The sequence below is a fragment of the Salvelinus sp. IW2-2015 genome, linkage group LG5, assembly GCF_002910315.2.
Source record: "Salvelinus sp. IW2-2015 linkage group LG5, ASM291031v2, whole genome shotgun sequence".
In the NCBI taxonomy this organism is placed as follows: Eukaryota; Metazoa; Chordata; class Actinopteri; order Salmoniformes; family Salmonidae; genus Salvelinus; species Salvelinus sp. IW2-2015.
In genome coordinates, this window is record NC_036844.1 from 32,574,788 (window position 1) to 32,677,075 (window position 102,288).

At 42.8% G+C, this 102,288-nt stretch overlaps 6 protein-coding genes and 1 non-coding gene across 15 annotated transcripts; 5 read left to right on the top strand and 2 right to left on the bottom strand.

The window, feature by feature from the left end:
- The first annotated feature begins 8,177 nt into the window (after positions 1–8,177).
- Positions 8,178–10,485, top strand: LOC111964357 (protein ZNRD2). Its single transcript, XM_023988231.2, has 4 exons — positions 8,178–8,397; positions 8,870–9,021; positions 9,227–9,311; positions 9,626–10,485. The coding sequence occupies exons 1-4, from the start codon at positions 8,322–8,324 to the stop codon at positions 10,069–10,071; spliced, it is 759 nt and encodes a 252-aa protein (XP_023843999.1). The 5' UTR covers positions 8,178–8,321; the 3' UTR covers positions 10,072–10,485.
- An 88-nt stretch (positions 10,486–10,573) lies between these two features.
- Positions 10,574–14,101, top strand: LOC111964358 (leucine repeat adapter protein 25-like). Its single transcript, XM_023988232.2, has 3 exons — positions 10,574–11,532; positions 11,801–12,061; positions 12,433–14,101. Exons 2-3 carry the CDS (start codon positions 11,810–11,812, stop codon positions 12,715–12,717), a joined length of 537 nt encoding a protein of 178 aa, XP_023844000.1. The 5' UTR covers positions 10,574–11,532; positions 11,801–11,809; the 3' UTR covers positions 12,718–14,101.
- Positions 14,102–20,671: 6,570 nt separating this feature from the next.
- LOC111964359 (EH domain-binding protein 1-like protein 1) lies at positions 20,672–53,783 on the top strand. 6 transcript variants are annotated; one of them, XM_023988234.2, is made up of 23 exons: positions 20,672–21,320; positions 28,492–28,549; positions 28,679–28,774; positions 28,930–28,983; positions 29,109–29,287; positions 29,406–29,545; positions 29,754–29,828; positions 36,005–36,061; positions 36,796–36,994; positions 37,763–38,254; positions 38,563–39,210; positions 39,350–39,820; positions 48,037–48,517; positions 48,677–48,849; positions 49,086–49,134; positions 49,244–49,810; positions 49,963–50,014; positions 50,170–50,231; positions 50,913–51,033; positions 51,190–51,289; positions 51,444–51,517; positions 51,850–51,964; positions 52,113–53,783. In XM_023988234.2, exons 1-23 carry the CDS (start codon positions 21,217–21,219, stop codon positions 52,198–52,200), a joined length of 4,455 nt encoding a protein of 1,484 aa, XP_023844002.1. In that variant the 5' UTR covers positions 20,672–21,216; the 3' UTR covers positions 52,201–53,783. The 6 variants fall into 6 exon arrangements, with proteins under 6 accessions (XP_023844002.1, XP_023844003.1, XP_023844004.1 ...); XM_023988235.2 differs by having other exon boundaries at positions 20,673–21,320; positions 50,922–51,033; XM_023988236.3 differs by lacking the exon at positions 29,754–29,828 and having other exon boundaries at positions 20,673–21,320.
- Positions 53,784–55,121: 1,338 nt separating this feature from the next.
- Positions 55,122–62,348, top strand: LOC111964374 (ras-related protein Rab-1A). 4 transcript variants are annotated; one of them, XM_070443714.1, is made up of 7 exons: positions 55,122–55,151; positions 56,028–56,114; positions 59,243–59,315; positions 59,448–59,543; positions 59,654–59,749; positions 59,845–59,976; positions 60,956–62,348. In XM_070443714.1, the coding sequence occupies exons 2-7, from the start codon at positions 56,101–56,103 to the stop codon at positions 61,151–61,153; spliced, it is 609 nt and encodes a 202-aa protein (XP_070299815.1). In that variant the 5' UTR covers positions 55,122–55,151; positions 56,028–56,100; the 3' UTR covers positions 61,154–62,348. The 4 variants fall into 4 exon arrangements, with proteins under 4 accessions (XP_070299815.1, XP_023844026.1, XP_023844025.1 ...); XM_023988257.2 differs by lacking the exon at positions 55,122–55,151 and adding an exon at positions 55,653–55,824; XM_070443715.1 differs by lacking the exon at positions 55,122–55,151 and adding an exon at positions 55,656–55,824 and having other exon boundaries at positions 60,959–62,348.
- Positions 62,349–83,226: 20,878 nt separating this feature from the next.
- On the top strand, positions 83,227–86,125 carry LOC111964362 (endosialin-like). The gene has a single exon (XM_023988242.2). It carries the CDS (start codon positions 83,406–83,408, stop codon positions 85,488–85,490), a length of 2,085 nt encoding a protein of 694 aa, XP_023844010.1. The 5' UTR covers positions 83,227–83,405; the 3' UTR covers positions 85,491–86,125.
- A 1,565-nt stretch (positions 86,126–87,690) lies between these two features.
- Positions 87,691–87,772, bottom strand: trnas-gcu (transfer RNA serine (anticodon GCU)). Its single transcript has one exon. It is a non-coding gene; the product is annotated as a tRNA-Ser (tRNA).
- A 639-nt stretch (positions 87,773–88,411) lies between these two features.
- On the bottom strand, positions 88,412–98,696 carry hif1al2 (hypoxia inducible factor 1 subunit alpha, like 2). Its single transcript, XM_023988241.2, has 12 exons — positions 98,371–98,696; positions 96,576–96,826; positions 96,339–96,478; positions 92,898–92,982; positions 92,714–92,811; positions 90,984–91,159; positions 90,766–90,872; positions 90,519–90,666; positions 90,135–90,295; positions 89,959–90,038; positions 89,597–89,850; positions 88,412–89,128 (listed from the first exon to the last, which is right to left on the bottom strand). The coding sequence occupies exons 1-12, from the start codon at positions 98,469–98,471 to the stop codon at positions 88,564–88,566; spliced, it is 2,166 nt and encodes a 721-aa protein (XP_023844009.1). The 5' UTR covers positions 98,472–98,696; the 3' UTR covers positions 88,412–88,563.
- Between the last annotated feature and the right edge of the window lie 3,592 nt (positions 98,697–102,288).

Sequence of the window (102,288 nt, forward strand, 5' to 3'; positions counted from 1 at the left end):
AAAACCTTGCAAAGTACTTATTTACCATTATGAACACTGCCTATATTTTTTACATAAAATATATAATATGTTACTATTGCAATGATAACAAAACCACTGAAATTATTGTTATTTTTTTTATTCTTGTTGCCAAATACTTTATACACAAACAAAGATTCCAAAATTCTATACCAAAATTACCAATTTTTCTGATTGAATTTAATTATCTTATTAAAACTTTAACCCTAGTGAATAACAACAAGAATAACATCTTCATGAATCATTATAATAAGATCTTTTCAGAGTGAATATAATTGCACTTAAATTGTTTCTTTTTGTATTATTTTATTTGTATTTTTATTGATATTTTTTGCATGTTTGAGTATTGTTAATACCTGTGTTTTGTTTGCTAGACATGTTTGATGTAGCAATGTAAGTTGATTTTTGTATTATGATTTTTTTTTTAATTATAAAAAAAAATATTATAATAATTACAAATTTAAATTTAAAAAATTTAAAGAACGAAATATTATTTTAGTGTTACGATGCTTTTTGGAAACCCAGCCCAGATGACCAGATAGCTAGCAACGCACGTTTACATACACAAAATAATACGATTATTGTGGATAGTCAGATTCATATACAATTTCGTTTAAAACGTTTACATGCTTTGCAAGAATAACTATTTCTCTAATAATACTGTTTACATGGACACATCTGAAATCAAGTTCCTGATTGGACTTTTGATAAATGCAGAAAATGTATAATAAAAGTTCTACCACAGTGATCACGTTATTTTTGACAAGTCTATTTGATTCTGAGTTCGGACATACAGTGGGGCAAAAAAGTATTTATTCAGCCACCAATTGTGCAAGTTCTCCCACTTAAAAAGATGAGAGAGGCCTGTAATTTTCATCATAGGTACACTTCAACTATGACAGACAAAATGAGGGAAAAAAATCCAGAAAATCACATTGTAGGATTTTTTATGAATTTATTTGCAAATTATGGTGGAAAATAAGTATTTGGTCACCTACAAACAAGCAAGATTTTTGGCTCTCACAGACCTGTAACTTCTTCTTTAAGAGGCTCCTCTGTCCTCACTCGTTACTGTATTAATGGCACTGTTTGAACTTGTTATCAGTATAAAAGACACTGTCACAACCTCCAACAGTCACACTCCAAACTCCACTATGGCCAAGACCAAAGAGCTGTCAAAGGACACCAGAAACAAAATTGTAGACCTGCACCAGGCTGGGAAGACTGAATCTGCAATAGGTAAGCAGCTTGGTTGAAGAAATCAACTGTGGAGCAATTATTAGGAAATGGAAGACATACAAGACCACTGATAATCCCCTCGATCTGGGGCTCCACGCAAGATCTCACCCCGTGGGGTCAAAATGATCACAAGAAGGTGAGCAAAAATCCCAGAACACACTGGGGGACCTAGTGAATGACTGCAGAGAGCTGGACCAAAGTAACAAAGCTACCATCCAGTAACACACTACGGCCAGGGACTCAAATCCTGCAGTGCCAGACGTGTCCCCTTGCTTAAGCCAGTACATGTCCAGGCCCGTCTGAAGTTTGCTAGAGAGCATTGATGATCCAGAAGAAAATTGGGAGAATGTCATATGGTCAGATAAACCAAAATAGAACTTTTTGGTAAAACTCAACTCGTCGTGTTTGGAGGACAATGAATGCTGAGTTGCATCCAAAGAACACCATACCTACTGTGAAGCATGGGGTGAAACATCATGCTTTGGGCTGTTTTTCTGCAAAGGGACCAGGACGACTGATCCGTGTAAAGGAAAGAATGAATGGGCCATGTATCGTGAGATTTTGAGTGAAAATCTCCTTCCATCAGCAAGGCATTGAAGATGAAACGTGGCTGGGTCTTTCAGCATGACAATGATCCAAACACACCGCCCGGCAACGAAGGAGTGGCTTCGTAAGAAGCATTTCAAGTCCTGGAGTGGCCTAGCCAGTCTCCAGATCTCAACCCCATAGAAAATCTTTGAGGGGTTGAAAGTCCGTGTTGCCCAGCAACAGCCCCAAAACATCACTGCTCTAGAGGAGATCTGCATGGAGGAGTGGGCCAAAATACCAGCAACAGTGTGTGAAAACCTTGTGAAGACTTACAGAAAACGTTTGAACTCTGTCATTGCCAACAAAGGGTATATAACAAAGTATTGAGAAACTTTTGTTATTGACCAAATACTTATTGTCCACCATCATTTGCAAATAAATTCATTAAAAATCCTACAATGTGATTTTCTGGAATTTTTKTTCTCATTTTGTCTGTCATAGTTGAAGTGTACCTATGATGAAAATTACAGGCCTCTCACATCTTTTTAAGTGGGAGAACTTGCACAATTGGTGGCTGACTAAATACTTTTTTGCCCCACTGTATAACGTTTGTATGTGAAAACTATTTCTAAGATGCATACTTTCAGTTTTTCCGATCTAATGAAAGTCACCCAGTAAAGTACTACTTGAGTAAAAGTCTAAGAGTATTTGGTTTTAAATATACTTAAGTATCAAAGGTAAATGTAAAATCAAGTCAAATTGTATTTTTCACATGCGCAGAATACAACAGGTTACTTACAAGCACTTAACCAACAATGCAATTTMAAGAAAATCCCTAAAAAAGTAAGAGATAAGAATAACAAATAATTAAAGAGCAGCAGTAAATAACAATAGAGGGGCTATATACAGGGGGTACCATTTCAGAGTCAATGTGCAGGGGGCACGGCACCAGTGTCTAGGTATTTGAGATAATTATGTACGCGTAGGTAGAGTTATTAAAGTGGCAATGCATAGATAATAATAGAGAGTAGCAGCAGCGTGGGGGGGGGACACAATGCAAATAGTCTGGGTAGCCATTTGATTAGCTGTTCAGGAGTCTTATGGCTTGAGGTAGAAGCTGTTTAGAAGCCGCTTCGACCTAGACTTGGCGCTCCGGTACCGCTTGCCGTGCAGTAGCAGAGAGAACAGTCTATGACTAGGGTGGCTGGAGTCTTTGACGATTTTTAGGGCCTTCCTCTGACACCGCCTGGTATAGAGGTCCTGAATGGCAGGAAGCTTGGCCCTGGTGATGTACTGGGCCGTACGCACTACCCTCTGTAGTGTCTTGCGTTCGGAGGACGAGCAGATGCCATACCAGGCAATGATGCAACCCGMCACTATGCTCTCGATTGTGCAAATGTAGAACCTTTTGAGGATCTGAGGACCCATGCCAAATCTTTTCAGTCTCCTGAGGGGGAATAGGTTTTCACGACTGTCTTGGTGTGCTTGGACCATGTTAGTTTGTTGGTGATGTAGATGCCAAGGAACTTGAAGCTCTCAACCTGCTCCACTACAGCCCCYTCAATGAGAATGGGGGCATGCTCGGTCCTCCTTTTCCTGTAGTCCACAATCATCTCCTTTGTCTTGATCACGTTGAGGGAGAGGTTGTTGTCCTTGCACCACACGGTCAGGTCTCTGACCTCCTCCGTATAGGCTGTCTCATCGTTGTCGGTGATCAGGCCTACCACTGATGTGTCATCAGCAAACCTGATGATGGTGTTGGAGACGTGACTGGCCATGCAGTCATGAGTGAACAGGGAGTACAGGAGGGGACTGAGCACGCACCTCTGAGGGGCCGCCGTGTTTAGGATCAGCGTGGCGGATGTGTTGTTACCTACCCTTAACACCCGGGGGCGGTCCATCAGGAAGTCCAGGATCCAGTTGGAGAGGGAGGTGTTTAGTCCCAGGGCCCTTAGCTTAGTGATGAGCTTTGAGGGCACCATGGTGTTGAACGCTGAGCTGTAGTCAATGAATAGCATTCTCAAATAGGTGTTCCTTTTGTCCAGGTGGGAAAGGACAGTGTGGAGTGCAATAGAGATTGCATCATCGGTGGATCTGTTGGTGCGGTATGCAAATTGGAGTGGGTCTAGGGTTTCTGGGATAATGGTGTTGATGTGAGCCATGACCAGCCTTTCAAAGTATTTCATGGCTACAGATGTGAGTGCTATGGGTCGGTAGTCATTTAGATAGTTTACATTATTGTCCTTGGGCATAGGGACTATGGTGGTCTGCTTGAAACATGTTGGTATTGCGGACTCAGACAGGGAAAGGTTGAAAATGTCAGTGAAGACACTTGCCTGTTGGTCAGCGCATGCTCAAAGTACACGTCCTGGTAATCCGTCTGGCCCAGCGACCTTGTCAATGTTGACCTGTTTAAAAGTCTTACTCACATCGGTTGCGGAGAGCGTGATCACACAGTCATCCGGAACAGCTGATGCTCTCATGCGTGTTTCATTGTTACTTGCCTCGAAGCGAGCATAGAAGTTATTTAGCTCGTCTGGTAGGCTTGTGTCACTGGGCAGCTCTCATCTGTGCTTCCCTTTGTAGTCTGTAATAGTTTGCAACCCTGCCACATCCGACGAGCGTCAGAGCCGGTGTAGTATAATTCGATCTTAGTCCTGTATTGACGCTTTGCCTGTTTGATGGTTTGTCYGAGGGCATAGCGGGATTTCTTATAAGCTTCAGGGTTAGAGTCCCGCTCCTTGAAAGCAGCAGCTKTAGCGTTTAGCTCAGTGCAAATGTTGCCTGTAATCCATGGCTTCTGGTTGGGGTATGTACATACAGTCACTGTGGGGACGATGTCCTCGATGCACTTATTGATGAAGCCAGTGACTGATGTGGTGTACTCCTCAATGCCATCGGAAGAATCCCAGAACATATTCCAGTCTGTGCTAGCAAAACAGGCCTGTAGTTTAGCATCTGCTTCATCTGACCACTTTTTTTATAGACCGAGTCACTGTGCTTCCTGTTTTAATTGTTGCTTGTAATCAGGAATCAGGAGGATAGAGTAGTGGTCAGATTTGCCAAATGGAGGGCGAGGGAGAGCTTTGTATGCATTTCTGTGTAATAGCGAAAATATAGATCAGTATCAAAAGTAAAATTAATCATTTTCAATTCCTGATATTAAGCAAACTAGATGACACAATTTTCTTTTTTTTCTTTTTATTATTTAGGGATAGCTAGGGGCACACTCAGACACCATTTACAAAAGAAGCATTTGCATTTAGTGAGTCCGCCAGATCAGAGGCAATATGACCAGGGACGTTCTCTTGATGAGTGTGTGAATTGTAACTTTTTCCTGTCCTGCTAAGCAGTACTTTTGGGTGTCAGGGAAAATGTATGGAGTAAAAAATACATTATTTTATCTAGTGAAGTAAAAGCAAAAGTTGTCAAAAAATAAATAGTAAAGTACAGACACACAAAAAACGACTTAAGTAGTACTATAAAGTATTTTTACTTAAGTTCTTTACACCACTGTGTGCATGTAAACGTAGGCTACTCAATGAAACTGCCATGAGGTGAATTGAAAGTGGCTCCTTTCAGCTCGTTTGAGCTTGTTTTTGATACCATATCTTGTTTTGTGGTGTTTTGACTGATGTCACATCTATGCTAATATGGCTAAAATGTGCTAGTTAGCTAGCTAGCTAACCAGCAACTGTAATAATGTATTTGAGAGACAAGTGCTCATTTTGAAAATGTATTTATCTTTTCAATAAACATTGGAGACGAAATACAGATAACATGTTTTTGACAACCTAAATTAACCAACCAACCCATCTATTGGTGGTGCAGTTAAACATTCTAATGCCTTGGGCTAAATCAGGGCCACACAGAGGGTTTCTGGGTAGTCTTGAACAAATCTACTTTGAAACAAAAGTATACACCTTAAGCTATGGGCTTTAAAAATAAGGTACCTGTACAATGTCAGATATAGAGCTGAAATCTATTCAATATTAAGTTTGCATCGCAATATTACACTTTATATACATCACAGAAAACGGAAATATGCCAAAACCATTTGACATAGAAACACCGGATTTTCGGCAAAAAGTGTATTCATTATGAAATTATGAAAGAGATTAATAATGTTCCACCCATGAGGCCARTAGAGGACACTTTGGTCATTCCACTGCAGGAAATGGATCTATGACAACAACTAGCCATGACATATTGGGTCAATCTTCAAGGTTATAAGGTTACACAACCTACAAAAAAGGTGCTACTAGAGTGCTGGGAACATGAATGAAATCTAAATAGATGTTTTGGGTGGATAGGCAAAGGCATGGCYAGAGATGGGGTTGTTTTGGGAGGAGTTTAGCCCCTCTGTAGTTCTTCCTGCTATCCCACCTTGGTTGCTCCCTCAGCCAGTGATCTAGGGTWGCTTGAGACGGTAAGAGATGAGAGAGTAAGAACTGAGACGGTAAGAGCTGAGACGGTAAAAGCTGAGACGGTAAGAGCTGTTCAGGAAGGAGTGGATTCAGTTGTAAGTGAACATTTAAAAACTCAGTACTATCCTTTCTTTAATATATTCACAGATGGATCTAAGGACCCTAAAACAGGAAGGACAGGTGCAGCTTTTAGTATTACTGAGTTTAAAGTGGCTGTGACAAAAAGAGCAATGGATAATTTATCTGTATACACAATGGAGTTGCTGGCCATACTCTTGGCTGCAGAGTGYGTGGAGGAGGTGAGGCCAGACAGGGTACTCATCTGCTCTGACTCCTGTGCAGCACTCATTTGTGTATCGGAGCAGACAGGATGTATTGTATGAGGTTTTGCAGTCCTTGTATAGGGTGAGACAAATGGTGGTATTTGTGATGTTCCTCTGGGTACCAGCTCATGTGGGAGTAGAGGGGAATGAGGAGGTGGATGTTATCACCAAGCAGGCTCTCAAACATCCAAATGTTGAAATGGAGCTGTCAATCAGTGAAGCAGAAGCCAAGGGGTTAATAAGAACAGTGGTTAAAAACAAATGATAAGAGTTTTGGAAAAAGGATGGAAAGGGAAGACAACAATATAAGATCCAGGAAAAGGTGGGGGCAGGGAGGTCCTCAGGTTAAGAGAGYAGGGAGGAAAGTGTAATTAAAAGGCTGAGACTGGGACACACGAGGCTCAACAGTACATATAAATTGGTAGGAAAACATCCGACTGGGAGGTGGGATCACTGTCAGGAGGAGATGGAGACAGTGGAACATGTTCTATTTCAGTGCCAGCAATATGGGGGGGGAAAGGGAGAGATTGTTATTAGATTTAAGGAGTAATGGGGTTGAAGASGCAWGGGGATGTAGTATTTAATTGTGTTTTTCTTTATGGAGACGAGAATAATGGGTAGGATTTAGACCTTACATTTACATTTAAGTCATTTAGCAGACGCTCTTATCCAGAGCGACTTACAAATTGGAAAGTTCATACATATTCATCCTGGTCCCCCGTGGGGAATGAACCCACAACCCTGGCGTTGCAAGCGCCATGCTCTACCAACTGAGCCACACGGGACCACGTTCCCTGTCTCTGGTCCACACTCCAGTCCAGTTGGTTGTGGTAATGAACCTTAAAGTTGGTTGCCATATAAAATCCACAGATGAAGAAGAAGATCGCGAGACTTTCGGGAATGCTTGCAAAGCAGACCAGGCTGGGGTTTGAGAAATCAATGAGAGAAGTGAAACATTATTCCTTAGCGGTACATTTTCTCGAAATCTAAAGGCACAACCTAGATTCGAGACAATGTCTTATGTAGTTGAACATGTTATTAATCCAACCTCGTAAAAGTGACAAACTGACACGTTTTAATTTTTGTAAAAAACAACTTTATATTAAAGGAGTGCCTTTGATTTGATGGCCTGCACATGCGCAATCCGAAAGATTAGACCCGATGACGTTCCTGCGCATGAGTTAAAGTAGCCAACGTCGCCATGACATCGCRTACAAGAATGATCTTCATACTTTACCACAGATAGAACAATGAGACAGATATCTTACCGGATGTACCGGATGAAGCATCCGCTTGGCGTTTCCACTCACTACCAAATATGGAAGTAGTGAGAGGAAGCGTATTTGACGGCAGTGGGAGAACATTCTGCTAATTTTCTCATTGATGAAACATTTGATTTCAATACAGGTTTCTGTTCCCAAAACTAGAATATGTTACAAACAGAGTTGACTATGTTTTGTAGACTTTACCCTTTGCCAAAGTAAAAAAAGAAGCATTGTTTAGGAGTGCAAAGGCGAAATGAGTCATTYCACACGCGCACTTCACAGAGTAGGCGTCCCCTAACGGAATAGATGCTAGAACGCGCCAATAGGATCTTGCTAGCTCGTGTTTCTCTGCCCACCTCCTTGTTTGTTCCCGTTTAAAACGACGGGCTGTTGTCTATCTTGGTTTAGTTATAAAAATATATATTTCACTGTACTGTCTCTGAGCTAGCTAGCTATAGTCTTCCACTACGGCAGGTGGCAGTAGCAAACCTATAAGGTTACATTTCAAATTTAGTGCACGCATGTGTATATACATTTTTGTAAAGCAACGGCGTGCAGCAACCACGGATAGCAGTGGAATCATGGCACTGAATGCAGGTAAATAAACCAGCTGCTTTCCTTAAATGCTTATGTTTTATTTTGGTAGGCTATCTCAAAAGTTTATTTTGCTAATTGTCTTTCAGAATGCCAGATTCTGACGTTTTTGGGAATTAAAGTTTTGACCGGAAGCCCAGTTTGACAGCTAGCTTGGTCAGCTAAGCCAGCTACAGTAACGTTAGCTGGCTAACGTTGGCCAACTAGTTGGTCTACCGGTGTCTCCAGTTTAGTTAGCACAAACTGACGTCGCATAACACTTGTTTGCTAACTAGCTACTGTTGGCTCACTATCGAACGTTAGATTATCATCACCTAACTAGCTGATAAATTAACCAAAATCGACTAACGTAACGCGTTAAATTACTGTACTGTCAGTTTGATAAACTAGCTAGCTGCAAGCCAGCCGTGTCCATATGACTGAGTTCTGATAGCTTGAATGTCGGTTTCCTCACCCTCCACGGTTTTCTTGTCAGACGACGATGACTTCGAGTGGACACCCCCTTCAGAATCTGAGATGAAGGTTATTCATGCTCAGCGGGAACGACAGGACAAAATAAGCAAGCTCATGGGTGCCTACCTCCTCAAAGGCTACAAAATGTTAGGAGAATGCTGCGAGCAATGTGGGGTGAGTGGGGAATAATCCAGACCATCCCAGTTTATATATTTGCATCCTATTATATATTTACTGAGTGAGATCTATAGCTAAATATATTTACTCTGTAATGCTTTTTTAAACTAAAGGGATTGATTGGTCTTGTCTTTGGAGATTAATGAGCGTCTAAGTAGTATTTGGGCTTGAGTTTAATAATTGGTTGTTTGTGCCTGTCCAGACGATTCTCCTTCAGGACAAGCAGAAGAAGAACTACTGTGTTGCATGTCAGGAACTGGACTCTGACGTAGACAAGGACAACCCAGGTAAGAGTCTGTGCAGGGCTAGGTTCATTTATGTTATGACTGGGGGGGGGGGGAGTTGCCTGACAACTCATCCTGAATTTAATTTAGCTGCTTTATTGATCACTCCATACAAAGAGAACACTTGTGGGTGTGACATTTGGCTGAAGCAATGTGGATTGGAAGTCAGGCTAGGAAATGAGTTTCCTGAGCTAACTCTGGGCCATGCTTATGACTAATCTAATATTAGTTTGCAACTGAACAAATAATTGTCTTGCGCCAACTAAACTTTTCTTCTCCTTTCCTTCTCTTTCCTGTTACTGTCCTCTCACACTCAGCCCTAAATGCCCAGGCTGCCCTGTCACAGGTCAGAGAGAGACAGCTAGCCTCTCAGCCTGTCCATCTGGACAATGGAGCCCCCTCCAGTGACACCCCCCTCTCCATCACAGGGCAGCCCCGACCAGAGCACTGCGAGGGAGCTGCGTCAGGACTGAGAGGACCCCTACCTCCACCAGCCAACCCCTCCCCTGCACTCACCGTGACCCCTAGCTTCCTCCCTACATCCACCCCATCCATTCAGCCAGTCCAGGTGGCAGCCCCCATAGTAGCCCCTGCACCTCACCCAGCCCTATCCAGTGCTGAGGATGCAGTGCTGCACAAGCTGCGGTGGGCTACACAGGAGCTCCAGCACTCAGCCTCAGTAGAGGCTAGTATCCAGCTGTGCAGCCTCATCCGCAGCTGCGCAGATTCACTGCGCAGCCTGAAAGAGCTTCACCAATCATGAGACTGAACTGATGGCAATTCTAAAAACAGAAACAAGGCATAAACACATGCTCACATAAGCAACACCGGAAGTTGTAGCAGCTTGATTCCCTTGCAAAGGTTTTTGTGGCAAATATGAACAGCTTCGCCTCAGCCGGTAAAGGTTCATGTAATAAACTTGGACAACTGTCTGTGTATGCATAGTTTGTATTTTGATTGCCTGACCTGTAGTGTAACATTTGTTTAAACATTGCTGTTACTTTTCATTTGAAGTCTTCTCTGGATTCATGGTGAAGTTTTGACACAAACTTGCATGGTGAGAATGGGCACCTCTGAGTGGTTGAATTTCTTTAAACTACATATAGTTGAGTGGGGTTTGACTGGTTGATATTAATGTACATCAATTGTTTATAAAAATCTGAATTTATCCACATTATTCATACTTTCTCTGTGCTTATTACTTCATTTTTAAACAAGTGGCCTTTGTTTTATGTGGCATACTACAATATAGTGACAGGGTGGTCATGTAATTGTATGGTGTTGTAGCAATCTATTTATACTAGAAGATGATATTTGTAATATTCAGTAGTGGGACTTTCCTACTCTTGAACAAATGGTGTTGGAGCAACTAAGGATGTTTTTGATAAGAGACTGGATAGATGCATAATGATATTTGCTGTGATGTAGTACTGAACGAATTTCAGTATGTGTGTTGTAAAAACTGTAATAGTGGATAATTTTTMATTTAGGAGTTGTAGTATAAATACAATTCAAGGCAACAAATACAATACAAGTGCCCCACGAATTGAGGTATCACGTGTGACTAACACAGTGTAATTTTGTAAATGCCGGATCTCTCTGGAAAGATGCACAATTCACCCAAGTTAAGTCGAACGCGTGCCAGTGCTGTCTGAGATCACGTGTGACGAAAGTAGGAATGTACTGATGGAGACAGATCCATAGTTCACTCCCCGATTTAATTCTGGGGGACAATTGGAATATTCAGTATTTCTGGATGGCAAGATTGGGTGGGAGTTTTCAGTGGTTTTGTCTTGAGGTTAGGCATTTGGAAATGGGTTAAGGTGAAGAATGTGGTATTGCTAGAATGAAATAAGACACCGGCCTCGACATATGATAATGTGGTTTTCCGGAATTATCGTTCCAAAGGACGTACTTATACTGTTTCCTCTATCCCCAAATATAGTGTGTTTTGGAAGCGGTGCAGCGCCTCGGTCTCGCTGCGATGAAGTGGGACGGGGAGGGGATATTATCCAGGGCGAGGTTGGCAGCTGAGACAGGAAAGCGTAGTGGGAAACAAAGCAAGGACATCAGACATGAATTCATCTAGGTAACATTTGCATAGGCTTCCGTTATGTTTTCATTGTCAAAGCAGTTTTTCATCCACACTACGATGGATGCTGTGTGCATGGCGCCTCTATTGTGCTACTGAGGACTCGTTGGAAATACAATAACCGGACTGAAGGTGAAGCAACGTATTTTTATTGAACTATATATTCCCTCTACATTTGCGACATGTTCTGTTAAACGCTCATCATCGATAGATTGCTGATCTGAGACAATAACGACTAGGCTATAGCCGACTTTTTTTTTTAAATCATCACATACTGTACTTGATAGTGGACTTCCGTTATTGAATCCGTATGTTCTTTATGATTTAATATTTCTGGCAATTATATGATAGCATATAATAAAACGCGCGGAGGTAAACAAATGTTTATACATTGATACAGAGGTATAAAATGAACGGGTTCCAGTCCAGTCCTCCTGAATGTCCGGACAGCGTCTGTTCAATCGAAGGACTACCCCCTTTGCCAAAAGGCCTCAGCGGCATCCTGAACTCCAGTGGTGGCTCATGGAGGGACATCAAAAAAGTATACAGTAAACTGACAAGCATTCAGGCCGACATTAGCAAGTCTACAGTGATCGATACTCTCCGCCGCAGCAAGCCTGCAAGTCTGGACGCAGGGCTCGCAGTGCTGCGCGAAGAAATGGTTGGACATTATTTTGTAATCAGTTGATTTAATTTTATTAGTATTTATTTTAGCCCTATGGCTAGTTTTCCAAGAGTGTAAGAAATGTAAAAACATACTGACATTTGATAAACAACAAAAGCAAATAAAAAACACAAATACATACTATCATTTCTCACAGCTTTTTGTCTTTGATTATTGTCCGCAAATAACACACATCTAGAGAACATCCTGAAATAATAGGGTTATTTTATTTGTTTAATTTAATCAGCTGCTATTTCTGCTCAATTTACCTACATGTGTTATTGTTAATTTGTATTAAATTGACAACGTTTATATAGTTAATGTATGAGATTATTGACACAATTATCCTTTCCTGTTGTGTGTCCTAGGTAGGCCTCAGACAGTTGGACATGTCTCTGCACTGTCAGCTGTGGTCTCTCTATGAGTCCATCCAGGAGTACAAGGGAGCTTTTCAGGACATCTCCAACTCTCTGCTGTCAGAGAGCAGCATCACTACAGAAAATAGTTACTCTGAGGAAGAGGATGATTATGAAGACGAGGAGAACGATGGTGATAATGTACCTCAGAATCTACCTGGCACTTCACTGACTCTCCAGTCAACTCAGAACTCCCGGGACCAATGGATCAAAGAGTCTTTCCACATTTCCTTATAAACCAACTAATATTTTTCCTGTATTTACATAATATAATCTGTTTCCTGTTCTGTATAGCTGTTTTATTATTTATTATACTTGTACCCACCTAGCTAGGTTATTGGCAGAAGGACATTTTTAAACTGGTGTCATACTGATGAACCGTCTCCATTACACAAGGAGCTGACATTTTCAACAAAACCTTGTTACTATACAATCCTTCGTTAAAGAGACCTTGCTTGTTGATTTGGACTAATTGTGCATATCTTGAAAACAAAAGCCATATTTCAAATACCTGATCATTTATATGTATATACATAAATATATAAATGTAAATGCCTTGTAATTTACTCCTTCATCGGAGTAAAACAATAGATTTTTCTCTAAATATAATTTTCTTCTCTACAATTTTAAGATTGAATGTAAGCTTAGTCACGTAGTCACATACACACAATGCTGGTATTTCTCCTTTTTGTTTGTTGTGATGGGAAGTTCATGTATTGAGCTTTTTTAATATCTTGGCATAAAATAAAAAAATGCTATGGACAGGTTTGGAAAGGGGTAATTGACATACTCTAACCACTAGATGGCAACATTTGTTGTGACAGATATCAGCATCTGTTCCACATGTAGAAAACCTGAAAAATCTTGTTTCCCAAGGTGAAGTCAGAAAGCCCTTCAGTTCCAAAAAGTGTACTTTTGTTCCTGTGTTTCTGGCTCACGGCAAAGTATGAACATTGATAACTGTGGAAGTGTGCCTTTTTGATAACTGTGGAAGTGAGCCTTTTTGATAACTGTGGAAGTGAGCCTTTTTGATAACTGTGGAAGCGAGCTTTTTGATAACTGTGGAAGTGTGCCTTTTTGATAACTGTGGAAGTGAGCCTTTTTGATAACCTGTGGAGTGAGCCTTTTTGATAACTGTGGAAGGTGAGCCTTTTTGATAACTGTGGAAGTGTGCCTTTTTGATAACTGTGGAAGTGAGCCTTTTTGATAACTGTGGAAGTGAGCCTTTTTGATGGCCGTGGAAGTGTGCCTTTTTGCATCTAACTATTACTTACAGTATCTCACAGGATAAGTTATGTGGATGCCATTGATATCATTGTTTAGCCCTTTAAAGTTATATGACTGTACTTTTGCATGTTTTTGATTCATGAGAGCACCACTCTGACTGTCTGGCCATTATAAACAAACCATTCCAGCCACACATGGACTTATTAGGTAATGATCCCTGTTCTCTCCCCAGGGTAGGAGGAGGAGTCCAGAACACAGTAGCTGTAAAACATTCAAATACCATCATAATGCATTCCTTACTAACGGAATTAGCCCTGAACATCTAGTGTTTCTACTTATTTAGTGGTTGAAATAGAATTTGAATAAAACATAAAAGTCTTGTTTAAACTTGAAACACCATAATGTTTTGTGTAAAGGAAGGTTAGAGGAATACAACCAGGACATCCCAGGTCATTTATCTTGCTAGCTTGCCATCATATTTAGTATAAAGGAAAGTTGTATGACAACACATCAACATCAAGCAATAATAGCAGAGGCTTATACCAGTAGGCCCAGCATATTGTTGTCTCCACATAGTTCCTTCCATTCTCTGCCCACTTCCATGTACATTACATAGACATTATGCCAGTATAACTAGAACGGAATAACTTCTGTAATTACAGTCTAATAAGTATATTAGTACACACAGAGTCAGTATGTTTTCTTTTAAGACTGAATCAAAAGTAATAGCAGCAAATACTAAGGTCAGAGCGGCAAGTACACTCTTAGAAAGAAAGGTGCTATCTAGAACCTAAAAGAGATATTTTWTTTWTTWTTTTTTATTTCACCTTTATTTAACCAGGTAGGCTAGTTGAGAACAAGTTCTCATTTGCAACTGTGACCTGGCCAAGATAAAGCATAGCAGTGTGAACAGACAACACAGAGTTACACATGGAGTAAACAATAAACAAGTCAATAACATGGTAGAAAAAAAAGAGAATCTATATACAATGTGTGCAAAAGGCATGAGGTAGGCAATAAATCGAATAATTACAATTTAGCAGATTAACAATGGAGTGATAAATCATCAGATGATCATGTGCAAGAAGAGATACTGGTGTGCAAAAGAGCAGAAAAGTAAATAAATAAAAGCAGTATGGGGGTGAGGTAGGTAAATTGGGTGGGTAGTTTACAGATGGACTATGTACAGCTGCAGCGATCGGTTGCTGCTCGGATAGCAGATTTTTAAAGTTGTTGAGGGAGATAAAAGTCTCCAACTTCAGAGATTTTTGCAATTCGTTCCAGTCGCAGGCAGCAGAGAACTGGAAGGAAAGGCGTCCAAATGAGGTTTTGGCTTTAGGGATGATCAGTGAGATACACCTGCTGGAGCGCGTGCTGGGTGGGTGTAGCCATCGTGACCAGTGAACTGAGATAAGGCGGCACTTTACCTAGCATAGCCTTGTAGATGACCTGGAGCCAGTGGTCTGACGACGAACATGTAGCGAGGGCCAGCCGACTAGGGCATACAGGTCGCAGTGGTGGGTCGTAAAGGTGCTTTAGTAACAAACGAATGGCACTGTGATAAACTGCATCCAGTTTGCTGATAGAGTATTGGAAGCTATTTTGTAGATGACATCGCCGAAGTCGAGGATCGGTGGATAGTCAGTTTTACTAGGGTAAGTTTGGCGGCGTGAGTGAAGAGGCTTTGTTGCGGAATAGAAAGCCGATTCTTGATTTGATTTTGGATTGGAGATGTTTGATATGAGTCTGGAAGGAGAGTTTGCAGTCTAGCCAGACACCTGGTACTTATAGATGTCCACATATTCTAGGTCGGAACGCCAGTCCAGGGTGGTGATGCTAGTCGGGCGTGCGGGTGCGCAGCGAACGGTTGAAAAGCATGCATTTGGTTTTACTAGCGTTTAAGAGGCAGTTGGAGGCCACGGAAGGAGTGTTGTATTGGCATTGAATATATTAGGCTGTCCCCATAGCAGAACCCTTTGAATAACCCTTTTGGGTTATTCCATAACCCTTTTTGTTTCCAGGTACAACCCTTTTGGTTCAATGTAGAACCCTTTAACAGAGGGTTCTACATGGAACCCAAAATAGTTTACCTGGGACCAAAGTGTTCTCGTATGGGGACAGTTGAAGAACCCTTTTGGAACCCTTTTCTAAGAGTGTACTGCTTAACACCTTAACTGGTGAGGGAATAAATGACAGTTTTTCCAACTGCTTACACACGTTTCCAAACTTGTCTCCCTTTTTCAAAACTCTTACACACCAAATTCCCAAACTGCACACACAAAATGCTAAATGCTCCTCACATATCCTTCAAAATGTAACACTGCATTCAAAATGCCATAAACACATGTCAGAATGAAGCATTTGCATCAAATGGCAAACACTGCTTTCATAATAGCTACATTTTTGGATATACCATGTAAACACTGTTGTTCTAAATCTTAAGCTCTTTGGTCTTTCATTCTTATATCTACATTTCAATACAATGTTCTACAGTGAAAGTAATCTGCTAGAGGAGGTAGTAAACACTGTAAACACCAATGCAATGTAGAAACAAGAAATATTTATTAGGCCAAACATTACTGTTGTATACAGTAGCTACAACAAAACCATAAACATATGTAAACCAAAAGTATATTCTTTACAATACAGTAAAGAACACAATTGTGGTGTGGGTACCGGGGGGACAGTCCAGGAATTGGTAGGGGGGGGGGGGGGGGCAGTCACCAGTGCTAGCTACGCTTCACTCTTCTCCGGCCTGGGTCTGCCACAATACTTCGTCCACATCACAGATACGTTTTCTCTTGCCAAACATCGAGGGAAGTATCTCCTAGCATGGCGTATCCAACCTTGGACAGAGGAACCTCTATGTCCCCACATGCGTCCTCCATTTGCCTGGAGAAGCGGCATCGCGGCATAGGGTTGCGATCATACACTTTCCAGCGCCAGGCTGAGAAGAATTCCTCTATGGGATTTAGAAAAGGTGAATATGGGGGTAGGTACAAAACTACAAATTGTGGATGGGTGGCAAACCAGTTTGGACCAGAACAGCCCGGTGAAATCTAACATTGTCCCATAAAACCTCAAATCTAGCAGGCTCCTGATCTGGATCAGGGACAAGCATTGTGTAAATTGCATCCAGAAAAGTGAGCATATGGCGGTGTTGTACGGACCCAGTGTGGCATTGTGATGGAGGACCCCGTTTTGAGGTATGGCAGCCACACATAGTTATATTACCCCCACGCTGTCCAGGGACATTGGTAATTGCCCTCTGTCCTATTATATTTCTTCCGCGGTGCCTGGTTTTGGTGAGGTTGAAGCCAACCTCATCCACATAAAATAAATTCATGCGAATTACATGGGCATCCAGCTCCAATACTCTCTGAGTAAAATGGTATGTCTGAAGTACTGGAAGTAGGTTTGCATACATACCTCTACAAAGTCATGTCGCATATTCTTGACCTGTCAGCGTTTCTCTCAAATGGCACCTTGTAAAGTTGTTTCATCGTCACTCGTGCCGTTGGAGATGCGTTGTATGGTCGACAGGCTTACAGCATTGATGTTGTTAAATTAGTGTCATTATTCAAGATATGTTCTTATCTCTCGAATCCTAATTGCATTGTTGGCCAAAACCATATTTATAATTGCAGTCCTCTGTACATCTGTAACAAGCGTTCTCGTCCTCCATGATGTCTTTGCCTTTCCACTCTGTACAGAATTCAAACACAGAGATGTGTTCAGTATAGGAACTGTAAACAATGTACAAAAAAAACTGTAGTACCCAAAAAAAAGCATTGAATAACCAACCTCATTCATTCAATGCAGTGCAGTAAATGGATGGCTTAGAGTTACAAATGTTTATGCAATACTATGCAGTCATACGTATTTMACAGTACATTACTGTAATGCTAAAATAGTRATTAGATAGTTGCATACCTGTTCTCATTTCTGAAGGTTCGAATTATGGACGCCACTGTAAATCGACTCAAGTTGGGCTGACTCTCAGTCCAGCCTCTCTCATGGTCAAACCGTGGTTGATCACATGATCAACAAGTGTTGCCCTAATCTCATCAGAGATGGCTCCCCTTCCTTCTCTTCTTTGCCCTCCTCCTCTTCTTCCTCTTCCTCTCCCTCCTACTCCTCTTGCTCTCTGTCCATTGTTGGCATCRATTGTTCAAAACAGGTAATCTGACCATTGACCTATTTATAGGCCTATACTACAGTAAAGCAGTGATTGGTTAGTGATCAGTTAAGCTATTAGTGTTTGCACATGTGAGGAGTGTGTGTGTGACCTGGTGAATAAGTGTAGCATTTGATTGGTTGTGTTTGGAAAAGGAAAGCAAGTCACTTCCTGTTAGATTTTTGTGTTTTAGGTAGAGAATTGTGTGGTGTTTTGAAAAAAGTGTTTTATGCAATTGACAACTGAGTCAAAGGCTGAGAAATAGCTTATGGTTTTGGATATTTGGTATGTAGTTTTGCACTTTGAGTGAGAGGTTTCAAAAATCGTGTGACATGAAAAMATTTTGTGTGTAAGCAGTTGTAATAGATCAACTCTACCCTTGAGCAAGCTACTTTACAGATCCACTAGCCACCAGGAAATGACTAATTGAAAACAGGAAGCCCCATACATGCCTCAGACATCCATTATCATTTTCCTAATAGCCACAGAGCAAGGCCACTTTACTGCAACATTTGATTGTATTTTCGTAATAACAGTCTCTGAAATATTTTTACCATTGGTGGTCAGTTCCCATTTCAATAATTTTATTTACTATTCATATAGCAACAGAACATTAAAACAGGGGTGACAGCTTTTACATTCCTACTACATCACTGTCAGACTGATAAATGACAGACATTACTTCCATCCACTCAGCTGACAGCAGGATCTGTATCATCACGATGATGATGATGACACCCTGACATAACACAAATATTTCGAAGAGGGCAAATATTTTCCAGAGTGGTAAAACTTCTAACTTAATTTTTATCACAATGATTGGATTTGTTGGTATTTATTTGTACTGTTTAAATAGGCTATCTGTGTTGATGTCATCAGACATGTCATCAATTAGGCTAGCCTTTGCCTTCTTTGATCTTAAGAGGAGAAGGGCCTCATAATTGATTAAATTAAAACAATGCTTTCTTCACTCTTAGCGAACTCCGAAAGTTACTACGTACTTATTTTCTGTCAACCATGATAAGGGAGATCTTTCAATGTAGTCTTTCAAGATTGTTCAATGAGTGTCTGAGTTGCAACATAGACTAGACACAACAATGTAATTTGTTAACAGGCCTGCCAGTCGTGCCATGTCCTTGCGTATTCTGTCATGTTCCAACAGAGCTATAGCATGTGCTATTGTGTACTGTACAGTAGTGTGACTATATCATTCTTTCTTAGCAGATAAGATTTAAACTTGGAATAAAACACAGACCATTTGAAATCTGATATGTCGTCCGTGCGTTGAGCCTTGGAGCGTTGAGCCTAGGAGTGTTGAGCCTAGGAGCGTTGAGCCTAGGAGTGTTGAGCCTAGGAGTGTTGAGCCCCATCAATCAATAACCTAATGATGATGGATCAAATTAAAACAATCCTTTCTTCACTCTTAGCAGAATCCTAAAGTTACTAAGCACTTATTTTCTATTAACCATGATAAGGGAGATATTCAATGTGATCTTTCAAGTAATACAGAACATTAAAACGGGTAAGAGCTTTTACATTCCTTTTAGAAAGTCCCATGTATTTCTATAAATAGGCCACACACAGCTGCAGGAAGTAGGGGTGCTGAGGGTGCTGCAGCACCCCCTGAAAAATCTCAATTAAATAAAACAATGAAGTAGTGCACTAGGCCTTTACTAGTGCTGTATTAGCTGACCGATATAACCACCTGTGAACGTGAGCATGAAAACAAATCTAATGTGGCTTCAACTCAGTTTATGATAGTTAACCTAGAGTCTGAGCAAAGATAAATTACACAAGTCCTCTTCTCTTTTCAGGTCTTTACCTGGCCTTATGACTCTCAGACACTGATAGTGATGTGTTTGCTGCTTGAGTCAAGGTAAATAACATGTTGACTCATGACTTACACATCCGCTGCTGCCTGGCAGAACACTCACTCTGTCTCAGTGAACAAGGTGGGGTTGAGTTAGGAAACTCTTGGCTCTAGCCAGCTGTCTACTTCACTGATCTCTTCCCTGAATACTGGAAAAACATTATTAGTGTAGTTCCATATGTTAAGTAATGACGTTTTGAACATAATCGGGCTCAATAAATGTATATAACTCCTAGTCATAACATGCCCTGATTTTTTTTTTATAGCCTGTGATTGATCGTGCATCCTCTCTGTCAATGTTGTTATAAGACTATTGCAAAGAGGAAAGGAGAGGTACACAGCTGCTGTGTTCCACGTGTAGGCTGTATCACACTTCTCTATCCCCAGCTGCCTCTGTCCACCCACCCCTCCCTCTTCTCCTTCCAAAAATATACTCCACACAGCTATGGAAAATCCCTATGCATGGCTACTCCGAATACCCGTCGGGACAGGACATCTCTCTTCATGGAAAATCATGCATCATCTTATTGCCCAATGTGCGTTTGGCCCAAATTGAATCACAAACCGTTTAGATAAGTAAGGAAATTAAAGGATGTTCTTAAAATGTAAATCAAATATTAGGATAAAAGTGTCAAATAGGCAAGAGCACTTTACAAATGGCTACAATGTATACTGCAGAGAACAGTGCCAATAATAGTTTGAGTGAACAATTCAGGACAAAGTATTAATTTTGAATATACTTCAGCAAAGTTGGATAAGTGTCATCTGACTCGTTAACGGTCATCATACTGACAGTGGCATCGTACCATGGACGGAATCCAAAGTTTGAAATGTTATTGTTTACTGTTGTACGGATAGGCAAAAAGAAGATAAAAGACAGGGAATTTTGCATACTGCCGCGTCATCAATGCTTTGCAACCGCTCCCCTTCTTTATCTGCAGCCTACAGACTCAACAAATGACACCACTTGGAGAGTTTATTACACTGTCAGTATAACGTAGCCTAAAATGTGTTATGGTGGCTTTATCGGACAGTTTTATTTCCCTGGCTGGGCGAAGGACAGCTATTATATACCTGGATGAATTGTCGACACTGTCTTTTAACTCGGGAATGCTTATTGTGGACGAGCAGTTGCTTTTAGGATATTTGTTTTTCCTTATTCTGACCATGTGGAAGTGTTGAAATGCGCACGACAGTGGATTCGGTTCCGCTTATAAATACTGTATTTAATAATTACTGTAGTTCCGTGCTACATGTTTTTTTCCTTCGATGCGTTTAGTTGATGGCGACAGTTTTATGTGACTCAACTCAACTTCTTCACCTGCGGCTGTTCCTTTTGAACACGGTCAGCTTGAAGACAACGGTTTTACACACTACGAACTGTCATTGAACAACCATCCCGAAAAGAGTTACAAGAAAGTGGAACTTACTTTCTAAAACTTTGTAATACCTCAACCAAATTATGACTTCGGTTTGGAAAAGATTACAACGCGTTGGCAAGAAAGCTTCAAAATTCCAGTTTGTGGCGTCTTATCAAGAACTTGTGTTGGAATGCACGAAGAAATGGTAGGTTATGTCATTTATTTAGGTTAAACGAACTCATTTTCACAACATCCCATTGACTCACGTTATCTATCTGCTCCCATGAAGGGCGTTTCTCCTTGTAATATTTCTACTTTAATGTTAGGTTTGCGCAGCCTACCACCATGGACACTGCTTTAGGCATCCTTGTCAAGAACCTATTCCATTTATTTGATCCAACCCATAACGGACCGTATTCCATTTCCGTACTAGTGACAACAGAGTTACAGGAAGAGCGCAGAATGCGGTTAGTTCGTTGTTTCCTTTGAAACAGTAATATGAATAAGAGAGGCGCGTGAGCTGTCGTCACTAGCTACCACAACCACAAAGTCATAATGATGGCTAAACTCTGCCTGTTTCTCCAATTGTTATATTTAAAATGTTATTTTAAACCTAACATTTAACCTTAACCACATTGCTAGCCTTATGCTTCACCCTTGCCATAAATGAAGACCAATGTTTTTTTACATTATTGTCACGCCCTGACCTTAGATAGCCTTTTTATGTCTCTATTTGGTTTGGTCAGGGTGTGATATGGGGTGGGCATTCTATGTTTTGTTTTCTATGATTTTGTGTTTCTATGTTTTGGCCAGGTATGGTTCTCAATCAGGGACAGCTGTCTATGTTGTCTCTGATTGGGAACCATACTTAGGTATCCCTTTTTCCCTCCTTTCGTTGTGGGTAGTTAACTGTGTTAGAGGCTTCATAGCCCTGTTAAGCGTCACGGTCGTTTTGTATTGTTTATTGTTTGTCATTCAAATAAAAAGGAATATGTATGCTCACCACGCTGCACCTTGGTCCGCTTCTTACGACGTCCATGACAGAACTACCCACCACCAAGGGACCAAGCAGCGTGTGCCAACCTGGAGGACGAGCTGGACCGGGGAGTAGAGAATGGCAAGGGACAAGACCCGGTCACGGAAGCCCGAGAGGCAGCTCAAAAAAAACGTTTTTGGGGGGCACACGGGGAGATTGGCGGAGTCGGAGTTTAGACCTGAGCCAACTCCCCGTGCTTACCGTGGGGAGCATGTGACTGGTCAGGCACCGTGTTATGGGGTGATGCGCACGGTGTCTCGAGTGAGCATTCACAGGCCGGTGTGCTCTGTGCCAGCGTCCCGCGTTTGCCGGGTGGTAGTTGTAACGGCTGTTTTCCTCCTCTTCTTCTGAAGAGGAGGTGTAGGGATCGGACCAAAACACAGCGTGTTGTGAAGACATTATGAATTTATTTAGACAAGACGAACACGAAATACACTTGAGAAATTACAAAACAAAAAAACGACGTAGACCGACCTGAACATGAGAACTTACATATAAACGAAGAACGCACGAACAGGAACAGACTAGACAAACGAAACAGTCCCGTGTGGTAACGAACACTGACACGGAAGACAATCACCCACAAACAAACGGTGTGAACAGCCTACCTTAATATGGTTCTCAATCAGAGGAAACGTCAAACACCTGCCCCTAATTGAGAACCATATCAGGCAACACATTGAACCCAACATAGAAACACATAACATAGACTACCCACCCAGCTCACGCCCTGACCATACTAAACACATACAAAAACAACGGAAAACAGGTCAGGAACGTGACAGTAGTGGGCATCCAGCAAGAACGGGTTGTGCCAGCTCTGCGCTCGAGACCTCCAGTGCGCCTCCACGGCCCAGTGTATCCGGTGCCAGCGCCAGAATCAAGCCTCCAGTAGGTCTCCCCAGCCTGGTGAGTCCTGTGCCTGCTGCCAGAACCAGGCCTCCTGTATGTCTCCCCAGCCTGGTGAGCCCTGTGGCAGCTCCACGTACCAGACTGCCCATACGTCTCCTCACTCCAGTGATGATCCATGGCAAGAAGCCTCCAGTGATGATCCATGGCAAGAAGCCTCCAGTGATGATACATGGCACGAAGCCTCCAGTGATGATCCATGGCAAGAAGCCTCCAGTGATGATCCATGGCACGAAGCCTCCAGTGAGGAGTCATGGCACGAAGCCTCTAACGACGGCCTCCAGTCCGGAGCCTCCAGCGACAGTCTCCAGTCCGGAGCCTCCAGCGACGGTCCCCAGTCCGGGGCCCCCAGCGACGGTGCCCAGTCCGGGGCCCGCAGCGAGGGTCCCCGGTCCGGGGCCCGCAGCGAGGGTCCCCGCACCAGAGGTGCCACCAAAGTGGGGTGAGCCAGTGGTGGAGCGGGGTCTGCGTCCCGTACCAGAGCCGCCACCGCAGATAGATGCCCACCCAGACCCTCCCCTATAGGTTCAGGTTTTGCGGCCGGAGTCCGCACCTTTGGGGGGGGTACTGTCACGCCCTGACCTTAGAGCCTTTTTATGTCTCTATTTGGTTTGGTCAGGGTGTGATTTGGGGTGGGCATTCTATGTTTTGTTTTCTATGATTTTGTGTATCTATGTTTTGGCCGGGTATGGTTCTCAATCAGGGACAGCTGTCTATCGTTGTCTCTGATTGGGAACCATACTTAGGTAGCCCTTTTTCCCTCCTTTCGTTGTGGGTAGTTAACTTTGTTAGAGGCTTCATAGCCTCTAACGAAGGGGCGGCAGGGTAGCCTAGTGGTTAGAGTGTTGGACTAGTAACCTGAAAGGTTGCAAGTTCGGATCCCCGAGCTGACAAGGTACAAATCTGTCGCTCTGCCCCTGAACAGGCAGTTAACCCACTGTTCCTAGGCCGTCATTGAAAATAAGAATTTGTTCTTAACTGACTTGCCTAGTTAAATAAAGGTAAAATAAATAAAAAATAAATAGCCCTGTTAAGCTTCACGTCGTTTTGTATTGTTTATTGTTTTGTTGGCGTCATTCAAATAAAAAGGAATATGTACGGTCACCACGCTGCACCTTGGTCCGCTTCTTACGACGTCCGTGACAGCTATAGCCAATTTTGTGGCTGTGAAATTGAATTGAGCCTCTACATTTTCGCGTGTATCGTAATTATAGTAGGCTATGGGCACAGGATAAACACTATTTTCACGCCACTTGATACCAACGTGACTTTTTCGTGACAGGTTAGAACTTACGCAACAGTTCAGGAGAATTAACGTAGTAGGTTAGGAGGCAGAGGTTAAGGTTAGGAAAATATATAGGGTTTGCAAAAATACTCTCCTAACTTGCTACGAAAATCACTTAGTATGGAAGTGGCGTGAAAAGACTGTGTCCCATAGGCACAGGTCTACTGTAGATATAATGCACACAATAGGCATCAATACTCCTACCACAAGCCTACCTCATCACTGTCATACTGATAAATAACAGACATTACTCAGTTCACTCAGCTGACAGGATAATCTGTATCATAATGATGATGATGTCATGACCAGATACTGGGAAGCAGGGCAAATGTTTTCAAGAGTTATATCACTTTTAACTTAATTTATTTCACTATGATTGGATTTGTTGGTATTTATTTGTACTGTTAAATAGGCTATCTGTGTTGATGTCATCATACATGTCATCAATTAGGCTAGCCTTTGCCTACTTTGATCTTAAGAGGAGAAGGGCCTCATAATTGATTCAATTAAAACAATGCTTTCTTCACTCTTAGCGAACTCCGAAAGTTACTACGTACCTCTATTTTCTGTCAACCATGATAAGGGAGATCTTTCAATGTAGTCTTTCAAGATGTTTCAATGAGTGCTGAGTTGCAACATAGACTAGACACAACAATGTAATTTGTTAACAGCCTGCCAGTCGTCCATGTCCTTGCGTTTCTGTCATGTTCCAACAGAGCTATAGCATGTGCTATTGTTACTGTACAGTAGTGTGACTATATCATTCTTTCTTAGCAGATAAGATTTAAACTTGGAATAAAACACAGACCATTTGAAATCTGATATGTCTCGCGTGCGTTGAGCCTAGGAGTGTTGAGCCTAGGAGTGTTGAGCCCCATCAGGGTGATGGATCGATTAAAATCACATTTTATTTGTTGCATGTGCCGAATACAACAGGTCTAGACTTTATCATGAAACGCTTATTGACAAGCCCTTTCCCAGCAATGCAGAGTTAATATGAAAAAATAAAGGAAATATTAACACAATAAAATAACAATAACAGGCTCTCTATACAAGGAGTACCGAGTCACTGTGCAGGAGTACAAGGTAGTTTTGTATTTGTATTTTGTATATTATGGTTCCCCATTAGTTAGGCAGCAGCTACTCTTCCTGGGGTCCAGTAAAATTAAGAATGTTATACAATTTTTAAAACATTACAATACATTCATTACAGAATTCACAACACTCTAAGTGTGTGCCCTCAGGCCCATACTCCATACCACATATCTACAACACAAAATCCAATGTGTACGTTGTGTGTATCATGTGTGTGTGTGCATGTGTCTCGCCTATGTTTGTGTTGCTTCTGACACGGCCCCTACCAAAACCTGCGGGCTCTCCTTCACTGCAGCCGAGGTGATAAAAACATTTAAACGTGTTAACCCTCGCAAGGCTGCAGGCCCAGACGGCATTCCCAGCCGCGTCCTCAGAGCATGCGCAGACCAGCTGGCTGGTGTGTTTACGGACATATTCAATCAATCCTTATCCCAGTCTGCTTTCCCACATGCTTCAAGAGGGCCACCATTGTTCCTGTTCCAAGAAAGCTAAGGTAACTGAGCTAAACGACTACCGCCCGTAGCACTCACTTCCGTCATCATGAAGTGCTTTGAGAGACTAGTCAAGGACCATATCACCTCCCACCTACCGGACACCCTAGACCCACTCCAATTTGCTTACCGACCCAATAGGTCCACAGACGACGCAATCGCCACCACACTGCACAACTGCCCTAACCCATCTGACAAGAGGAATACCCATGTGAGAATGCTGTTCATCGATTACAGCTCAGCATTTAACACCATAGTACCCTCCAAACTCGTCATCAAGCTCGAGACCCTGGGTCTCGACCCCGCCCTGTGCAACTGGGTCCTGGACTTCCTGACGGCCGCCCCCAGTGGTGGTGAGTAGGTAACAACATCTCCACCCCGCTGATCCTCAACACTGGGGCCCCACAAGGGTGCGTTCTGAGCCCTCTCCTGTACTCCCTGTTTCACCCACCGACTGCGTGGCCATGCACGCCTCCAACTCAATCATCAAGTTTGCGGATGACACTACATGGTAGCTTGATTACCAACAACGACGAGACGGCCTACAGGGAGGAGGTGAGGGCCCTCGGAGTGTGGTGTCAGGAAAATAACCTCATACTCAACGTCAACAAAACAAAGGAGATGATTGTGGACTTCAGGAAACAGCAGAGGGAGCACCCCCCTATCCACATCGACGGGTCAGTAGTGGAGAAGGTGGAAAGTTTTAAGAAAATGTGCACTGGGCCTTTAATAGTCCTGTATTAGCGGGTCGGTATAGCCGTCTGCAGCGTGAGGATCTGAGTGACCATGAGGATTTTGAGGATCTGAGTGACCATGAGGATTTTGAGGATCTGAGTGACCATGACAAATATTTTCAGCCTCCTGAAAAGGCATTGTTGTGCCTTTACAACTGTGTTGGTGTGTTTGGACCATGATATATCCTTAGTGATGTGAACACAGAGGAACTTGAAGCTCTCCAGTTGAACTGGGTATCACTTATAATAACACAAACATGAAGAGTGATCAAACTGTCCATCTCATGTTAAGTAATAAGCTGTTCTAACATGAGAACCAATGAGGGGGAGTTTTTTGTTGTTGAGAAACCCTTACTACTGGTTGCAGCTGTCAGGGTCAAAGTCTTCAGTCTCAACAAATGATCAGTCTTGCCTCTGGTTGAGTGTATGACAGCTGGAGCATGACACAGCAGCCTGTTTTTGGTGTGAGTCATATTGGCCTCTGGTAACTCAGGAAGGAGTATGGGTGTGCTTTCTCTTGTTGTAATGGGTTTGTCTGTTCCAGTATGTCAGTCTATTTCTGTGCCCTATGATACCACAATGTTTTAAAAACAACCCCCTCCCCACCCAAACATGCCATTTGGCTCCCTTCTGCGCTGTTGCTCTAACAATCCGAGACAGAACTGAATTTGCCCCTGCTTTCTATGTGCTCCTAAACAGGCTGTATTAGCCCAATGACTCTATGTCAGTAAGGAGTCCCCTGCACTAGAGGAACTTCAATTCAGTTTAGATAGATCCTACAATAGTAATATATTAAACAGGGCCTGCATTTCACTTGCATTACAATTTACAAGCAATATTAGTGAGCAGACAGCTCAACTGTATTCCAGAATAACATGATATAGTTATAATAAAGTGGGAGGGTCTTGTTATAACATAAACAATCAGGATGGGAGGGTCTTCAGACTGTAGATTAAAAGTAATTGAGCAATATGGGTCCTTCCTCTTGTGAGGTACCCCACCCCCAGAGGCCTCAAGAAAGCAGTGCCATTGGCCTTAATGCAGCTTCCTTCCCTTATTCCCGTGTTGCAGAAGCCAGAGCTTCTCCTTCTAACAAACACAATAGGCAAACCAAGGGTTGGAAACTTCTCCCAGTCAGTGGAGACAGAGCAACACTTGTATAATATTACACATTGAGGACAGATAGAATAGCAATGTATTGGACAAACAGTCAAACATTTGTGTAGGCCTATGACATATTTCATGAATGCATTATGTAATGTAAAATAGATTCCGAGATTTACTTTAGACACACACACACACACACACACACACACACACACACACACACACACACACACACACACACACACACACACACACACACACACACACACACACACACACACACACACACACACACACACACACACACACACATATATATGCTGTGTCTCTTCCAGCCTTTGGGTTGTGTGTATTGGGTTCCAGCTGATTGTCTGCTATCCACCCTCTTTGTCATCTGTTGTGGAATAGAACATCTGTTAGGGCATGATTCCCTTGCGTTGTTCAGTTTGTGTAAAACAAACTTTTTCTTTGGAGCTGAACCACCAGTGATGACACTGACTGGGGAAGCAGTCCCGTTCTTCTCAGAAAATTGTTTCATAACAAATAACAGAGAACTTGTGTGTTGGTGTTTGTATTAGTGTTTTTGTGGAAATTATTACATTGAAACGCCAAAGAAGATAACTTATGCTGAATTATGTAAGGACTAAAATAATCTACAAAACAATTTATTGTATTTCTCACTGTTTCTTGTCTCATTGTCCCTTTTTGTATGATTTTAGGCAACCAGATAAAGTCAGGGTGGTTTGGACCAGAAGAAATAGGCGTATGTGCTCTAAGGTAAATACTCACCCTGTTTTACTTACCTCAAAACAGCACATCACTTATCCCACCAGGATGGCAGGGACGCATTTCCATCATTTCTATCATGTTTTGATGTAGTCTTGTTGTCTTGATCTCTCTCTCTAGCTTCATGGATGGCAGCCGGGCATCAAGAACCCCTACAGGGGGATGGTGGTTTGGCCCGTACCTGAAAACGTGGATATCTCCCTCACACTCTTCAGGGTAAATATCACCCCATGGGTATTCATGAGTACACTGCACCATAGCTATTTGCTTCTGTGATAAATAATCTTTAGACATTTCTAATGTAAATTGACAACATACAACAACATGTGTCCTTTTCCCCTGTCATTTCCATCTCTGTACTTACCCACTAGGATCCCCATTCTGATGTGTTTGAAGACAAAGACTGGACATTTGTCATTGAGAGTGTGAGTGTACTTTCTAATACAATATCTCATAACAGGCAGCATTGAAATATAGAAGTTCATTAAAGATCATCTAATGGTACCACTAAAGCCCACTCATGAATGTATCCCTGCTGCTTGCCTTGCAGGAGACAAAGGGTCAACGTAAGGTGTTGGCTGCAGTGGACGTGAATATGAAGAAGTTTGCCAGTGCCACTCCCACTCAGCAAGACCTGACATTGAAGCTGAAGCCCCTGTCTGTCAAGGTGGTGGAGGCCACTCTGAAGCTCTCCCTGTCCTGTGTGTTTGTCAGAGAGGGGAAAGCCACGTGAGTCCATCCCATAATATCCCACTAATGATAGATTCATAATTACCACTACAGTAATAACATCAGTAATGACTTCATTATGTATTTTAGTTCACAATGCTGTGTTACTCTCCCACAGCGACGAAGACATGCAGAGCCTGGCCAGTCTGATGAGTGTCAAACCCACAGACATCGGTAACCTTGACGACTTCAACGAGAGTGATGAGGAGGAAGACAGGAGGTCTAGTGCTGGAGCTAGCATTAGCAAAGCTGCCGCAGGTACACTTCAATTATACACTCATACATACATCGTCAGATAAAACCTTACCTTCTTTGATGCTTTCTGTTGTTCATCTCTCTATTTGATGCTTTCCTTCCTCTCCAATAAATGATGGCATCCTCACTCTACCGCTTCATTTTTTWAAAGTCTATCTCCTGTCCATTCTTTTTCATTCTCATTGCTTTCTTTCACCACTTTCTCTGCCAGCTCCTCTCCCTCCTGCTAGCCCGGTGCCTCCCCCGGGAAGGAGGCCTGCTCCTCTAAAGAAACCCCCTGTCATAGGTACCCTGCCTCTCTTCCCCTTGTTCTGTTCTTCATCTTGTTCTGGCCTTTGGTGTCCACCTTTGTGTCTCCTTTCCAATCATCCTACCACAATACTTTATGTATAAATGTATAAATTACCATAATTTACAAAAATCATATCCAAGGATGATACAAATGACAATTGTAACATTACATAGAGCTGATGGATCCCAGTTCCCTCAGTACCACCAGTTCCCTCAGATCCCTCAGTTCCACCAGTTCCCTCAGTTCTACCAGTTCCCTCAGTTCTACCAGTTCCACCAGTTTCCTCAGTTCCACCAGTTTCCTCAGTTCCCCAAGTTTCCTCAGTTTCAGTTCCACCAGTTCCCTCAGTTTCCACCACTTCCACCAGTTCCTCAGTTCCACCAGTTTCCTCAGTTCCACAGTCCTCAGTCTACCAGTTCTACCAGTTCCACCATTTCCACCACTTCCACAGTTCCCTCGGTTCCACCAGTTTCCTCAGTTCCACCAGTTTCCACCAGTTCCCTCAGTCTCCACCACGTGTCCACCAGTTCCCTCAGTTCCACCAGTTCCCTCAGTTCCACCAGTTCCCTCAGTTTCTTACCAGTTCCACAGTTCCCTCAGTTCCCCCAGTTCCCTCAGTTCCACCAGTTCCCTCAGTTCCACCAGTTTCACCAGTTCCCTCAGTTTCACCAGTTCTCCCCAGTTTCACCAGTTCCCTCAGTTTCACAAGTTCCCTCAGTTCCACCAGTATTCCACCAGTTCTACCAGTTCCCTCAGTTCCACCAGTTCCCTCAGATTCCACCAGTTCCCACCAGTTTCCTCAGTTCCACCAGTTCCCTCAGTTCCACCAGTTCCTTAGTTCCACCAGTTCCCAGTTCCCTCAGTACCACCAGGTCCCCCTAGTTCCACCAGTTCCCTGGTTTCACCAGTTCCCTCAGTTCCATCAGTTCTCAGTCCACAGTTCCACCAGTTCCCTCAGTTTCAAAGTTCCCCCAGTTTCACTAGTTCCCTCAGTTCCACCAGTTTTCCTCAGTTCTATCATTCCCTCAGTTCCACCAGTTCCACAGTTTCCTCAGTCCACCAGTTCCATCAGTTCCATCAGTTCCATCAGTTCCAACAGTTTCACTTGTTCCCTCAGTTCACCATTCTCAGTTCCACCAGTTCCCTCAGTTCCACCAGTCCCTCAGTTCCACCAGTTCCCAGTTCCCTCGTTCCACCAGTTCCCTCAGTTCCACCAGTTCCCTCAGTTCCACCAGTTCCCTCAGTTCACCAGTTTCCTCAGTTCCACCAGTTCCCTCAGTTCTACCAGTTTCCACCATTCCACCACTTCCACCAGTTCCCTCGGTTCCACCAGTTTCCTCAGCTCCACCAGTTTCCTCAGTTCCACCAGTTCCCTCAGTTCCACCAGTTCCACCAGTTCCCTCAGTTCCACCAGTTCTCCTCAGTTCCACCAGTTCCCTCAGTTCCCTCAGTTCTACCAGTTCCACCAGTTCCCTCAGTTTCCACCAGTTCCATCAGTTCTACCAGTTCCCTCAGTTCCACCAGTTCCACCAGTTCCCTAGTTCCACCAGTTCCCTCAGTTCCACCAGTTCCCTCAGTTCCACCAGTCCATTAGTTCCACCAGTTCCTCAGTTCCCTCAGTACACCAGGTCCCCTAGTTCCACCAGTTCCCTGAGTTTCACCAGTTCCCTCAGTTCATCAGTTCTATTCAGTTCCACCAGTTCCCTCAGTTTCAACAGTTCCCCAGTTTCACTAGTTCCTCAGTTCCACCAGTTCCTCAGTTCTATCAGTTCCCTGAGTTCACCAGTTCCACCAGTTCCCCAGTTCCATCAGTTTCCCTCAGTTTCCACCAGTTCCATTAGTTCCACCAGTTTCCCTCAGTTCCCTCAGTCCACCAGGTCCCCCTAGTTCCACCATTCCCTGAGTTTCACCAGTTCCCTCAGTTCCATCAGTTCTATCAGTTCCACAGTTCCCTCAGTTTCAACAGTTCCCTCAGTTCCACCAGTTCCACCAGTTCCCCTTCAGTTCCCACCAGTTCCCTCAGTTCCACAGTTCCCTTCAGTTCCCCGTTCTACTCAGTTCCACAGTTCCCTCAGTTCCACCAGTTCCACCAGTTCCACCAGTTCACCCAGTTCCCTCAGTTCTTACCAGTTCCATCAGTTCCCTCAGTTCCACCAGTCGCCTCTCAGTTCCACCAGTTTCCCACAGTTCCCTCAGTTCTACCAGTTCCACCAGTTCCCTCAGTTCATCAGTTCTACCTTAAGTTTTCCCTACCAAGTTTCCCTCAGCTTCCACCAGTTCCCATCAGTTCCATCCAGTTCCACCAGTTCCCTCAGTTCCTCAGTTCTACTCAGTTCCACAGTTCCCTCAGTTTCACCAGTCCCCTCAGTCACCACCAGTTCCACCAGTTCCCTCAGCTCTCACCAGTTTCACCAGTTCCCTCAGTTCCTTCCAGTTCCACCAGTTCCCTCAGTTCCCTCGGTTTCACCAGTTCCCTCAGTTTCACCAGTTCCCTCAGTTCCTTCCAGTTCCACCAGTTCCCTCAGTTCCCCTCGGTTTCACCAGTTCCCTCATTTCACCAGTTCCCTCAGTTCCATCAGTTTATATCAGTTTCACCAGTTCCACCAGTTTCACCAGTTCCCTCTCAGTTTCTATCAGTTCCACCAGTTCCCTCAGTTTCACCAGTTCCCCCAGTTTCCACCAGTTCCCCTAGTTCCACAAGTTCACCATTTCCCTCATTTCTAACCAGTTTCCAACAGTTGCCCTTAGTTCACCAGTTCCCTCAGTTCCACCAGTTTTCTTCAGTTTCACCAGTTCCCTCAGTTCCTTCAGTTCCACCAGTTCCCTCAGTTCCCCTCGCGTTTCACCAGTTCCTCAGTTTCACCAAGTTCCCCCAGTTCACCAGTTCCCCTAGTTCCACAGTTCCACCATTTCCCTCAGTTCTACCAGTTCCACCAGTTCCCTCATTCCACCATTTCCCTCAGTTCTACCAGTTCCAACCAGTTCCACTCAGTTCCACCACTTCTCCCAGTTTCAGTTCCCCATTCCACTCAGTTCCACCATCCCAACCAGTTCCACCAGTCCACAGTTCCCTCAGTTACCACCAGTTCCACCAGTTCCAACAGTTCCACCAGTTCCACTTTTTCAGTTCCATCAGTTCCACCAGTCCACTCAGTTCCTCCAGTTCCACCTCAAGTTCCACCAGTTCCCTCAGTATCCACCAGTTCCACCAGTTCCACGCCAGTCAGTCCATCCAGTTCCACTCAGTTCCTCAGTTCCCTCAGTTCCACCAGTTCCACCAGTTCCACCAGTTCCACAGTTCCACCAGTTCCTCAATGTTCCACCAGTTTCTGTTCCATCAGTTCCCAGTTACTCAGTTCCATCAGTTCCACCAGTTCCCTCAGTTCCATCGTTCACCAGTTCCTCAGTTCCACGTTTCCCCCAGTTCTCAGTCACCAGTTCCCTCAGTTCCACAGTTCCACCAGTTCCCTCAGTTCTTTATTTAAAATCACCCATCCCACGCCCTCCCACCAGTTCCCTAATGCCCGTCCATCCGTTCCACCAGCCCTCTAGTTCCATCAGTCCTTCTCACCAGTTCCATCGCTCCCTCAGTTCCCATCCAGTCTTCCATCCAGCTTCTCTCATCAGCCTCTGTGCCCCCATAGCGTGTCCTAGGCACCCCCATTTCCCTTCAGTGCCAGTCTTTTACCCACTATCAACCACTCCCCCAAATCCTTTCCGTCCCAGCAGTGAGCCTCACGGTACTCGCAGCCAGCAGATAGACCTTGAATGATTGCTGCCTTGACAAGTGCATACTGACAAAGCTTTCATTGGTTTGCTCAATCTGCCCCTGATACAGGCATCCTAACCCTGCATTGCCTATGATTTGCTTAGAATTTTATTTTCAACAGAGTATCCCCCAGCAAGGGCATGCTGTAGGAATGTCTGGCTGTCTAATTGAGGTGATTTGAGCAACATAGAATGACTAGTAGCATTCAACCAGGGGCACTTTTGAACTCGTTTGCTTTCGTTTAAGACTTCCAGTGTGTTACTGTAAGATAACAGAAATGTTTCTCTGCATTATTAACAGGAAATTGTGGTTTAGAAAAAAGTAAAAGTAACATCAGTGCACGTTCTTAAGGCATTTGCCTTGTCAGGTATCCCTCTTTCCACCAGTCATTGCTCTCCCACTCATTGCGTTTCTGCTATTTATCTTTCCCTTTCTTCCCACAAAAGTCATTTGCTCTCACTCATTGGTTTCTGCTATTTATCTTCCTCTTTCCACCAAGTCATGCTCTCCACTCCAATTGGTTTCTGCTATATATATTCCCTCTTTCCACACAGTCCATTGCTCTCACTCATTGCAGAAACCAATGAGTTGAAAACTTTCCTTTCCTTCGTGCTGCTAGTGCCTGGGTCTTTTCTCAGTTTCAGTCTCCAGGGGCTTGAAGTGCCCTGCAGCGGCACTTGAAGCCTCGGGGTGTGCCTCTCTCAACAGCCTCCGACCCCAGAAAGGTACCAGATCATCATCAGTTCATAGGTCAAAGGCACCACTTATCCATAGCCATTGATATGTCTTTAAGTTGGACTCATGGGAGCGTTGAGAGTCTTCATGCTGTATTCTTTACACTATCATCTTTCTGTCCTCTCCTGTCCTTTTATGACTGATGCCCACCCACCCACCCCCCTCTTCCTCTACTGCAGCTCGCTCAAATGTCCTTCAGGACCTCAGATTGTATCACTTATCAGTGTCCCTCCTCCCCCTCATCTTTTCCACGCTGCTTCTCCTAAGATAAAAACACTTTTACTGCCCTATCCCAGCCAGTCCCACCGCACCCGAAACCCCAGCTCCCAAACCCTGAGCCAGGTAGCCAAAGCTGATAACTTTGTGTTACTTCTATTATAGCTTGTGTAGCTTGTTTCTCTTCGGTTTGTATTTATCTTGAGCGTGAGCCAAAGCTGACTGCTGCTATGTCTTCACTCTTAATTCTTGGTTGGCTGAACTAATTATAATATTTTTTCTCTTCCCTCTTCCTTTGTTTACCCTACAATCTTGACTTACAATTCTCTCTCTCTCTATTCTCTCTCTCTCTCTCTCTCGCTCTCGCTCTCGCTTCTCGCTCTCTCTCTTCTCTCTTCTCTCTCTCTCTCTCTTTCCTCCTCTCTCTCTCTCCTCTCCCTCTCTCTCTCTCTCTCTCTCTCTCTCTCTCTCTCTCTCTCTCTCTCCTCTCTTCTTTTCTCGCTCTCTCTCTCTCTCTCTCTTCTCTTTCTCGCTTTCCCCTCTCTCTCTTTCTCGCTCTCTCTCTCGCTCTCTCTCACCCCCCCTCTCTCTCTCTGTCGATCCCCTTCATCACCTCTCTTCTCTCAGTCCCCTCTGGCCTGTCCCCCTCCTATTTCTGTCCCTCTCCCAGAGATGCCATGGCCCCTGTCCCCCCTGTCCCCCTGTTGACTAGCCTGGACCTGGATGCCATGTGTGACCCTCACTCTCCTCCCCTTTCCATCCCCTTCCCTAAGTCCTCACCTCCTTTCAAATGTCTTTTCTCTCACAACCCTCCAACTCCTCACCCTAACACCCACCATAAACTTGCCTTAGTTGTTGCCCCTCTCTCTCACGCTCTACTCAAGCCTGTCCCTCTGTTTCCTGCTACTGTCCCTGCCTCAGCTGTTCTCACTGCCTCCCAGTCAGGTACTGAACCAACAGGTCTCTCAGCATGAAAACCATTAGGACATGGGAGGGGATGGGAGCGCAACTAGCTCCAAGACATCAGCCTAGTTTCATCAATAAAACCATTCTGGACAGTTTGTCCCTTGCCCTACACTACCCGTTGGCAAAGCACTGAGACAACCACWATATTCCATGGCCAAATGTAGCTTTAACTAAATTAATTCAATGCCTGTGAGCAGTGCTGAAGGCACAGTACCAATGAAGTGGTGTACTTAGCTAAGAATATATCTTCCACAAAGTACCTGTTGTCTGTAGACAGAATGACACATTCTGTTGCATATGTAATGGAGTAGAACGTTCTGTTACTGCTGCCAGTAAAATATCAGTTCTAACAACACTTACGTACTGTATAAATCATGTTATGCACTGTTGAGTGTCAACAATGCCGTAATTTTACACACTGAAATAACATAATATTGTATGTTATCCCCATGACATGATGTGTGTATGTGTGCGTGTTTTACAGAAATACAGAGGGAGTTGAAGACTCTCACAGAAGAGGAATACCACAGTCCTACTCTTGGTGAGACATTCTGCCATGTTCTCGCTATATTTATACTATCAGTCTAATGTACAAACTYTACTAACCACCGATATGTATGAGCCCTGAATAACACTCAAATGCATTCATAAAGATAATTTTTTACATAATACAATTATCTAAACAGTATTTACTATATTACATTATAAACTGGGTGGTTCGAGCCCTGAATGCTGATAGGCTTAAAGCCTTGATATATCATACCGTATACCATGGGTATGAAAAACATTTATTTTTACTGCTCTAATTACGTTGGTAACCAGTTTATAATAGCAATAAGGCAACTCAGGTGTCTGTGGTATATTGCCAATATACCACGGCTAAGGGCTGTATCCAGGCACTCTGCGTTGCGTCGTGTTTCAGKACAGCCSMTAMCCGTGGTATATTGGCCATATAGGGAAAGGGAAAGGGGATACCTAGTCAGTTGTACAACATAATACATTCTTCCACATTTAACCCAACCCCTCTGAATCAGAGAGGTGCGGAGGGCTGCCTTAATTGACATKCACGTCTTCAGCGCCTGGGAAACAGTGGGTTGACTGCCTTGCTCAGGGGCAGAATGACAGAGTTTTACCTTGTCAGCTCGGGAATTCGATCCAGCAACCTTTCGGTTACTGGCCCAACGCTCCTACCCGCCAGGCTACCTATCACACCCCCTCAGGCCTTATTGCTTAATTATAGCATAATCTATATGTTTTACTCCCTGATTGCTCTAGGTCCGAAACTGTCAGAGCAGCAGACGCCGTCTGTCTCCAGTGAGAATGTTCCCCTGGCTCTGAGAGGGGACGAGTCTCCTCGCTCCCCCAGGACCGTCAGGATCGCGAACCAACAAGCTTCCGTAGAGAAAACTGTGGGGTTGAAAGATGCCAGTACCATTAAAACTGTGGGGTTTAAAGATGCCAGTACTATTAAAGGGTGAGTTCCTAGTGATGGTATACCGTACGTACAGCCACTTCACAGCTTGTACCTCACACATTGATTTTTAAATGGAGTTGTTGCTGTCTTGTTGCTGWGTGATGTAGTAGGCAGTGGTATACAAAGTCGGGGTCTAGTGGGGTCACTGGGGAACTGCAGCGGTGTCGGCAAAATTAACAAAAAAGTAAGAGTACAGATTATTGTATGGGACAATATCCAAACGTTTTTGAGAATGATTATTTGAAAAATGCAATTTTATTGAGTAAATGTATTTTGAAAATGTAATGAATTGAAAGTTATTTTTTGGTGTAAAAATTGCCTTTTTCGTCTCTATTGATTGCTATAATTTTTTGCCTAACCATAAAATGGATGCCAATGGATACAAAAGTTTTATGGAGTGAAAGGAACCATTGCCATGATTTCAGCTTTACAGCAATAGTGCAGAGACACGCTGTAATCTGACCTCCTGCTTGATGGATCCCTGTTGACTCATAAAGGGCAGAAATAGCCTATGTATGGCCTCAAACAGGGAGGACTGGTAAAGAGTGGCATGTATGTCTCTAGTGTCTGATATTTATACCCATAATTACTCACCCCCTCCCCATTGTCTTGTTACACCTACTTTCATTTCACCTTCTATAAAGCACAACCCTCCCTAACACTACTGGTTCATGACCCTGCCAATGTGTGTGACCAGCCTGCTGTGTGCCCCGCAAACTCCCTGCTCTCAACGTCTGAGCTCTGACACCAAGTATCTTTGTTCCTCAGTTCTGGGCAAGATGGCGACCCAGCAACTGGTGTTCCTGGCCCTATTCACACAGAAGTCTCAGCAGAGCTTATTCCAGCGCTCCCTCCTCCATGGCCTTTCTCTAGCCCAGAGACAGAAGCACCAGAGAGCACTACCCATACAGAGCCTTCTACTAACATCCTGGGAGCTTTTAGTGCTGATAACACGCCATTGGCTGAAAAGAAGCCTGACTTTAAACAGAAATCCAATGAGACCAAAGAAGTGCCTTCTCAACCTGCCAAACCAGAGGACAACTCTGCCTCAACCCCGGGTGAAAAACCTTTTAGTGCAGACAAGCCGCCATTGGCTGAGCTCGACCTTGATGACATAATCATAGAGACGTCTGATCCGTCAGTCATGGCCGGTAACTTATTTTTGGAGGACAATGCAGATGAAGAAACATCAAAAGTGTGCGCAGTAAAGAGGTCACCATTCAGCACCTTGATGACTGAAATGGATCATCAGGATGGAAGGTGAGTGTGACATTCCGTAGACAAGCACACACTAACACTGTGCTGCAGTTTCATCCTTTTTCCTCATCCTCATGTGACGATGTATAATAACATGTCATCCTTACAAGCCTAAACACTATACTGGGCCATTTTACACAGACACTATTTCTGTGTTTATTGAAAGCTCCTCTGTGTTTCTCCTTAACACCAAAAATATGTTTACCATTGCAAGTGTACTCACACACATGCACACACACACACCCGTGCACTTCTGAGAATAATATCTCCATTGATGCTCAGACCCTTAACATCAATGTCCCTGTCCACAGTGTTGAACAGACAGCTGATCCAGAGTCGACTGGAGTGCCAACATCAATGGAGCTCCACGTAGAGCACGGCCCAGTTGACACAAAGACACTTCCAGAGATTGGAAACATGTGTGGAGATGCAGCTGAGAAGCACGCCAAAGGCCTAGAGCAGCCCGTTGATAAGAAGCAGGGGAAACAGAGCCCAGTGCCTCATTCACCTTGTTTATATGACCTCAACAGGTCAGATGAAGACAAGGAAATGATGAAAAACATGGCTGCTCTGAAGGCAGGTCCTCCCAGCAAAGACAAGGAAATGATGAAAAGCATGGCTGCCCTGAAGGCAGGTCCTCCCAGCAAAGACAAGGAAATTATGAAAAGCATGGCTGCCCTGAAGGCAGGTCCTCCCAGCAAAGACAAGGAAATGAAAATGCCGTCGTGGGCTGAGGAGGTTATGGTCTCCAAAGAGAATGAGAAGAAACAGATGGACCATCAACCTCGGGATGAGAAGGCCTCATTATCACAAGCTGATGAGCACAAATCYGCCACTCTGGAAGTTCAAGTGAACAAGAGTGTAGAGGAGTCACATAGTTCTGAATGGAACGCAGCGAAAGAGGAAGCAGGCGTTTTGGAAGAACACAGAAGAGATGCTAACTGTGTTCTGAAAGAGCGGTAAGTGAGAGCACATCTTATTAGCATTTTCCTCTCAACGAAATGTCCTTTAACCTTGTCAACCTTTCTATTGTCTAACTCTCACTTCCTCTGTCCCACTCCATGTCCTGTTCCATGTCACCTTCTGTCTCTCTTTCAGTTCTTCTGACCATGTGTCATCAAAAGCAGAAATGTTTCCCTTGTCAGGCAGTGTCAGTGTAGATAAAACCATAGAAATAGAMGTACTATCAAACAGTAGTTATTCCATTTCTATGGGTCAAACCATGGATGCTACTCCAGTAAGCCTAGAGACACCCAAAATGCCTTATCCCCCGCAATATGAAGTCCTTGAACCTATGATCCAATTGAGATTCACATTAGACACCATATTTGAGGATGCAATGGAGAATGTAGAACTGCCAGAGAAGACAGACCCACAGCCTCAGCCTCCAACAGAGGCCCTGGAGCAGCCAGAGGTTCCACTCTGGAAGGCCCTGGAGGTGAAAGCTAATGATCAGGAATCAGAGCAGGACTCTGGAGAAGTGATGATCAAAGATGAAGTCCTCAGGGAGGAACAGGGGGAAGTAGATGAGAAGATGTTAGTGCCAGATGTAGAATCACTGGAGACAGGGTAAGTGTGGAAGGAAGGGAGGCATCTCTATAACACTGAGAGTAATTGATGACTTCAAGTTTACCATATAGGTGTGAATTATGGTCTGATGGTAATCCTTGGCAATAGTTCAAATGTAAGACGATGCCTGGCCCTGTCCTCAGTTATTTTGAGTGTCTGATCTGTAAGTATTCACTGTGTCATAATACTGATGTCCTTCCCATATGTTTGCCCTCCCAGCTCAGACAAAAATGTAAAGCCAGAAGCTGCTATTATCAGAGTTGAGGGTCACAAGCAAATCATCTCAGATGAATCAGAGCTGCTCCAGATGCCAGCTTCCCCAGATTCCACTACACATTCTTCAGCTACCCCAGAGCCCACTGCCCAGTATTCTGCTACCCCAGAGCCCACTACACAGTATTCAGCTACCCCCAGAGCCATCTACCCAGTCTTCTGCTACCCCAGAACCTAATACCCAGTCTTCAGCTACACCAGAGCCCATTGCCATCTTCAGCTACCCCAGAGCCCACTGCCCAGTCTTCTGCTACCCCAGAGCCTACTACCCAGTCTTCTGCTACCCCAGAGCCCACTACCCAGTCTTCTGCTACCCCAGAGCCCACTACCCCAGTCTTCTGCTACCCCAGAGCCCACTACCCAGTCTTCTCTCACCCACGAGCCCCACTACCCAGTCTTCTGCTACCCCAGAGCCTACTACCCAGTCTTCTGCTACCCCAGAGCCCACTACCCAGTCTTCTGCTACCCAGAGCCCACTACCCAGTCTTCTGCTACCCCAGAGCCCACTACCCAGTCTTCTCTCACCCCAGAGCCCACTACCCAGTCTTTCTGCTACCCCAGAGCCCACTACCCAGTCTTCTGCTACCCAGAGCCCACTACCCAGTCTTCTGCTACCCCAGAGCCCACTACCAGTCTTCTGGCACCCAGAGCCCACTACCCAGTCTTCTGCTACCCCAGAGCCCACTACCCAGTCTTCTGCTACCCCAGAGCCCACTACCCAGTCTTCTGCTACCCCAGAGCCTACTACCCAGTCTTCTGAATCACTTAGAAAACAGATAATTGAAGAGGAAAATGGTAAAGACAGTGTACCGTCAATATCGACTACACCCCCCCTGGATCTCCCCGCGAAGGCTGTCGGTAGCTCCACCATGGAGCGCACATTGCTGTTAGACACGCCTGTGTCAGTGGAAGGAGACATTTCTCCAGCTGGAGAGTCAGATGTTAAGAAGGAAGAGGGGCTGTGCGATATGAAGCGTCCTCCCAGTAGGGAGGCTGTAACTGAGGCAGAAAGGCCTCTGTGGGCTACTTTAGAGGAGGAAACTAAGGAGAAGGGGACAGAGGGAGTAGGCATGAGCACATTGGAACCAACAAAGAATACCTTGCAAACAGGGTAAGTTACTGGGGGTTGAACACATCACAGCATGGCATAAAGTGTCTGTGAGGCACATTTACACTAGACATGCATAATTGTGGTGGTGTTGACATTTAAAAAATGTCTTAATGCTCGCCAACAAGTCCCAATAACACTGCGTTTAGGCTATAACTTTTCTGGAGACGAGTCATTGTCCCCATATTAGAAATCATGACCTATGGATCATGACTCTATGGATTCCAGTCCTTCTGCTGGTTTCAGATTAGTGTCCAATCAAGTGTGTCATTTCATATCTGTATCCGTAGCAGCCCATCTAGACAGGTGTCTGTAGCAGAGATCTACATTACTGAGTACCTATAGGACATTTTCCTCCCATCTCCCTCCAAGTAAAATAGAGAAACAGACATTTACTTTCACTGTGACAGTTCAGGAGCCTTTGACACACCATCGACTGAGGAGGCCCAATTCACCCTTTTAAGAAAAATAGATTGTATCTGGAAAAATGTGCTGTTGTCCACACTGAGTGTGAGGAAGGTGCAAGTCAGTCAGGTTCTTCCATGTTCGGCCCAGGACACCCCAACAATGAGCAGCAGGTAGATCTAGTGTCAAAGAAGAGCTCTGAGAGCACATCAGAGGTGTTGGAAGATGAGCAGGTTTTGGACAGGTTGGAGCAGGTTCCTGTAGCTGTACAGGAGGAGGGTCTTGATGTTGATGTCTTCATGAGWGTATTAGTGGGTTCCCTGTACATTTTAGTCATTTAGCAGACYCTCTTATCCAGAGCGACTTACAGGAGCAATTAGAGTGAAGTGCCTTGCTCCAGGGGCACATCAGCAGATTGTTCACCTAGTCGGTTCGGGGACACAAACCAGCAACCTTTCGGTTACTGGCCCAACGCTCTTAACCACTAGGCTACCTACCGCCTGTACAGAGGGTAACTCTGAGAGGCAACCGAGGCTTACTCAGCTTTGTCAGCTTTGATCAGCATGGCCACAGGCATTTTAGGGACATTTAGTACACTTGCTTGTAAAAGCATGTTACCAATAAGATGCAAAGCTTGAATAACAAAAAGGTTGTTTAAACCATTTTTATAGATTTCAGATCTATGTGTATTAAGATTGGATGGAAATATGAACAAGTAGTAGGTGTCCAACTCTGTCACCTTGAAATGTGTCTTAAAGTCTGCATCTTCCATGCCTGCTGTAAATGTAACCTAAAAACATAGTTCAAATATCCCCATTCTCTAGTTATGAGACTGTGACTTCCATACTTCAGCCATCTGGACCAATGTCTAATGACAACGTGGTCTCAGAGCATTTTGTATTATTCTGTACATAAATCAGAGAGCCTTCATTTAGTATGATATGTTACGTTTCGTATGGTATGTTTTAATTTGTGGATATCCATCATCCATTTCGTATGCTATGAATTACAATTTGTATTATTTGTTATGAATTGCAATTTGTATTATTTGTTACGAATTGCAATTCATATCATTTGTTACGAATTGTAATTTGTACATAACGTTACAAATTTGCAAAATGTACATTATGTCACGAATTTGCAACACGTATGATATGTTATGAAATTCCAATTTGTTGTGGCTAATGTTAGCTCGGGGTGGCTAAGTGGCTAACGCTAATGTTAGCTAGCTGGCTAGCGTAAGCTAGGCTAGGGGTTAAGGTTAGGGGAGGGGTTTGCTAAAAGGGTTAAGGTTAGGGTTAGGGGAAGATTTAGCTAATGCTAAGTAAACTCAGCAAAAAAATAAACGTTCTCTCACTGTCAACTGCGTTTATTTTCAGCAAACTTAACATGTGTAAATATTTGTATGAACATAACAAGATTCAACAACTGAGACATAAACTGAACAAGTTCCACAGACATGTGACTAACAGAAATGGAATAATGTGTCCCTGAACAAAGGGGGGGTCAAAATCAAAAGTAACAGTCAGTATATGGTGTGGCCACCAGCTGTATTWAGCACTGCAGTGCATCTCCTCCTCATGGACTGTACCAGATTTGCCAGGTCTTGCTGTGAGATATTACCCCACTCTTCCACCAAGGCACCTGCAAGTTCCCAGACATTTCAGGGGTGAATGGCACTAGCCCTCACCCTCTGATCCAACAGGTCCCAGACGTGCTCAATGGGATTGAGATCCGGGCTCTTCGCTGGCCATGGCAGAACATTGACATTCCTGTCTTGCAGGAAATCACGCACAGAATGAGCAATTTGGCTTGTGGCATTGTCATGATGGAGGGTCATGTCAGGGTGAGCCTGCAGGAAGGGTACCACAAAAGGGGGGAGGATGTCTTCCCTGTAGCGCACAGCGTTGAGATTACCTCAATGACAACAAGCTCAGTCCGATCGATGATGCTGTGACACACCGCCCCAGACCATGACGGACCCTCCACCTCCAAATCGATCCCGCTCCAGAGTACAGGCCTCGGTGTAACACTCATTCCTTCGACGATAAACGTGAATCCGACCATCACCCCCGGTGAGACAAAACCGTGACTCGTCAGTGAAGAGCACTTTTTGCCAGTCCTGTCTGGTCCAGCGATGGTGTGTTTGTGCCCATAGGCAACGTTGTTGCCAGTGATGTCTGGTGAGGACCTGCCTTACAACAGGTCTACAAGTCCTCAGTCCAGCCTCTCTCAGCCWATTGCGGACAGTCTGTGCGTTCCTGGTGTAACTTGGGCAGTTGTTGTTGCCATCCTGTACCTGTCTCCCAGGTGTGATGTTCGGATGTACCGATCCTGTGCAGGTGTTGTTACACGTGGTCTGCCACTGCGAGGACGATCAGCTGTCTATCCTGTCTCCCTGTAGCGCTGTGTTAGGCGTCTCACATTACGGACATTGCAATGTATTGCCCTGGCCACATCTGCAGTTCTCATGCCTCCTTGCAGCATGCCTAGGGCACGTCACGCAGATGAGCAGGGACCCTGGGCATCTTTCTTTTTCTGTTTTTCAGAGTCAGTAGAAAGACCTCTTTAGTGTCCTAAGTTTTCATAACTGTGACCTTAACTGCCTACCGTCTGTAAGCTGTTAGTGTCTTAGCGACCGTTCCACAGGTTCATTGAACAAGCATGAGAAACAGTGTTTAAACCCTTTACAATGAAGATCTGGGAAGTTATTTGGATTTTTATGAATTATCTTTGAAAGACAGGGTCCTGAAAAAGGGACGTTTCTTTTTTTGCTGAGTTTAGTTGCGAAGTAGCTAAAACGTAGTAAGTAGTTGTAAAGTTGCTAATTAGCTAAAAAGCTCTCTACAACTGAAGAGACTGGCAGGATAAGCTTAGTGGAGACTTTGCGTTTAGCTACTGTGGCGCAAGAGATGGTCAAGGACCCAACCAACAAAATTGAGCAAGAGGCCGAACCACTGAAGGAGACCACCAAACTACATAAAGACACTACCAAACCTTGGAAAGAGATTATCAAACCACACAAAGAGACTGCCAAACCACTGATAGGGATCACAGAACAACCGAATGAGATCACAGAACAACCGAATGAGATCACAGAACAACTGAAAGAGATCACAGAACCACTAAAGAAGATCACAGAACCACTAAAGAAGATCACAGAACCACTAAAGGAGGTCACAGAACCACTAAAGGAGATCACATAACCACTAAAAGAGGTCACATAACCACTAAAGGAGATCACATAACCACTAAAGGAGATCACATAACCACTAAAGGAGGTCACAGAACCACTGAAGCACATCACTGAACCACTGAAGGAGATCACAGAACCATTGAAGGAGATCACAGAACCACTGAATAAAATCACAAAACCACTGAAGGAGATCACAGACCACTGATGGAGATCACAGAACCCCTGAAAGAGAAGACTGTGAAGGGTAAACCAGAGAGGGATGTACGTCCACCTGTGTTACCACCTCTAGAATAGAAAAAAGGATTAAAAAGCTGTACAGACGATTTCCACCGCCGAGAGAAGCAGAGCTGGATGAAATAGCTTATGAAGAGTGCTTGGAAGAAAATAAAGACGAAGCCACCCCCATCGTTAACGGCGCTAAAGCCTGTAAGGAGACGATCCAGTGTTCATCCCTGACAGCGATTCAGATGAGTTGGAGTTTGAGATGGGCAAGAGGATATGGGCACAGTGTGGCTAGCAGAGTTTTACATACAGTAGATGGAGGGTAAGTGCCTGAGCTCCTGTCGCTCTCTGCACTACTTTCCTGCATGGTTTGATTAGGCAGATTTTATTCATGCCATAGGAATGGAGCTCTGTTTTGACTGGGTTTGTGTCTTCAGGCATTTGGAGTGGTACAGTATTGTCTTTATGCTGAGTGATCTTGTAAAAATTTCTCGTAAAGTTTTTTGTCATGAACTTGTGTTTTTTATATCTTTGTGTGCCAAGTCTACTACCATGCCTGAGGAGAAAGTTGAATTGTTGGATGTTAGTGCTGAATGAGCATGTGAACTGAACCCAATTAAATGTTGTTCAGGGAATGTAACTGGACGTTACCTGATAGTGAGCTTGCCGTGTTGATGTTTACTGTTGACCGTTGTCTTTTGTCTGTGACATTGTTGAGGATTGTGTGGCAGTCTGCATTTTGGGGAATTTATTGAATTGCTATTGTAGCCATGCCAGATGGCTAACATTGATATCTCTGTTTCACAGTCCAGGGGTGTTATCTTCTTCACCACCTGCTGAACATGAGGACACACGCCCTGATGGTTTGTCCATACAGCAGGCCATGTCAGTGTTGTCCCCTCCTGCAGGACCTTTTGCCAAAACCATTGAACTGGAACCACTTCCTTGTCATCGCAGCAAAAATAAAAATATCACTCCTCCAGTGCCTCTTCAGGAAGTAGGCCCAGAAAGAGTTAGTCAAAACACGGCACCTGTTGCCAGTTGCCTTACTCCACCAAAACAAAAGAAAACTGTCCCTCTACCAGATAATACAAGTAATGATGCAATGGCCAAAGAGAGCAGCACAGATAGCTTAACAAAGGAGACCCTTAACACTGATGCTAAAGAGGAAGACATTCCAAAACCACTAATCCTCGCCATGGAAACAACTTCTTCAGATAGCATTCTGGTGACAGCCAAAGAGAAGGGAGCCAATGACCAGCATTATCTACCAAAGGAGGGTGACAATGAGAAAGATGTCTCTGTCAACTCAGTGGTCCCATGGCCTCTACCACCCTCTCAAGCTGGAACATCTACTACATGTCCCAAGGTCTCTCACATAAGCCCTGCAGAACCCCCCAAAGATGACCTAAGCCTCATAAAAGAGGAAAAGTTGCTACTGGCTAATATTAGTCAGTTGGCAGAAGAAGAGACATCAGATGTACCTGTGCCTGCCCCCTGCGTCAGAAAACGCCTGATCCCCTTCTTGCATGGGGAAGACCTCTCTGAACCCAGAAGATCTCCCAGCCTCCGAGGCCAGTGAGGAGCAGGAGACTCCATCACCAGTGATCCCCCAGGAAGTCAGTCTAGACAGGCCTGAGTCAAACCACCTAGACTTAGATGGAAGGAAAGATCAGCAGGAAATCATTTGTGAGCCCTCTACCATAGCCACCTCCTCATCAAATAGTAACCCATCAGAGACTATTACTGACTCTAGTCAGGGACAGGTCCTGGAGGACCTGGTGGCAACCACTGAGAGTATGACATCAGACTCCACTGTGAACTTGACAGTCCATTCAAAACAACCAATGGAGGGTGAGGAAAGTATACCGAGGACAGAAACAGGGACAGATGGGGTACCTGTTGACAGAGGACTTGAAATAGACAATGGCCTGCTCTCTACCTTTCTCTGTGTCACTGCCCAAAAGGAGTGCTTGTTATTGACTGAATTAGCGGAGACAGTCTCCCATAAGAATGTGACTGAATCAGGGGTTGAGGAGGAAGAGAAGGGCCTTGAGATAGAACAGGATACCACTCTTTGCACTGTAGATACATCAGTTGATAAACAGTAAGTTGGCAGAACAATTTGAAGTTAATCAGATCATGTCATCTGGCTCTTGTAACTACTTGCACAGTTAAATAATATTCACATTAATCCGTGCTTAACTTTAAACAGTTTTTGTTTGTTTTGCAGGATATTCAGTAAGCTCCAAAAATATTGGGACAGTTACAATGTTGTTGTTGTTTTTGCTCTGTGCACCAGCACTTTACATTGGAAATTATACAATGACTGTGCAGACTGTCAGGGGTTTTTCATCCATATCGGGTGAACCGTTTAGAAATTAAAGCACTTTTTGGACAGTATTGGTACAAATTCACTTATGTGTATTAAAGTAGTAAAAAGTTAAGTATTTGGTCCCATATTCATAGCCCGCAATGACTACATAAAGCRTGTGACTCTACAAATGAGTTGGATGCATTTGCTGTTTGTTTTGGATGTGTTTCAGATTATTTTGTGCCCAATAGAAATAAATGGTAAATAATGTATTGTGTCCTTTTGGAGTCACTTTTATTATAGATAAGAATAGAATATGCTTCTGAACACTACATTCGTGTGGATGCTACCATGATTATGGATAATCCTGAATGAATTGTGAATAATGATGAGTGAGAAAGTTATAGACGCACAAATGTCATACCCCCAATGGTTCTGGCAAAAGGTCCTGCAGGAGGGGCCAACACTGACATGGCCTGCTGTATGGACAAACCATCAGGGCGTGTGTCCTCATGTTCAGCAGGTTAGCATTTTTTGGGGGGTATGATATTTGTGCGTCATTTCAAATCCGTATTGCTGAAGTACAGAGCCAAAACAACAACAAAAAATGTTTGTCTTTCCCAATAATTTTGGAGTGTATAACTGAAACTTGACTTTGCTGTCCCATCGTCTTATTTCTCCTATTTCTGTCTCTATAGATCTGAGACGGCTGAGGGGGGGGAAAAGTCCAGTGACCTGGCTGTCCCAACAAGATGCTCTAAGAAAGCTTCTCAGCCATCCTCACCAGACACCACAACCCAGGGTAACATCCAGGGTAACACCCAGGGTAACATCCAGGGTAACATCCAGGGTAACATCCAGGGTAACATCCAGGGTAACATCCAGGGTAACATCCAGGGTAACATCCAGGGTACCATCCAGGGTAACATCCAGGGTAACATCCAGGGTAACATCCAGGGTACCTCAGGCAGTGAAGAGCCACAGTCCAATGGACAGACCCCAGCAGATAAGGAGGTCCCTTATGGTCAAGCGTCAGATACGGTTGTTCCTCCTCGATGCAGCAAGAAGAAACCCCTTCCCTTTCCTGTGGTCTTCCAGGAAGTTGCCCCAGAGGCCTCCACTCCCATTGCGGACAGGGACGAAGCCCATGGGAAGGATGTGTTGGTCCTCCGCCAGGAGGTACATTTGAATTTCAAATGTATTTTTTACAAGTGAATATAAACACTTAATTATATTTAAAACACAGCTGAACATTGACTATGTTAATGAGAATGTCATCTATAACAGGTCTCTCTCCCTCTGTTCCTCTCTCTTTTCTCTCCTTCACACCCTGCTCAGATGCCTGGTCCTCTGCCCAGTCCTGGTCTTGTGTCCTCCAGCAAGTCTTTACTGGAGTGGTGCCAGGAGGTTACAAAGGGTTATACGGGAGTGAAGGTCACTAATTTTAACACCTCTTGGCGCAATGGTCTGGCTTTCTGTTCCATCCTACACCACTTCTATCCTGACAAGATGTAAGCTCTTAATCACTAATCAGATAAATCACCCACAATATTCGATCCTAGTCTGAATGTGAAAAGTCTAGCAACTTTATTAGTAGTCCACGCATGTATTTTAAACCCACCCATACAGCTGAATGTAGGAGAGGTAGAATTATTCCATCTCCTTACAGGAAATAGGGTAGAAGTTCTCACKAAATAGTAGAAAATGTCCTCTCCGTCCTTCTATTAACTACTGGTGTTTTTCTTAGAGCTTTTGAGGCACTGGAACCCAACGATATCAAGTTAAACAACAAGAAGGTGAAAACGTCAATGAGCTTATCGATGACATATTTACATAATTATACATAATGTCAATAAGGAACACAGAAGTCGTTGTTTTTTGTCCTGACTATTCTCTCTCCCACAGGCCTTTGATGGCTTCGCTGCGCTGGGCATCTCCCGACTGCTGGAGCCCTCAGACATGGTGCTGCTCTCTGTGCCAGACCGCCTGATCGTCATGACTTACCTGAGTCAGATCCGCACCCACTTTACGGGGCAGGAGCTGAGTGTTCTTCAGATAGAGCACAACAGCAGCCAGTCCAGCTATGCAGTGACTGAGCCCAGTCAGGGTTCTGATGTGGATGCTGCTGCTCGCTTCTGTGCCCGCAAGTTACAGGAAGGTAGCATCTCCCTGGAGGACAGTGCTACAGAACAGGCCTCTAAGCCCAATGGGAGCCTAGTGCCACCCCCCCGGACTAAACGGGTGACAAAAGTGGAAGAGAAGGGAAGCGGAGCTGGTGATTTGGATGGGGGAACGGGAGAGACACAGACCCCCGTGCCTCCACCCAGGTCACACACCTCTGCAGCCAAATCAGGATTTGGTCACGTAAGAGACGCCGACCTGGTGAAGAAAAGACGCTTGCGGCTGAAGAGTGAGTCCGTGGATGAAGGGGATGTGGTGGAGCAGCAGAGTAGCACATCTAGGAGCACAGAGGTACATGCTGAATACTTTCCCAGCTTTTAAAACTGTTTTCTTGTATTTGAACAGAGATTGATGTTCTATTAATGTGCTGATATTTTGCTATTTAAACCAGGCCATGTTTCTCTTTACCTATCATGTCTATTGTGTTTGTGTCTCCTGTCCAGTCAGCTGAAAGTGTATCAGACAGAGAAGTGAAGAATGTCTCCTCAGAATCCGGTAGGAGGTTTACCGGGAGATTTTTACCTGAACTGAATGAGCAAACAACAGAAAAGGACAATGTGTAAAGCATGATATGAAAGGCTGCATTCAGTTTTTTCTATTGTTGTTGTAAATATACTAATATGCAGTCTCGCTGTTTGGTCTGTYTGTAGAGTCAAGGAGCCCAGCACAAGTCCAGGAGTCTAGTGTCCCAAGCCAGGAGGAGGATACTCTGGTCAGTTCAAACCTTTTCCTTGACGTCACATTATTATCCACTTGACTGTTTATATTTGTTTTTCTCTTTTGGTTTAGGCCACCTTCTCTCTCTCTGTTTAGCTTAAAGGCCCAGTACAGTCAAAAATGGGATTTGCTGTGTTTTATATACACTGAGTCTAGAAAACATTATGAACACCTGCTCTTTCCATGATGTAGACTGACCAGATGAATCCAGGTGAAAGCTATGATCCCTTATTGATGTCACTTGTTAAATCAACTTCAATCAATGAAGGGGAGGAGACAGGTTAAAGAAGGATTTTTAAGCCTTGAGACAATTGAGAAATMGATTGTTTATGTGTGCCATTCAGATGGTGAATGGGCAAGACAAAATATTTAAGTGCCTTTGAACAGGGTATGGTAGTAGGTGCCAAGCGCACCGGTTTGAGTGTGTCAAGAACTGCAACGCTGCTGGGTTTTTCACACTGTTTCCCATGTGTATCAAGAATGGTCCACCACCCTGGACATGGAGCCAATTTGACACTGTGGGAAGCATTGGAGTCAACATGGATTTCTCTTAGTCGTTATTCCTGTTTCTCCCTCTAATCTCCTGACCGTTTTCTCTTTGTCGTCTATGTTCATCTGTGTGTCTGTCCTTGCATGTCCGTTTTGGCAATGTGTGTCGCTGTATCTTCATGGTCAGCGTCTTCAGGACACCCGTCAGTATGTGCTGAGTGAGCTGCAAGCCCTGGAGACTGAACAGAAGCACATCGACAACCGAGCAGGCATCGTGGAGAGGAGACTCAGAAGACTGATGGAATCAAGTGAGAAACAGAACAAGTGGCTGTAAACTTAACAGGAAGTGTCAGGCTTACCTTTACGTGTGCTTATCAAAGGCCACAGATTCCTGTTGTTACTTTTCTCAGTAGATATAACAGGGTCTAACCTCTGAGGTGCCATGTGTTGTGTCCTTGCTCCAGGTAGCGACCGTGACGAGGAAGAGAAACTGATCCAGGAGTGGTTCACTCTGGTCAACAAGAAGAACGCCCTGATCAGGAGACAGGATAATCTGGAGCTGCTGTAAGACATAACACACCACTCACACATCTATTATTCTTAAGAACACGTAACATGATTATATTACTAGGAAATGGTTTGAACTGAAATGCGCCATTTTATGTTCTGTGTGTGTGCCCAGCAGACGGCAGCTAATTGAATGTATTGTATTTAACAGGCAGGAGGAGCAGGACTTGGAGAAACGATTTGAACTACTGAATAGAGAACTTAGAGCCATGATGGCCAATGAAGGTTAGTGAGTCCAATGCATAAACACAACCTTGTTTACATTGAACACAACCAGTGAGACGACTGTAGACCTATAGCAGTTGTGTGTGTATATATAATTACTATGATATCGTCTCTCATCCCTGAAAACAACAGAAAGGCCCACACACTGAATATGCTCCAAATTACCACCTTTATTGACAATGTTTTGATCCAGATCTGACCTGAAGAAGATCCTTGTGGTTTGAAACGTTGTCATATTCATTGTGTGAGCTTTTCTGTTATAATACWAAATTGTTTAAGGACGTGCGTATGACCACAACTTTTCTATCTTGCCTCATCCCACCTCTCTTCAGAGTGGCAGAAGACTAAGGCCCAGCAGCACCGGGAGGAGCTCCTACTGCAGGAACTGGTCTCTCTGGTCAACSAGCGGGACGAGCTGGTCAGGGACTTGGACGCCAAGGAGAGAGGGTGAGTCTAGCCCATCTGTTTGTTATACAGCCATGCTTATGCAGTGTGACACACTAAGCATGCACACACATAAGCACACATATTCTACACACGTTTTAAACGATGCAGTACTGTGTGGTTGTTTATGCGTGCGTTTGTGTGTCCTCAGTGCCGTTGAGGAGGATGAGCGTTTGGAGCGGGGGCTGGAGCTTAGACGCAGGAACTTCAGCAACAAAGACAAGTGTGTGCTGCAGTGAGAGTAGGGACGACAATGACAAATAGCGCAGTGCCTTAAATACCAACCCATCTAGAACTAAATCTCCTCAGTCTCTGCTTCAAACCAAGCTCTCAGTCACTCAGCAACCTACAATATGAAACACTCCTAGACAAACATGTCACCACAGCAACAAATCCTTAACTGGGATTTTGGGACTGATCGTTAATAAACCATTATACCCCCGGAGGTGCTGGGGCTGTGTGCCTTCCCTTTTGGAGATACTTGAAGAAATAAATCCCTCTGTACCTTGAGGTAAGAGACTCTGGGAAGGTCGCCCATCCATGGAGTACTTTTGATTGAGAAACGAGGACCTTTCTAATTCAGTCTGTCAATGTGCCTTGCTCTGTCATTCAATAGACAGAAAGCCCACTGTACAAACAGATGTGTTGTATACTTTTAGACCGCCATGAAGCTAAGAGGTTCAGATGTATAGGCCATCATGTTTACTTTTACGTCTATAAACATCTCACTGATGTCATCAACAATATAAGAGAACTTTGCCTGAATGCTTTGGTGGAACTGGCTATGAAATGAACGGTCTGGTGTTTAGACACAAAATAATCAGACCTCTCTGTATACAGGAGGGTTTGATAATATCAGGCCTCTGTGTATACAGGAGGGTTTGTTAACATCAGGCCTCTGTGTATACAGGAGGGTTTGGTAACATCAGCTCTGTGTTTTACTTTGGACCCAGATGTTTGATGAAAGAATCAAGTTTATGAGAGTATCACGTCTTGATGACTTCTGGTGATGACTTGTAATTGTGTTTTATCAATCTTTCTTTTATTTATGGATTGGACATGTGCATGAGAAATGTTTGGGTTAGGTGTGTCATATTACAAGTGGCATGAACAGTCAGCTCTAACCAGAAATGAAAGAAAAAGAGAATAGTGAATAAAGGTGAAACTAGTTGTAGACAGAAGCTAGTAGTCCTACTTGGAAAACATACATACCATCCTGTATATAATACTGTATATCCCTCTATTATTCTGAGTCTCCCAAGTGGTGCAGCGGTCTAAGGCACTGCATCTCAGTGCTAAAGGTGTCACTACAGACCCTGGTTCGATTCCAGGCTGTGTCACACCTGGCTGTGATTGGGTAGCACACAATTTTCCCAGTGTTGTCCGAGTTAGGGTTTGGCAGGGGTAGGCCGTCATTGTAAATAAGAATTTGTTCTTAAGACTTGCCTAGTTAAATCAAATTTAAATGAATTACCTGGCACTGCAGTTCTTTCAATGTTTTTTTTATTTTAGCAAAGARCTTTATTCTCTGTCAAATTGTCTAGTATTAATAGTCAACATTTACCAATGGCTTGTTAGATGTTATGTGCTATTATCATAGATGATGATTACTATCATTCATGGTGTTATTAATATTATGATTATTTTCTTCTATTTTTTCAACTATTTCAATTTTTGTTTTGTTTTCTGCATTGTTGGAAAGGGCCCTTAAGTAAGCGTTTCATTGTTAGTCAACACTTCTTCTTTTTTTACGAAGCATGTGACATTTTTGGGGGGTGTAGATCTGAAAATGTAATGATGTGACAATAAAGTATTACTTTAGGTCCAAGGCTCTTTTTAAAAAGGATATGCAATGTTTTGTTTAAACCCGTGAATGATACATAATACATTTTAAGAGTTTGTTTGAATATGTTTTCTCTAATTTGTTGTCATATTAAATTATGTGGTACTTCTTCACTTTTTCGTGGATAGATGTCGTTGTGTTCTGAATATATCTAGTATTTTTATTTTATATTTTTTTATTTCACCTTTATTTAACCAGGTAGGCAAGTTGAGAACAAGTTCTCATTTACAACTGCGACCTGGCCAAGATAAAGCAAAGCAGTTCGACACATATAACAACACAGAGTTACACATGGAGTAAAACAAACATACAGTCAATAATACAGTAGAAAAATAAGTCTATATACAATGTGAGCAAATGAGGTGAGATAAGGGAGGTAAAGGCAATAAATAGGCCATGGTGGCGAAGTAAATACAATATAGCAATTAAAACACTGGAATGGTAGATTTGACAGTAGATGAGTGTGCAAAGTAGAAATACTGGGGTGCAAAGGAGCAAAATAAATACATAAATACAGTAGGGGAAGAGGTAGTTGTTTGGGCTATTTATAGATGGGCTATGTACAGGTGCAGTGATCTGTGAGCTGCTCTGACAGCTGGTGCTTAAAGCTAGTGAGGGAGATAAGTGTTTCCAGTTTCAGAGATTTTTGTAGTTCGTTCCAGTCATTGGCAGCAGAGAACTGGAAGGAGAGGCGGCCAAAGGAGGAATTGGCTTTGGGGGTGACAAGTGAGATATACCTGTTGGAACGCGTGCTACGGGTGGGTGCAGCTATGGTGACCAGCGAGCAGAGACAAGGCGGGACTTTACCTAGCAGGGTCTTGTAGATGACCTGGAGCCAGTGGGTTTTGCGACGAGTATGAAGCGAGGGCCAGCCAACGAGAGCGTACAGGTCACAGTGGTGGGTAGTATATGGGGCTTTGGTGACAAAACGGATGGCACTGTGATAGACTGCATCCAATTTGTTGAGTAGGGTGTTGGAGGCTATTTTGTAAATGACATCGCCGAAGTCGAGGATCGGTAAGATGGTCAGTTTTACGAGGGTATGTTTGGCAGCATGAGTGAAGGATGCTTTGTTGCGAAATATCTTGATCTTGCACTATTATTTATTACGTTTGTGCATGATGAATAAATACGCCTCCTTTGGTGTTTCAAAAAATTTGTATTGTGTCAGTGTACTGATACAGGCCATAGTTGAGCCCTGCTGACGCGAACCGCGTATTTTTTCCAAAACGCAGTTACGCCAAAACCACGCCCCGTTATTCAGAGAGACGTTCTACTACGCTCCCATTGGCTAGCTTGCGTTGTCTCACTCACAGGCAATCAGCGCAGAGACAGTGACCTTCCAAGGTAAGGATAGAAAGTGTAATTGAACAATTAGCTGCCTACCGTAATGCAGGCCTATTATTATCATGTATTTATTTTCAGAGTTTCAATGAGTTGTAAAAATGTCTCGGAGAACTCTGCTGAATTCCCTCAATTGAAGGTGAGCTAAATTAACCTAAGCTACCTAACATCACTAGCTCGGAATTTGAAGTTGATTTATCTTATCATTAGTAGTCTATTATCAGGTAAAATCATGCGCTTATTATTCATAATTTCTCTAATATTTATTAGCTAATCATTCAGTCGAATACGCTATGCTACAGCCATTGAATCTGTCTTTGAACGTTAATGGCTAGCTCGGTCCACGACATTATGTTATTATATTTTTCAATTTTGAAACATGGGCAAATATTATTAATCAGTGACTGAAATTTCGCGCTACGTGATATTCACTTCCGGACTTGGAGAGCGCTCAAAGCGTTTTAGAACGCCCCTCTGAATAACGGGGCGTGGTTTTGGCTTAACTGKGATGGGGAAAAGAAAGACGCAGCTGGCCAGAAGAACGTTCAGAAGGGCTTTGGCTGAACTACATTTCCAATCTGTGTAGGAAAAAGATTTAACGTCATCACTCACTGACACATGCGCAAAAGGCTAGGGATTATGACGAGTAAYCGACAAGTAAAGCGAGAACAACAAGGTAAACAAAGCTATGTTTACCTAGCAACACTAATTCTAGCGAAATTGGTTAGTCACCGAACACTTACCTAACCAACAAGCTATACAAAACATTTTGGCTCGTGAAATTGCAGAACTATTTGCCAAACTAACGTTAGCTAAGCTATTTACTGTACAATAACGTTAGCTAGCTACAACAACAAGTCTTCTTTCCTACTACGATAGTAACGCAGCTAGCTACCAAGAAGATGAGTGTGTGACCCAGACAAGGGCCAAGAAAACACAGATTTCGGACACCATGAATCCTGAATAGTGAGTAAAGTTGGTGATGTTTTGATGTTGTTTTTGGTAGCTCCATATCTAATAACACCGGATGATGTAACAAGCATTTTGTTGTATTTTTTATTCCAAGTGCAAGTTACAAATATCAGGCACAAATATTCGTTATACAAATGATCAACAATCAACAATTTACATCACTACAGTACATCAAACACGTCTACCGCAAACGAAATACACAAGTAAAATAAGAGCCCTTAAATACATAGCTAGTTACAGTAGCTAACTGCACACAAAAAAACATGAGTTTTTTTKTGAGTGAATACAAATGCAGCTAGCTAACTAGCTACTGTTAGCTTGCTAACGTTAAGTCACAAATCGCTGCGTCATCTTTTGTTTACGTACTAGCTCGCTCTGTTTGTGCGGAACATCTGCCATCATATCGGGTTGTTTTGTTACAATGTTGTCATGATCATAGCAAAAGCTATGCTGACAAAACAATGTATAACATTGTTGATCTAGTTAGTTGGATGAACTATGCGTCTCGTGCTACGTTCTATATTTAAGCAATAATGCCCGAGGAGGTGTGGTGTGTGTATATATGGCCAATAAACCACGGCTAACACGGAACCCAAACCGGCTGCGCGCGTGCGCTATCGTGCATAAATATATTTTGTAATGACATTAATTTGGGGACAGGTCGAAAAGCATTAAACATGTATGGCAATTAAGCTAGTTAACTTGCACTTGCTAGCCAATTTGTCCCATTTAGCTAGCTTGCTGTTGCTAGCTAATTTGCCCTGGGATATAAACATTGAGTTGTTATTTTACCTGAAATGCACAAGGTCCTCTACCCCGACAATTAATCCACACACAAAATGGCCAACCGAATCGTTTCTAGTCATCTCTCCTCCTTCCAGGCTTTTCATCTTTGAACCTCTATGGTGATTGGCATCTAAACTTTCATAGTATTACCACGACAACCGGCAAAACATTTCGTCTTTCAATCACCCACGTGGATATAACCAAGGAGGAGATGGCATGTGTGTACCTGCTTCTATAGATCAATGAGGAGATGGGAGAGGCAGGACTTGCAGCGCGATCTGCGTCAGAAATATGAATGACTTCTATTTTAGCCCTTGGCAACGCAGACACTCGTTGGCGGGCGTGAGCAGTGTGGGTGCAATAATTGAAAAACATGGATTTCAAAATGAATTTTGCGACGCTTGCATGCGACGTGTCCGGTCTGATCAGCATGTAAGGTATCCAGGCACTCCGCCTTGCGTCGTTGTATATTGGCCATATATCACAAACCTGCGAGGTGCCTTATTGCTATTTTATTATTATTCGTTTTTTTATTTAACCTTTATTCAACTACGCAAGGCAGTTAAGAACAAATTCTTATTTACAATGATTGCTTACCCAGGCAAAACACAGATGACGCTGGGCCAATTGTGCGCCGCCCTATGGGACTTCCAATCACGGCCGGATCTGATACAGCCTGGAATCGAACCAGGGTCTGTAGTGAAGACTCTTGCACTGAGATGCAGTGCCTTAGACCGCTGCGCCACTCAGGTTACCAACGCAATTAGAGCAGTAAAAATATATGTTTTGTCATACCCGTGGTATACTTAATAAGCAGTAAGACACGAGGGGGTGTGGTATATGACCAATATACCATGGCTAAGGGCTGTTCTTAGGCACGGCAAATTGCTATTATAAACTGGTTATCAATATCATTAGAAGAGTAAAAATAAATGTTTTGTCATTCCAGTGGTATACGGTCTGATATACCACGGCTGTCAGCCAATCAGCATTCAGGGCTCTTAACACCCAGTTTATAATTAAGTGATAATGCCCTCGAAGCCGATGATGGGACCAATATATCCTCCAAACCCCGGCTTCGAGGGTATTATCACTGTTATACAAGGGGTTTCCAACATATTCAAATAATGATTGATGTTCATTTGATGAATTTATTCATACTATTTCATCCTTCCACAAGATGTAGTCCTGAAATAAATCTAGGGTTYCTACCAAGCCGGCTGGTCGTTCGTTCTATTGGTTCGGTTGCCAGAGCTGCGACCCAGTCGTTCAGTCTTTTTGTTCTGTAGCTATGGACGCGACCCAGTCGTTCATTCTAAATGTTACATTGCCGTACTGGCTGGCAACGTTCTTATCCCTTGCTAGCTAGACAACTACTGCTAACTTAGTCACTTCAAACAGTYCAGACAGAATAACAACAATAACTGCATTTGTTTAAGCTGTTTTCTAGTGACATTTATTTGYATACATCTATAACAATGAGCTAATGAGGCACAATTTCGCCTGGTGTAGAAAACGTGCTCTCTCTTCAGGACACTGTTGTTCAGAGGAGCTAGCCAACAACACAGCTAACACAATCACTTCAAACTGAAGCTAGAAAGACTGCAAACTAACTGCACTTCGTTTCGATTGACCTTGTTTCAATAAACATTACTTTGTATATATCCATAATGCCAGCTGATTCATGATTTTGACTGGCTGAGAAATGCTGCCTGCCTCTCTCGTCCCGACTCCCGACCCCTAAAGGTTCAGTACTGTGGGATAGTTGGAGATCGATTTTGAATATTTAAACAATGTTGCAAATGTCAGAGAGACTTACAGCAAGGTTTATACAAATCTCAGCTGTTGAAAACTAAATGTTAGTCTAAAAGAAGTGTGAGATAATGTCTAGATGCTTTTTATGGTGTAGATCAAGTTTATGACTTGTCTGCCTGGGCTGATGAAACAGTGGATTGCGCAGTCAGATGGAACAGAGTAAATAGGCATTTTAACGTCATAGATTTAGCCGGTAGTAACTTGTGCAATAGACACCGGCTGGAATGCTCTTTTAACCAACCAGCATTCAGGATTAGGCCCACCCGTTAGATAAGGTCTGTCAGCCAATCAGCATTCAGGGCTCGACCTGTCCAAGTTTATAATTTTCCTCTTTGACATTTCTTTGCACACCCTTGCAACTGTAGCTATAATAACATAGCTAATTTCAGATGGAAATGACAGCATTGCATATGAATTTAGCCTAACTCCCCAGAGACCCAGATGAAAGTCAATGCTGGGGGCTTGATTGAATAGATTTGTTTGTCTGTTATTTAATGTTCCCTAACCTGGTTTCCACCTAGTGACTACCTGTTCAAGCTGCTTCTGATTGGTGATTCAGGGGTGGGAAAGTCTTGCCTCCTGCTTCGATTTGCGGTAAGAACTATCAGTGTTCAGTGTTACTGGCATTTTGATCAGTCTTCAGCTTTACATCAACGTTTGGATGGATACTGTGTGTCCATTTGTTGATTTAAAGCTATGTTTTTTATTTTTTATTATGCATTTCAGGATGACACCTACACGGAAAGTTTCATAAGCACCATCGGCGTGGACTTCAAAATCCGAACTATTGAATTGGATGGCAGGACCATCAAACTACAGATTGTGAGTTGAGTCAGCAGCTCTGGCAGCTGTCCTGGGAAGTTTAATTGCAGTTCATGCTTTCAACCATGTAGTGCGTTAACTAACATATATATTGTTTTTATTGTCTTTAGTGGGACACTGCTGGTCAGGAGCGGTTTCGCACCATCACCTCCAGCTATTACAGAGGAGCCCATGGTATCATCGTTGTCTATGATGTAACAGATCAGGTTAGTGACTCCCCTCCACAAAGAAGATTAATTAACATCTATGAGTCAACCTGCATTTATTAACAACACATAACTGAGGTATTTTCTCTTTCTAGGAGTCTTACAACAATATAAAGCAGTGGCTGCAGGAGATTGGCCGCTATGCCAGCGAGAATGTCAACAAGCTGCTGGTGGGTAACAAGTGTGACCTCACCACCAAGAAGGTAGTAGACTACACGACAGCCAAGGTGAGTCCTCAGGAAACATGGACTCTCATACAGATTAATCACAGTATTTGGGTATATTATACTCTGTAGCCTTAGTTTGTCGTAGTTTACACCAGGGCCTAAAATGTACTTTTTGTCTACCAGCCACTGTGGTAGGTAAATGAAAAAAATATACCAGCCACTCAAATTTTTTCACCAGTCAATTGTTTGGGGGCCATAAACACACAAAAAACAGATCACCATGCTTTGTAATGTTTCTAAAACAAGAAAAGTAAGAAGTAATGTGGTATATTGCTCAATTTCATTTAGTTTTTTGTGACGTGAGTCTTTTAAATCAAAATATCAGAGACTCAATTTTTATCTGTCCCTTTAAGGGCGGGACATTACCGTGGTAACAGGTAATGAGTAGTGTCGTGTGTCTGTGAGATTTTGGATCTGACTAGAGCGTGTCTTCGCTATCAGTTGAAGCAGCAGACTCAAACTAACATTGAAAAACAATCGAGCTTTAGGACTAAGTCTCACTTTGTAGATTTTTTAGGGTACATTAGACCAGCTTTTATGCCTGTGCACAGCGCCTCAAAATGAATCTATCAGCGCTTCACTCAGTGTGTGCGCAGCTCCCCTTGCAAGGCAATGTTGCTGCGTGAGGAGGGGTATAGGATTCTTATTTCTTTGTGCGATTAGCAGCTATAAAACAAAACACAGAAATACTTTGAAAACAGCTACTGCTGCATTTTTCATACTTACTTTTCACACTTTTTTATTTGTGAATGTAACGCTCGCATTGTAGAACCCTGCAAATTGACCACTCGCCAGCATGGCTGAGGAAATAGACATTCTTACCCGCCAATACCTAAATCTACCTGCATTTGGCAGGTGTTCATTTTATGCCCTGGTCGATATGCTCAATTATCAACCCTTGGGACACACTATTACTTGCAATGGAAGCACCCTACTACTGCAGTCAGACTGGTGATTGACCCGTCTCACTCTCCTCAAGCAGGAATTTGCTGACTCCCTATCCATCCCCTTCCTGGAGACCAGTGCGAAGGACGCAACTAACGTGGAGCAATCCTTCATGACCATGGCGGCTGAGATTAAGAAGCGCATGGGGCCCGGGGCCACGGCAGGAGGAGAGAAGCACAACCTGAAGATTGACAGCACTCCAGTGCCGCAGTCTGGGGGAGGATGCTGTTAGGCCGGTCCAGCCCTCTCCTCTCACCCCCAGAGGCCCATGAGTAGAGTAACAGTATTGGGTTGAAGTTGGGGTGCTTCTGACAGAACAGGAAAATATGGTGGTGGGATCTTCAAGAACTGACTGACATTTTTTACCTCTTGACCAATGCCCATAATTGAGTGAGTAAGAAAGTTTTGTGCCGAAGGAATAGTCCCCCCTCAACTCTTTTTTTATTTTTATTCACCGATATGCACAGAAGTGGAAATATCTTAATAAAAAAAAATGTGGTATGGCATAACTGATGATTGTAACTAATCCAGCACTTTCTGTCTCTCATTATATGTATCACAGACATTTTTTTTTAACACACACTCAAATATAGTGTGATTGAAAGAAATCATGGATGTTCTTTCAACTATGGTTGACTATATTACTTAAGTAATAAGGCCTGTGGAGGTGTGGTATATGGCCAATATACCACGACTAAGGGCTGTTCCTAAGCAGCCGAGTGCCTGGCCACAGCCCTCAGCCATGGTATATTGGCCATAAATCAAAAACCCCAGAGGTGACTTACTGCTATTATAAACTGGTTACCAATGTATTTAGAGCAGTAAAAATACATGTTTTGTCATACCAATGGTATACCACTGCTGTCAGCCAATCAGCATTCAGGGCTTGAACTACCCAGTTTATAATATCCTTTGTGACCTTCATGGTTCCTGGTCACACTGCTGACTGTTGATGGTGACAATGTGAAATAAGAGTCTCTTTGTGACAGATAAGGCAGAGTCTTTATGGACAAGGTCAATTTGTATCATCTTTCTGTCCGAAATCAGATTTAGACCTCATTGGGCCCGTGCACCCAAACACTATATAGGTAGAAATAGGGCTGCTGTTGAGGAAAGAAACGGAGAGGACATGGTGAAGTAAAACAATTTTCGCAACCTGGGGACCACGTGGTAAATGGAAACCTGCAATCATGGTGTCCACATCTTTAATGTCTGATTTAATCATTGTTATATGATACTATTATTACATGGTGGTTTTATTACTGTGATGTTTGTTTGTTTTTGGTTCTCTGTTTTCTAATCTAGAATGTGTGTAATCAATTATGTTGTTGTTGTTACCTAATGATTGAGTGCATAACCAAAAGCTGACAGCATTTGGTTCTTTCTGGAGTGGAAGCTGGCTATAAACAGGAGGGAATTAAGGCATGTCCAATACTTGAGCATTTCATTTGACCTCGCATCAATTCAGAATGCTGCTGTACCATCACAGCTTTACATGTTCCCTATAATATACTATATGGGCAACCTCTGGTTGGTGTCTGACAACATACCTTTCATTATTACAGTACTAGCCAGGGGCGGCTCTAGCAGACGCTCTTATCCAGATCAAATACACACATAATATATTTATTTGACAGAGGTATTGAACTGCCCATTGTTCAGCACAGCAAGCAATTAGGGTTAAGTGCCTTGCTCAAGGGCACATTGACAGATTATTCACTTAGTCGGTTCAGGAATTCCAACAAGCAACTTTTCGATTACTGAGCCGACGCTCCTAACCGCTAGGCTACCTGCCGCCTATAGGGCCCTGGTCCAATGTACTGCACTTAATAGTTTGCCACCTTGCAGCAAAACAATATAGGGCCCCCCTCTTACAGTGAAGAGAAAATTGTACTTATTAAAGTTCATTTTCTGTCATTCTACATATTTTGCCATGGGACTTCGAGAAAATGTTGCAGTTTTAAAGCACGTTTTCTGCTATTCTACATATTTTGCCATGGGGTGGAGAGAGATTTTTGCAGTTTCAAAGCTAATTTCCTGTAATTCTACACATTTTGTAATGACATGCCATGTTAATATGGTCTGAGTGAGAATGACTAACAAAATCAATGGGGGCCCCCTGGAGGTCAGGGTCCCTGCACACGTGTCCAGTCAGTATTCGGTCATGATTACTACAAGTTTAGATAGTCTAGCCAGCTAACTACCAATCTAACAATTGTTAGCTGGCATGGCTAATTGATTGACTGTCAGTGAGAGACATAACAAGAGAAAAAGTAATGATGCACAACCACATTTTGAAATTTCACCTGGTGTTTTCTACTATTGTTACTCTKAAAAGTAAATTGAGACACCGACTGAGTTCCTGATTTAAAAATATATATTTGGTCGTGAGGGCCCTAAGCCACCACGTGTCGCTTATGCCTGGAACCGGCCCTGGTACTAGCTCAACCATGCCATTAGACTCCATGATCCAGCATTAAAGGAAGGTTGGATTTTGGTATGTGTTGAAATACATTTTTTGGGAGAGTATGGCACACATAYCCTACCTCGGTTAGGCTTTGTTTGATTGTTTTGTTTTCATGTTTGACTGTTTGCTTCAACTTTAATTGCAGACGTCTATGCTAATGATCATTATAGAGGGAAAGAGAGACAGAGGACCGAAGAGATAACACCAGCATCTCAAATTAGTATGGGGATTACAACAAGAGAAACTTTTGCTGTCCTGAATAAATACTGTAGAACTGGGTCTGGCTGGGAATTCCACATGCCTTTAAGCATCATCATTGATATCTTTTGCCTTTTTGTTAAAGGTGTTATTTGCGGTTGGATGGTAAGCAACATACCAGGGGAAGGTAGCAGAGTTTTTTCATTGAGTAAAATCTGTTTGTTACCAGACCGATCAGGCTTCCTTAATCTATACACTAAAAGTATGTGGACACCCCTTCAAATTAGTAGATTAGGTTATTTCAGCCACACCCATTGCTATCAGGTGTATAAAATCGAGCACCCAGCCATGCAATCTCCATAGACAAACATTGACAGTAGAATGGCCTGTACTGAAGAGCTCTGTAACTATCAATGTGGCACCGTCATAGGATGCCACCTTTCCAACAAGTCAGTTTGTCACATTTCTGCCCTGCTAGAGCTTCCCTGGTCAACTGTAAGTGCTGATATTGTGAAGTGGAAACATCTAGGAGCAACAACAGCTCAGCCGCGATGTGGTAGGCCACACAAGCTCACAGAATGGGACAGCCGAGTGCTGAAGTGCGTGGCATGTAAAAATCGTCTGTCCTCGGTTGCAACACACTACCGAGTTCCAAACTGCACCATGAAGCAACGTCAGCACAATAACTGTTCGTCGGGAGCTTCATGAAATGGGTTTCCATGGCCTGAGCAGCCTCACACAAGCCTAAAATCACCATGCGAAATGCCAAGTGTCCACTGGAGTGGTGTAAAGCTCACCGCCATTGAACTCTGGTTCAGTGGAAAAGCATTCTCTGGAGTGATGAATCACGCTTTCCCATCTGGCAGTCTGACGAACGAATCTGGGTTAGGAGGATGCCAGGAAAACGCTACCTGCCCCAATACATAGTTCCAACTGTAAAGTTTGATGGTGGGGGAATAATGGTCTGGGGTTGTTTTTCATGCTCGGGCTAGGCCCCTTAGTTCAAGTGAAGGGCAATCTTAATGCTACAGCATACAATTACATTCTAGACAATTCTGTGCTTCCAACTTTGTGGCAACAGTTTGGGGAAGGCCCTTTCCTGTTTCAGCATGACAATGCCCCCGTGCACAAAGTGAGGTTCATACAGAAATGGTTAGTCAAGATCGGTGTGGAAAAACTAGACTGGCCTGAACAGAGCCGTGACCTGAACCCCATCAAACACCTTTGGGATGAATTGGAACGCCAACTACGAGCCAGGCCTAATCGCCCAACCTCAGTAATGCTCTTGTGGCTGAATGGAAGCAAGTCCCAGCAGCAATGTTCCAACATCTTGTGGAAAGCCATCCCAGAAGAGTGTAGGCTGTTGTATTTTTATTTAACCTTTATTTAACTAGGCAAGTCAATTAAAAACAAATTGTTATTTACAATGACAGCCTACCACGGCCACACCCTAACCACACTGGGTCAATTGTGCACCAACCTATGGGACTCACAATCACAGCCGGTTGTGATACAGCCTGGAATCAAATCAGGATCTGTAGTGACACCTCTAGCACTGAGTTGCAGTGTGTTAGACTGCTGCCCCACTCGGGAGTTATAGCAGCAAAGGGGGGACCAACTCCATATTAATGCCCATGATTTTGGAATGAGATGGTCGACGATCAAGTGTCCACATACTTTTGGTCCTGTAGTGTACTAACTAATCAATCTCTCCTTAAACTACAAATAACTGATTTCTATCCACTAATTCAATCATTTGGCCTTTGCTAGTTATTTCTTCTTTGCTGTGCACAATTTAACATGTTTTTAACGCCCAGAAGACATTGCAGTCCATAGTCATAAAGTATATTGTTATTATTACCATTATGAGTATTGTGTTGACTCTATATATCGGTTTAGTAGGTCTTTCAGACCCTAACATTTCTATTGAAAGTGAATGTAATACGTATAATGACCAGCAGAGGTCAGAGTTAGCACAAAATACAGAACCTGGACAGGAGCAATTCTGAAGCTATTATAGCCTACTGATAATCCTCTTGAGCTGTACACAATCTGACATAAGAGAGCTTATCAAAACAATTTACCTTCTAGCTCTCGTAGGCCTTCCCCTTCGCATTGCAGGGGAAGACTTGAAAACAGCATGATTTCAACACAAGTATGCCAGTTGGATAATAATGATAGTTTGTTGACGCTGGATGGAGTGTGCAAGGTGTCCATTCTATCCTGTTTACTTCTTGCCTGTTCTTATGTCGGGGGTTTATACTGGGACACAGCAGTCCCAGTCCACACAGCAGTCTGTCAATAGTGTAATGTTGTGTACTAGTGCTATAGCAAAGAAAATTATTTGCTTAACGGCCTGTGTGTGTGTGTACACAGGGATAGTCCCAGTGTGATTAAAAGGCGTTTCACCACTGTGTTGGTGGTCTCTGCTCTGTCACCTCCTGTCTTGAAAGCATGGGCAGATTGGGTGGGCATCACGGTAAATTGCAAAGATAGGAGAACCAAACCTCAACATCCATCATGTTTTTCAAAGTTGCAATTAAGTCTTTGATTATTGTTTATGTAGCCTACTCTACAATTGTGTAGTCTGTGTACAGATCTATGTGTAAGACTTCTACTTAACTTGAGTTGAGTCAGAAATTTCTGGGTCGGTGGGAAATCAGTACAGTAGGCTTATTGAAGGCTATATTTCTATTCATATTGTCTTCTCTCCCCCTTAAACTGGGCCCCTCCCTGTGGGATGTAATGGGCATTCGACTGGAGGGCTTTGTGCCAGCTGCCACGTTACCCCTCATTCTCACCATGGTAGTGGACCTGTTTTACATTAGACCCCCCCCCCCCACACACACACACACACACACACACACACTCTAAATATGAGTGTGAAAAATCTACTATGTCAAACAAAACTATTTAAATCTGAAACAAAAATCAGGAGGACTGGTATCTTACTGGTATTGACTGCTATGTTACTGGTACGTTACTGGTATCTTACTTAGAATGTTGCTAGTATATTACTGGTATGTTACTCGGATGTTACTGCTATCTTACTGGGATTTTACTGGTATCTTACTTGGATGTTACTGGTATCTTTACTCGGATGTTACTGGTATGTTACCTATGATCTACTGTTCTGGTATCTTACTTAGAGATGTTTTGCTATTACTGGTATCTTACTTGAATGGTTACTGGTATCTTACTAGTGATGTTACTGGTATCTTCACTAGTATGTTACTGGTATCTTACTGTGGTCGTATGTTTACTGCTATCTTACTGGTATGTTACTGGTTATCTTACTAGTATGTTACTGGTATCTTACTTGGTATGTTACTGGGTATCTTACTGAGTTATGTACTGGTTTATCCTTACTTGGATGTTACTGGTATCTTACTAGTATGTTACTGGTATCTTACTTGGATGTTACTGGTATCTTACTAGTGTGTTACTGGTATCTTACTAGTGTGTTACTGGTATCTTACTTGGATGTTACTGGTATCTTACTTGGATGTTACTGGTATCTTACTTGGATGTTACTGGTATCTTACTTGGATGTTACTGGTATACTTAATAGTATGTTACTGGTATCTTACTTGGATGTTACTGGTATCTTACTAGTATGTTTACTGGTATCTTACTAGTGTGTTACTGGTATCTTACTTGGATGTTACTGGTATCGTACTCGTATGTTTACTGTATGTTACTGGTATCTTACTATTTATATTACTGCTATTTCACTAGTGTGTTACTGTATCTTACTTGGATGTTACTGGTATCTTACTTGGATGTTACTGGTATCTTACTAGTGTGTTACTGGTATCTTACTTGGATGTTACTTGTATCTTACTTGGATGTTACTGGTATACTGCTATTCAATTATGCACTGATCAAATTTCGTGGTCACTTCCAAGTTCATCCTTCTAACTCTTCTCTCAGCTGTCTTTTCTTGGTCCCCTGGCCCAGTCAGCTATGGATAACCCCACAGAAATGACATCAAGCCTTGTGAGTTATATCAACCATGTATAAGTGTCCACATGTCTGTGTGCATGCTCCTGTTAGTGTTGGTGTGTATATCCCCAAGAGTTGGCCTGGTGTGAGGGAGTCTGTGCAGTGTGGGTGGGTGTTGACATGAGCATGAGTGCACATGTTTGACGATACTCACCCTGCTACAGACCCCAGGTCCTGGGCGGTGTGTGTGGGGGACCTGGTGGTGGCCCCACTGACTGAGGAGATGGTGTTCCGGGCCTGTATGCTGCCCATGCTAGTACGCTGCACAGGACCCACCGCTGCCATCTTCATCGCTCCTCTCTTCTTCGGCATGGGTAGGGCAATGCAGACGTTAGTAGACAGACCTAAGTTAGGCCTGTCTCTTATTATTATTGTTTTACTGCTACCGTGGAAAATATCAAAATAAAAGCTTATTCCAAATGAAAAGAACATCCTCACCTCTTTGTCATGGTTTAAACCAGTGAAAGTTGAGTTAGGTTATTTCAATTGCATTCATCTATCTACTCTGCCTGTCTGCCTTTCTGTCTTGAGATATCACTAGCGAACTCTTAACATTGTATCAACTGGGTCCTGCCCTCAAGCGAACTTGCAACATTGTATCAACTGGGTCCAGCCACTAGCGAACTTGCAACATTTTTTTCAACTTGGCCTTCAGTTTCCCGCGCCAATGAGCCCGATACAGACACCAACAGCTGTATTTGCATGTGTATTTCAGCCTCTTTTCAGGTATGCCGACTTTAATTTGTACAAAAAAGGTAAACCTGTAAGAAACGTCAATTAATTCACTCTACAAAAGTGTGTCATTACACTTTTTGGTGTTTTGTAACAGATGTTTCGTTCTGTTAATTCAAATCGCAGGTGCACAGCGCACTGTTTGGATGCTGGAGATACATGCGCAGGTAGCATATTTACTTTTTGAAGTGATTTGTTTGACAATCAGATGTAAACATCATGGCTGATTGTGTTCATTTCATGCCACATTAAAAGGTCATACATTTTTACCGTTAAAATATACCTTTATTATTAGGCCCATTAGGAAGTCCCGTGAAAAAAAATAGGACTAATACACGTGGATGCAATCTTTGAATTTGAATCGGAATGTTTTTCTCTCGGTCACACTGTTACATCTGTCCATGTTGGTGTGCTTTTGGTCTCTCCTCAGGCCATTTGGTGGGGCCAGTGCTGTGTCACTCCTTCTGTAACATCATGGGCCTCCCTCCTATCAGCTCTGCCCTGGAGCATCCACAGTGTTGCTTGATGCTGTTCTCCTACCTGCTGGGTGTCTTCTTCTTCCTGAATCTCCTCTTCCCCCTAACTGATCCCTTCTTCGATGGTATAGCACCCATCTGCAACCTAGCGCCTGGCTCACACACTGCATGGTCCTGATGCCACACTCAGCTCCATAGCAACATGGTTCGTTCAATCTATGTCCGCGGTGAGAGATTTTTCGATAGCTCAAACCATTGGTACGTTGTCAAGGAAGACGGTCACGTGTGTCTCGAGCCCGGTATGGGGACAGGGACAGTGGAGGAAGCTTAACTGTTAGCAGCACACTGAGGTTCGTTTCACATGTTATTTTTCTTTGTTAGAATCTTAATGTTTCGGGTCTTTAGTCACGTCTGCCTAAAACCATTTCTACAATCTCCATCCTATTTGGCCTCATATTCCACTGAAATATACTAGTGAGTTTAGCCCATTATGCTGTTAAAACCATACTCACGTAATGTGTATTCCAGCTCCCAGCATGACCTTTGCTCAAAAAAGAAAACAACTGTTTTCTACTTGGAATATTTATTTGTTGTCTCCAGAGTATTTTAAATAACAAATCCATTCAGTTTGCCCAGTAGCTGTTTCACACATATGGCTGTTGGTGCATTCCCCTGACGCCCCTTAGTGGGGAATAACGTCAGGTTTTACTGTCTGAACAGGGGACAGAGATTTTACCACAGGGTTAGCACAGTGGGAGGTGACATTCTATGAATCATACTCTCATAAACGTTTAGAAACAGAAAACACTAAAGTCAATGGCTAAATTGTTTTCTTACCTAGATTGCCAAAAACTGTCTGTAAATACTTGCTTTGCAGCCCTAAAATGATTCCCAATCTCCAGTTGTATATTCATGCCCTTCTGTCCCCTTAATTCTGCTCATTATATAATCAGCATGGCCCAGTGGGCTCCAGTCCTGCTTCTGGGTAGAATATCAGCCACTAGGAAGTTTTTTTCTTGAAAAGACACAAAAATGTGGATTATTATACAAGCAGGGCACTAACTTATCCAAGCTGTGCAAGAGCAGACAGTTCCTTCATGTGTTAAAATATTTCCTGTGTCTTGTCTTATTGGAAACCGTACTGTCCGTTACAATGCACCACGGCTGCTGTACAATGACCCTGTGCCATGTACATTCTTTCTCTGCTAAATGGGATGGAATGTTATACACAYTGGTTATCGTGTTTCATTTTTCCTGTGTCAAGCATGTGTTTAGCAGCTGTCCGTTTCTGCCCAAGATGTACTTGTCTCCACAACAGAGTGGTTCACATAAGAATGACACTCATCAATTGACATGGGTTCAAATGACATTCATCGGTTTTGAGTGTCTATAAAGCTCTCTGAATGGACTCAGAAGGTTGAGATGGTTGTTGCCTGGAAACAGGAACATTATTTCCATTCTTTTGATAGAACCTGGCTCAGAGAACCTGGCTCCAGGAACGCTCGAGGTCCAGGAAACTTTCATTCCAYCGTCCTCATGAGGCACTGTGGAAACAGRACGAGGACAAAGGCGCCACATCACAGAGAATTAACTGGAGACTGCCTGGAGTTTATTACCATATGGCAACCATRGAGCTAAAGCCCCACTAATAGCCAGTTCACAGGCCAAGGGCCTTCAGAGACATCCTAGTGACCCACAGGCCAAGGGCCCTCAGAGAGATCCCAGTGATCCACAGGCAGAGGGTCCAGGACCACAAGCAGAAATCAGTGGGGTGACCATGTGCATGCTTCTGTGTGCTTTAGTGTTTTGTAAATACATTAAAAAAAACAAAAAAAAACATTTAGTCTATTTGAATAAATGTTCCCTCCCTATTATATGAATTAAACTCCTAAGATCAAAAATAGTATAATTGACTAAGGGATGATTTGTGTGTAATGGAGAGAGAGACGTTTAGAGGTATACATATATTAAACAAATCAAGAAAGAACTGTCAACCCCTGTCATCAACAATAAAACAATTATCATCTGGCATATTTACAAATCTACAATGTTGAATSACTAGGTAAGAAATATGCATAGCTAGCACAATCCATCTGGCAGAACATAGTCCTCAAATCAACTATAGGCAAAAGGGTTTCATAATGCCCCACAACCATTGTATATTATTCCACAACCAGCAAAAAAACGTTACTACAGAAGCATTAACCCTTTCAACAGGAGAAACAGAAGCAGAGTAGAGAGAGAACTTGTTCCTTTTGTGTCTCCCAGGGTGACTTAGTACCCGTCTCAAGGGCACCTTCCACCCTGTCCTTTAGAGAGAAAGGCTGTGGACTTCCACAGGCAGTCGTCAAGAGTCTGAGGCTTGGATTCCGGTAAAGCTTTCATGCGGCATTCCCTTTTCCGGGATCACCTTCTATTGTTAATGCATTTACCAGGATCCAGTCATATTCCTTTGATAATCCTTCACGTTTATACGGCCATTTCTTCCAGCCCTCWGAAAGGCAGTGACAGACACGCTGATATGTGTGAAATATGGAAAAGCTGAGTCTATATCTCATCTGGTAAATTAATGGTCTATGAGTAATTTTGTACTCAGAATATTATCTTACCGCAATTATTCCCTTCAACACTATATAAGCAAGGAGGAATGATAGCCCTTTGAAGCTGTTACCGCTTCTGCTTACGGATGTAATAATTTGACATGAACATTTATTTATTTAACCTTTATTTTGACAGGGAGTCATGCTGAGGCCACTTAGTTATCACTTTTGCCTTATGGCAAGGTGCTCCATCATGCTGGAAAAGGCATTGTTCGTCACCATACGGTTCCTGGATGGTTGGGAGAAGTTGCTCTCGGAGGATGTGTTCGTACCATTCTTTATTCATGACAGTGTTCTTAGGCAAAATTGTGAGTGCGCCCACTCCCTTGGCTGAGAAGCAACCCCACACATGAATGGTCTCAGGATGCTTTACTGTTGACATGACACAGGACTGATGGTAGCGCTCACCTTGTCTTCTCCGGACAAGCTTTTCTCCGGATGCCCCAAACAATCGGAAAGGGGATTCATCAGAGAAATTGACTTTACCCCAGTCCTCAGCAGTCCAATCCCTGTTCCCTTTGCAGAATATCAGTCTGTCCCTGATGTTTTCCTGGAGAGAAGTGGCTTCTTTGCTGCCCTTCTTGACACCAGGCCATCCTCCAAAAGTCTTCGCCTCACTGTGCGTGCAGATGCACTCACACCTGCCTGCTGCCATTCCTGAGCAAGCTTTGTACTGGTGGTGCCCCGATCCCGCAGCTGAATCAACTTTAGGAGACYGTCCTGGCGCTTGCTGGACTTTCTTGGGCACTCTGAAGCCTTCTTCACAACAACTGAACCGCTCTCCTTAAAGTTCTTGATGATCCGATAAATGGTTGATTTAGGTGCAATCTTACTGGCAGCAATATCCTTGCCTGTGAAGCCCTTTTTGTGCAAAGCAATGATGACGGCACGTGTTTCCTTGCAGGTAACCATATTTGACAGAGGAAGAACAATGATTCCAAGCACATCAGCACCACCCTCCTTTTGAAGCTTCCAGTCTGTTATTCAAACTCAATCAGCATGACAGAGTGATCTCCAGCCTTGTCCTCATCAACACTCACACCTGTGTTAACGAGAGAATCACTGACATGATGTCAGCTGGTCCTTTTGTGGCAGGGCTGAAATGCAGTGGAAATGTTTTTTGGGGATTCAGTTCATTTGCATGGCAAAGAGGGACTTTGAAATTAATTGCAATTCATCTGATCACTCTTCATAACATTCTGGAGTATATGCAAATTGCCATCATACAAACTGAGGCAGCAGACTTTGTGAAAATTTATATTTGTGTCATTCTCAAAACTTTTGGCCACGACTGTACTATACACATCATTAAACACTATACAAATCAATGTACACATCAAAATACACTATACACATCAATATACACAACAATATACACTATACACATCAATATACATTATAAAGGTCAATATACAATATACACATCAATAAACACTATACACATCAATATACACTATACATATTGATATACACTATACACATCAGTATACACATCAATATACACTATAACATCAATACACACATTAATATACACATCATTATGCACATCAATATACACTATACACATCAATATACACTATACACATTGATATACACTATACACAACAATATACACTATACACATCACTATACACAGCAAAATACACTATACACATCAATATACACAATACACATCATAATATACATCAGTATACATTATAAACATCCCTATACATATCAGTATACACTATACACATCAATATACACTATACACATCACTATNNNNATCAGTATACACTACACATCACTATACACATCCATATACACAATACACATCAGTATACACTACACATCACTATACACAATACACATCAGTATACACTATACACATCACTATACACATCAATATACACAATACACATCAGTATACACTATAAACATCCCTATACACATCACTATACATATCAGTATACACTATACACATCAATATACACTATACACATCAGTATACACTGTACACATCAATATACACTATACACATCAATATACAGTACCGTGCAAAAGTTTTAGGCAGGTGTGAAAAAATTCTGTAAAGTAAGAATGCTTTCAAAAAATTACGTGTTAATAATTTATATTTATCAATTAACAAAATGCAAAGTGAGTGAACAGAAGAAAAATCGACATCAAATCAATATTTGGTGTGACCACCCTTTGCCTTCAAAACAGCATCAATTCTTCTAGGCACACTTGCACACAGTTTTTGAAGGAACTCGGCAGGTAGGTTGGCCCAAACATCTTGGAGAACTAACCACAGTTGTTCTGTGGATTTAGGCAGCCTCKGGTGCTTCTCTTTCTTCATGCAATCCCAGACAGACTAGATGATGTTGAGATCAGGGCTCTGTTGGGGAGCCATACAATCACTTTCAGGACTCCTTGTTCTTCTTCACGCTAAAGATAGTTCTTAATGACTTTTGCTGTATATTTGGGGTCGTTGTCATGCTGCAGAATAAATTTGGGGCCAATCAGATGCCTCCCTGATGGTATTGCATGATGGATAAGTATCTGCCTGTACTTCTCAGCATTGAGGAGACCATTAATTCTGACCAAATCCCCAACTCCATTTGCAGATATGCAGCCCCAAACTTGCAAGGAACCTCCACCATGCTTCACTGTTGCCTGCAGACACTCATTCGTGTACCGCTCCCCAGCCCTTCGGCGAACAAACTGCCGTCTGCTACGGCCAAACATGTCAGATTTGGACTCATCAGTGAAGAGCACCTGCTGCTATTTTTCTGCGCCCTAATTCCTGTGTTTTCTTGCATAGTTGAGTTGACAGATCTCCCACAAGGCCATAAAAAACGGGGACGCGAACCCTTCAAGATCCCCCCACAGTTGGAGGGTTCGCGATCCCCCCCKATGCACCAACCTTGGGAACTCATGAGGAAAAAGACAAAAGAAAACAATAATGCAAAAAAAAAACAAAGAACATCAAGGACAGCTAAATCATAACAGCAAGGCCAACTGTATATGTTTGAATGCATGTCTGGCACTATTTACATATGTGTGTGTCATTGTATGTGTATATGCATGTGTACAAACACCTGCACGGCATCAGCCTCAGGCAAACCGGCATTAGTTGTAAAAACACTGCCCCTCAGTGTCATTCAAACTTACTTTTTATTATTTTTTACTTTTATTTTTACTTTTTTATACTTTATCTTTGACCATCATTCTATCTCCCGCCCAGCAACTCCACTCCCACTTGTCTCCAATTCCACATCCCAACCCTCAGCTTCCCTCAGCCCATCCCAACTATTTCTGCTGGCCCCCTCTCTTCGGGTTTCTACGCAACATATATATTTCAACTATGATGTTTAACAAACAATTTCAATCTATCTAATCGAATAGAATCCACAGGCTGCAAGTTGAAGATAAATATTTTTACTAAGAGTATTGTATATCAGTAATTGACTGACCCGGTCTCTCCAGATCTCCCAACAGTACTATTTCTAGGGTCAATTTTAGATAATTTTCAGCCATTCCTGAACCTGAAACCAGAAACAGGCTACCTGAGGGCAATACCAAAATAAATGGCCTATTGATTCTGTATCCTCATAACAAAATCTGCAGAGCTTCGATGATTTTATGTCCCAAATATTCACATTTGTTGGTGGCAAGAATTCTATATAATAATTTTAGCTGAAAAGCACAAAGTCTTGAATCTTGCATCATTTTATATATCAACTCATACACCCTGTACCATGGAATCAGTACATCAAACATTTCTTCCCAACTATTTTGCAATCTGTATGGCACAGATGTCAACATACTGGTCCTCAAATGAAAATGGTATACTTTCCTATTTATGCTATTTTTATTCCTCTGCCAGTTTTGATCCTTTATATTGGGCAGACCGCCCAGTTCCCTACCTCCTCCCGCTGCCACCTGCCTCCTCCATTTTTGGGGTAATGCTATAATCAATTGGTTGTACTCTTGGATTGAGCAGACCTTCCCGTACAATTCTGATAACTCCATGAAGGACATAACTCTAACATTCCAATTTACAATATAATTTAAGATCAAAATACCCTTTTCAAACATCTTTCCCATAAATACAGGTATTTTATCAACCAGCACATTTGAGTTCAGCCATAATATTTGTTGTAATATTATAGCTGACCTTGTTAGCTGAGTTTGGCTGTTCCTCACCCAGTTGTATTCCTCCTACACAGCTGTTTCTGTTTCAGTTAATGACTGTGTTTCAACCTACATATTGAATTGATGATCATTAGCACCTGTTTGGTATAATTGTTTAATCATACACCTGACTATATACCTACAAAATCCCTGACTGTGTGCAAGTGTACCTAGAAGAATTGATGCTGTTTTGAAGGCAAAGGGTGGTCACACCAAATATGGATTTGATTTAGATTTTTCTTCTGTTCGCTCACTTTGCATTTAGTTAATTGATAAATATAAATTATTAACACGTACTGTACACTATACACTTCAGTATACACTATACACATCAATATACACTATACACATCAATATACACATCAAAATACACTATACACATCCCTACACACGTCAATACAAGAAAAGCATAAKACAATCATAGAAAACAAACAAATTTGTCAGTAAAAAGGTCCACAATCTGAATTTCCCTAGAGGCTTTGAAGATTATTCGATAAATAAAGTGCAAAAAAAGTGAATGGAGATTTCCTTAACTCAGTGAAGATGGAAGGGATCTCCAGAGGTAGCTGAGACGGGGTGTGGTGTCTCCTAAATCTCTATTACTGGTACAGCATAGGGCTAACAGGCTTACTGTAACTCACTGAAATGATAAACCTCTGAAATCTATCCAGTACACAAAACATTAAACACTGCATCCCATACTGCAGTGTTGTGAAATAAAATATGTGCAACTGTGAATAGAGCATGTACAGAACTATAAAGATGACATAAACATTTCAGCAAGAGCCCATCTCAAATGAGTTGACAAAATCCCGTGTGGAAAAGAGGTTGTGATGATATTGTTGTAATTGTTGTAATCAGACATTTAAATGACCTCTTCACGGTTGAAAGACAGAACAAATCAGTATACTGCTCAAGTAGGACAATCTTTATAAATCTCAGCAACCCTCACAAACATAAAGCATTACCTAATTTTCCACCAAAGACAAGTCTTGACAGCTAAAAATGTTGATGATGGAAACAGATATACCACACTGTGTCGGATAGAGATTTCAGTGTTGGCCAGGAATATGAGTCTGGTAAAAAAAAAAACATTCAAACTATCTGGGAAGTATCGAGCACTGCAAGTAGAGGAGGTTCTTCATTTTCCTCTCGTTATGCAAGAATTGAGACTGAACAGAGTTAAGACTGGGGGTAGTGTCTGCATTTCTGGTGGCTTTCATCTCAGCACTCAAAACATAAACACGTCTCATTACACTATAATATGGTCATCTTTTATAGGCTGTCATTGTAAATARGAATTTGTTCTTAACTGACTTACCTAGTTAAATAAAAAAAACWGGTAAAAAAATAGGCAGATATAGCCAGTACCCTCTACTCATATGTCCTACCAGAAGTCCAGGGGGCTACATGTATTTGTACACTCACTATATCAGCAGCCTCAGCTAGCTGTGTGGACCATAGAGATCCTATCATTTATATGTCATTCTATGGTGTGGACATTAGGGTTGTATTTTATGGAGGTCATTATGACTCTATTATGTTGTCACTCCCTCCCTGATGGGACCTCTAGGACCCGGTGGAATAAACAGGGAATTCAACAATGTACACATTAACTCTCTGAAACCTCTGTTCATGGTCAAGGTCTCTTTTTTAGTAAAGGCCCGTTGCAGTCAAAAACGTTTTATATATATTTCCACACTGTGAAGTTGGAATAATACTGTGAAATTGTAAAAGTTATTTTAATTTCCTTTTAGTGTAAGAGCTGTTTGAAAAGACCGACTGAAATTTCAGCCTGCTTTGGTGGGATGGAGTTTTGCCTGCAAGGTGACATCACCAGGCGGTAAATTAGTTAATAGACCAATAAGAAAGAGAGTTCCAAACCTCTGCCGATAACAGCTAGTTTTCAGTTTCCCCCTCCCCACTCAGACCACTCCCAGACAGTCCTAGAAAAATTATTGCTTGAGAAATTGCTCTTTGTTAAGAAGGATTTTTTTTAATTTTTTTTTACCATTTTAATTTAAAGCAATCACAGTAATGTACTTAATTGTTACCCAGAAATMATTTGATATTGAGATAAAAATGGCTGCATTGGACCTTTAATGCATCTGAATGTGTAATTACAGTGAGCTCCAAAAGTTTTTTTWATGTTGTTTTGGCTCTGTACTGCAGCATTTTGGATTTGGAATGAGGTCGGCACTTTAACCTCATAGTCAGTATAGAGCATAGAGACAAAACAACAACATTGTCACTGTCCCAATACTTTTGGAGCTCAATGTATTTGTTGAAAAAGAGGTAGCCTGAAAACATTTGCTTATGAATTGCAAACGGTTTGAGACAGGGTAGTATAAGACGTGGATATAATTATCTTCTTTTTCCTTTACCCCATAACAAAATCAATGGGAATTTGTTCCCTACCATTAGTTGACCACATGGCTGTAGTTAATTGTTTCAGTATGTCTAATGGGAGTCCTCGGGCGGCTGATGCATGGTGCCTGGAAGCCAACATGAAGGACATGGGCGGTCTGACCAACACAAGCAAACAGTGATACGGTTTACATCTATACAAGACGGCTGATTTTGAGCCKGAACTTTGCCTTTTTGTCAGAAGAGTCAAGGAACAAGACACCAGTAAATTAGAATATCCAAATATGAAATTATGAATAAAAGATGACCAAAAATGACATGATTTAAAAATACAAACTAGAAAGATCAGCTGAGAATACTGAGACTCAGGGAAGGTCTACTGAGTAACTAAAAACAGGTGGAGCCAGTCTGACACCCTGAACTACTTTAATATCTCCAGGGTTCATACATACAGTAGGAATAGTTGGACAAAAGCAAGCCATCAATCACATTAAAAGGCAACGTTTTAATCTATTGTGCCTTAGCACTGCACTGCATATCAGACAAGGTCTGAGGTATGTGTAAACTGGCTGCCAGGTCCATAGAGACAGAGGCAACATATGATTTCCACATAAGCAGCAATAAGAGCAACACATGCTACATGCATTAATGGTGAGGACAGAAAGAGGAGGAGAGGGTATAAGAGAGGTCGTGGCAGTTTATACTACACCTGGGACATTTTCAATAGGATGCTAGGTCTCAGCATATACACATAGAAGTGGAATATATAGAATGGAATATATAGAACCATGTCTGTTCTATCTATTGCAATTCCAGAATGCAACTCCAGAACTCCTCACTGAAAACGGCGAAGGCTGGATTTTGGCTCTTTGGAAGCAGGAGGGGCTAACATATCTGAGACTTTCATGCAGACTAATTGGAAAGCCAGGCAGAGTAAGAAATGGAGAAAGAGAAGGAGAAAGAAAGTGAGAAGGAGAGGGAAAAAGAGAGGGAGAAAGAGAAGATGAAAGAGTAGCAAAAAGAAAGGGAGAATTAGAGGGAGAAAGAGAGGGGAAAAGAAAGGGAGAAAGAAGGAAAAAGAGAGGGAGAGAGGGAATAAGAGAGGGAGAAAGAGAAGGGAAAAGAGAGGGAAAAAGAGAGGGAGAAAGAGAGGGAAAAAGAGAGGGCGAAATAGCGTGAGAAAGAGAGGAAGAAAGAACAATCCCTACCACAAGACTCTCTTCCTGCCACAGACAATCTTTCTTTCCTCTGTCTGAGAGCTACGCCAGAGAGGTCCCCGTGGGTCTCTGGGCTCTGTCTGAGAGCTGGTCAGATTTATAAAGTCCTGGTGTCCTCCCTGCTGCTACTGCAACGGTAAGGTCAGGAGGAGAGATGTGGAACTGAACACCCCTTCATTTTTGGTCAGTGTCCCAGAGGGGTATAGATAAATAGTCTAGTCTGGTGTGTACTTGGGCAGAGGTCTGCTCTCAGTGGTTTCATTGTTTTACCATTCCTATTGGTTGGCTAGCTAATTCATAGATTGATCCAAGCCTTAGTTTGGGGAGAAACAAGTCTTTCTTGTGACTAAAAAAGGACAAAACGTTCTCTTTCACACACTGTTCACACAAGTTTACAAAATACAGAATACATTTTAAAAATCAACCACCGTGTTGGGTTTTATTCACACAAACCATAGCGCATTTGAGTCCTGTTACTTCTGTTACTTGGCTCTGTGTTCAACAGTTCAAACATAGCAGGTTCTGGATCACTGGTATTACATAACAGGAATACATGCTGCTGACCTTGTAAATTATGTGTGTCATGTCAGCCAAGCTAAACAAATCCCAAAGAACAGAATAATCTAATCAAATMTTATTTTTAACAATGCAGTTTTAAGAAAAATACAAAAAAAAGTAACAAATAATTAAAGAGCAGTAGTAAAATAACCGTAGCGAGGCTATATACAGGGGTACCGGTACAGAGTCAATGTGGAGGCTATATACAGGGGGTACCGGTACAGAGTCAATGTGGAGGCTATATACAGGGTGGCGGGGGTACCGAAGGTAGCAAACAGAGTCCAATGTGGAGGCTATATACAGGGGTACTGTACAGAGTCAATGTGGAGGCTAATATACAGGGGGTACCGGTACAGAGTCAATGTGGGAGGCTATATACAGGGGGTACAGGTCAGAGTCAATGTGGAGGCTATTATACAGGGGTACCGGTACAAGTCAATGTGAGGCTATATACAGGAGGTACCGGTACAGAGTCAATGTGGAGGCTATATACAGGGGGTACCGGTACAGAAGTCAATGTGGAGGCTATATACAGGGGTACCGGTACAGAGTCAATGTGGGGGCTATATACAGGGGGTGCCGGTACAGAGTCAATGTGCAGGCTATTACAGGGGGTACCGGTACAGAGTCAATGTGCAGGCTATTTACGGGGGTACCGGTACAGAGTCAATGTGCAGGCTATTACAGGGGTATGGTACAGAGTTAATGTGCAGGCTATTTTACGGGGGTACCGGTACAGAGTCAATGTGCAGGCTATATTACAGGGGGTACCGGTACAGAGTCAATGTTGCAGGGGCTATTTACAGGGGGTACCGTACAGAGTTAATGTGCAGGTATTTTACAGGGGTACCGGTACGAGTTAATGTGGAGGCTATATACAGGGGGTACCGGTACAGAGTCATGTGGAGGCTATATACAGGCGGTACTGGTACAGAGTCAATGTGGGGGCTATATTACGGGGTACCGGACAGGAGTCAATGTGCAGGCTATTTACAGGGGGTACCGGTACAAAGTCATGTGGCGTATTTACAGGGGTACCGGTACACAGTCAATGTGCAAGCTATTTACAGGGGGTAGCCGGTACCGGTACGAGTCAATGTGGAGGCTATTACAGGGCGTACGGTACAGTGTCAATGTGCGGCATTTACAGGGGTACCGGGTACAGGTAATTTGTGCAGGCTATTTTACAGGGGACGAGTACCGGTACAGGAGTCAATGTGCAGGTATTTACAGGGGTACCGGTAAGAGTTTAATGTGCAGGGCCTATTACAGGCGGAACGGAGCGGGTACCGGTACAGAGTCAATGTGCAGGCTATTTACAGGGGGTACCGGTACAGAGTCAATGTGGAGGCTATATACAGGGGGTACCGGTACAGAGTCAATGTGCTGGGGCACCGGTTAGTCGAAGTAATTGAGGTAATATGTACATGTGGGTAGAGTTATTAAAGTGACTGTGCATAGATAATAACAGAGTAGCAGCAGCGTAAAAGAGGGGGGGTAATGCAAATAGTTTGGGGTAGCCATTTGATTAGATGTTCAGGAGTCTTATGGCTTGGGGGTAGAAGCTGTTTAGAAGCCTCTTGGACCTAGACCTGTCGCTCCGGTGCCGCTTGCCCTGCGGTAGCAGAGAGAGAACAGTCTATGACTAGGGTGGCTGGAGTCATTGACCATTTTTAGGCCTTCCTCTGACAGCCAGTGTTAGGATAACTTCAATTAGAGCTGCACTCACAGTTTCAAACTATGTCAAGATAAATGATTCAGTGTTGCCAAATCAGTGATAGTCAAGCTAACAAACATTATTTATTTAGTTATTATTAACTTATGAGTAAGTTATTTGTTTTTTTGGTCATGTGTTCATCAACACCAGGTGTGGGCAGCTCAAGCTGCAGAATGGATGTATTCATTTATAAAACAATCAAGAAGAGAACTTGTAAACAAAAAAAATAACTATGAGATTAAAAGGAATGCATGCTCGATAAGCTCTGCAGAGTTGACCTGGAGCAGGAAGTGACCTCATAAGGCTCAACTTTCCTATTTGTTTGCACTGAAACTCAAGCCAGCAGAGCAGGTCAATCTGATAGACATCTGGAACTCACTGAGCTGATGCCCCAGATGACCTCAATGAGTGTGTAGGCATAGGCCTAAACACTCAGTGATTGGAGGAGCAGACACTGTATTGATCAGTTTCCTATCACTATGTCAACAGACAAGGTCTAACCGGACCTTCACATTGGTCATTCCAAAATGAAGATGAAATGATGACAAAAAAACGGGATATTCAAACAGTGTTTTGATACTGATCTGTTAAGTGTGTTTTGACATTTGTGGCGTCTCAGAAGGTCATGTGCCTGAAATAACCCACAATACAAATTCACCCAGATGTCAACAGCAGGAAAMACATATTCTTCTATGTGTATTATACTAAGTCCTTGGCATGGTATTGTATCTAGCCTACTAGCATTATGGAAAACACGATCTGGTAGCCATCTGGAAGGATATTGTCCTGAACCAGAATTGTTTGACTTGGAAAAGACCAGTACGATTTCAAACTGTTTGAAACATACTGTATTTTGCCCCAGGGATGGTCAAACATATCAAGCTAGGCTACCTGCTGTGACAGTGATGCAGTAGTGAGTCCCACAATATTGAAAACCAAAGGTGGACTTAATTTAGAGACTGTTGGAAAATAGACAAAGAGAACAAAAACAGCCATTGCTTGAACTCTGTGACTGTTGGATAACCTGTAAACTGGTACAGTGGCTGTTGTATTGGTAACGCCACAGTGAACGTCCTTGCTCCTTTTCATCCTGACCCTAAAAAGCTCTGCACACAAACTATTTGTCTGCATACTTTTCCATTTCCCACAGATTATGTAAACCTGCGTAGTCACACATCTTGGCCCAATCATCCAACACTGTACCAATGTTTCACATCTCGAGGCATCATGAGTGTGTCAAGAATTAACATCTATTCATCATATTTTTATTTATTTTTTTAATTGGGGGGGGGGGGGTTAAATCCAGCCACACGTAAATTCTATAAATGTAACAGCCAACAGACGTTTGAAAAAGAGAGACGATTTTATACGTGAATCTGGACATGGAATTCAGCACCTGAGATGGTTTGTTTTCACAGTTGAATATACATCAGAAGAGAATGGAAACGACTAGACTGTAGGAAAGATCAGTCCTTAGAACAAAAACAATGATTTGTTTTGACAGTCTCCACTCTTCATCCTTCTGAGAAACTGGGAAAATGAATCAGTTTCCATTATTGTGGCTGGAGCTGAAGTAGTTGTGGTGGGGGGTGGTTGGTAGCAGGGTTACCAGTCATTCCCTTAAAGTTATGAAAACCATACGGCACAAGAGAAAACCATCGTCCGGCACAGCAGCCCCCCCCCTTCCTCCACACAGTCAGTCATTACTCAGCCCCTCTTCCAAAAACATACAATCCTTTTTCCTTTACGTACCCTCCTTCTTTCTTTCTCCCCTCCCTCCCGTCTCTTTTCTTTCTCCTGCAGATCAGTTAGAATGCTGCTACCAAGGCAGAGGTAGACAAGCAGGAGAAAGGCCTCTGACTAAATGTAAGAGAAGAGTTTTGTTTGGGGGAAAGTTGTGGAGTATTTTTTTTAAAGCAGAAAGAAAAAAAGTATTACTTAGAGAGAGGTGTAGTTAGGTGAGAAAAGACAATGGTACAGATGGGGAAGATGAGCTGTGCCTTGCGCTCCTGTGCTCTTCTGGCAGTCTTGTGTGCCTGCTGGCCTCCCTGGACTCTGGGACAAGAGCTGCAGGAACAAGATGCCCTCTGCACTGCAGATGGCTGCTACGCCGTCTATTTCCAACGTAAGACCTTCCGGGAATCTGCAAGGTTCTGCAAGGACAAACGTGGTTCCCTGGCAACCCTAAAGAGTTCTGAGGAAGCGGCTATGGTCCATGAGCTCCTTTCGTCGGTGGAGCAGCGCGGCCCTCGGGCCAGGGTCAGACTGTGGATTGGGCTCCATCGCCAGCCCAGGCAGTGCTCTGCCACACGCCCACTCAGGGGATTCCAATGGATCACAGGTGAACAGGACACCCAGTACAGAAACTGGCTGAGAGCGGACTCACCTAGTACCTGTGCCGCGCCCCGCTGTGTCGTCATAAGCGTCAACACTGCTGCTGACACCCGGGAGCAGCACGACAACTTCAAGTGGCTGGATGGCTCCTGCTCACTGGCTGTGGATGGATTCATGTGTCACTACACCTACCGGGGGATGTGCCCTTCTCTGAAGAGTGAGGGAGGCGGACCTGCACTGTATACCACCCCTTTCAGCCTTCTCAGCACCATCCTCACTCACATCCCCTTTGGTTCAGTAGCCACCTTGCCCTGCCAAGACCATGAGGACAATGTAGGAGACCAGTCTGTTCTTTGCATTCTGAGGGAGGATGGGAGTGTGGGCTGGTCAAAGGACGCCCCCCTCTGCTCTGATGGCCCCCAGGACTGGTGTGAAGAYGAAAATGGTGGCTGTGAGCATTTCTGTCAGAATGCTGACACACACTATTACTGTGAGTGTTCTGAAGGCTTCACACTGGCAGAGGACGGCCAGACCTGCCAGCCGAACCGTTCCTGTGGCACGGCCAACTGTGAGTTTGACTGTGAAGAGACTACTAAGGGATTCCGCTGCAAATGTCCAAATGGTTACCTGTTGGCACCTGGTGGACGCAACTGCCTGGATGTTGATGAGTGTCTGCAGGCGCCCTGCCCTCATATCTGTGTAAATTCTCCTGGGACATTTGAGTGTCGCTGCAATGAGGGCTACGAGCCCGATGAAGATGGAGAATGTGTGGATGTTGATGAATGCAAAGATTCCAGCAGCTGTGCACACAGATGTGAGAACACCCCTGGTTCCTATGCATGCCACTGCCGCCAAGGCTTCACTGAGCTGCCTGATGATCCAGGCTTATGCCAGGACATCGATGATTGTCAGATCTCCACAAGCTGCCACCAGAAGTGTCTCAACTATGTGGGTGGGTTTGAGTGCTATTGTGAGCCAGGGTACGAGCTGCAGTCAGACCAGTATTCCTGTATGGCCATTCCAGAGGGTGAACATGAGTATTCATCCACAGCTACCTCATCCTACCAAACCTCTTTCTCCTGGGTCCCCGAATTCCCAAACTGGGTTACCGACACCACAGCTTTGGAGTGGCTGACAGAGCAGACCAGCCTTGAGAGGCTTCCTACTGAGAAGACAGCCTCTATGCCGGTTCCACACAGGCCGTCAAATGACCATAACTCACACTGGGATGTTCTCACACGGAGAAAGCCCGCTCAGAACACTATCACACCCTCGCCCAGCTCATCCTCACAGGAAGATGATGTCACTCAAAGCCAAGCAGGTGATCCCTCAGTGGTCTCCAGCGTTAGTGACAGCCACCCCCCAGCAGTCCAGAATGACAGGGGGGCTGGGGGAGTGGTAGAAACCCCAGACAGTAACTCTGAGGTTAAGGCCGCCACCACCCCCACCATCACACCCAGAGTCCCACTTCCAGCCCAAACAACAGCATTCGCATTAGGGTCAGAGCGGCCTGACAGTAAGGGCAAAAGGAAGCAGGACAAGAGCTGGCTTCTCGTAGCACTCCTGGTGCCCCTGTGTGTTTTCATTGTGGTGATGCTGGCTCTGGGCATTGTGTACTGCACTAGCTGTGCTGTAGAACAAAACAAGAGAATCACTGACTGTTACCGCTGGATCGTCACCTCCAAATCAGAGGACAAGAACAAGGCGAAATCTCCTGCTTGACCAATAGAGGGCATACTGACTTTTTAATGAACAGTTCTGAATAGGGGGGGTGAATAAAGGGTTAAATAAAGGAAAGGATCCAGACCACCCATCTGATGGCCTCTGCTGCTCTTACAGTGAAACTGAACCCCTGCGGAACATTCTAGTGTCTCTGTCTGAAGTTCATCTACAAATAATGCTTATTAATTATGACAACATAAATGAAGTGCTGTTTTTTTTTAGGTATTGTAAAGATCTGATAAACGCTTCTGAAGACAGGGGGGATGACTTTATCAAGGGGAAGGGGTTCATATTTCACTGCTAGTGCTTATTTCGCCACCATCAGAAAAAATGTCTTAAACAATTATTAATTTAGCAGGTGCTAAAGTGTATTGTAGACCTCGTTATTGAGGTTAATCATAATAAACAGAATAAACGTCAGAGTATTAATTTAAGAAACCTAGATGAGAAACAAGCCCATACATTTATTGAGAAGAAACACTGTGCAAGCAAAATGCTCCAATTGCAGAATATTTGGATATGTTGCCGTTTGTAATGTGTACCCACTTTTGTTAGTTAGGCCTATATTGAATTATGTCCTTCTAGATTCGTTGCACTGAGTATGCATTGGATTTGAATAAAATCAATAAACCATTTCTGTTTTGTTTGACTGATACACCTCATGCCGTGAAAAGGATGATGAATAGAGCAAGCCAGCTTGTAGTCCGAAAAACAGAAATGAGTTACCTCTGGTTTGTTCAGCCATTTCTATGGGGAAAATGAAGGGGGAAAGAAGAGGGTTTGGGGATAAACACCAAATATAAGGTCTAGGCTTAGGAGATCTTATATTTTTTTGTTCTATGAGATAATATAAGTCAGTTAACATGTCCTTTATGAATTATGAAGCCTTTATGTGCTTTTCTTTATAACATAAATGCTTCAACATTCATAAAAAGTGAAGTTGGCTGATGAAAATGATCGCATGGAACAAAATGTATAATAAGATCTCCTAAGTCTGTGTTTACCACCGACCTTGTTTTCAGCCTTTATCCAAAAACCCTACAAAAACGCCATTCATTTCTCCATAGGCTTTGTCCAACGAACCAAATGTACACATACATGTTATTCAATCATTGCACCCACACTGCTTGCGCGAGTCAACGAGCATCTGAGTAGCCAGGCGCTAAAATAGAACTTGGTTCTATTTGTGAGCTTAATGCGGTGCAAGTCCCGCCTCTCCCATCTCCTCAATGTTTTTTAGGAGCATATACCCATGTGGGTGATTGAAAGATGAACTGAGCTCCACACTCCAGTCTATAGTGGTAATGCACCTTTAAGTTGGTTGCCAACCGCCATATGAAGTCCAAAGAAGAAGAAGCCTGAGGAAGGAGAGATTATTAGAAAACCAACTTTTACCCTTGTATCTGTGGATTAATTGTCTTGTGCATTTTAGGTAAAATAACAACCCAATGTTTATATTCCAGGACAAATGACCTAGCAACAACAAGCTAGCTAGCTAAATTGCCATAAATGTTGAATGCTTTTCGACCTGTCCCCAAATTAATATAGTTGGTCTGGTGTGGGGGGCCACAATCAACATACGCGCGATGGCACACGCAGACGCACGCGCGCGTGAGGTCTGGTCAGCTTGTTTTAGTGGCTACAGAAAGAGTCCGTTACAATTTCTCTATACCCAACACAAAGAGAAATAGTTTAATCTGCCTCCTTTTGCCTTTTATTGGGTAATTGCGCCCCCACGCAGTTAGGGTTTAGGCCTACATTTGTCAAATATGAATATTTCCATGTTTTCTACTGTGACATACAGATTAAAAACTGTATCACTTTCACTAACAAAAAAATGTGGGTGTCTCTTCGAACCATTTAAGATTAAACATAAACACAATCATCAGGACTTTTACTCAGCCTATACATAATAGTGTTGTAATAGGTTATCATATCCATATTCTTCTTTTTCCTAATTTTGGTAACACTTCCTATGAATACCGTATTATACGGATATCTGCATTATATGGACATTTAGAATGGTTATAGTATGCAAGCATTTAGAGTACTATATGAACAGGTTGTATAAAGCCTTAACTTGTCTTGCTTTATAATACAAATACTCTTATTATTCATAATTCACCGTTATTCTTGTAAAAACGAATAGATTCATCGCAATACTTGCAAAAGTAAGCCTAATGGAGAAAAAGGTATTTGTCGACGAGGATGGGATTCGAACCCACGCGTGCAGAGCACAATGGATTAGCAGTCCATCGCCTTAACCACTCGGCCACCTCGTCGGTTGGAATCTTTGCGGAAAATATCTATGTTTATCCGTAGAAAATAATTTCGTGCGCGTTAATAATTATCTATCATACTCAGCTTTTCGATTTATTTGCACCAGTTTACTACTGTAGTGAATATACCATTCCAAAAGTACGTTTAGTTGCTTTGGATTTATACAACATGAGGTGGGATTAGTCCCCATCTCCCAGACAGGTGCGATCGTAGCCACTCCATGGTGAAAAAAAGTTTAATCATAAACTTCCTTCACCGAAACTTTCACCATGGAGTGTGGTTTAGTCCGCTAGCGAAAACCTTTGACTGAAAGGCTAGCTCACATTAGCTGATAGCTAGCTAGCCAATGTTGTAAAGAAGTTCAGTAAATTCAAATGTAACTTGTTTTGAGATAAATATATATTTTTAACACAAATATGTTAGCTCGTGACCTGAGATTCACTTAAAAATACCTATCTTGAAGGTTGTGGTCGATGGTAGCTGGTAGGCCAGGTAGGATGATGTGCAATAGGCCTAAAACAGCAGAGAATCTTTGTATAACAGAGCTAGCTATATATGGCAGTTTTTGCCTGCAGAATCCGCGTGGATAAGAAAAACTCAAATAGATTGTAACTTGTATGGGCACTGTACAGTAAACAAAACAAAGATAACAGTTTTAATATTGATCATTGTAATAATGTGCTGTATTTAATAACTAGGCTATGCATCCACGTTTGTTAGTTAAATTGCCAGTAAAAGTCACAATATAGGCCTAGTTCAGGAGAGATTGGCACAATTCGTGGGAGAATCAAGTTCATGTTATCCATTCAGCATACGATGTGGATGTGCCAGAGCTGACTTCAATAGCTGATCTGGGTGCGTAACAAGGATGGGCATATTGGGTGGAGAGCTGATTTATGCCCCATGTTGTCATGTGTAAGAATCTGGAGGGGGCCTGGTCCAGGACTGAGGTGATCTCTGACCCCTGAAGCAGGCAGCTGGTTGGCCCCAGAGTGACCTCACAGTCCAGCCTGCTCAGTACTGGCAGGCTGAAAGGAACATGGKATGTTGACATCTCATCTATATGATTGGTAGGTGGCTGAAGGCCTGTGCTTGGGATTTTGGGCTGCTGTGTGTATTTCCACAACCCTTGCCTTGATCCACACAAGCAAGTGGATCCATCTTGTGGGTGAATGGGGAAATATTCCACGGTCCGGTAAGGCAGCCTAGCAGCAGCAGTCATGAGTACCTGTGGATGTCTACAGGACATGTGTTTCTCACTCCACTGTTTGTTCGGGACAAGGCCCTCCAATCCGGCATGGTCAGGGCCCTCCTTGAATACAGCACTGCCTCCTCTATAGACTGACTTCATATAGTCCCTGGAGAAATAGCAGATGTTATATAGGACCAAGAAACATCTGAAATGGCAAACAATGAGACAAGGATATGATGGTATGGTTCCCTATATCCAAAGAAAACAATCAGCAACAATTATGCCACTGATGAACGGTTAAAGGAACAGTTCACCCAAATTACAAAATTGTTTCTTCACCTTGACAGCAATCCGTGATTTTGTTTAGTTTCCCTGGCACTGTTTCCAGAGTTTGAGCATTTGTGGCAAAAATCCCATCCAAGTACTGGTATCGATATTAGCATTTTTCACGCATCATGTCCAAAAGTATCTCAAATTGATTGTGAAGCTCAACAAAGTCACTTATAGATGATTTTAACATGATGCGGCAAAAATTCTAATATCGATACCAGGACTTGCTTATACCTATTCCTTTAACATGCTTATACCTATTGACTGAGACTAGAAGCTTGTGCCCACACACAATGGTGCTTACCCGAACTCTTTGACTGTATGTGATCCCCCTGAGTCACAAGGGGGCTCTATCTGCAAGGCTTTCATTTGAAGTGTGGTGAAAGAACCAGCAGATATAGGGAACTTCCCCAAGGAACAATGGCCCTCCAAACCAGATGGAAGAACAGGACCTTCTATCATGGCCAAGATCCCATCTAAAACTGGAGTAAGGAGGAAGTCTTCTCCATCCATGGGTATGTATGGAGCCAACGAGTCCAGGTCCAGCTCACATAGTTCCTGCAGGGAGGAAATATGCAATTAAAAAAGGGATTGAAAAAGTCCACCATTGATGCTACCAATTTCAGCCCAGGTTTTACCCATGAGCTAAGAGATAGGTCTACTTACAGAGAGTGAGTTCATGTTCATTTGATCCTCTCGGTTGAGCTCTGCATATCCCTCATAGGTTTGGATCTCATTGTTGTGTTCTAGATCAGATTGGGAGGAACGTAACAATTCAATGCCACAAGTCTCTTAACACCTCTTCGGTTAGATGCAAATAATCGTCAGCTAAAGGAACAGACCTGGAGTTGGTATTTTTGTGTTGCGTAGATGACCAGCTGTCTCTGCTGCAGGATAGGCCTCATTCTGCAGGGTGGGCCCCACCTCAAGTTCAGAGTAACAGGGCCTCAGTAGCGGTTCTATTTGCTGCAGTGAGAACACCATCTCTGGTAGCTCCACCTCACTGTGGTGAGACAACGAGATAGGGCAAACGGAAAAAGGACAGAGAAGATATCTTTACACCAGATACAGTGCATACAACTTGGTAGCACAAGTAACAAGGCATTTTACTTGTAAACAGCTGAACAGATATCTATTCTAACCAACTTCTTATCCACACAGTCTTGGTAAGAGTTGTCATTCATTAGATGCTTTCATTGGACCCCGACCCCAACATCACTTCTCACCTTAGGATGTAGTTGATGCAGACCACACTCTGGGGCTGCCCAGTCTGGTTGTTGTACACCACCGATGCATCCGTCTCTGCCCACACATAACCACCACCTTTCAGCAGCAGACGGTACCTGCCCATGGTAGCCTGTCCCTTAGAGAGCACTGTCCCAGACACATGATCACATATCAATTTAACATGGTCAGAACATACTAGTGATATTAACAATATTTATATACACCTCATGATTCGAGGTAACTCACAGCTCTGGTGTGCTTTGTGAATGTGCTGGCAGTCAGATGTGTGGTAATACTGATACACAGACTGGCCCAGAAGTTCTGTTTCTGTATATCCAGTCAGCTCCTTGACACTAGAAACAAAATCATATGAAAAACAGTATGAAAAGTATTATGTAATATGCTTGTATTACTCGTCTCGTTTCATTAGCGTCACCAGATGAGTGTCGAGTTAGTGACTGTACCCTGAATGGCAGTAGGTGAACCTCATGTCCGGGCGATGTCCGCTCAGGAAGGTCTTGTGATTCAAGCTGGCATCCCTGATGATGCATTGTGAGATGGGTAAGGGTCGGCACAATAGGACAAGACAGGCTGACTCTGGGAGGTGAGATTGTTTCTTAACCCCAACGCAGTGAATCACCTGTGTGTGTGAGGGACAGAGAGAAAAGAGAAAGTGAAGTGTGTATTTCTACAACAGAGAAGAATAAAACTCAACATGTTAACACTCTGCTTCAAACTAGCATGAAGTACTGACCTTCAACATGTTAACACTCTGCTTCAAACTAGCATGAAGTACTGACCTTCACATGTTTAACACTCTGCTTCAAACTGGCATGAAGTACTGACCTTCAACATGTTAACACTCTGCTTCAAACTAGCATGAAGTACTCGAGCCTTCAACATGTTAACACTCTGCTTCAAACTAGCATGAAGTACTGACCTTCAAACATGTTAATACCTCTGCTTCAAACTAGCATGAAGTACTGACTTCTTCAACATGTTAATCACTCTGCTTCAAACTAGCATGAAGTACTGACTCTTCAAACATGTTAGTTATACTCCTGCCTTCAAAACTAGCATGAAGTACTGAGACTTTCAACATGTTAATACTCTGCTTCAAAACTACAGCATGAAGTACTGACTTCAACATGTTAACACTCTGCTTCAAACTAGCATGAAGTACTGACCTTCAACATGTTAACACTCTGCTTCAAACTAGCATGAAGTACTGACCTTCAACATGTTAACACTCTGCTTCAAACTAGCATGAAGTACTGACCTTCAACATGTTAATACTCTGCTTAAACTGCATGAAAGTACTGACTTCACATGTTATACTCTGCTTCAAACTAGCAGAAGTACTGAACCTTCAACATGTTAATACTCTGCTTCAAACTAGCATGAATACTGACTTCAACATGTTACACTTCTGCTTCAAACTAGCATGAAGTACTGACTTTCAACATGTTAAACTCTGCTTCAAACTAGCATGAAGTACTGACCTTCAACATGTTAATACTCTGCTTCAAACTAGCATGAAGTATGACTCAACATGTTAACACTCTGCTTCAAACTAGCATGAAGTACTGCCTTCAACATGTTAAACACTCTGCTTCAAACTAGCATGAAGTACTGACTTTCAACATGTTAACACTCTGCTTCAAACTAGCATGAAGTACTGACTTCAATGTTTAACACTTGCTGCTTCAAACTAGCATGAAGTACTGACTTTCAACATGTTTAACACTCTGCTTTCAAACTAGCATGAAGTACTGACCTTTCAACATGTTAACACTCTGCTTCAAACTAGCATGAAGTACTGACCTTCAACATGTTAACACTCTGCTTCAAACTAGCATGAAGTACTGACCTTCAACATGTTAACACTCTGCTTCAAACTAGCATGAAGTACTGACCTTCAACATGTTAACACTCTGCTTCAAACTAGCATGAGTACTGACCTTCAACACGTTAACACTCTGCTTCAAACTAGCATGAAGTACTGCTTCAACATGTTCAACACTCTGCTTCCAAACACTAGCCATGTAAGTACTGACCTTCAACATGTTAACACTCTGCTTCAAAACTAGCATGAAGTACTACCTCAACATGTTAACACTCTGCTTCAAACTAGCATGAAGTACTGACCTTCAACATGTTAACACTCTGCTTCAAACTAGCATGAAGTACTGACCTTCCATCGTGTGTGTCTGTGGTTGACAGCTCGACCCTGAGAGGTCAGAGTGCTCTTCACACGGAGGAGGAAGTCACACTGCTGTTGTCTCTCAGTATCTGATAGAAAGACAAGATACAGAAGATAAACAATATGCCTCTTTGCTAACTAATATCTTGTTTAAAATATGTGAAGTCCCCTTTACCTATCATTTTTGAGAGGATATCTCTGACTTCTCTCTGGTCACAGTGGTGCATGAAGTCAAACAGACTCCTACCAATCAGATCCATCTACACGTGAAATAAAAACATTTGTTGTTTAGAAAAATATTTGTCATCCATCCGTTTTACCTTCAGTTCCAGTACAATATGAACACTCAACATACAGTTGAAGTCGGAAGTTCACCTTAGCCAAATACATTTAAACTCAGTTTTTCACAATTCCTGACATTTAACCCTAGTAAAAATTGTCTTAGGTCAGTTAGGATCACAACTTTATTTTAAGAATGTGAAATGTCAGAATAATAGTAGAGAGAAAAATTTATTTCAGCTTTTATTTCTTTCATCCCATTCCCACTGGGTCAGAAGTTTACATACACTCAATTAGTATTTGGTAGCCTTGCCTTTAAATTGTTTAACTTGGGTAGCCTTCCACAACCTTCCCACAATAAGTTGGGTGAATTTTGTCCCATTCCCCTGACAGAGCTGGTGTAACTGAGTCAGGTTTGTAGGCCTCCTTGCACGCACACGCTTTTTCAGTTCTGCCCACAAATTTTCTATAGGATTGAGGTCAGGGCTTTYTGATGGCCACTCCAATACCTTYACTTTGTTGTCCTTAAGCCATTTTGCCACAACTTTGGAAGTATGCTTGGGGTCATTGTCCATTTGAAAGACCCATTTGCAACCAAGCTTTAACTTCCTGACTGATGTCTTGAGATGTTGCTTCAATATATCCACATAATTTTCCACCCTCATGATGCCATCCATTTTGTGAAGTGCACCAGTCCCTCCTGCAGCAAAGTACCCCCACAACATGATGCTGCCACCCCCGTGCATCACGGTTGGGATGGTGTTCTTCGGCTTGCAAGCGTCCACCTTTTGCCTCCAAACATAACGATGGTCATTATGGCCAAACAGTTCTATTTTTGTTTCTTCAGACCAGAGGACATTTCTCCAAAAAGTATGATCTTTGTCCCCATGTGCAGTTGCAAACCGTAGTCTGGCTTTTTTATGCCAATTTTGGAGCAGTGGCTTCTTCCTTGCTGAGCGGCCCATCAGGTTATGTCGATATAGGCCTCGTTTTACTGTGGATACAGATACTTTTGTACCTGTTTCCTCCAGCATCTTCACAAGGTCCTTTGCTGTTGTTCTGGGATTGATTTGCACTTTTCGCACCAAAGTACGTTCATCTCTAGGAGACAGAACGCGTCTCCTTCCTGAGCGGTATGATGGCTGCATGGTCCCATGGTGTTTATACTTGCGTACTATTGTTTGTACAGATGAACCAGGGCATTTGGAAATTGCTCCCAAGGATGAACCAGACTTTTGGAGGCCTACAATTTTTTTTCTGAGGTCTTGGCTGATTTCTTTTGATTTTCCCATGATGTCAATCAAAGAGGCACTGAGTTTGAAGGTAGGCCTTGAAATACATCCAACGGTGCACCTCCAATTGACTCAAATTATGTCAACTAGCCTATCAGAAGCTTCTAAAGCCATGACATCATTTTCTGGAATTTTCCAAGCTGTTTTATGGCACAGTCAACTTAGTGTATGTAAACTTCTGACCCACTGGAATTGTGATACAGTAAGTTATAAGTGAAATAATCTGTCTGTAAACAATTGCTGGAAAAATGACTTGTGTCATGCACAAAGTAGATGTCCTAACCGACTTGCCAAAACTATAGTTTGTTAACAAGAAATTTGTGGAGTGGTTTTAAAACGAGTTTTAATGACTCCAACCTAAGTATATGTAAACTTCCGACTTCAACTGTATGTACATATACTGAACAAAAAATATAAACGCAACATGAGTGTGTTGGTCCCATGTTTCATAAACTTAAATTAAAGATCCGATAAACGTTCCATATGCACAAAAAACGTATTTCTCTCAAATCTGGCGCACAAATTTGTTTACATCTCTGTTAGTGAGAATTTCTCCTTTGACAAGATAATCCATTCACCTGACGTGTGTGGCATATCAAGAAGCTGATTAAACAGCATGCTCATTACACAGGTGCACCTTGTGATGGGGACAATAAAAGGCCACTCTAAAATGTGCAGTTTTGTCACACAACACAATGCCACAGATGTCTCAATTTTGAAGGAGCGTGCAATTAGAATGCTGCCTGCAGGAATGTCCACCAGAGCTGTTGCCAGAGAATTTAATGTTAATTTCTCTACCATAAGCCATTTTAGAGAATTTGGCAGTACATCCAACCAGCCTTACAACCACAGACCACGTGTAACGACACCAGCTCCACATCTGGCTTTTTTACCTGCGGGATCATCTGAGACCAGCCAACCAGACAGCCGATGAAACTGAGAAGTACGGTGCCTTGCAAATGTATTCATCGCCCTTGCCGCTTTTCCTATGTTGTTGCATTTCAACCTGTAATTTAAATGTATTTTTATTTGGATATCATGTAATGGACATACACAAAATAGTCCAAATTGGTGAAGTGAAATGTAAAAAATTACTTGTTTAAAAAAAACAGGCATATGTATTCACCCCCTTTGCTATGAAGCCCCTAAATAAGATCTGGTGCAACCAATTACCTTCAGAAGTCACATAATAAGTTAAATAAAGTCCACCTGTGTGCAATCTAAGTGTCACATAATCTGTCACAAGATCTCAGTATATATACACCTGTTCTGAACGGCCCCAGAGTCTGCAACACCACTAAGCAAGGGGCACCACCAAGCAAGCGGCACCACGAAGACCAAGGAGCTCGCCAAACAGGTCAGGGACAAAGTTGTGGAGAAGTACAGATCAGTGTTAGGTTATAAAAAAATATCAGAATCTTTGAACATCCCACGGAGCACCAATAAATCCATAATTTTTTTAAATGGAAAGAATATGGCACCACAACAAACCTGCCAAGAGAGGGCCACCCACCAAAACTCACAGACCAGGCAAGGAGGGCATTAATCAGAGAGGCAACAAAGAGACTTGCTGCAAAAGGTTGCTATACAAAGTATTGACTTTGGGGGGGTGAATAGTTATGCACGCTCAAGTTTTCTGTTTTTTTGTCTTGTTTCTTGTTTGTTTCACAAAAAATATTTTGCATATTCAAAGTGGTAGACATGTTGTGTAAATCTAATGATACAAATCCCCCAAAAATCCATTTTAATTCCAGGTTGTAAGGCAACAAAATAGGAAAAATGCCAAAGGGGTTGAATACTTTCGCAAGCCACTGTACTTCTGTCTGTAATAAAGCCCTTTTGTGGGGAAAAACTAATTTTGATTGGGTGAGCCTATACCCTCCCAGGCCCACCCATTTCTACGCACCTTCCCTGTCATGTGAAATTAGGGCCTAATGATTTTATTTCAATTGACTGGTTTCCTTATATGAATGTAAAATCATTGAAACTCTGTAAAATTGTTGCATGTTGTGTTTATATTTTTGTTCAGTATAATATGACTGTACCTGGTTGATGCCAGTGTGTGTCCTTATGTCCCCTGTAGTGAAGATAACCTGGCCGTTCTGAGACACCAAGAGCATGAAACCCCCAACAGCAGACTCCAGCACTGTCTCCACAGAGGAAATCCCAGCCATTGGGTATCGGCCTAAATAACACAGAGGACAATGCCTTCTACTATATTTCTAAACCCTTGAACACTCTAAAAGCCTTGTCATTCCAAACGCCCAACAGAATGTTGTTACCGTGCATGGTGAAGTGGACTGTGTCAGAGCAGACCCTCGTCTCTGGTGTGACATTGTCTCGATGGTCTAGCAGTGCTCTCAGACGCAGGGAGTCCAGTGTGAGTCTGACGATAGAAGCCTTGTCTATGTGGCCAGTCAGACCAGAGGGCAGAGGTAGCAATGCTGCCAGCTCCCCAAACAAACGTCTCTCTCTCTCCCTCCTGCTCTTAGCTGCAACACGGGACTGGGCCCGCAACCGCTCCGTTCTCACCCTGTGGTACAAGCAGTGTCATAAGCAGTGTCATACCATTAAGAGAGAACATTTCTGAAATTATTATGCAGTTGAGAGGAATGAAGAAATATAATTTTTTTATTCTGGTGCAGCTCTGCACTCACAAACGTATGAGCTAGCTAGCTCACGCTTGTTAGTTATCTAGCTAGCTCAAAGGACATTAAAAGTTCCTACACAGAAGCCGCTCCTCCTAGGTATAATTCTGTGGACGTCATTCAGATAATGCATGACATAACAAGATGCCCAGCGCTTCAAGCCTCCTCCTCAAACAACCCTCTCAAGCTCTTCCCTACCCACAAAATTTCAGTCGCATCTTGCGCCAATAGTTAGGCTACACTTGTCTGTCCATCACGCATGTGAACACCTAGGTTGCCTGCTCTGTCCGCACTGATTGGGGAAGTCATTTAATGAGCTAAATGTAAAAACTGTAGATTTCAGAAAGGAATGATATAAAATGGTACATTTTGGGGTTCGAACCGGTTCAGAACTATATTTTGCTGGTCGGAAGAGTGGAACGAAACAAAAAAAAATAGTGGTTCTGTTCACAACAAAATTATTGGAAAATAATTGTGTTTCCAACCCCTGCTAGGGAGAAACAAAAACAATGAGGGGATGTTTACATAACACTACAGTTTCCATGACATACATTCTATAGTTATCAAGCCCAAATCACAAATCACTCTTTGCCAGAGGGAAGCTAAGAGTGTGAACCTCCTGAGGAGATAAAGGGCAACTTTCAGCCATGGGGGGCAACAACATCACAGCTACGTCATGCTAGCTTATCACAACCAGTCTTGGTTGTCTGCTTCCAGAGATACAGCAACTAACTACTACGCTGTAGCATATCTGGTATAGCTAACTCTTGCAAAATGTTCTGAAGTGCATTAGAAATGTACCGAATTGTTTTGATCATATACAGCCAGGTCCATAATTATTGGCACCCCTGATAAAGATGAGGGGAGTAAAGTATAAAATAAATAAATAATACAAATACTGAGCTATATTGTATGAAACAAAAAAAGGGAATTATATTATTTTATACTAATAAAGCTGCTCAGAGAAAGAGGTTTTGTTTAACAAGTTATCAAGTCTGGAGACTGAGATAGCCATTGCAAAATGTTGATTTTGTGGTCAATTAACCATTTCTTTGTGAATTTGATGTGTGCTTGGGGTTATTGTCTTGCTGGAAGATCCACTTGCTGCCAATAGTCAGCTTCCTGGCAGAGGCAACCAGGTTGTGGTATAAAACATCCTGGTACTTGGTAATGTTCATGATGTCGTTGACCTTAACAAGGGCCACAGGACCAGTAGAAGCAAAATAGCCCCATCAAGGGTGCCAATAATTATGGACCTGACAGTATATGACCAAACAATAATTTCTAATGCAAATAAACAATGTTTTGTCAGTTAGTGATCAGTTAGTGCTAAATCCACTCCTGACTTTCCCATGTCTAAAATAAAAACCTTAGTAAAGTGGTGTGTTTGTTTTGTTTATTAGAGTAATTCATTAGAGAAGTAACTCACCTGCTTCTCTTCTGTCCATTAATTCTGTCCTTCTGTCTCTTTGTTTTGTGGAGCTTTTGATCACAAGCATCTTCCAGAGAATTTCCTAAATGAGGAAACATTATCCAAAATCTCTGAATGGACACTTGCTAGTAATCACAGATACATGCCAGTCATGCGGACACAAGCATTTCGTCCCACTTGTACTTTTGGAGGTTGAACTAGAACAGGTTCCTGAACCAATGTCCAGTGGCAAGTCATTCATCTTTCTCCTGAGACTCCTCCTCTTTTGGACATGCCACCTCCCACCAGGGAGGGAATCTCATCCACTTTGTTTACAAACAATCTCCTTTGGGCACAGAATTATCAGTTAATGACCATTTACCAAATATATTACAGTAGAAGAAATGAACACGGTAGCATTTATCAATACATTAGTGGATTCTATCGTGAAGTAGATGTTTATCCTTTCTTAAAGTGAAAACTAAATACTAACTTGCTTAATGGTATTTTCTTTTAAATGTTGTCTTACCCATGAGGTGATGGACTAGGGTAAAGTTGGCACAGACATTGACCAACCCTAATTTTTGTGTTTTAAAAACATTTAGCAGGACATCTGGCATGATTCCTGATCCTAAACTGTGGCGCCAGTTGCATGCCTTATGCTGTAAACACTTCCTCCACCCACCCCACACACAAGGGTACAGACATACACATTATCTGCCTAATGTTGTGCAAGTGAAGTAAACACATACTAAGTAAACATTATAAACTGGGTGGTTCGAGCCATGAATGCTGATTGGCTGACAGCCATGGTATATCAGACCGTATACCACGGGTATGACAAAACATTTATTTTTACTGCTCTAATTATGTTGGTAACCCGTTTATAAGGCAACTCAGGTGTTTGTGGTTAATGGCCAATATAGCACGGCTGAGGGCTGTATCCAGGCACTCCGCGTTGCGATGCGCGTAAGAACAGTCCTTAGCCGTGTTATATTGGCCATATACCACACTTCCTTGTGCCTTATTGCTTAAGCATACTATAAAAAAGACACACTTTTATATAATTAACACTGACCACTAGATATCAAGGGCTGTTACAGTGTCTTTCCTTTATATCCAATCAACTTGTTAAAACAGAATTTATTCCAAAGGGATACAGTGGCTCAAAAAGGTTTCATAAAAGTGGCCAATTTATACAAGGCTGTCATCTCTGTAAYTTGTTTAAATCAATACTCAATTTGACAGATGTAATACATACACAAGCTGCTTTCCACTTTCTTTTTCTTTGGTTGTCCACTGAATGGAGTCTTCTCACACTGGATGCTTCATGATCAAAGAGGAGCACTTCAGTCTCATCCCGTACAACAGGTTTTTGATAAAGGCAGCGATTAAAAAAAGCCATCTCCATCTGTTCTTTCTTTCCTTTCTTCTGCTTATTTCATCACGTCTTGAAACTGTGTTCATTATCCTTGGGATGTACCGTGAAGTACAATGTAAGTCCAGATGAGTCCATTATGAGTGTACCCTGGTTATCCAGAAATCTGCAGGGACAAGTGAAGTAGTCATATAAAGAACATAGAATATAGAACATAAAATATAGAACATAGACGTCTCCATCCATCTCTATTCCGCATCCAAAGAACTACTGCATTTCTGTCGCTGTCTTTCTCTGTCAGTCTGCAACAGTGTGCAGAGGCAGTGGGAAGCTCGGCTGTCTACCATTCCAAAAATATGTCAGGTAGTGGTGATTAATGGAGAGTGTCTTCCTGTGGTCAGCTTGGTTGGCATGCCTCAGTTTCAGTCCAACGCGGTGCACAACCCATAAAGCCGGATCTCTTTTATTGAGACTGGATCCTTGATACTTGTAGGTGATTCCATACACTGAACGCAAGGGCATGAGTCTTAGACAAGAGTAAGAAATATGTCAATAGCCTGGGGACAAGGGAAGCCAATCAAGCTGGTAGAACCACTTGAACCAATATGCCTTCAACTAATGAGAGCAGCAGAATAAATGATGAGGGGTAAAACAGCTCAACAGCTCATAGGCCTGAGGTACAACAGGTCACAGACCATCCTCGGGTCATCCACTGGTTGGCCATGTAAAGTTATTGGCATCTGGAGTTGATGCAGTGTTTGTAGGATGGGAGAACGTGATGCCCCACACTGCAAAAGCGCCTGGCGCCATAACCGCCCATGCCCGGAATAAACACAGAAACGGCATGACGGATGGGTATCGTGCCACCCTCGCTTCTATAACAAGTCACCTAGGGACCAGTCTGAGGGCCACAAGTCACGGTTCTCTCTTATCAGCATCCAACAATTAGCTAACAGAATGTTCCTAGGCAGAAAGTAACCCATGGAAAAGGCAGTCATCTATGACAAAAATACCTACTGTCATCATGAGAGAGAAAAGAACGACCACTTCATGAGCAGGCATACCGGTGTTTACTTATTAGAAACAGGTTGGAGAACTTACTTTTTTATAATAAGAAAATAGTATATTTGAAGACCCTGAAGGCATGTTGTCCTCCATACTGACGTGATGTCTACTGTACCAGTGAGTGGGATGAATGAGGTAGGGAGCAGCTGATGAGAATTGGAGGTGCATTCTTAGAAAAAAAAGGTGCTATCTAGAACATAAAAGGGTTCTTCGGCTGTCCCCATAGGATACACCTTCGAAGAGCCCTTTTTGGTTCCAGGTAGAACCCTTTTGGTTCCATGTAAAATCCTTTCCACAAAGGGTTCTACATGGAACCCAAAAGGGTTCTACCTGGAACCAAAAGGGTTCTGCTATGGAGACAGCTGGAAGAACCCTTTTGGAACCCTTTTTTCTAAGAGTGTAGATCAGAGACCTGGGTGGTCAAGGTGTGGTTCAATAGTTGATTTTGTGTCATTTCCTGTTTATGGATGCACTTTTGAGAGTTTTTATTACATTGTGAAAACAGAATCAAGAAAGGAGGCATTGTAGTCTGCAATGTGATACAGGGAAAATACAACAAATGATGAAAAGTTATCAGGAAAATGCTGCAAAGAACATAATGTACTGTATGTCAATCTTCATAAAAGCAGCACTATAGTTCACCAGCTTTGTGTCTCTGCATGACGTTTTATCACACTAGCTCAAGATAGTATGGTCTGATTAAATTGTGGTCTACAGATGTATGCTCTTAATTTGAGGAGTTTAATCCTGCAGCAACAGGAAATTAGAATTATTGTGTGGATTATAAAAATTTACATTTGTGTAGGGTTTGATACATTTTTGCTATAGCAAATAAAGTCTGAAATGTTAAAGTGGAAATTACAAACTTTAGAACCCTTTTTAAACCTTGAATACACAACAAGTTAGCATTTTCTGAAGTGCAGGAAATGTTCTTGCAACAACAGGGTCACCACATTAAGATCCTACACCTGTATGTTTCTGTGTCAAAGCCCTGCCACAGACTTCCTTCTGGTGCATGTACCCTTTTTCAGTAGAAAAAAGACAGATGATGTAGCTGATGAATTCTGGCAACTTAATTGAAGCTTAAGTAGTGAAACTGACACTAACTGGAACTTTAAGAAAATATTCATTTTTTTTTTTTTTACACAGGAACTTCTCATTTGCTTCAAGTTAATCAGTATCACCACAATGCATATTTATAGACAGCCTACTTTAAATTCAAAAGGATATACTATACTAAATGTTTGTTTTTACTCACTTTTGATTGTTAACAAACATTGGATTAAGTGTTATTTATAATCTAATTATGTACAAAGCTTCTGTGTTTATCGCTTACCTATTGGCTGTTAGTGAACGTGCATAGTTAATTTACTTTATAGTTGTAGATTATTAATGGTCTGTACAATCCCCCTGCAATGTTCTTTTCTGTAGTTTGTCTTTCTGTGTTTTTCATTTACATTTACATTTAAGTCATTTAGCAGACGCTCTTATCC

Excerpts from the sequence above, each read along its gene's own strand:
- LOC111964357 (XM_023988231.2), top strand. The coding sequence starts at position 8,322 with ATGTGTATATACATTTTTGTAAAGCAACGGCGTGCAGCAACCACGGAT. Across the intron at positions 8,398-8,869 it reads AATCATGGCACTGAATGCAG|ACGACGATGACTTCGAGTGG; the intron begins GTAAATAAACCA and ends TTTTCTTGTCAG. Across the intron at positions 9,312-9,625 it reads CGTAGACAAGGACAACCCAG|CCCTAAATGCCCAGGCTGCC; the intron begins GTAAGAGTCTGT and ends TCTCACACTCAG.
- LOC111964358 (XM_023988232.2), top strand. The coding sequence starts at position 11,810 with ATGAACGGGTTCCAGTCCAGTCCTCCTGAATGTCCGGACAGCGTCTGT. Across the intron at positions 12,062-12,432 it reads CAGTGCTGCGCGAAGAAATG|GTAGGCCTCAGACAGTTGGA; the intron begins GTTGGACATTAT and ends TGTGTGTCCTAG.
- LOC111964374 (XM_070443714.1), top strand. Across the intron at positions 59,750-59,844 it reads TCTATGATGTAACAGATCAG|GAGTCTTACAACAATATAAA; the intron begins GTTAGTGACTCC and ends TTCTCTTTCTAG. Across the intron at positions 59,977-60,955 it reads TAGACTACACGACAGCCAAG|CAGGAATTTGCTGACTCCCT; the intron begins GTGAGTCCTCAG and ends ACTCTCCTCAAG.